A 144179-nucleotide genomic window follows, 5' to 3' on the forward strand; every position below is an offset into this window, starting at 1 on the left:
TAAACTGTCTTTTTGTGGTGTCCTTTATTGTGTTACTGTAATGAAGTGTTGCACTAATACTTTACACATTGCTTCTTAAATTGAGCCTGACTGCTCTGTGCCAAACTATCAGAGGGTGAGCACAGGTCAATATAGGTTATGTATCCGACTTACCCTGACTAGGATTGTGGTCCCTACCTGGACCGGGTGCATACCTCTGGTAACTAGAGACCCCATTTCTAATAATCCTTAATTTGTTTGAGACTCAACAGCATATCCCTATTTGCTCCTAATCTGTTTATTAAATGTAATAAGGTAAACAAGTGTTATTCCATGGAATTGATATCCCTACAGTAGTGAACAATGACTTAAGAATATGTAAAACGTAAACCTACATATCCTACACTTTAAATGTAACGCATTCTGCCATATGAGTATTTAGGGATTACTTTAGAGTAACCTATATGTATTAAAAAGGAAGGTTTAGGCCTGGCAATAGGTTTATTTTGCCAGGTCGAAATGGCAGTTGAAAACTGCACTACAGGCTGCAGAGGCAAGCCTGACACATATTTTAAAAGGCTACTTTAGTAGGAGTTACAATGAATGCTTCAGGCTTCTAGTAGCATTTAAATTACAGGCCCTGGGTACATGCACTACGAACAGCTAAGGACTTACAATTAAATTAAATGTGCCAATTTGGTGTAAGCCAGTTTTACCATGTGTTAGGGAGAGAGCACAAACAGTTTAGCACTAGTTAGCAGTGGTAAATAACAAAGTCCTCAATCCAGCAAAAAATTAATTCCACAAACAGAAAATGTGAAGGCAAAAGGTTTGGGAGAATTCCACACCAAGGATTCCAGGTTTAACACCACCATGGAGGGTGTTCCTGTAGGGTAGCTTGCTTGTGACAAGGGGTGTGCATGCCACATTGTCTGGTGCTGATTAGGAGGTATTTGAAAATGTCCTCTCTATCTTCAGAGTATAGAAGTATGAGGCGGTGACAGCGTTAACTCGGCCAGTAACGTCTAGCGTACAGATAACACAACCAAGATTCTTGGCATGGATAGTGGAGGTGGATGTTGGGCTAATCTGACCAAAAAATGGAGTCCCACTTAGACGTGCTCTTCCTGAAGATCACAATTTCAGTCTTGTCGGTGATCAGCTATAGATATCTGGTCTGAGCTGAGTCCAGTGGGCAATTTCAGTCATGAAGGCATTGAACTTGATATGGGTACAGATTGTCTTGTCTATGAGGGAAAAAATGAGTTGTGTGTTGTCTCAGGAGAGGACATTGATGTTGTGAGAATGGGAGATGCTAGGTATAGGTATAATGAATTCTTTGAAGAGGGTCAGGTTCAGGGAAGGCCCTTGAGAAATTCCACATATGAGTTCATGGGAGTCTGATGTCTTCAGTGCCAGTCTGACTGATTGGGTCCTTCCAGTCAGGAAGGAGCAGATCCATTGGAGTGTGTGTCCATTGATTCTGATGTCATGTGGGGATTAGATGGGGTGGGAGACCATGTCAAAAACTGCAGAGAGGTCCAAGAGGGCTGTCTTGTCTCCTCTGTCCAGAGTCATACAGATCTTGTTTGTGGTGGTGAAGTGGGATGTTTTCATGCTTTGGCTGGGTATTAAACTAAATTGAGTGGTGCTGAGAACATGGTAGTCATTGAGGTATTTAGTGAATTGGCTGTTGATAATTTTCTCAAGGATTTTAGCTAGGAATGGTAGAGGGAAAATTATTCTACAGTTGGTGAGTGCTGAAGGGTCTGTCAGGGGTTTCTTTACCAAATCGTAGGACAGTTGCATGTTTTCAGGTATCTGGGAAGGTCACAGAAGAGGTAGAGGGGTTCATAATGAATGTAAGCATGGCACTTATCGGTTGCATTCATCTGGAGTGAGAGTGGTGGGGCCAGGGGCCCGATAGGGCCTCTGAGTGGATGAACTTTATAGTGGTAGCAGTTTCTTCTGGAGTGATGATGGGCGATGCGGTTAACATTGGTTTTTTGGATCAGATGAAGAGGTGTTTGATGAGATCTGTCAGATTTGGTTGCAGGCTGAAGTTACTGTAAATGGCAGTGATGTTGTTGCTGAAGAATTGAGAGGGATTGTTGTCGATGTCCAGTGAGGGAGATTATCAATTTGAAAGCTGTACTGGTGAGGTGAGATCCTTCATAATGGTGAAGATTTCTTTGTTTCTGTGTTGCTGGCATTGATGCTGTACACCAAAGTTGTGCATTTTCTGGTCTGGATCATTTGATGCTAGCGTCTCAGGGCGGAATTTTCAGGCCGGATTTGAACTTGCTTATTTCTGCATTATTATAGCACATTCTCCATTTGCGGTACAGTAGCCTTCAGTGGCATTTTATCAGTCTGAGTTCCTCCATCTACCTACTGGCCTGGGGTTCTAAGGCTTGTTGTACTGCTGTGTTTCAGGTGAGTCAGAGAGTTAGCACAGGTGTTGATCTAATTGTCATTTTTTATGGTTTTGGGGAGCCAGTTGCTGGGAGTTGAGAATGGTGTTCCAGTCCTTATCAGTAGTGCTGTTCTAGTTTTGGCAGGCAGGGACTGGTCTGGTAGTGGTGGGTGTGTATTGGAGTGTGAATGCGATGCTGAAATTGACAGGTTTGTGGTATGTCCAGTAGACAAGTGCAGGTTTGTGAACTTGAATGTTGTTGAATGGGATAAAAATGGGTCCATGAGGTGTTTGGTGATGTGGGTTGGTTCCTGTACTTTTTGCGTGATGTCCCGGCTTACAAGGTCTTTAGTGTGGTCTTTCAAGTGGAAGTTCAAGTTTCTGAGTAAGATGCATTTTCTAGTGTCAAGGGTGAGTGGTGCGATGAAGTCCACAATGGTGTTTGTGAAGTTGGTACGTGGTTGCAGTGGTCTATAACTGAGAGTGCCACTTAGGCTAAAGTTGGCTGTCACTTGGAGCTTCAATAATGTGTTCCATGTTGAGGATGATGTGTCCGTGAAAGTCATACAGCTGATGGTGTTTTTGTGGAATAAGGCAATTTTCACCTCTGGGATTATGAAGTCTGTCTTGCCTGGTGATATTGTTGCCCAGGTGGATGGCTGTGGTGATGGCTGTGGTGTCAAGAGGGGGTAGAGCAAGACCTCCATGAGGCAAAGTGGGTCAGGGATTTTTCATGCAGCAGGTCCCATATCTCTGTAACTCATTTGGTGAGTGAGCGTGTGTTCTGGAGAATGCTTGCAAGTGTGGAATGTTGAGTAGGTGGTTTCAGGAGAATGCACGTGTGAGACTGTGGGAGTTTGGATGCTCTTGGTGCTTGGTGGTGGAGAATGCTCACTTAGCTTGTGTGTTGCAACAAGACTGCAGCATGGGGAGAGGCAGCTAGAGATCATAGTGGGGTAGCAGGAGGAGGAGGGAGGACCCTTGTTCCTGTGCTGGGCATGGTCCAAGTGCAACTGCCATTAAGTAGGTTCTGGAAGGGGGCAGGAGTGAAATAATTTCTGTGCAGATGGATGATAGCAAATCCAGTGATGTCACTTTCTGTGCAAATGAATGACGACAAATGTAGTGATGTCATTCCTGAGTAAATGGATGATGGAAATCATTTGTCAGAGTTTACACTTTGAATTATTTTGGGGTAAGGAGAGCCTGTTCATTAAGGATCTCCACATGACTTTATTGTATCAATCTATAACATAGTTTATCTCAGGCATTGTGGTGTGCTTATAAATGGGAAGAGATCCTTGTTTCAGTGAGGTCAAGTTGATTTTTCTGTTATGAATGCAAACAATTTTTCAGCGCATAAGACTTTATTGTACGAACAAGGCAGGGCTGGCAGTACCTGGCATTGGTTGTTTCCTTGGGAGGCTGGAGGGGTGGGCAGGCTGAATTTGTTTCTGGGGGCCAGTTTTGTAGCTATGCACTGGTTTTAAAATCTTCTATATCCTACAGTTTTCAGGCAGCAATAAAAGTGCCAAGATAACTCTGCTGATTGATGTGCCTGCTGCAGAGAGATCTTTGTCCAGTGGCAGTTTTGACTCATATAAGTGCAGAGGGTTAATATGCCTGCTGCAAGGAACCTGTAAAATGCAGATCACAGAACCATATTTTATGTGCATATCTCAGTGGGATACTGCTTTTATCACACAGCTCCTTTTGTTACTGCTTAGTTCATCAATTGTAATCGCAATTTACCACAGTGAGCTATGAACTGCCATCAAAGAGCTGCACGCAAAAGAAAGTTATGTTTTTTTTCTCAGTCTTTGATTATCCTAATTTTGTTAAAACTGGTTTGTTTGGGTAAAAATAAATCTTTACTAAAGTCTACTCTAACCACTTTATTACATTCTGAATCCTCGGTTTATGCTTCCCCAGACCAAGCACTTTTAAAAGAAGTCTACCAGTATGGATGACCTGAATCCTACACCTTGTGGTCCCATTTTTCAACATCTTCTATACACTGATTCACACACGTATGATTCATTGTCTCTGTATGTGTGTGTGTGATGTAAAGTGGTTCCAATACTCTACACTGGTAAGAGAGGTGCTATAAAACAAATGAAATACATGTGAGAGAGGGGCTATGGAAAGATAAGAGGCACAGTTAGAGGGTAAGAGAATCACTTAGGAACCCCAATAAATATTGCTGTATCCTTTTGCACAGTACGTTTATCATTTACTATGCTTTGAAAACTAATACAATTGAATATATAATGTAAAATGTGTTCTAAATGCACCGTCTTTGCCTTTTTTCCAAAATATTCTTGGGGGGAGAACTCCCCAAGCCCTACTGTAGTGGTCAAGATCACTCATTATGCATCCTATGGGGGATGGTCTGACAAAATTTACTGAGCTGCTTTGGGTTGCCAGTCCGGCTCTGTGTACGAGATGTTGTAAAGTGAAAATGGCACGTTTCCTGTCGGCGAAGTTTACTTAGATCCAAAGAGACCGAGGAGTAGAAATGTTTTAATTATTAAGGTTTCTACATTTCATTAAGTATCTTTGAATAATAGCAGCCATTCCTTATTTTACTCTCTCTACAGAGGTGTTTGATTGAGTGTTCAGAGACAACCAGAACACCTAAAATAAGCTGACAGGAGGTAGCAAGTGAGCTTGATGAGGAATACATGTCATTAAAGCTCCACGTTCCAAGTTCTTGATCTGGGTCATGTCTGCAATTTTGAGAGATTCTTTGTTCAGTAGTCATAGGGTTCAGAAAGAGTAAAAATAGGGATGGGGCTTCTATTACTTAAATATAATCAATGTAATGTAGAAACCTGAACATTTAAAACAAACTATGCCTCATTCACAGTGTATTTGCCTCACAACACAGTGTCTCTACCTCACCTTGATAGAATTACACCATCAGAGGGCAATAAACAGGTCCTGCTGTAAAAAAACAGAGGGCCTCATTCTGAGGCTGGCGGGCGGCGGTAGCCGCCCGCCTGGCGGGGACCGCCATATGGCCGCTCCGCGGTCGAAAGACCGCGGAGGCCATTCTGGCTTTCCCGCTGGGCTAGCGGGCGACCGCCAGAAGGCCGCCCGCCAGCCCAGCGGGAAACCCCCTTCCCACGAGGAAGCCGGCTCCGAATGGAGCCGGCAGAGTGGGAAGGTGCGACGGGTGCAGTTGCACCCGTCGCGAATTTCAGTGTCTGCTAAGCAGACACTGAAATTCTTTGTGGGGCCCTCTCACGGGGGCCCCTGCAGTGCCCATGCCATTGGCATGGGCACTGCAGGGGCCCCCAGGGGCCCCACGACACCCCATACCGCCATCCTGTTCCTGGCGGGCGAACCGCCAGGAACAGGATGGCGGTATGGGGTGTCAGAATCCCCATGGCGGCGCAGCAAGCTGCGCCACCATGGAGGATTCTGCAGGGCAGCGGAAAACCGGCGGGAGACCGCCGGTTTTCCCTTTCTGACCGCGTCAGAATGCCCTTGAGAGCACCGCCAGCCTGTTGGCGGTGCTCTCGTGGTCGTTGGCCCTGGCGGTCAATGACCGCCAGGGTCAGAATGACCCCCAGAGTGTTTGCTGTGACATAGCAAACAGCTATGCCCCAGGGGTGGGCACCCTGAGACATAGCAGGAGCCTGTCCTGGGGGGATAGCGGTCTCCAGGGCCATCAGTGGTTCCTCAAGGGGGGGCCGTGTGATCCCCCTCCAATATAGGCATAGCCCTGGGGAGGTGGTGGTCCCCAGGGCTAATGAAGGTCTTAAACGAACCACCTTTACATTATTTAGTATGTGCCTCTGGAAAGTGGTGATCCCCAGGGCTGCAGGGGGACATTGGGACTCCCCCACATATTTGCCCCAGGGGTGGTGGTCCCTGGGGCGCAGGGAGGCCACCCAGCCCCCTGCTAATATTTTTATTATTCGCCCCAGGGAGGAGGTGGTTCCTGGGTCTGTGAAGGGGCCAGGAGGACCCTCCTATTAAAAATAATGCCCCGGGAACTTGGCCCATCTGGGGTGGGGGCCTATTTAAAAACAAGCTTTGGAGCCTGAGCTTGTTTTTTGTTTTTTACATTTTTACTGCAGATTCATAACCCTGTCTTGAATTCACTGTAAAAAAACGTAAATGCTAATTGTGCCCAGGGAAGTCCCTTTGGAGCTAGAGCACCAGAGCTAAGAGGTCAGGGTGTCTATGCTCTGACACCTTTCATATTTTGTATTCTTTTTGTCTGGGACTCAGCTTCAGCTGAGTCCCAAGATAGCTGCCAACACTTCCTTGTTGAAGTGTTGGCAGCCAATCAGATCTCAACATGAGATCAGGAGGGGTCATGAATCCTTTGCATCCATAGATATACAAATTTGTATTTTCTCAAATTTCCCAAAAACTACTAAACAGATTTACACCAAATAACAAAAGGGGCTCTTTCTGGACCAAGAGCTACCTTTCTGCCAAATTTGGTGTAATTCCGTCCAGTGGTTTTTGCGCTATCGCTGCTCAATGTTTCTTATGGAATTAACATTGAAAACGCTCAAAATTTCACACACCCCCTTTATCTCGGCCCCCGCTTGATGAATCATCCCAAAACCTTCCAGACAACAGTTCACATGTCTGTTGAATCTTTGGGGAAAATGTAGTAAAGATGCATCAAGCGGCCCTGAATATATAGGCAAGCAAAAAGCAGCTTTTTCTTCAGAAACGTAGTCCTAACTATAAATATATATATAGTGGCGACTGGTAACATATATATATACCTATATTTATATATATATATATATATATATATATATATATATATATATATATATATATATATATATATATAGACACATACATATATATATAGAGAGAGAGGTTTATATTTATATATTTATCAACACATTTCTTCCACGTTTACGAAGAAAGACAGCACTCCACGGACACAGCAAGTTAGTTATTTTAATCGCCAACAGGGACGCGTTTCGGCGTTACCGCCTTCTTCAACCTGTCGATCGCCATATTGGCTCAGTTTAAATACTTTCATGTTGTTGTTTGTAACCAACCATCGTACGTGTTGCACAAACCTTATCACACAATTAATTTTTCAAAAAATAAATACATGAAAACTCAATTTTAAACAATATTAGCTATTAACATATTACACCTTACATAATAAATGTACAAACTGATGTTTTGACCAAATGTGCCATGTTTTAGAAAATCTTATTGCTGATTGCAAAATCGCTGTTAAATACATTGAGATGGATTTCATATACAATTTTGAATATATGTTTTTGATGTTAAACGTTTGTGAATATTTGATACTGAAGAAGAAATATACAGACCTAAATTCAACATATGTATCCTTATTCAATATCATTCACTTAAGTATGATAGCCTTACGTGTCAATGTAGGTGAATGTACATCTCCTCGCTACTGTTTAACCCTTTTGGTTCTTTGGTGTCGAATGTTAATATGTATTTGGATTCTAATTTTCTCAACTTCTTTTCTCTGTCACCTCCTCGAATATCTTTCTTGATACCATCTATGACACTGTATGAGATGTCCTCTATTTTACCTCCATGTCTATCATGTATGTGTCTAGCTACTGGGTAAGAATCATCTTTGTTCAAAATTGCCCTCAGATGCTGCAGAATCCTTCTATGTACTTGTAATTTTGTGCTGCCCACATATATTTTGGGACAGCTACACTTCAAAATGTAAACTACAAAATCACTTTTGCAGTTGTATCTGCCTTTAATACGATGAACTATCTTCTCATCTATTTCAACGAATTTTATGTTTTCACCATTTCTACAAGCTTTGCATTTGGAACATCTATAGAAGCCATCTTGTGCTTGAATCCAATTCTTTTTAGACTTGTCCTGTCTTACGTCACTCTTTACTAGGATATCCTTCATCGAAGTTCCTTTCCTGTACGTGATTAAAGGTTTAATAGGTATTTGCTCCCCTATTACTGGATCACTTCTCAATATATGCCAGTGTCTCTTCAACAATTTTCTTACATCATAATGTGCAGTATTATAAGTTGTTACGAACGCCGAGTTCGAGTGTTTGTTTATTTATATATTTATATATACATTTCTACACAGATACATACATGAAAATGTATTTTTAATGTTTATACAATTGTATATGTACATATATATTTTATTCATATATGTAAATATATATTACATTATTATATATATATATATATATATATATATATAATATATATATATATATAGATATCATCCTAAACCCAAAAAATCTCTTCCCACGCAAAAAATCCCACTCTAAACTTTAAAACCCCCTTTTCCATCCAAAACCCATACCCACCCTTAATCGTAAACAAAACTTACCACCCAAAAACCCATACCCACACTATAATAAAAAAAAAAACCTTACCATCCAAAAACCTATAACCACCCTAGACCCTAAAAAGCACCTACCAGCCAAAAATCCATACCCACCCTAAATCCAAAAAACTCCTTTCCACCCAAAAACCCATACCCACCCTAAGACCTAAGGAACCCCTTACCACATACAAAACCCATATCCACCATAAAGCCTAAAAACTCCGTACCACCCAAAAACTCATACCCACACTAAACTCTAAAAAAATACTTACCAACTAAAAAACTGTACCTATCCTTAACCCTAAAAAGACACTTACTACCCAAAAACCCATACGCATCCTAAATCCTAAAAAAACACTTCCCACCCAAAAACCCATACCCATCCAAATACCTAAAATTACCCATACCATCCAAAAACCCATGCCCACTCTGAAACCAAAGAAATCAATTTGCACCCAAAATCCCATACCCACTCTAAACCATAAAATTAACCTTACCATGCTAAGTTAATTATTTATTTATATATATATATATATATATATATATATATATATATATATATATATATATATATACATATATACTTAATACTTACCTGTAAACCTTTTACAACAAATATACCTTTACCATCCATTCCTTTACAACAAAATTTGTTGTAACGGCATGCTTGGTAAAGGCATATTCGTTGTAAAGACATGCGTGCTAAAGAAATGTTTCGTAAAGACGCATGCAAGGTTAAGCCTGCGCGGTAAAGTCATGCAGGGTTTAGCCTTCATTGTAAAGGCTTTTTCCCCACTAAACATGTTGTAGGAGAGATATTTTGTTTTGGAAAATTCAGCTAAAGCTTCCCTTTGTAACCTTTCGCCTTGAGGTTGGCAAAACTGTGACTCTTTTAAATGTTGAGTTTGTTAAGAAAAGATACTCCAATATATCATTTGAAAGTAGGTCCAACATAATACAAACAAAAAGTAACAGATCATTTTATCACTTTTCAGCTGTACAGTTTTCATGAATCTAAGACCTACTTTTTTCAGTTTCTCTGAGTATTTCACAAATTTTTTAAAACATTGCAGTAATCTGATTTGGTCCTGAGCATGTATTTTGGCACATGTTAATAGTACTGTTTTCTGTGTGAGAAATCATTGTAGTGCTTCTCATGCACAGATCTGCAGGAAAGGAGAAACAACTGGTTTTTTGTTGTGATTTATATTTCTGGAAAAATTACATTTCTTTGCCTGCAATCACACTGGCTGTAGGACGGAGGAGGGGGAGAGGTCAAGAGAGGAGAAATTCTGAAGAACAAGAAGATGCTGAAGAAGAAGATAGGGATGTTTTTGAAATGGAAGACTCAAAATCTCCACTAGAGTTGAATAAATGCAATAGAAGGAGCAGTAGGTTCAGTACCATCACAATGCTTACAAAACTACCTAACACAGAAAGATTACAACAAAAGGAAGACAGTGAGGCAGCAAGTTTTTTCCTCTGAATTACAAGATACTATCCCTGCTGCAGAAAAACTACCAGAATATATTTGGTAGGAAGAAGAGAAAGCCATTGACCCCTGCTTCAAAACACTAGGAATGTGCTATGGGGTATGTGATAAGTTAATCTGAATCACACCCTTCTACATCAAAACAAATAAAACAAATATTTGTTATTCTTTTGTATACCTAGTTTATTTTTCCATTTAAAAATGTTTTTTTTCAAGAGTTATTGAGACTCATCTGGTAATTGTTTTGATTTGTCCCCCCACCACGAAATAAAGTGCACAAAGATTAGAAACTTTCAAAACACAAAAACAGTTTTTCTCAGTGCCCATTTTAACAGTTTAAAGAAACAAATAAATGAAATTTGGTTTGTATGTAATTGCATGTCTCATCTATGTATGCGTCTGTGGATATCTAAGTGCTATGTGTCTGCCTTAATAAACATGTTCCTTCATGAGAGAATGTTTTATAGTGTTATAGTCTGATAGAGATGAGTGAAGTGAACATTAAAGTCACACTTTAGTGCTACGAGCCTCACCTGAAAGTCATGCTTAATAGTAGAGAGAATCACTGTAATGGCTAGTAAAGCCTTGTGGGCCTAATTTGCTAATACTTTCTGTTGGTGCTAGGGTAAAACCAAGTAGCACAGAATGGCAGCTCGGATTTACATTCCAAGGCAAAAGATGTTTCATGTGGGAAAGGTGGCACTTTCTCAGTAAAACATCTACCCGGCACCCATTCGCATCAAGTAGATGTTTCTGGAGACAGTGTTTTATAAACTAAAGTTGGAAGCTGGCATGAATAATGCATAATGTGTTGAGTTTTTTCTGGAAGAGATGCAAGGCACATGTGTTAAAGTGCAAAGCATGTATGTAATGCCTGACCCTTGTAGAGTTGTCCCTACAAATAATTTTTATTAGAAGGGTATACTAACAGTACAGATCCTATGCTGGACATCACACATTTATTTAACATACTGCCAGACTGTCTGCGGCAAAAAGCAGAATGTTCAGGCATAACAGTAGAGGTAGGGCATTCTTGGTTCAAAATGGCTCTGTCTTGTTTTCCCCAAGAGGTAAAGCTGTGAAATCGAAAATAATGAACTTGCAATAGACTGTGAATCTGTCTCTGCTTTGTCAATTTGTTTTGCAGGTTATTTAATGAAAAACGGTAAAGCATTCAGACTGGGGTATTGATATACGTTGGGGTGTTGGTTGACATGGGCATGGGCCCTGGTCAAGCAGCAACCAGAATCCCAGTCAGGGTAAGACACAAGCAAATCCCAAATTAACCTGTAGCTTGGCACAGAGCAGTCAGGCTTAACTTAGAGGTAATGTGTAAAGTATATGTGCAACACTTCAAACAGTAAAATAGTGAAAACCCCACACAAAAATAATCTCACACCAGAATAGAAAAATAGAGACTAATTTAACAAATACAACAAGACCAAAATGAGAAAAATCCAATCAGTAGAACAAGACATATTTCATGGTAAATAGCACCAAAAGGCTTAAAGCACCAACTGTGGATATCTGGTTGAGCCGATCAACACAAGGTCACAAGTTCAGGCTGACCGTGATGGAGCGCGGGACGGCTGCAGGAACCAAGTTAGGTCTGGTGAACAGAGTACCTTCAATCCTGGTTTAGGGAGCGTTGAAGATGCGCCATGCAGCTGAAGTGATGCGTCAGTTCCGAGATGCAGCAAGGCTGATTTGTGAGGTCCTGTTCAATTGACACCAAGGATCTTGTTGATGGGGCTTACAATGTGATGTCCGGCATCGGGGACGTGGCACACATTCAGGGTGATGTGTTGACTATGAAGACATAGCAGCATAACCCCACTTCCAAGGGTCCGGGATCAGGGTGGCACCACTTGGAAGGGTAAACTCATAGATGGCAGAGTCCAGGAGCAAGGTAGTTGGAAGCCTGTTATGCTGCTGATGCTTCAGATCAGAAGGCCACCCAACTAGCCCTTGGAGTAACTCTGGGTTCTGAGTTCAAGTGACGCAGGTTGAGTTCTTCTCACCAAGTCATGAGGTCAGCAGGTCAGCACAGCAGAGCATCATTTCCTTCAGAGCAGAGTGGCAGTCCTTCTAGCAGCACAGCAGTCCTTCCTCCTGGCAGAGTATCCACAGGTCCAAAAGTATACTGAAGTGGTGGCGTCTGAGGTTCTTGTTTTATATACAGCTGTGTCTTTGAAGAGGGGAGAAGCTTCTAGAGGCATGTCTTTGAGGTTCACATGTCCCGTCTGTTATCCTATGGGTGAAATAGGTATTGCATTAGTAAAAAACGAATTTACGAGTACCTCACTACTAGGACATGTAAAACTTAAAAGTGCATGTCCAACATTTTAAATACACTGAGCCCTGCCCTTATTGCTATCCAGGGACTAACTTAGGGGTGACAAATGTATTAAAAAGTAATATTTGTGCCTCACAAAAGACCTATATTTCCAGGTCAACAAGGCGGTTAAAACTACACATGCAGGCTTTGCAATGGCAGGCCTAAGATATGTTTAAAGGGCTACTTAAGTGGATGGCATGATCAGTGCTTCAGGCCCACTGGTAGCATTTGAGGCCAGATGTATCATGGTATGGCCTTGCAAATCGCAAATAGTGATTTTTAAGAAATCGCTATTTCCGAGTCGCAATAGGCCATGTATCACTATTGCGAATCGGAATTTGCGATTTCTTAAAAATCACTATTTGTGGTTTGCGAGGCCCAAATACCGAATCGCAATTTGCGAGAACGCAAATTGCGATTCGGTAATTGAAAATCGCAAATTGCGAGAACGCACACCTGGAGGTGCCTGATGACATCACAAGCAGGAAGTGAGTCATCCCAGGCAGTTTGCAGGTGCCACACCCAAACTAGCACTCAGAGAGAGTCAGCCCAGCCACAGAGAGCAACTCTGTGAAGAAGGCAGCACCGCAGAACCACCATGGACACCTCTGCACAGGGAAAGGAGAAGGGAGAAAGGAAGCGTAAACTAAAGTTTAGTGAGCAAGAGCTGGAGGTGCTCACAGAGGAGGTGGTCAGGAGCCATGACCGCTTGTTCGGCAAAAGCTCACTCCAGGTGCCTGAGAGTCAAAAGCGCAGACTCTGGGCAGATATCCAGACCAAAATCTGCACTGTTGGAGTAGCGCAGCGCTCTGTGGAGGAAATAAAGAATAGGTGGTACGACCTGCGGTCCTGTGCCAAGGAGAGGGTGGCAAGACGACTGCAGGAGGCCAGGAGCACAGGAGGCAGCCCACCCACAGATACACCCTCCACCCCGATGGAAGACCTAGTGGAGTCCAGACCCCTCCCAGAAGCAGTCAGTGGGGTCACTGGCATCGATATACCCGGCACACCAAGTACCAGTAAAGGTAAGTGCAATATTGAAATGTAACCCCATATGTGTATGCACAAAAGCCCCTTAGGAATAAGCAAGTAGGGCAAAGCAGTGTGAGAAGTAGTCCATTCCACATCTTAGAAGCAGCACAACAATGTCTTATGGGAGTGGTAGTCCACAACTGAGAGCTGAAAGTAGCACATAGAATGTAATAGGCAGAGCAACACACAGAAGACCACAACACCCACAACATTGTGATGAGAAGTAACTGTACATTTATTAACACTGTGTGACCTTTATTGATACATACATAATTGACATGCTGCATATTGTTGTTGCAGGTGGCCCAGGTCCAGCAGCTACAGCATGTGCCGTTGCACGGGAAACAGACACCCAACCTGCTTCTGACTCTAATACCAGCGAGTCACAGAATATAGCGCCCATCCGACGCAGGGCTAAGGCAGTACCACTATCAGAACTGAGCAGGACTCTGATGAGCAGTAGGATGACTCACACACACCTTCCCCAAGTGGCAGATGCACTGGTATGCAGGAGCCCCGTCCACAGCGTAGCACAACACCACGCAGGATGCCTACGTATGCAGACGCTAAGGCTTTTGAAGCAGGTGAGGGACCATCAGTGTTCGGTGGCTTGAAATCGGCTACGTTAAAGCAGCAGCGCCTGCAAAACAAAAAAATCTCTGCGTTACAAAGGCAGATGCAGGTACACAATACAAACATGGGGGGGCTGCATCGCCAGCTGGAGTGTCTCAATGCGAACATCAATCAGCTGCATGAGGGACGATCCAAGCATCGGAGAATACGAGGGAGCTGACTAGTGCAGTTAGGGAACTGTGTCATGAGCTGCGTCATGACAGAGTTAGCCACCGCAGGCAGGAGAGACGTTTCATGGGTATGTTTGGCGGTTTTGGTCGCTCTGTCAATAGGCTGGCAAATTCAACAGCCTCATATCGCGGTGTGCTGTGGCCGCACAGGTGGAGACAGCGCACAGCAGTAGGGATGTGGCACAAGGACTTGTGCAGATCACGAATGTGATAGACAATATGATGGGTAACCGGTCAGCCACACCAAGTGAACTGGGACTGGGGGACACTGTGGAGAAGTGTGGCACAATGGTTAGAGCGGCAGACCCAGAAGCAGAAATCTGGCTCAAGACCAGGGTTCAAGTCCCGCTTCGGCAGGTCTTGGGCTCAATTCCCTTGGACCAGATAATTCTCACCTCGGTGCCTAATCTAATTAATGGGTGCAACTCTGGGCAATAGCTTGCTTAATCTCCACAACGGCCCCAACAGCGCTTGGATGCCTGGCTTCACCCTGGGGGTGCCCAGGAGTGGACACCTCACTGTGAAAAGCCAGGAGGGGTTCCATAGCAGGTATGAGTACAGCGCCTTGAGACCCTAACGGGTGAGTAGTGCGCTATACAAGTGCAAAGTTTACGGTTTACACTGAGGACACATTGAGCCTCAGCAGCTTAGCTGTGCCCACAACTGATGCTAGACGTTGCAGTGCCAGGCACAGCACTGTCACTGAGGCAGAAAATAGAGGTGCCAGTGAGGCAACTGCGCACTTGCGTGGCCGGAGGAAATTAGTGTATTGGCCACAGGGGACTGTAAATGTTTGTGCCATAAGGAAACTGTGAAGGAATAGTGAATATCTGTTAACTGCTTTTGTTTATTGTTTCAATTACTTATTGTTGCTACTAGGGGAACTGATATTACCTGACATTAAGGTAATACATTTACCTACTACAAGTACAATTGTCAGTAGATTTGTGTTGTTCATACTTACATCTGAAATGGTTGTGCGTGATGTCAGCACGCCTTTGCCTGCCCTCTGCTGCACTGGTCCTGTCTGCTGGCTGTAGGGGTAGTATGGGATCATCATCTTCATCAGATTAAGAATCACATATTTCCACAGGTATGCCTCTGGTGGTAGCTATATTGTGCAAGATTGCACAAGTAGCCACTATTCTACATGTTGTCTCTGGGCTGTACTGTAGTGCCCCTCCACTTTTGTGGAAGCACCGGAAGCGACTCTTCAGCAGCCCAAAGGTGCGCTCCACCACATTGCGGGTTGCCCTGTGTGCTGCATTGTATCTCCGTTCAGCAGGTGTTGTGGGATTTAGATAGGGCATCATCATGTAGGTGCACACTGCGTAGGCACTGTCTCCTGGAAGGACAGAGGGTATAATGAGTAACTGAGCCATCTGACATCAGCACACCATCAATGCACCAGTGTACAGAGGGACAATACCTAGTAGATATCCTTCACCAAACTCCCCAGCTAGCAGTCTTGTGTGAATCCCACTGTGGCGAAAGATGTATGAATCATTTGTGCTCCCTGGGTACCTGGCCATGAGATCAGTTATGATATAGGAGGCATTGCATATCACCTGTATATTCACGGAATGTTGGGATTTACGGTTGTGGTACACATACTCTGTGGCTGATGGTGGACAGATTGCTACATGTGGCCCATCTATGGCACCTAGGACATGGGGGAACTGCCCTAACTGGCAGAAATCTATTTTTGTCTGCTGTATTTCCTGTGGGGTGTGGGAGAATCAGATGTACTGGTGTATTCTGCTCAACATGACGTTGATAAATGCATTGAAAAATCTAGAGAGGGTACTCTGTGAGACTACTCCAGCTGCTGCTATGACCCCTTGATAGCTCCCGAGGCAAGGAGGTGGAGGGAGCATAATACCTGCACATGGGTGGCGATGCTATGAGTCCTATGTGTTGTGCACTGCAATATGGGTTGTAGCTCAGCTATCAGGTCAAGTATCATGGCTGAGCGCAACCTGTTCTTCTCAAATATTTCCTCCTCAGTCTGGTGAATAAGGGTAATGTGCACTCTGAAAATGCGCTCCTGTCTCCTCCTCCCTCTCCTCAAACCTGCCAAGATCCTCATTCTCCTCGCCATGACGTAGAGTTCAGCCATTGTGGAAAAGAGTCTGAGGCATTCTGGGCCTCTTTATATAGATTGCACCTGGTTACCACCTGGTTTCACTTAGTGGTATTTTGCATGTGCAAAATGCCATTCTGCGAAAAATCGCAATTTGCGATTTATTGGTGCATCGAATTGCAACTTGGTTTTGCGAGTCGCATTTTGCGTCTCGCAATCTCCTACTTGAAATACTGAATCGCTAATTGCGATTCGATATTTCATGTCTCAAATTGCGAGACGCAAAATGCGACTCGCAAAACCAAGTCGTAACGCAAAAAAACACAATTTTTGCGATTTCGTGTTTTTGGTCTGTGAATGACTTTCATGCATTGCAGACCACGTTTTTGCATTCCCAAATTGCCAAATTTTGCGATTTGCACTGTTTGCGAATGCAAAAACGTTTGATACATCTGGCCCTTAATTTACAGGCCATGGGCACATGTAGTGCACTTTACTACAGACGTATAAGTACCTTAAATATGCCAATTGGGTATAGGCCAATGTTACCATGTTTGAGCAGAGAGCACACACACTTTAGCTCTGGCTAGCAGTGGTAAAGTGCACAGAGTCATAATGCCAACAAAAAAAAATGTCAGCAAAAAGAGGAGATCTACAGGTACAACATTAAGGGAAAATCATGCACAGAATTCCAGGTCAAACAGGTACCACTGCTACAAATTGTTAGTGCTCTTCTCATGCTAACTTTGCAGAATTGTGGCTGGATTTACAGGATAACGTAAGTATGTGCTTTACATTGACAGTCTGTGTCATGATTGCCCTGCTGTAGAACACTAGCCTGACCACCGAACTTCTAAAGGACTCCAAAGTTAAACTGGCAATTCTTTTTGCTGCCTAAATGGAAGGACTGATGTATCTCAATATCTCTGTCAGTGTCTTGCATTGGAGCATAGGAGACTAAGGCCCTTGTTCTAAACTTGTATAATTGTGTTATGGACAGCCAGAATCCTAGCTCATTGGATACCCCCACAACAAAAACCAGCAATTGTGACTTTTTGACACAGAATGGGCAACAACTGCACTGGTGCTGATATATTTAGGCCTTTTCCATGTTGGTGCCCCCAATTCCAGGCAGAAAACCACAGACACTTTCTTCCTGCTCTGAGGAGGCTAAAAGTATATTTACACATCCCCATATAACATCCCACCCACAACTCTCACCTGAGGCCACGCTTAAGGTTTCCAAGATGCCACGCTTAAGGTTGTCAAGATGTGCATCCTAAGGCTAATGGTGCATAATGGTCCTGCCAGTGGCCTGTGCATTTGCAACATTTAACAGACTATAGTGTCTGTGAGCTTAACATTATTGAGGTCAGAGTTTATGGACCCAATAATCATAATTCCACTGACAGTAAGAACCGTTGGTGATTACATTCCAAGTAGTTTAATGCTCCAAGTCAAATTCCACCCACTCATAATGAGGGCCTTTGAGAGGAAAAATGTTAAATAGACCACAAATAAAAACAGAAATCTAACTGGAATTCAACATGTTTATTTTTTGGTGAGGGAATACTATTTCTTGCTATGGAAGTATGTTTCTACATACAAAAAGTTGCCAAATGAACATTTAAAACTTGGGAGCTGCTTGTGAAAGCTTTAGCTCATTTAAGGAATGTGTTTTGGTGCCATTTGCTTCTACAGCACAGAGATCTTTCTTACGCAAGTAAGAATCTGGTAGTATTACTGTTAAATAGTCCTCCAACATATCTGGAGTGTGAGATACTTCTCCTCATGGAAAGTCCTTGCGAGCTACTATCAAACAATAAAATAATGTTCATTACACTAATTAGCACCATAAGCAAGATTATCAGTAGGAACTACCCAGGCATTTTAAGCAAGGTTGCCAGCAGAAATGCCAGGAAAAAGCATATCCATATTAAATGCCTCCTCCTCACTAATGAAGTAACTGCCAAAGCATCTTGTGTCCTCCACGAAGGACATAACCACAGCAATATGTTTCATCAACTCAGCTTGAATTATCATTCAACTATCAACTTTGTATATGATTTGGAATTTCAGCCTTTAGACCCTACCAGCATATCAGTTTCTGGAAATAGGCATATTTTTCTGTCAAATACCACTTTCCATTTTAGGCAAATAAACTCTATTTTCCAGAATGAAAACTTTTTGGGGAAAAAACATAATTTCTGCTGCCAAAAATCAGTTTTTATTTTTAGGAAATACACAGTGCTCAACCATCAGCTTGTAATTTTCATTGGGTACCCCCATGTGCAAATGCCTCATTTGGACAGATTCTGCTTCAAATGTGCAGTAATTACAATCATAGACCATAGATGCTCAGAATAACAGCAAGGATGTCTGTAATATGCCAATAATGGTCACCATTATAATGGGGCAATCACTGTGACAAGGCTGGGTACCCTAATGCTCAGGATGCCCATCATATACGAGCATTGGTCATTATTATGTGAGGGATAGCCACCATTATGTTGGGAATAGCTAAAAGTAGGCAAAGCTAGGTTTGTGCTATAGAAATACCATAAGCATACATACATCTATACATATATACATACATACATACATACATACATACATACATACATACATACATACATAAATACATACAGCCATGCTCCCAACATCAGTGATGGTTTCCAGTATACTACTAGACCAAGAATGCCAAAATTATGTCATTGTTATGCTATTGTCACTATGTCATGAATGCATACAATTGTGCGCAAGATTGTGATTGAGGATAGCAGATACTTTTCATGGCCCGTGACACCAGACACAGCTTCTCGGGAGCAGCACTGGTTTTAGGGTGGGATACAATGTCTAACACACACAAACGCACAGATACATGTGTAAATGTGCACACCTACATTCACACACATAGACAAATGCACGTCCCTTCATTGTCTCAGCTCTGGATCCATACCCTACCCTCCTCGGTTCTTTGGCTAATCATGACTGCTACTAACACATTTTCACCCTAGCTCCTACAGTCTCACACTTCGGTGGATCAGCACTGTTTACTGCTGACATACCCCTTTCAAGGCCTATTGTTCACACACATGGTATGACTGAAAGAGTAGGATCTATGTTGGATCTATCAGCCTTAGGGTGTCTTCCCCCCAACGTTTTACCTTCCTCCTCCATTTTTCTGGCCTCGTTTTTGCTGGTATTAGGACTCTTCACACTTTACCACTTCTAACCACTGCTTGATTGGGTGTTTCCTCTAAACATGGTAATACTGGCTTGTCCCTAATTGGCATATTTAATTTACTCATAATTCCCCCAGTAAAGTTATACTACCTGTGTGCGGGCCTGTATATGAAATGCTGTTAGTGGGTCTGCAGAAGACAGCAACTTAAGAAGCCCTTTAACCATGTCTCAGGCCTGCCGTTGCAGAGCCTCTGTACAGTTTTAAAGTGCCCTTTCCACCTGACAAAATAAACCTTTTGACAGGCCCAAGTCTTCCTTTTTAGTCCATATAAATTACCCCAAGAGAAGACCCTGGGCAGCCCAGAGGGCAGGATACAATGTATTTAAAAGATAGGACATGTAGTATATTGTGACATTTTCTTACAAAATGCAACCTTGTATTTTGAAGCATTTGTCAATCACATCGGATTAACAATTTAGTTAATTTTGTGCTGCTTAGTCAATACAAATATTATGATTTAAATGTTGGTTATTGAGTGTTTATATGCAATTGATTTCACAAGATTGAAGAGATGTTGAGAATCCTGTTCCAATATTCTTTATTCCTGATTGAAGGAAGCTGGATGTCTTTATAGTGCACTAATTTGAAGTACACTGTGTAGAGAGTCTAGTGGATCTCCAAAGTTCTACAGAGGCAGAAATAGATAGGTCTAGTGCCCTTTTCGTGGTAGTGTGGGTGATCATCTAGGCTTGCGAAGATGTTGTGTTAATCATCTGTTGTACTCACAGAGGTAATAAACGGGACACACACTTAAATAATAAATCAGAGACTAATTTAGAAAAATAGCAGCTGTTTTTTTATATGCCTTGAACCCAAGAACTTTGTTATAAATTAAGCAGTTTTTCAATTAAAAATACTTTGCTGGTTCAAAAATGGACACAGTGCAATTGTCAGAGTCTTCAATGTTAGCCTGTTGAAGGAAAACAAGAATGCATTTTCTCAGGTAAGTACACAACTTACAACACCAGTCTTCAGGGTTTTAGGCTAGCACCAGGCAAGTTTCAGGTTCATACCAAGTGTGTACCCACAGAAACACGGGGTGGCTGGGTGCCAAGGTCGAAGTCGGAGTTGGTGTCCGATGTTAATCAATGGAGATGGGGTGGCGGGATTTAAGATGGGCTGTTCCAAGGTAAGTAAGGACGTTGTCGTAGGTTGGTCTCTGGGGGTTGAGGAAAGCACCAGGGTGGGCGCAGGACAGCACCAAACTTACATCCTCAGCAGCACAGGGGTGGCCTGGTGCAGTGTGCTAACACAGCACCGGGCCCCCAATGCTATCTAATGGAGACTGGGGGTATCCGCTGTGGTGCTGCTTACAGGTGAGTAGAGCAGAGTCAGGGATCAATCTCCCCAGGTTGAAGCAAGGACCAGGGGGGCCACAAGGTAGCAGCAAACTTACACCCTCAGCACCATAGGGGCAGCCGGGTACAGTGTGTCAACACAGCATTGTGCTCCCAATATTAGTCAATGCAGGAGATCACTTTCAGAAACAGGCTGCAGGCTCTGGCCAGGGGGCCGGAAGAGGTCAACTCACAGCTGCCCAGGTAAGTTAAAATGCCAGAGGTCATAGGGACACCAATGGTCTAGCTCCATAAGGCCCAGGGGCTCCGGTGCAGGGGTGTCTTTTGGTGTCGGAAACAGCTTACCAGGCAGGTTGCGAGCAGAAAGAGCCCTCAGATTTAGGCTGCAGGCATTGCTGTAGAGACCAGCAGGGGTCATCCCACAAAGGAATCTGAGTCAGAAGCACTGGGGAACCTACACTGGACTGGTCGGCCACTTACACTCGAGCCGTGGCGTCGGGTGCAGTGGTGGATCCAGGCGGCGGTTTCACAGTTCCTGGGGCAGACATCTTTCTTCTTTCAAGATGTTTCCTTTGGACAGGTCTGCTGCTCACTGAAGTTCCTGTTCTTTATTGAAGGCAAGCAGTCCTACTAAAGCTTTGGAGGTCACTGGGCTGCAGGACAGCCATCTTCTGGGAGCAGGTTTCTTTGAAGGCTGCAGTCAGGCCGGTAGTGCTGGGGCGAAGTCAGTTTGTGTCTTCAGTCTCCTCTGTTGGATGACTTCTGTTTTGTCCAGCTCTTCTTAGGTCAACAGGAATTTGATTCTAGAGTTCAGCAGAGCCACCTAAATACTGTATTTAGGGGTGTTACAGGGAGAGCTAGGTGGGAGCCAATGGGTTACTCACCTTTAGGGTGACCACACCCTTCCTATGACCACTTCCTCTGGGAAGTGGCATAGCCCTAACCCTATTGGCCTAATTCCTTCCATGCAGGATGGAGAAATTTAAGTTGTGGTGTCCAGCTTGTCCTCCCTACAGGTGGGACTGGCATGAAGTGGGAACTCCTCCTAAGTTACTACATTTTCCTGCCAGTCCTACTACCAAAAGTGGGGTCAGGAACTGGGAGTCAGCCCCTTCCACCATTTAGAGAGGCCCAGGTCCCTCTTCAAAGGTGGTAAGGTCTTTGAAGCTCCCCGCCCTGGAATGGCCATCCTGCCTAGGAGAGCAGGGCATGCCTCTGCCTAGAGCAGGTCTTTGTTCTGAGCCCTCAAGAGCATTGGCTCTCACTTCAGGGGGCCAGAACTCTGTCTAGAGTGTTTGCACTGGTTCTGACCAGTCAGTGCCCACTCTAGGAGTTGGTAGGTTTCAATGGGGCACCTGTAAGGTGCCCTCTGAGTGCATGTATTAGTAAATCCATCACTGGATTCAATGAGGGTTTATTAATATGAGATATTTGATACCAAACATCCCTATTGTCAGTGAAGCCATTATATAACCGGGGAACTCATAATGACCAGTGTCCAGCACATGTACTTAAAACGGCTGCACTGTTCACTTACTATGTCTGAGAATTGACAAAACATAGCAGAGACATATCTGCTCAAGCAGGTATGCCCTCACATGCAATATAATGCACCCTGCCTCTAGGGCTGGAAAGCCTGCCAGAGAGGTGTCTTACATATATTGCATGCAGTGTGCAGGGGACAGGGCACGCGGGCTGTGTGTCATGTTGTGTTTTCATTTTAGGTCTGCACCAAGACACTCAGCCTCTGACGGCAGCACTGTTTGCACTTAGGTGAGAGGGTCCCTGAGGGTAGCAAAATCTGTACTGCAGCCCTCAGAGCATTTCCTTTAGTACCCATGCCCTTGGTACCAGGAGTACCATTTACTCTGGACTTACAGTGACAAACAAAGGTTTGCCAATTTGGGAAAATGACTGTGCAGTTTTAGGGAAAGAGATCTGGCACTGGGGACCTATTTAGAAGAGACCCAGTGCACCTTAAGACAACATTGCAGGAAAGGAGGGAAAAAGTGAAGGGGTGACCATGTTAAAAGAAGTACTTTTCTACACTGATGTTCACAGTTTTCTATACCAATGCAGAAGATACATTATTTTGACACATTGTGTTAGTCTTTGTAAAGAAATGTCTCTTTAAGTGTTCAAGTATGTGCTCAAATATAATTTTTCACATTTTATAAACATGTTTCATATATAGAAAAGTAATGTTCAGATTAAATCATGATTACGTAAAATGGACAATAAAATGGAAATAGCAAATGTCTTTGGATTTTTCTTAATCTTTATGTCAGAAGCATTCATTTTGATTATTCAATTTGAAGGTTACATGAAACATTAGTAATATTTTTATGGATCATAAGAGAACAATAAATTGAAGCAAAGTTTTAGTTTCTCTATAACAAAAACTATATACATTAATTAATACAGTGTTGGAGGATACTATTGAGCATATAATGGTCATTGAAAGTGATCTTCTGAAATTAGAAATTGGAATTGGTCTTGATGGCATACTAGAATGTACAGGATCTTTAAGAAGTAATATAACCCAAAGCTATTACGGCATTCCTGAAACTGAGTACTGATTGTTCTATAGCATATGGGAAGAAATAAGAAAACAAACCTTGTTATGTTTAAGCAGAGGTAGTACATGAATAGGAGTGGGCGGAAGTCACAAAATTGGACTCTGAGGAATTCCACATAGTTACAAAAACAACTCCACGAGATTCTAAGGAGTTCCGCCAACAGGCGGAAATAGGCATGTTGCACTACTCGAGCTGTGATTTAGCGATGGGAGTGTGTTTGACAGTGAAAAATCAGCACAAACTGCACCACATGGCACATACTCAAGTTCATTTTGTTGTTGATTGAGTCAATTTTCTACTTCAGCAGCAGCCTTCGGACAGCGAATGGGTGAGAACGCCTGTGACTGTCTGCATTGGAAAAATCGCCCTGATACCCTCCTAGAAACCGAAAATAGTGCTAGGGGATGCTAAATATAACTTGTGCTGCCAACCTACTGTTTTGGTGCGTGCACAAGAAGAAATTCTGCAACACAGTGATTCGCAGAATTTGACTGGAACTTGATTTTACAAGTGTAACATGGAGTCACCAAAATTCGGCCTATTCTGATGACAGAACAGTTTATTTTACCCATTCCCTATATATCACATGGCATTAACACTAAAAAAGTATACTTAACTTCAGTGCATTTCAGAATTTTTCATTGTTGAAAAAACTTTATAGTTATTTTCAAATTAGTTGGTCCAAAAAGGGAGTAATACTAAGACACACTTGGAATATTGCAACAGAAGGTGTGTATCAGCTGTTTTAACTCTGAGCCACTCCATTGTCTTCAATGGAGTGCTCAACATTTCAGTGTTGTAATTATAGTTCATTGTGAGTGAGTTAGTATGTAATTTAGGGTTAACATACATTTCTTCACTCATTCTCTATTTCTTTTCCTTTTTTGGTTGTAAGACAGTGCCTTTCAATCACACTCACTTAATAAATGGTAATTTACTGCACTGTTCATGTTATCATTCACACTGGGGAAACCACATGGGAAAAAAGCAAATTAGTTTGGTAATGTAAGCATTCTATGTAAACTATGTAGAGAAGACCTTGTCCCTTCTAACAGAATAGAAATTTCAATTAGAAACCTATATCAGTTGGTAAACTCTGTGGATATATTCAGTGTGTCATGGTATTTTATTTGTAGCTTTATTCCTAACTACAAGAAATCACTATGAAGTCTATAATTCAGATTTTAGAAATATCTGAACCAATGTTTCAGTGTAAGGCGTATGTAATTACATCCATCCAAGCCCAAATTATTTTTCAGTGTGCAGTGACCAGATAATATTGTTTCTCATTCATTAAAGATTATAATGTCTGCAGTGACATATGTCTTTCTCCCCGCCCACGGAGACCTGAACACATTTGAAATGTGTAAATTCTGAATTGCTTTTTATGTAATCTGGTCCACATCTCTGCAGCATCACAATTTTGAAATACCTTAATGAAAAATATATCTGTTCTACAGTTTAAGAATGCATTGTTCAGTGCAACTTTTGCTGTTAACATTTTAAATGAAACAGATTTGCAATCTGATATGTTCAGTTGTTCAGAAGCAATCACTGTACTGGAAGAGTAATCACATTTTGCATATTCATATTCCAGATGTGTTAGAAATGGGCCTCTGGTATGCAGTCAGTTTGCACTCTAGTCATGGCAATGGAGATACACACTCAAGATAACTCCTGCTCACCCCCTCGGTAACTTGGTGTAAGCAGTCAGGCTTATTTCAGAGGCACTGTGAAAAGTATTTGTACCAACACACATACAGTAATAGAGTGAAAACAATACAAAATGGACGCCACACTAGTTTAGAAAAATAGGCAATATTTATCTAAATCAAACAAGACTAAAACAACAAAAATCCAACATACACAAGTTAGGATATGAAGTTGCAAAAGAATTAGAGTCTTACTGCATAGAAAACAATGGAAACGTTGTTGCTACACAGAGTACCTGGTTTGCGTCAAAAATAAAGCCACACGGGTGAGCGTGCGTCGGAAAAGTCAATGATGCCTTGATTCCTTGCTCGTAAGTGAGGCAGTGCGTCATTTCTTCTCTGGTCGGGTAGGCGATGGGTTGTTTTTCTCTATCGCAAGGGAGCAATGTGCCGATTTCCAGACAGGGCATCTCAGATCTGCGCAGGTTCATGATGACTTTGACGTCTAGCAATGATGTGTGTGAAATTCGGTTGCACAGTGTTGGAAAACTGCACTATGTGGGGTTTGCGTCATTATCAGCAGCCGCAAGTGAGTGTTGCGGGCAGCCGCAAGTGAGTGTTGCGGGTGTTTCTCCAGCTTCGATGCATTGATCTCTGTAAAAGTACAGATAAAGGGACTCACAGCCCTCATACCAACCATAAGAAAGAAAAAGACACAATAGGAAACCATGAAAGGGACCATATCCTTATTAGTAGAGCTGCTATATATTGATTCAGTATCCGCAATTGCAGGCACAGAACCATGAAAGGCAGCTGAGATCCATAACCATCTATCTAGAATACATCACAATAACTGTTCCGTCAGGATAGTCTATCTACGAAGTTGCTAGTATCTGCCATTCCACCTAATGATTCAGACCCTTTTTCACTGTATCTGCAAGCCAAATCCATTGGTTCTCTTTAATGGTTAACAGGCGGTCCACCTTTGCACGTCTTTTCGAGGGTTTTATAACATCAAGCACAAACCAGTGCATATCGTTGGGGGCATGTTTCATAAAATTATAATGTTCAACCATAGGAGCATTCACAACATTACACAGTATTCGTGATTGATGTTGAATAATCCGTTTTATGACCTCCTGAGTTGTTTTACCAATGTAAAACAAAGAACATGGGCATTGAATACAGTAAGTAACATTTTTAGAGCCACAATTAGAAAAATATTTCAGCTGCCATGTTCTCTCATCTAGACAACGTGTGTTTACAATTTTAGTGGAAGCACATGCACTGCAATCCCCACATAGGAAATGTCCATCCCTTGGTGTTAGCCCCCAATTGTTACTCAGTGTGCATGGTCCTGGTTCAATGTAGGCTCTCACTAGACTGTCTCCCAAGTTTGTACCCCTTTTAAAGGCAAATAATGGGTTCTCAAGTGGAATATCAGGAGAGGCTAGTAAGTGGCAATTTTTTAAAATAATCTTTCTAATTCCATTTGACTCAGAACCAAAAGTTGTAACACAAGTCATATGAGAGTGGACAGCTTTCTCTTTGACCTAGAGTAAGGCTTGTCGATCGTAATACCAGGCACATTTCGGGGATCTTTTAACCAGTCTGAAAAGATAGACTCTTTTGATCAATTTGGAAATTAGAGTCTTGGCTTCCAAAAAATAGTCATCTTTCTTGGTGCAACTACGTTTAATCCTTAAGAATTGTCCAAACAGTAAATTGTCCCTTAAATTCCTAAGATGATGGCTATTATATCTCAGAAGAGTATTTCTGGCAGTGGGTTTAGTATATAGGCCTACATACAGCTCACCCTCATCAATTAAAATGTTTAATTAAAAAAAAATAATGGAATGGGTATCATATTCCAGGGAAGATTTTCAGTTGGTATTTTGATTATTAATCCATTTGTGAAACTGTAGTGAGTCACTTATTGGACCATGCCAAATAAAGAAGAAGTCATCTATATACCGGAGCCATTTTGTGATGTATCTCCCATAGATTTGCAATATCAGGAGCAAAAATATCTCCCATCACTACTCCCTTTATTTGTGCAAAGAACTCATCATTGAATAGGAAGTAATTGTGTTCCAATGCAATCTGAGCACAACTTGTGATAAAATCAGTAGGGACCCTATGAGGTCTTGATGTAGAGTCAAGAATGGTGGTAATTACCTCAAGTGCCTCACCTTGTGGAATATTGGTGTACAAGTTTTCTATATACATAGTAATCAAGATGTCAACCTCAGGATTAAAAGAAGCCCCTTCTATTTGAGTGATCACAGACAGACTATCTGTTGTGTATGACTTGGTTAGGGGTACAAGCGGTTTGATGAAAAAATCAACATATTCTGCAAGTGGTTGGAAAACAGATTGGCAGCCAGCCACAATAGGTCTTCCTGGTGGTTTCTTTGTATCTTTGTGGATTTTGGGTAAAACATAAAAGGCTGGAAAGACAAAATCATCCTTATTAAGGTAGTCATTTTCCATTTTACTTAACCACCCACCATGCAGACCCTTATTGGTCACTTCACGAATTTCACTTCTGATGGATGGTGTAGGGTCTTTCTTTCATTTGCTGTAAATGTGAAGGATTAAGTAGTTGTCTTAAAACTTGCTGTTCTTAATCTCTTCTATCTTGAATACTGATGCTTCCTCCTTTATCCGCAGGTTTGATAACTAGATTTTTATTTCTGGCTAGGGAGGATAAAGCTTCATTTTGAGCTCTAGTAAAGTTGGACTTCACATATTTATGTTCCTTGAATACTCTCTCTACCTCAAACAGAACAGAATTCTCAAACTTTATCTAATATAATATGTCCTTCTGTAATACTGCCTTATTTGACATTGTCTTCAGTCTACAATTCTTCACTCTTCCCACAGTCATAACCCTTTTGCTTCACTAACCTAGAAACACAATCTGCTGTCAAGTGAATTGATAATTCTGCAATGCTGCAATCCATTTGTCCATACTGGAGAACGCGGAAAGAAGATCCTTTTAGATGAAGATCTTCTGTGAGGTGTGTGGTCTGAATAAATATCAAACAATATTCCACAAAAAAGAGGAACTTTCAGATGACCTGAAAATTAGAAACATTTTCTTTTTTCAATGGTAAGCAGTTATACTCTGCCACGCTCAATGCCTTTGAAGCAACACATATGATAACTTCCATCTCATCATACACTTGCTTCAATACAGCCTCAAGACCTTTCTCAGTAGCAACTCTGATCAAATGGCAAGGCATTCCAGGTATAATACTCTGTGGATTGTGACCACATGCAAGTCATCTTTAATGTCTTAAAATGTCTGCTGGTATTCTTCAGTCCATCCAACGTTGACACCCTCGCTTAGCAAAATACAAATGTCACAGGTGTGCTAGCAAATTCTGACACAAATGTTGGATTAAAACTCCACCATTTCCAGAATGTCTGAACTTCCTCTTTTTTCACAGGATTAATCAAATATGAGAATGATCTTAACCATTTTATCTTTAGAACAGCTTCACTCAGCTGATATCACACCATTATGGTTTAATTTTGAACCCAAAACATGCACTGCTTATCTTTCCCTGTAAGCTCAGTCAGTTTGAAGAGTTCAAGTACCTTCTTGCTCTGCCAGTATGTTCCTCTAAGCTGTTTACATAGACCAAAATGACATCTTGAAAACACATTAACAGGATGTTTCCCTCACAAGATAGTCATTAATCATTGAAATACCAATGCTCTTGAGCATAAACCAAATGGCATTCAGTTGAACAGATGTGATAAATTAAGGCAAATTTCATGATTTATCACTCAACTTGACCTTATGGTAAGCTGAACTGATTCCCAAAGAAGTAAAGAACTTGTTTAGTTCATTTCAAATGTAAGATTATTTAGACAACAGTCAGGCAAAAATATGTAATGCACAGTTCTATCCATCAAAATGTAAAACTGACTTACTTGTATAAGCTAATTCCTTTTTAAAAAATCCATATTTTTACTGCCTTTAAAATCTTCCCAGTGCAGATCAGATGTTAAAAAATACAAATCAAAAATTGTTTCTAGGCTGGCATAGGAGATAAAATACCATATTTAATTATTAAAAATTATTTTCTTATATGCCATAATAAAAGAAATCAACAGAGCATGAGAAGTGGAACATTTCCCTCCTTAACCACAGCAACAATCCCTATTATTTCCTTGTATGAACCTTATTGCCTCTAAGCACTTGTAAAGGGGATTAGGACTGCCCCTGTATTTACAAAATAACTTGCCTCAAGTCAAGGTACAGTAGATAGGAGATGGGAGGGAAAAGCAGTTCCTTTATTCGAAGAAGCTCTTGATGACTTTGCTGATTTAATCATGGATAGATAATTCAAATCATCTTTGTTGATTTGAAATTAACCAAAGAGAGTAATTCAAATTTTAAAGGAGAATCACAATCAAATATTTTAAGAAGTGACTGCATACAGTAATCATTTCCTTTTATATGTCCTGGACCTAGTCTAACTCACTATTTTAAATTCCCTTTATGTAAAGAATGGTTATTTTGGGTTTGCTGAGGCTAACAATAGATGACATGTATTGTTAAGATATCTGTATGTTCATTCCATTGGAGTTAATCCTGAAAACCCATGCCAAACTAATTATAGGAAGACACTTTGCCCACTCTTGCACGATCAATATGCCATGTGAAAGACCTAATTTCACACACAAATATCAGGGTTTCTGCTTTCTCCATCTTTGTTGTCAACTTATTAAGTTCAGAATAGTAATGAAAAACTGTTCATTTTCTCTGCACCCAATTTATGTGAAATCCTTCATGATCAGGTCTTCTGCAAAGACAAGGAACGTGAGCCCATCTTTGGGGAGTAACAAGCCATTTTTAAAAATGTTGAAGATATATCCGCTAAAAATGAATACATAGACTGGGGGCCAGAGTGAAATCTTGTCTTAAATCATTCTTAATTGGAATGTTCTTTGACAAACTACCTTCTAAGTCTATGTGCGCCCTCGCCCAATTGCCCTTGTAAAGTTCTCTCATGATGGAAAAGAAGCTCTGAGGAAAATGTGTTCTTCTTAATTGATACCACAATAGCTCTCAGTTAACATAATCAAATGTGGCCCAGTAGTTGACCTGACAGCAAAATAAGTTATGCCTCACCTCATTCCACTTCTGGGCTGTAAACTAAATGCCAAAACCGTAATATTTGGTGGAATGACCTTCCTTAAAACCACCTTGCTCCACAGGCATTACTTGTGTCCCTATCCAATCCTTCAAGGCTAAGAGTAAAACATTAGCATTCATGTTACCACCCATCTCTATCAAGCTTATTAGCCTATAGTTTTTGGTGTTATCTTTTTTGTGAACTTTTTCAATGACCGCCCCCTTCCAGCTTCCTGGGGACTGACCATTAGATATTTTCCATTAAAATATTTTGTTGATCCAACAGCTCTGGACACATTAAAGGTAGAAATAATTTTCTTTATAGCAGTAACGGAGAATAAAGGCAGAATTTCTTCATCACAAACATATTTTTCAGGGAGGACTATATAGACCCATTACCATATTCTTCAAACATTTTAACTAAGCTTCCCCCAATACCATGCACATCACTGAGGCAGATTTTCCCCACATACCTTATTGGATTAAGTTACAAAATGTGTTTATATCCTTGGTTGAGATAGCTGGCAACACAGCATCTAAATATGTATTTTAATATATTATTTTTTACCATTTATCAAAACCTTCTAGTGCAACCTCAATACTCTATTGCCCACTTTAATTTGCATATTGTTTGTCAACTTTATTATTTTAACTTTCTTAATTACATTTTTAAGCCTAACAATGTGTGCTTCTTAATCTAACATTGGCTACGTAACCATATTTTCTCTATTTTACTTTTAAACAATTAGCCATTTCCTTCATTAGCATGAAATATCATCAAATAGTACCAATATCTCCTACATTAGATTATTGATCCCCATATTATCTTGGTAGTGCAGGAGTAATTTTAATTGATTCTCATGTATATGAGTTTGTAAGTCACAAGGGAAAATCCATATTCAGGGGTATTCTCTTGTCCCCTACTATTGACTTGTTCCAATGTAGAATGGCTCTTAATGGCCAGTTGTCACTGGCTTATGACTGGACAACTTGGAAATCAGTAATCAGCTCAAAATCAACAACAAGCTTGTATAGATATGTAATCTAGTGGGCATCTCTGATTACTATTACAGAATGTTGAGCTGCCTGAGTATCAGAACTAAAGCGACTATTTAACCAAGCCACACCTCATGAGGGCAAAGAGTTTACATATTCCAAACTAATTATGAAATGACACAATCCAGAACTACAGTTGTGCATGGATGTTATAAGTGGAAAGTTAATCATGTTGATTTTGATTGTCTCTCCATAAACTGGGATTAAAGTAGCCCTGGAAAACTGCTGAATAAGTCTAGCAAATCATCAACAAAGTTCTCCTGATGTTGCTTATTATAGACATTGACAGGTTTACATATGCATTTATCTCTGGAAAGACATCATTAATGGGTGAATTTGCATAGAATTAAATACGCAATCACATTTGGTGATAACCTGACTTTTATTACTTGCAATCTTTGATGACGCTGGGCTTAACAAACTTCTTGATGATCAGCCTCTACTGTTAGATATAATATACTTTTGCATTTGAACAAAGTCTTCAGTCTTTGAAATGTCTTCACACTGCAATGTCTCTTGGAAAGGAATGATATCATTCTGACAAACCAATAGTTCAAACTTTTTCTAGATTTTGGAAACTCTAGTACACATCTCTTCATAGAGCTTGCATGGTTATGTTAAAATAGATTAGATTCTGATATCTCAAATTCCATCTCTTGATCCATAAATATTTTAACTCCTTGTGACAAAGGTTCTAGATCACAAGTCAAAATGAATTCCTTTACCAAGTTATAATGCAGCAGATGTTTGTGACTGCCTTCCCATGTTTGTTCCTGGTAAACCTAACATGCTTTAAACCCTTTCAGGAAATTGCTTAAAGGGAATGGCAGTCACATATTGTCTGCACTAGATGGGAGTGTCTTAATGGTCCTAATTTCTTTCTTTTTGCCGTATCTAACTAGATCTGCATATAAGCACAGCTTATTTTTTCTCAATTTATTCAGCAAATTAGGTTGATCAGAGTTTGTTATTTCCCTCTTTTTTTCAGCAAATTGGGTTGATTAGAGTTTCTTGTCTGATTACTGCATTTGATTTTACTCTTGTTCAAGTATTGTCTGCAAGGTAACTGAATCTCCATCTCTATTCTTCAAAAGGCCATTCTCTCTGACAGGATTCCGAACTGAGCAGAGTCAGTTGTGGTCTTCTGAAGTTTGCTACTATATGTACAGGATTTGTTAATTGTCTCCTATTTTGGTAAATTCTTACTTTTAAGGTCTTCCTGAGTGGCCTCACAGTTGGAGGTGCTCATTCTCTTTTGAAGGGAGAAAAACTACTTTCTAACTTCCTACTTACTCCTATATCGGGGACACTACCTTTCTTACTTTGTAAACCTTTTTGGTTCCTATAATTTCCAATTTTTATTTGTCAACCAAGATCTATTAGATATTAGGAAATAGTGTCTAGTTTCTAAAAAAACACAGTTACCTCATCTTTGAATTAGCATAGATCTACGGGAAATGAAAACTGATGAATCTTGGGATGTTTCTGCAAAAATATTTTAGGAATCATTCTCCATTGTGCGTGAAAAGTGTAACTCTACAAGTCTTACTAAAAACGGCATACCTGAGATTATTTGTTGCCACGCTAAGTCTAAGATGTTTAAGTATCCTGAATGGAACTTCATTGTGTCATTATTCAATACTAATCCTTTAAAGATCCAATGCAGGGGTCTCTGCATTAAAAGCAGTACATCCAACATATATAATAGCAGAGAAGCTGATGTGTCTAAGTAGGATAAGGCAGACAAATTCCCTTTCATTTAATTGCCCAAACCAACTATCTTACAATCCCTCTGCCGATAACCAAGTTAGATTTTCAAATTCTGTTGATTGACTATTCATTCCAGTGTCCAGCCACAGTGATTAGAGACTTTCCAGCTCTATTCCCTGAGGTCAGTTCAGGAGATGAAGGCAGGCAAGGCTCTAACAACCCTAAGACCAAGCCTTGTGATAGCTGGGAAAGGCCCATCATATTGATGAATTCCAATGTAATTTACCTCACATTCTGGTTGAAGTCTCAGATAAAGAATGCAATTCTTCCTTTCAATTGGATGTGAAATGCTTTCCCACAAACTTCTTAACAGATGCCACTAACATTGACTGACAAAGTTATGTATACAGATTTTAATTGCTCTGCAGCATTTCCTGTTAATGAGCCCTTATTAGTTTACTTTGCTGCTCCCTTATTATTTCTGCATCTGAAGGAGTTCTCCTTTATCCAACCAAAGAGATCAATTTTAGTTTAGCATTCATACCAAAACTCCTGGTAGGTCTCCTTTTTAAGGATGATATTTTTTAAAGACAGAAATCACTACTCAGATTGCTTGCCTTTAACAAAACTGGGGTACTAAAATTCACTAAAGAAGAGAAAACACAGCGACCCCGGCAAAATATTTAAAATCATTCAACTCACCACACACCAGAGGATTAGTTAACAATTCTTACCACTACACACACCCTTGATGGAGTCTGATAAATATTTAACAAAGAGATACTTCTAGAACACTCCCTTATTTAACTCTCTTCGTTCCACATAGAGACTAATTTCTAAACTGGCCTTACACCCTGAAACACCAGGTGCCCACTACTCAATGGCCTCAACACACAAACTATCCAATTCGGTCTTGACTGAATTCTTAACACTAAAAGGAATACCCTTCAACTTACATGCATCAGGTAAGGCCCCATCCTCAAGCTTCATAAAATAGACATAGGGCATACGTATAATGCCCTCACGCCACCTTGCGGCACATTAACGTTATTATTTTTTACATTAATGTGGCCCAAGGAGGCCAAAATCCCCACACCGTATTTACAGAGCAGCGCAATGCGCCAGGCATAATGTATTTAAAGGGGGCGTTCCCACGTTAGGGCAGCCGGAAAAATTGCGCAAGGAAATCTATGAGATTCCCTTGTGCCATTTTTTAACGGCACTTTTAACTCCTGCTTAAGAGCAGGTGTTAAAAGGGGGCTTCCATTCTTTAGAATGGCCCCCTATGTTCTATGCAGGAGTATTGCCAATATTTTGCTGCTGCTCCTGCAGAGGACATTAATAGCATCATGAGAAATTACACTATTGCCCCCTACCCCGCACCATAGTGCACGGCGCACACATGGTGGCAGTAGGGGGGCACTAAGCAGCGCAGGGAAAGTGGCACTGCACTCGATGCAGCGCCACTTTCCATAAATATGCCCCATAGTTTTAAGGGACATCTCTGATAGATTTTAATGTGGCACGCTTAACACGGTAACTATATTAACTTTATTGTCAAAATGTTTCCTACCCTTTCTTTGTAACTAACACTAGGCTTAGTAAAATCCTCCAGGTAAAACATTTTTTTTACCTTTAACTGTAGGTGGATCAAAATAGGAGCCCCCCCCACACCAATTAGGAACTAGCTTTGGACCTGTGGATTTGAAATGGATGATGTGAGGAAAAGTTCTGATATTCAGTCAGACCTCAGGTTGTCCATAAATCATGAAACACTTTTTCCCCATTCATTTTTCCATAGGGATTTTGAACAACAATAGCTCTGAAACTACTAGATGGAATTACACCAAATTTGGCAGGAAGGCAGGTCCTGGTCGGAAGAAAATCCTTGTTTGTTTTGGTATAAATCCATTCAGTAGTTTTTGGGCAGCCGAGACCCCAAACAAAATGTGAAAGAAAAGTAACTGAGCCATGGTACAGTTACCCTGACTCCTTAGTTATGGTGGTGGGGTCCCAGAGGGACCCCCTCAGGGTTAAAAAGTATTTTTTTAAACTTTTGCCTGGAGTTGTGGTGAATCCATGGATACTACGAGAATAAATAAATAAATGAAGTATTGGCTTTTGCGCAATTTGTTTTTTAAGCACCCAGGTGCGCCAAGTCCCTGGGGCATTCACCATGGGGAACCAACACGTCTCTGGTGCAAATCTCTAATTATTTTTGGGGGAGATGCAAGCCCCCCCACTCTATGGGGACCACCACCTTCCCGGGACAATATTAATTATCTGTGTGGGGTGGAGGTTCATCGGGCTCTCCCACAGCCCTGGGGACCGCCACCTCCCCAGGGCTTTCCTAATATTAAGTGCAGGGGGCTGCCTGAATGCCTCGCTGCCCTGGGGACCAGCACCTCCACAGGGCCCAGGAATCTATAAAACAAATAGGGGTGGTGCCCATCCCCTACAGCCCCGGGGACCGCCACCTCTGCAGGGTTTTGCTAATATAAATTGCGGGGGGCCACCAAAGCCCACCGCTGCCCCAGAGACCACCACCTCCCCGGGGCAAAGAGTTAAAAAACATAAAGTTGGTCTGTTTCGGACTCTCTTTAGCCCTGGGGACCACCACCACCCCAGGGTAATAAATGTAGGAGGGTGGCGCTTAGCTCCCCTCAAGGAGCTACTGATGGCCCTGGGGGCCGCCACCACTCAGAGCTGGCTCCTGCTATGTCCCAGGGGGGCCCAACCCCAAGACATAGTTGTTTGCTGTGGCTTGGCTGCAGCTTTGAAGCTGCAGCCAAGCCACAGCAAACACTTTGGTTTCTGACAGCGGGACCTGTCAAACAGGTCCCAATGTAAAAAAGCGGACCTTTCATCTCTGTTCCCTGCATGCAGGAATGTGTGCAGGGACAGAAATGAAAGGTTTGCTTCAGTAAGCAAGGAGCTGCTTTTAAAACTTCTCCTTGCTTGCTGAAGCAATGGCTTCCCCCACCGTGCCAGATAGCCCGTAATGGGCATGTTTTAAAAAAATGGAGGTGCCCCCGTGGTTCCAGGTAGCCAATACAGGTCTAAAAAAAAGTTAAAAGAAACTATAAGATTGGCTCAGTGTGAATGTCACAGACCTTCACACTGAGCATTGAGGGTTTGAGTCCATTCTGACACGTTTCCCTCTTTTTTTTTTAAGTACAAATGTTTTAGCGTCACATGAAAGGTGATTTTACTTGTTTTTAAATGACAAGTGCATTTTTATTTTCAAACTATACAGACATATCTCATTCTCATTATATCATACATCAAAGCTTAAAAACTCTCTATCCTTCTCCCTCTCACTCTTTCTCCGTCTTCCTCTAGCTTTCAATATTTTCTCCCATTCATAGAATTACACAAACCCTCACAAACCCATTCAGACACTCACGTACCCACTCATAGACCCACTCAGACTGTCACACACCCACTCACAGACCCACTGAAACTCTCATGCACCCACTCACAGACCAGCATACACATTGATGCACCACCTAAAACACTGATGTAAACACTCTCACCCCTATACAGACAATCTGGCAGCCACTCTCACCCCCAGATACACCCTCTCACACCCAGAAATGCTGTTGTCAACTACTGCCATGAACGGACAAAGGGCTGTGCACAGCATGGGATGGGGTGGTTAGAGGGGGTTGGCCACAGGGTCTGGCTACAGGTCAGGTTTTGTAGGCAACCTCCGCTGCATATGGGTGCCGGCAGCACACGGTAGGATGTTCATAGGGGGTTGGCCGTAAGGGTGTGTGCGGCGGTGGTTAGATTAAGGTATAGTAATTAAAATTACTACATGTTAAAAAAACATAGAAATTCACTGCAAAAAACAAAGGTTACAGGGACATTATGGTAATGAAATAGAATTAAAAAAAATATCAAATTCACTTATAAACCGAAGGTTACAAAGATGTTATAGTTAGGCTCACATTTTAAACGTGTGAAACCATCAAAATACAACAGTTATAGTTAGAGTTATCTCAAGTAACTATAACTCATGTCCTAAGGTAACTAGAACTCGCTCCCTCGCCATGCATTGCTAATGACCCCACAAATTACGGCATTCATGACATCTTTCATAAAATAATACAGTAATATTTTTGACAAAAACAATTGTGTATGGTGAGGGGCGCCATGTTAGGACTCAGCTTCAGCCAAATCCCACAAAAAAATTTTTTTTTAAAAAGGGTCCAGGGTAGACTCTCCCTGACCCCTTAGCTCTGGTGCTGGGTTCCCAGAGGGACCCCTCCAGAGCAAAAAAGCATCTTGGAAAAGTTTTTGCTGCGATTCACCATGGATCCGACAGAATATATTTTTTTTTTAATTAGGGGCAAGCTACGGCCCTTCATCAAGTGCGGGGGCTGCTGCCCGCCCCGCATCCCTGGAGACCACCACCTCCTGGGCATTGATGTCATTGTGTGTGGGGGGCCAGGTGACTTTCCCACAGCCCAGGGGATGTGGTGTTCTTGATATGTTTAGAATGTGAGCATAACTATAAGGTCCCTGTAGCCTGTGGTTTTTTAAGCAAATGTCTATGTTTTTCCAATTCTATTTCCTAACTATAATGGACCTGTAATCTTTGATTTTTTGAAGTGAATATATATATATATTGATATATGATGGCATCACCTTCAAAGTACCATCCAAAAGCCTGATGCAGTGGATTTGAATGAACAAATTAACCCTTTTGGAGTGGATATAGCTGGCAAAAAACCTAGGTAATATTTTCACCGGTCTTTCCACCTGGGAATAAAACTGATCTCTTACATTTCATGTGGCCATCATACAGGACCTGTATAAAGTACAGAAAAGAAGATTCAAAGAGCAGCATTTTCTGTCCTGCAACGAGATGAAACCAATGAAATTAAGCTTGCTAACAAGGGAGGGAACATCATCATTCAAAATAAAAGTAATTTATATTAAGGAAACAAATCACCAGCTTGGAGACAGAAAATGTTACACAAAACTAAGGGCCAGATGTATCAAAGGTTTTTACCCATTCTGTGTCTATGGGAAAAAGTGTTCGTACATATCGCCCTAAATGACAACCCTACATCACAGCTTCAAAAGGAGTTACAGGAGAAGCTCAATGGATGGAAAAGAATCTGACTGATTCAGATGAACTTAAATATTTGACAGTAAACAATCCAATAATCCTAACACTATATTTTCTACCCAAACCTCACAAAAATAAAAATAAATACTTGGGCAAACCTATCCTCTCTGCAAAGGAATCACTTCTGGAACCCATTTGAAAGTATATGGATTTTCTTTCTAGTTCCATTTGTCAAAGACCTGAGTTTGTATCGGAAAGACAAAGGCGACCTTTTACAGCATCTACAAGAAACACCTTGGCAATCAACCTACAACTCATTACAATGGCTATAATATAACTTTATACGAGAATAGAGAATGGCATGGGAATAAAGACAAGTGAATTTTTTCTGAGAATGAGGAACATACATTTTCACAATCACAATATAATGCTTCTGGAAATGATCAAATGATCAAACAGTGACTAACAAATAACATCTTTCTGTTCAACACAGAAGTATACAGGCAAACAAGGTGGACCGCAATGGGATTTTTCTTTTCGACCTGCTATGCAAACTTACCTATGGACTGGTGGGAGCAGAACATTGCATGGACATCAGGAAACAATAAATTTGTAAACAAAATTGTCATGTGGCTATGCTTCAAAGATGATCTATTTCTGTTCTGGGATGGAAGCACAGAGGAATTTGAAGAGTACTTCAAAATACTGAATAACAACACAGCATATCTCAACTTTACCTATGAGATAAGTGTATCAAGAGCTGTCTTCCTAGATACAGAAATTTTTATTGATGACATGATCCAAACCACAGTCATAAAAGCAATCCTACACGTGGAGGGTTTCCACCAACACAGCTTAAAATGGAGCGCCCCGTACAGGGTATTCCTGAGTGTTAAAATAAATTGTTCTCAGGAGAGGGAGCTGGAGAAATTCATTCTTGAAACTAAATGATGTTTTCAAACAAGGAAGTACCCACAACGAGTCATCAAGACAGCCCTTGAAAAAGTCCAAAAATGAGCAGGCAACAAACTTGAAAGGTAAAGACAAAATACAAGAAACAAGCAAAAAAAGACTTTCAACCATGTTCTTTGCCGAGTCAAATGATTTATGACAAGTCTTAAGGATACATTGGGGATTGCTGAAATTAGATCCTATGCTCTCAGACATCACTGGGGAGCACCCAAAGATTACCTTTCGGAGGCAAGGAACTTGAAAGACTAACTTGTATGCAGTTGTTTTAAATCAACTAAGACAAAGTGCGTGGCATGTCCAGGTTTCTGAAAATGTAAGCAAGGCAAGGCATACAAAATTGCTATCCACATGCAAGAGTTCATCATGGTAAACAAACAAAAGTGGAAGATCAAATAAAGAATCACATGCAAGAGCAAATATGTTATTTACATATTTGAGTATCCTTGCGGATTAAGGTATATCGGAAGCACCATATTTGAACTAAAAAAAACAAAGCCTGGAACATGTGAGAGCCATGACCAATAAGTACAGAAGCAAGGCAGTGGCTAAACAGATGGAAAAGCATCATGGCATTGACTGATCTCAATTGAGGGTCTATGTCATTGACCAAGTGGTAAAATCCGAAAGTGGTGGGGACAGAGAGCACATCTTAAGTGAGAGAGAGAGTCAAAATATATTATGTTGTTGCACAACCGAACCCCAAAGGGGCTAAACCAAGATGGGGAACTGCATGTCCATTTAAAGAATTACTAATTGCAACAATCAGAGTAGACTGGAATAGAATGGAGGAAAAAATCCACCAGAAGATTGTACCAGAAAGAAATGAAGCAAATATGCAGAATTAGAAAGTTCAAGAAAAACAGAAATCATGCCAGCAGTTATTCAGACTGTATGGAATACAGTCTTGAGACGAGTGCCACAGCCCAATAAAGAGTGATAAGAGACCTGACAGATATATCTCAAACCTGAACAAAATTGTCTTAGTAAAAGTACATTGAGCAGAAGAAGGGAAATATCAGGAGGGCAATTATAATCTGCCTAAAGAGAGAGCAGAAGTAGGGCACTGTACTACTACTTGAGGTACCTCTAACTACACTGTCTAACAATCAAACATTGGTGTTTACTAAAACAGTAAAAAAACTTTAATGAGATTCTGGTAATGAACTGGAGAATTATGGGCGCCACAACCAACAGGATGAAGAAATTGGCATGGCACTCAATAAAAGTTATGGATAAACGTTTAGTCATACAATGATATGATGACCACAGTGAGAATAACAAAAGGTGCAAGTTCTGATAATCCTTCGCAGGAACACAAATAGAGAGTGGCTAAAATCACAATGGGAGTACAGTGTAAATAAATTTATACCACCTGGTGCAATGACGTCACAACAAAACCATAGCAAGGAAACACAGCGTCAGGATCGAAGCTATGTCTTACCTAAAGACATATGCCCTGCATTTCATTGAAGTGGAATGACAATGAAAAACACTGAAAAGTCAGTGCCTTGGAAAGACTACATGCACCATAATACAAAGCGAGTGTGCATCGCATTAATGCATGATCAGAATATCTTCAGAACAATTAATCCTCCAAAACAAGAAACCATTTGAGCATTCAAAATGTGAAGCCAACTTGGAATTAACTGATGACCATCAGCCTAGTGAATAATAAAGTTATAACAAACAGAGACATGTAAATGACACACACATGGTGGAAAATATATGAATATCATTGGACAATTCTGATTCAGTTTGGCATCCCACGCTATTTTATTCACACAGCCACTCTGCGCTTTATTTAATTTTAATTAAGAAGAATTGGTTTGATTATACTTTTGTTTATTTAGTGTTCACTTAGCACCAATGAGCACAAAAGTCAAATGAGCTGCAGTCCCCAGAAACAGGAAGTAATAAAAAAATGCAAAATGGTTATTCTAATCATAGCAGTGTATGAGATATCCCGTGTGCAAGGTACATTGGGACGGAAATGCATTGGACATTTTTCTTCATGACACTCTACTATAAGGAAATAAAAAGGAATCTTCTACTACTGATGTGTGAGTGTGACTTAGTTGACAACAGTAAGAAGTCTACAGGATAACAGCAGTGTTGTCCAGACACATGAGTTGCCACACCATCACAAATAAAGTGCACTATAGAGTCTGACACCGGACCGTCTTCTATAAATGTAAAGATAGATAGATAGATAGATAGATAGATAGATAGATAGATAGATAGATAGATAGATAGATAGATGTATAGACATAATATAATATATAAATACCTGTAGTAGTTCCATTCTCATCATAGTAATAGTCTTTCATACATTCACCACTTCATTATTATGATAATGGGCATGCCTCTGATCTCTGGACCCTTACTCCCCCTCCATTAACGGATTGCATCTGTATTTTAAATACAAGGACATGCACTCTCCAGATCAATTAGAGGGTCCATCCTCCAAAATGAAAAGGTCGTGCTAGGTGCATTGGAAGTTCCAGCTTCAAAGCTATTTCAGTCTCCCAAAGTTAAGTACACACGCTAGAGATTGGTATTTCCCCAACGTCCCAATTTCATACAATGTTAATACCAACATTGGGTTCCACCGCTTCCTTCATATATTCAAAAGTGGTCTCCATGCGGCACACTCTGACTGCTGGAGCAATTAGGGGTAAAAGACCACACAACTGCTCAAATCTTGAACACAAACGGAGACAACCCTGCGTAGATGGGAAGTTTCGGGGTGATCCGTCAAGTGGGGGCTGAGAAAAAGGGGGGTCAAAAAACATGCGTTTCCCACTATAAATCCCATAGGGATTTTAGACATGACTAGAGCCCAACCCAGTGGACAGAATTAGCCATATTTAGCAGAAAGGCAGCTCTTGGTCCAAGAAAGACTGTGTTTTGCTATTTGGTGTAAATCCATTACTTTTTGATATAATAACAGAAAACAAATATAGATATCTAGAGGTGCAAATCATAACAAACTCGGGCAGGGAAATGTAAAGTTCTGATTGGCTGACAACACTTGTATAAGGAAGTGTTGGCAGCCATCCTGGCACTCTCCTTCAGTCGAGGCCCACCAAAAAGGATTAAGAAAAAGAAAAGGTGCAGGGTAGGGTCACCCTTAGCTCTGGTGCTGGGGTCCCAGAAAGAATCCCAGGGCAAAAAAGGATTTTTTTTTTTTTACAATTTTGCTGTAAATTTTCAGTGGAACTGTGAAACCGCTGCAAAAACCTTTTGTGGGCCTTTGCACTTGTTTTTGAAAAGCCCCCGGTTGGGCCAGGCAATAGGGACATTTTGAAATAAAGTCGGGGACCCATGAGGCCCCACTCCTAGGGCAGTTTGATGCCCCAGGAACCACCATCTGCCAGGGCTTATCTATAATGAATGCTGGAGGCTACATGGCCCCCGCAGCCCAGGAAACAGCCACTTCCCTGCGACTTTGATGAAATATAAGGCAGGAGGCCGCGTGGCTCTCCCACAGCCCTGGGGACTGCTACCTCCTTTGGGCTGTTATTAAATATACTGTGGGGGCCACGTGCCCCCCACAGCCCAGATGAATTCTACCTCCCCTGGGTTAATAACAAATTAAATGAAGGGGGCTGCCTGGCTTCCCAGCAGCCCTGGGGACCACCATCTCTTTAGGACTAATAACAAATACAATGCAGAGGCTGCTTGGCCCCCACTGCAGTCCCGGGGCTGCTACCTCTCCAGGGATAATAACAAATACAATGGGGGACTGTATGCCCCCCTCCCCAGCCCCGGGGACCACCACCTCCTTGGGGCCTTAAAGAAATTCAATGAAGGGGGGTTGTGTGTGCCCCATGTAGATCCACGGACTACCAACTCCCCAGGGCTAAGTACAGATTAAATATGGGTGAGCGTCTGGCCACCTTGCAGCCACGGGAACCACCACCTCCCCATGGCTAATTGAATAACTGGAAGGGGCCACGTGCCCCCCCCTTGATGAGCCATAGATGGCTCTGGGGACCGCCACCCCCCCAGGTCCGGCTCATGCTATCTCCCAGGGTGCCACCCCCAGAACATAGCTGTTTGTTCTGACATGGCGGAAGCTTTTACAGCTCCGACCAAGACAGAGCAAACACTTCACTCTCCCCAAGTGAGAGCTGTCAAACAGTTCTCACTTGCAGAAAGTGAAGTTTTCACTTGTTTCCCTGCATGCAAATATGCATGCAGGGAAACAGATGAAAACATTGCTCCTGCAAGCAGGGAGCTGCTTTGAAAGCAGCTTCCTGCTTGCAGGAGCAATATCAGCTCCCGCAGGATGTGAGGAGCAGGTTAGGACCACTGGGGCATTTAGGCTCCCCCCACGGTCCTGTCACTCTTTCTCTCTCTTATATCCCATAAAGGGCTGGAAGAGAGAGATCATTATTGCAGTGGTCTCTCCATAAAATGACTTTAACAAGTCAGACTAGCAAGATGTTTGATAAAAATGCTATCATTGTTTGGAAGCAGAGCATAACAGAGTAACGTCTGGCCTAACGGTTACAGTCTTGTGCTGTCAATCAGTAGGCTGAAGGTTCACATCCTAGTATTGCTTGGCAGTGTGTCTGTTTATTTTCTAGTGTTTTCAAAGTTAAACATTCCTAGTGATGTAACATTAAATTCTTTTTACCCCTCTAAATGTGTAGGTTGAATGTCATCACTAAGTTTGGACACTGCACAGTAAGGTGTCACCTATGGCCTAGTGGTTAAGATCTCAGACCGGTTAAGGGTTCTAGTTTAGGTCAATCTGTGGTCGTTTTTCACTTTAGTTTCTTTTCACCTATAAATATTTAAGTTGCATACCGAAAGGTGATCTCATACATTTTTAATTGACAAAAGCATTTTTCTTTTCAATATGTCCTGGAATATCTCATTGTAAGCAAATCATTCATCAAAGCCTAAATCTCTCTCTCTCTTTCTCTCTCTCTCTCTCTTTCTCTCTCTCTCTCTCTCTCTCTCTCTCTTTCTCTCTCTTAGGGTTGGGTGGTTAGGAGGGATAGGCTGCAGGCCAGGCCCTGCGGCCAAGCACCGCCGTGCATGACCAAAGGTCATGTGCAACGGTGGTTGGATTAATGTACAGTAATGAAAATTACTTTACGTTAAATTGATAGAAATTCACTGAAAAAAAAACAAAGGTTACAGGGACATTATAGTTAGGAAATAGAATTAAAAGAATCATAGAATATCACTTAAAGAACGAAGTCCCAGATTTAAGAGTGCCTAGCACCTCCTTTTGCCACAGTAGCAGGTGTCAGGGGTAGGATCACTATTATGAAGAGTGCCACTAACTAGGTTTGTTGGTGAGGGGTCTTTTACAAAAGCTAAAAATTTTGTTGTAAGTAAGACCTTAGGAGATTTAAGAAAATCTAGCTCCTTTTTTAGTTTTATTAACATCAGGGAAGTATTGAGTATATTCAGTGAAATAAACAAAGATGAAAGCATAGTTATAGCTCGGAAAATGTATTTTCTTTACAAGCCAAGTTTAAGCTACACCAACTTTAAAAATTCCAAAGTTATAGTTATAACTTACATTTACAATTTACATGCTGAAGTATGCAAGGGAATAAACAGTGCATGGAAAAGGCAAGAGTTATAGTTAATTTAATGTAGCGAGTTAGGTGACAAGACTGTATTTTATAATATACCTAATAACTTTGGAATTGTGAAAGTTTGTGTAGTTTAAACTTAGTTTGTATTGGGAATGAAGGTTTCCTCACTATAACTAAGCTTTAACCATTTTTTTAATTGAATTTCAATGTTTTTTCAATTTTAATTAAAATGTGTTTCAAATCCTAGAGTCCAGTGTAACAAATAGAAAGTTGTTATGGGGAGTGTCATTCAGTACATTGAAGGAGAGTGTTGTGAAGACTATTATCATAGACAGGAGTATTGTAGACTCGAATTGAGTGGAGTAGAGCAGTGTAGTTATGTATCGTACAGTGTAGTAAAATGTTATATTGTATAGTGCCATGGTAGCTCATATAATGGAGTCAAATACTGTAGATTCAAGCAGTGTGTTGTACAGTGGAATGGCATGGCAAATGGTGAGGTATGGTGTCACAGCCAGTCATAGAGTGGAGAAGAGTGCTTTAGAGTGGAGTAGGGTGGAGTTCAGTGCATTAGAGAAGAGAATCATCAAGTGGAGTGTTGTAGAGTACAGTGGAAAAGAGCGTTTGTTAGACTTTTCATCCTTGCCGTAGTCTCCCCTAACTTTTTGCCTCTGTTTCCCAGGTTGTTGATGTGTGCTGGACTCTGTTCTTGCTGTTCTTTTTGTTACTCTGGGCAATTTATCAGTGCTAAAGTGCAAATGCTCCTATATAAAATGTGTATGTAATTGGCTTTCCATGATTTGCATATTTGATTTACTGGTAAGTCCCTAGTACAGTGCACTAGAGGTGCCCAGGGCTTGTAAATCAAATGCTACAAGTGGGCTTGCAGCACTGATTTTGCCACCCACATTAGTTGCTCTATAAACATGGCTCAGACCTGCCACTGCAGTGTCTGTGTGTGCAGTTTTAACTGCCAATTCGACTTGGCAAGTGTACCCACTTGCCAGGCCTAAACCTTCCCTTTTCTTACATGTAAGGCACCCCTAAAGTAGGCCCTAGGTAGCCCCATGGGCAGGGTGCAGTGTATGTTTAAGGTAGGACATATACTAATGTGTTTTATATATCCTGACAGTGAAATACTGCCAAATTCGTTTTTCACTGTTGCAAGGCCTAAGTCTCTCATAGGTTAACATGGGGCTACCTTTAAAAGTGATTAAAGTTTTGATTCCCTTTGGTTGCAGATAGACATCTGGAGTTTGGGGTCTCAGAGCTCACAAAATTTAAAAATACAGTTTTAGGATTGTGTGTTTGAAAATGCCACTTTTAGAAAGTGGGCATTTTCTTGCTTAAACCATTCTGTGACTGTGCCTGTTTGTGGATTCCCTGTCTAGGTCAGTTTGACAGTTGGGCTGTTTGCACCTCTCTCTATACAGTAACACAAAGGGAGCTGGGGTGTAGCCTGCACATCCTGATGAGCCTTCTGTGCTAGGAGGGAGTGGAGGAGTGGTTACTTACACCTGAAAGGGCTGGGCCTGCCCCCACACAATTCAGTCTCCAACTCCCTGGTGTGTGTCTGGGGCCTGGCCTGGGCAAGGCAGGATTTCACAAAAAAGAGGGACGTTCCTTTGAAGTAAGCCTACTTCAAGGCCAAAATGGGTATAAGAAGGGCACCCAAAACCACAGACTTAAGATCACTTCTGGACATCAAGATGAACCTCTGCCTGGAGAAGAGATGAAGAGCTGAGGAGAAGTGCTGCCCTGCCTGAGACTGTGCTTTGTGGAGCTATCCTGCAGTTGCTGCTTCTACCTGTGCAAGAAGACAAAGACTGGACTTTGTGTGCCTTCCTGCTTGTGAAGAAAACTTCAAGGGCTTATCCTGAGCTTGCCTCCTGTTGTTGAAGTCTCAGGGACATCAAAGACTTCTCCTGCCAGCACCTGGACTCTCTGCTGAGACTGCTGCGCTGCCAAGCGGTGCCCTATCCAGTTCCTGGGGCCTTGGAATGTGAAGCTGGCAGACCAAGACTGAAAATCCACGCACAGACCGCCATGCGAGGAAAACTTCATCACACCTTCTGAGACACGGCTGAAGAACAACACCCTACTGGCTTTGTGGCAAAAATCAACGCTCCACCCTGCATTGCAGCTGAAAAATCTATGCACAGAGCTGGAAGAATGACATGCAGCACCCGCTGACAGAGGCTGTTAATGACGCAACCCACATTGCGTGGTTTTGCTGATACCGTGCCGCAGGATTTTCGATGCAAACCTTACTGAGCGCGGGAAAACAACGCAAGGCCTGCCCGGACCCCAGTGTTACCCGGATCGACCCATCGCTCCCCTGTGGGGAGGGAAAACGATGCACGCCGGCCCGACGGGAGAAGGAGAAACGATGCACGGTCTTGCTTCTGGGTGAGGAATCGACGCACTGCTTACCTTTTTCGACACACACTCGCCAGTGCGTGTTATTTTGACGCTACCCAGGTACTTTTCAATGCTAACAGTGTTTTACCTGTTTTCTCAAGGATTTAAGACTATTTTTGCTTTTTAATTAACAACTTGACTTGCGTATGTTGGATTTTTGTCATTTTGGTCTTGTTTTGTTTAGATAAATATTTTCTATTTTTCTAAACTTGTGTTGTGTCATTTTGTAGTCATTAAGTTACTGTGTGTTTTAGTATACTTTACACCTAGCACTCTGAAGTTAAGCCTTCCTGCTTGTGCCAAGCTACCAAGGGGGGGAGTGGGGATTAGCTGAGGGTGATTCTCCTTTACCCTGACTAGAGTGAGGGTCCTTGCTTCAACAGGGGGTAAGCTGACTGCCAACCAAAGACCTCCTTTCTAACAGTGTTATTTTGTGGAGTGCCATGTCATATAGTGGAGTGAAGTATTGTGGAGAGAAGTTGAGTGGTGTGTATTTCAGTGTCACAAAGTGTAGTGCAATGACATAGAGTGGACAGGCACAGAAAAGAGTAGAGAGTCATTGAGTGCATTAGGTGTAGTACAGTCTTGTAAAGTGGAGTTGCATTCAGTGGAGTAGAGTGGAGTGTGTGGAGTAGAGTATAGTATAATGGTGAAAAGTGGGATAACGTGTTGTAGAGTGAAGTATAGTGGAGCATACTGGAACGGGGAAGAGTAGAAGGGTGTCAAGTGTCATAGAGTGAAGTGGCATTTCATTAACTGCAGTGGCATGGAGTGTAGTGGAGTGGAGTGGCATAGCATACAGTCCACTAAAGTGTTTTAAACTGGAGTACTGTTGTACAGTATAGTGTAGATGGGTGCCATACAGTATTGGAAAGGGGTGTAGACTACAGTAGATTTAGATTTAAGTGGCATACAGTTTAGTTGATATTCGTAGAGTGGAATGTTGTACAGTACAGCACAGTGTTATAGAGTGTGGCATAATGGATTGGCATTCAGTGTGTTAGAATACAATGGCACTGAGTGGAGTAAAGTGCAGTGACATACAGTGGAGCAGTGGAGTAGAGTATTGTACTGTGTCAGAGTAGAATAGAGTAAAGTGGGGTGCAGTGGCATGCAAAAGGTTTTGTACAGAGTTGCATACTGGACTAGAGTAAAATAGAGAAGACTGGAGTGGAGTGTTATACAGTGCCAAATAGTATAGTATAGTCTTGTACAGTGGACTGAAGGGGTATAGACAGGAGTAAAGTATGGGAGAGTGGCATACAGTGTAGTAGAATGTTGTAGAGAGGAGCACAGTAGTGTGTGAAACAGTGGAGGTGTGTAGAGTTGAGTGTTGTTCAGTAGCGTAGAGTGAGATAGAGTCTCGTACGGCAGAGTAGAGTTGACTGGAGGGGTGTACTGTAGTCTGGAATAAAGTACAATAGAGTGTATTGCTATATCATACAGTAGAGTGGCATGGAGTGGAGTGTACTGGTGTCACTTAGGTAGTAAACTGTTACCAATCAGACTGGGGTCTCGTAGAGTAGAATGTAGTGCTGTATAGTGGAATAGAGAGTTGTAAGTTGGAGTGTATGGGCATTGAGCGGCACATAGAGTTGGTCAGTAGAGTGTATGGGGATAGAGTGGAGTAAAATGTCGTAGAGCGGCATTAAGTGTGGTAGACTCATAGAATGTAGTTATATTTCAGGTGGAGGAGTTTGGCATGCAATGGAGTAGCGTAGATTAGAGTGTCATACACTGTAGTAGCATAGAGTGGATTACTGTAAATTGGAGTAGCATACAGTGGAATACCCTACAGTGAGCGTAGAAGAATGGAGTGACATAGTGTGGAATAGCATAGAGTGGAGTGCTGCACAGTGGGGTGATTTAGAGTGGAATAGGGTGCAGTAGATTAGCATACAGTTGGGTGGCATACATTGAAGTGGCATAGCACAGATTAGAGGAAACTTTTATCAATTAGAGTGGCGTCTCATAGAGTAGAGTGGAGTGCTGTGTCATTAATTGTTGGAAACTGTTGTAGAGTGGGTTAGAGTGTTGTACAATAGAGTGTACTGGCATATAGTTTAGTGCAAATTTGGACAGTGAAGTGTATGGGGATAGAGTGGAGTAGAGTATAGTAGAGTGGCATAGAGTGCAGTAGAGTTCTGTAAAGAGGAGTTATGTAGAATGGAGAAGGTCACAATGCATTGGCACAGAGTGGTTTAGCATACAGTGGAGTGGCATAAAGTGGAATAGCATAGAGAGGAGCAGCGTAGACTGGAGTGGCATCCAGTGGAGTGACATTGAGTATAATAGAATATAGTGTAGTAGCGTACAGTGGAGTGGCATAAAGTGGAACAGCATATAATACAATAGCATACAGTGAAGTGGCATACATTTAAGTGGTTTAGACTGGAGTGGTGCATTATGGGGTGGGATAGATTGTAATAGCATGTAGTGGAGTGGCATACAGTGGAATGGGGTAGAGTGGAATACATACAGTAGAGGGGCGAAGATGGAGTTAAATACAGTTTAACAGCATGGCATGGAGTGGCATACAGTGGAACAGCATAGAGTGGAGTACAATGATGTAGAGTAGAGTAAAATAGCATAGAGGAGGATAGCATAGAGTAGATTATCATAGAGTGGAGTGGCGTACAGTGGTGCCATGTAGACTGGAGTAGTGTGCAGTGGGGTGGGGTGAAGTAGCATACAGTGGAGTGGGTTAGAGTGGAATGTTGTTCAATGGACTAGCGTGGAATGGAGTGGTGTGAAGTGGAGTGGCATAGATTGGAATGTTGTATAGTGGGGCAGCGTACAGTGCAGTGCCATAACATGGCATACAGTGAAGTGGTGTAGACTGGAGTGAAGTACACTTGGATGGAGTAGAGTATGGGGTAGCGTACAGTGGAATGGCGTTCGAGGTAATACCCTGGAATGGAGTAGAGTAGAGGCAAGTGGCATACACTGGAGTAAAGTAGAGTGGAGTAGCTACAGTAGAGTGGCATACTGTGGAATAGCATAGATTAGAGTTCCATACAGTGTAATACCACAGAGTGGAGTTATGTACACTGTAATAGTGTAGAGTAAAGTGGCAAAGAGTGCAGTGTTGAACAGTAGAATGGCATGGAGTGTAATAGTGTATAGTGGAGTAGTGTGCAGTGGAGTAACATATAATGGGGTTGTGTAGACTGGAGTGGTGTACAGTGGCATGGGGTAGACTGTAATAGTATACAGGAAAGTGGTGTGGGGTCCAAACAAATAGCGTAGAATGAAGTGGGGCAGAGTGGACTGACATATACTAGAGTGGCATAAAGTGTAGTAGTGTACAGTGAAATGTAGTACAGAGAAGTGGCATATAGTGGAATAGAGTAGAGTGGTGTACAGTAGAATGGCAGAGAGTGGAATAGCGTATAGTAGTGCAGCATCCAGCACAATTGCATACAGTGTCATTTTGTACAGTGTAATAGCATATAGGGGACTGGCTTGGAATGGAGTCTTATAATGTGGAGATGCATAGAGGGGTGTGACATACAGATGTGTGTGAAATGTAGCAGCAATGTAGATTATGGTGAGCAGAGTCATGCAAAAGAATGAATTGCACTGTTTTGGATTTCTCCAAGTTTACCAATTAATGAAGGGTCACGCAAGGTGGCCTTGCGTTTCTTTGTAAACCTGACTTAAGTATTGCATTTCCCATGCGTCATTATGAGTGACACAAGAGTACCCCAATCCAATGATACAGCTAGGCTTCAGTTATATTTCGGGTCATGGTATGCCATAATAACTTTGCAGTATACTGTGGCACATAGGAAAGACAAGCTAGTATATAATTGGATAACAGCTGTTTTTTTAGAATAAAACAGCAGCCATATTGTCTTTACTAGACTTAGGCTGTGTTCAGTGTTAGGACCATAGTTATAGGTAAGCAGTAGGTCCCTAACTATTCCCACTTTATTGAAGTGATAAGTATGGTATTTTTTTAACTTTGTTTTATATAAGTTCATAGCCATGTACTGCAATATTTTTAAAAAATGTAGCGAAATTCCGCAAAAGTACAGCGGTGACTTGGGCCCTCATTATGACATTGGCTGTAAAACCCATCTACCGCCATGCTGACTGCTGCCAGCATACCGCCGCCGCCGTGGATATCCGTTCACCATACTATGACACACACACACCAGTCCGTCACTATTCAGCCACAGACACAATTCCACCACACCAAAAGTCAGTGATAAACTGGCGGTATCCAAACCCACACCGTTACACCAACAGAACAACGCCCATCACATCATGACCCACAAATCATCACAGCAGACATTCAACAGCGGTAAACCATTGGCGGTACATACTGCCACACTCAAAATACACACACACATCCAAAACAACACTACATTGGCTAACTTAAATAACACACACCTGACACCCAGACACACACAACACCCACACCATTATAAAACACACACACACATTACCCACATCCCTTTACGACTACAAATAATTGCCAAGAGAGAGAGACAGCAACAGCACACACACAACCAGAGACACACACCACCTACATCTCAACACCACCCTGGCACCCCACATCACACACCCCCACATATCACCCTACACACACTCACCTACACAACTCACACAACACCCATGGCACCACAAAGACACCCCAGATTCTCAGAGGAGGATTTAAGGGTCATGGTGGAGGAAATCATCTTTGTAGGGCCACAGCTATTTGGAGCACAGGTGCAGCAGACATCCATTGCTAGGAAGATGGAGCTATGGCAGAGGATCATGGACAGGGTTAACGCCGTGGGACAGCACTCAATAACAAGGGACGACATCAGGAAGAGGTGGAATGACCTATGGAGGAAGGTGCATTTCATTGCAGCAAGACATCAACTCGCTACACAGAGGACTAGCAGTGGACCCCACCTCCTTCCCCACAACTAAGAACATGGGAGATGCAAGTCTTGGCAATCATGAATCCTGAGGTCCTGGCCGGAATAGCAGGAGTACTGGACTCTGGTAAGTGAACTCTATACTACTACTACCCCCTGCCTACAGGCCAACACATACCTCCACCCTCACCCTCACTCCCATCACTCTGCCACTTCCCACACACCCCACCATCACATCTCACTAATCCAAATGCCAAGCCCTGCATGCCATACCAATGCATGGACACCACTCACAGACCTGCATGGACACCTATCACTGAAGCATGCACACAAGAAAGAAATATTCATCCCACCAAACACCAACGTACACAAGTGAAAGATGCCAGGGCAAATACAACCAAAGAGTGCAACCCATTGATGCACAATATGTCACACACAGAAACAATAATACTGTATTTACATCCCCACAGGTACCCCAGCCAATGTCAGCAGCGAAGAGGTGCCAGCACTTTAAAGTCCCTTAAATAAAAAGGCCCACATTGATGACAGCAACTCTGGTCGCCTGGATGACCAACCTGGCCCATCAGGGACCTCTGGACAGGCGGTTACCCAGGCACAGTCACAAACCACCACCGAGCCTCCCCCATCTGGAAACACCACCACATCACCCACCCAGCGTACCCATACCTCTGTCCCCAGGACTCGCCAATCAGCAGTGTGTTCACCACTACAGGGACCCCAAAGCACACCTCATACCCAAGACAATCAGGGACCTGGGGTCAGTGGCAGTGGGCACATGGTTCAGGGGACAGAGGCACAGGACAACAGAGAACCTGGGAGGACTGCTGTGTGCCAGGTAGAGGACAGGCCCAGGGAACCCACTCTCCAGGAGGCATTCTCCGAGATCCTGGCAGCATACCAACATTCCCAGGATATGCTGGGTCAGATCCTGGACAACGTGCAGGAGAACAGGCGGCTGCAGAAGGGCTAATACCAGGGGATCGGGGAGGACTTGCAGGCCATCAACACCACCCTGGTCTCCATAGCAGAGATGCTGGCAGACATGGCCAATATTATGAGGGAGGCAGTCTCACAACAGCGGCCCCCTGCCACTAGCCAGACATCTGAACTTCCTTCTACCTCTGCTTCCACTAGTGGACAGGAGGCCCCACCACAGGACCAACAGGCCACCAACACCCCTCCCCCTGCAGAAGGTGAACCACCCCGCAAACATTCCCTGTGATCCAGGCAGAAGCCAGAGACTATTGCCAAGACCCCCGCCAGGAAATGAGATTCTCCTGATTGTCATCCTTGTATCCCACTCTGTCACCCTGTCCACATTGAACTGCCATTGCTCCCCTTCCTATTTCCCCATGGACAATGCACATGTGCACCAAATATACTGGAATGATACCTTGGACTTTCCTCCATCATCACCCCATCCCAATGCAGTTGCCCCTCTTCTTCTTAGCACTTCAATAAACACCTTTTGAAAAACTACAAGTATGAAGTATGTCAAACTTATTTAAGTATGTATTCGTTTAACCAGGTTCAAACATTGCAATTCAACTGTACAGTAAGGTTCACATAGGAAAGACCTGTAGTTGGCTGCAGTGATCACACCAGGAGCGATAGTGGGGCACCAACATCTGCAAAATGAGTTGCTAAAGGGTACAGTGAGTGGACATAGAAGTGGGAAATAACAACATGCCAGTGCCAAAGATAGTTAAAAAAATGACCATGAAATGTGAAGTTCCACTGTCTTACCTGTGTGTCATTGGAAGTATTGTTGAATCACTGCAGTTCTGTTGTCCTCATCCTCATCCTCACTGTCCACAGGGTCCACTGCTGCCACACTGCCATCTCCAACCTCCTCCTCCTGCAGAAAAGGCACATGGCGTCTCAAGGCAAGGTTGTACAACATGCAGCATGCCACGATTATCTGGCAGACCTTCTTGGGTGAGTAGCACAGGGATCCCCCAGTTAGATGGAGGCACCTGATCCTGGCCTTCAGGGGCCAAAGGTCCGTTCAATAATCCTTATTGTTTGCCCATGTGCCTCATTGTAATGTTCCTCTGCCCTTTTCCTAGGATTCCTCAAAGGGGTCAGTAGCCATGATAGTTTTGGGTAACCAGAGTCACCTGCAAATATCAAGGGTCAACATTTAGGTACACACTATCCTATATGTCCCACACCATACACATACACCAACATAGACTTGGTAGGAATCAGGGCTCACCTAATAGCCATACCCGGTGCCTATGTAGTCGGGTCATCACATTTGGGATTCTGCTATTCCTCAGGGTAAAGGCATCATGCACCAACCCAGGATACTTAGCATTAACATGGGAGATGTACTGGTCCGTCAAGCACACCATCTGGACATTAATGGAGTGAAAACTCTTACGATTTCTGAACACCTGTTCATTTTGCTCGGGGGGGGGGAAGCTGTGACATTTCTGCTGCCAAGCCCACTGTCACTTGGAAAGAACCAGTTGGCAAGAAATACATATATACATATATATATATATATACACACATACATATATGTTTAAATATATATGCAATATATGCATATATATATATATATATATATATATATATATATATGAATATATATATATATATATATGTATATATATATATATATATATATATATATATATATATATATATATATATATATATATATATACACAAAAGTGTGGGGTCTCAAAACTTTGATCTTCCATGCTAATTCCCATGGAATCATGGAATACTGAAAAAAGTCAATATAGTAAAATAGCTGAACATAAATACACCCAATTCGGCAAGACATATAACCTCACTCAGAAAGTGTGCTGTTTGTGATTTGGTGTAAATCTCCTCAGCTATATTTTTGCAATTGTGGTTATGAAGCTGCTTGAGGTGGTCACGAAGAGGTTAAACAATAAGTATATCTTGATGGTTGGTCCAACAGGAGTCCTGTGGTCCCAACAATTTAATAAATATGAACCTCTAATTGGGAGGTTTTTCTCCTATCAGCCCCTTTGGTACCACAGGACTGAACCCATGGTAGAGAGCAATCCAATTGGTTTGCCACCAATTGTGTAAAAAGTTACAGCGGCCATTACAGGTCTCGATATTGCTGCTTGTTTTTTTCTAAAAATAGTGTGTACCTTGTTTCCCAGACACTTGCTAGAGGGACCAAGAGGGAATCCCCAGGGACCAAAATTATTTTTGTTTGAGGAAACAGTATTGTTGTGCTCCCACAGGACACAGCATGCCCTTCTGTGAGGTGCTAAGGTACTGTGCAACCTTCACATGGCAAATCTTTCACACTGCTGCAGTACCATGGAGGTGAAGCTTCATGGCGAGTCCTGCAGAAGAACCGATGTACTGATTTTTTTTAATCAAAATTATAATAATGTGGGCTGGGTGTCCATGGGAGGATTGGGTGACTGTGGCGGCTTAGGTGCTGGGCCTGCCTGGGGTCCAAGTCTCATGACCAACTCCAAGGCCATGCATAGCAGGAGTTGGCAGCACATGTGTGATTGGGTAAGGCGCTGCACCCAACTACCTGATGTGTACGATCACAGCCCATGCATGGGGGGGAGGGTATCAGTCACCTGTATCATGGTTAGGTATAGTTTATGACCTCCAGCCAGTCCCTACAGGGAACATCCCACTGTTCATGGCCAAGGGATGTGCTTAGTGGGGGGTGTTGTCTGTCCTTGGGGGATTGACAGCAGGGCTTGGCCGAAGGCCAGGACCAGTGGCCAACCCCTACTACATATGGCATTTAAGACTGGCCACCCTAGGGGCTGGGTGCAGGGCCTGGCTTGAAACAAGGCCCTGTTGACAACCCCCTGCCACATACTACCAAAAGCTATAGACACTGGGGGAGTGTGCTACATATTATTGAAAACAAAATACACAAAACTTCACTGTAAAGGTGAAGATATAGTTGGGTATGGTAATCATTTCTTACTTTGCATAAAAAAACCTTAAAACTTCACTGAAAAAAAACTACTTTTGACATAACTTTATAGTTAGCTGTCAGTTAAAGCATACAGTTTACAATGAACAAATCCACAGACATTTGACAATTATGGTTATCTCAAGTAACTATGACTTGTGCACTAACTATTACTCACACCAGAGAGTGTGGCCACCAAGACGGCGACCGGTCCCACTAAACGAGTGCGCCCAGCCCCGGCTGCAGCATCCTGCAGAATTCTGCCACCCCAAAGCCCCACAGACCCGGTGGACCCCACAACAGGGACTGGGGGCTGGGGTAAGGCCGGGGGAAGAGGTGCGGATACTGGGAGCCGAGCCACGATGTTGAGGGGGAGACAGGCTCCTGACCTCAAAATGTCCACCACAGAAAACAGTGTGTGATTGGCCAGCGCCACCTGAGAAGGAATGCCCGAGACCCCAACGGTGGGGGTGGATACCTGGGCCCACCTCTGACCCAGTGGGGTCTGGAATCAGGCAGATCAGAGCTGCAGAGGCTGCACGGCTCTTCTCCCCCCGACACTGAGCTCGCTGGTCGCCCCGTCCAGGTGTGGACGGTCCCATGGGGTGACTCAGCTAGAAGCAGAGTAGCTGCGTGATAGGAGCCCAGAGGGATGAGGTGGAGGGGCAGAGGTGCAGACGATAGATTCCCATGAGCATCTGGGGGTGTCTGGATCAGCGCCTGGCCTACGAAGGGCGCGGCGTGCCTGGACAGTGATTCAGGCTGCGCTGATTGGAGGGATCCTGAGGCTGGGCTGCTGAGAGGTACAGAGGGAGACCAGGGCACAGCTGGAGCAACATCATTGGGCCGCCCTTAACTGGTTGCCAAGGCAAGGAAGGACGATGTGGGGTGTGGCGACATGATAGGAGAAGGGCGGTCACAACAAGAGCAGAACCTGGTGGCCGGCTGTTGCCTGTCCTTCTCCCCCCCCCCTTTTTTTGGGACATTGCCCCACTGGCTGACCGACGCATAAGCTGCCTAGCGGAAGTGCATAGCACACTAGGGGGCAGTTTGATGGTGGACCGTCAATATAGACTGTGTTCATAGTGCTCGCACTGACACAAGACTTGTGGGTATGTGAAAAAGCACTGTACGCAGGTGAAGCGCACTTATTGCCCGCTACCTGCAACCCTGTCACCGGATAACTGGAGGGCTCTTCAGTGGCCAGCATAGTGAGCCTTGCGCAGCTTGTTTGAGGACAGAACAGCCAGAGGTGCGTAGCAGACTAGGATGGACCAATTCACTGCCCAGAGCGTGGGAGGAGGGTCGCAGAGAGGGGCTAGCAGACCCACAGGGGAGGTACATGAACTCTCCGTGGCCCAAATCCTGACAGTCATTGACGCATCAGGGCAGGCAGTAGAGGTGCAGATCATTGCCATGGCAGTGGATGTTAACTTCCTGAGAGCAGATCTGAGGGTAGTGGCGGAGAGAACGGTGGCCAGTGAACAACAGGTGAACGGCATACAGACCAACATAGATGCCCTGAAGGCCACTGTGGCCATCCTTTAGGCTAAAATGTGCAAGTTGGAGGTGAGAGAGGAGGATGTAGAGGGGCAGTCATGGCAGTGCAACCGATGAGTCATGGGATTCCCGGAGGGGACAGCTCCAGAAACCTTCTTGGAGGATTGGATAAGAGGACAAGGCCCACTGCTCCCCTGTCAACTGTATTTGTGGTCAACACGGCGTATAGGGCCCTTCCCCCTGCCATCATCCAGTGCCGCCCAGGAGGATTATTGCCGAGATCCTTAGTTACAGAGACCAAGACTTTATACTGCAGGAAGTATATCAGCACGGAGACCCCTCTTATGAGGTTCACGCTGTATGCTTTATCCCTGACTTCGCGAAAGCTGTCCAGCGGCAAGGCAATCATATGGCAGAATTAAACAAAAGTTAAAAGAAATGGGGTACGTGTTCAAGCTATTATACCTTGCCAAATTGAAAGTCCTACATGGAGGTCGCTCGCACTTTTTCCAAACACCAGAAGCAGTATGGGACTGGCTGAAACTCAAAGGGGGCGAGTGACCCCCAGAGACCCCCCATGGAAGGGAGGATGGGGATCCGCTGAGGAAAAGCAGAAGGCAACATCGTGCCAGACAGGACAACAAGGTGATAGTGTGCCCAGATGGTACCTTAAGTCAGGAGCAACAGAGACAAGAGTGAGATGAGGCCAGGATGCTGGTGGAATCCGTCACCTCTGCAGCATCTTCACGCACTGGGTCACTATGGTGAGAGGAGGGCCCAACTCAAAACTTGGACACTGTCAACACTTGATGGGGGATGCAGCAACTGCACGGCACAGTAGAAGTGGGGGCACACTTCGAGAGCACCTGACCGACAGACGAAGAGTGAACAATGGTTTAAAGTTGAAATAGGAGGCACTGCCCCCGCACTCTGATGCTCACTCCCCTAAGACAAACTACTGCGGCCCCAGTCTATTGTTTGAGACTGGGGAATCTCTACCCCCTCCTACCCCCATCCTCCACCTCCTTCTTCCCTCTCTTTGCCCCCTTGCCTATGCTTCGAACAGTGGGGCTTCGGGTCAGCAACAATGAACGGGGATACAGCACTAAAGGAAGGCCAACTCCCCCTACCTTTGTTACGACTACCCCTCTTTTCTACCGCTTACTTGCCTCTAGTCTTCTGTGAGACTTCCACCTTTTACTTCCTCTACAATCTCTACTATATTGTTATAGTTTCGACAATTGGGAACAGTGGGTGTGCGAACTAGATGGCTGTGAGGAGGTACTGGAGAGCTGCTTGCCCGCCAACCTGCGACATCTTGGGTTGCCCTTTACTGAAGGGTGGGGGTAATTAGCACACTGCCTCCCACTTCTGGGTAACACCTGGAGGGGATAGCAGAAATCACACGCAGTTTGAGCATACACTAGTTGTTCAGAGGTGTTTACCCAGGGAGGGATGCAGGAGTTTGGGTGGTGTTATCTGTTGTTTTCAGAGTTATGCTTTACAAAATCGATGGGCTGCGTGCATTGTAATGGCAGAGCACGGAGAGAGGGCTATACTACTATGGGTGCGTCTGGCCAGTGGGCGGGGGCTGGGAGCCCTGGGTGGGGTGGGTTGCAGGGGGTGCTGTTGCAGACCAGAATAGGCTAAGATGGGTGATCCAGTCCGATTTATCACATGGAACATGAGGAGGCTGAACTCCTTGGTAAAATGCTATAGAATACACATACCTCTGTCGAATCGAAGAACACATGGCTCTCCTGCAGGAGACACACTTGATGGATGTTGAAGCACAAAAAGTACAAAAAAAAGTAGAGGGGACAGCTCAATTCATCCACTTATTTGTCCTATGCTAGGGGGGTATCGATATGGGTTACCCCCAGAGTACCACTCCAGCTAAGCGGGCAAATTGCAGACTTGGCTGGCCATTATGTACTCCTAGTCTTGATGGGAGTGAACTCTGTATCCTAAATGTATATGCCCACAACTCTGACGACAATTAGTTCTTTAAGAAGTTGGAGCAAAAATGATTGCTGCATGTCGGGATGCTCATCATTTGGGCTGGGGACTTTAACTGCGTCCTAGACTGTAAACTAGATGGATGCCCACTGAAACTGGGAACAAAGCCCTGCATGACTGCTAGGCTCTGGGAGATCATGACTAGACTGCAACTTGTTAATGTATGGAGGGAGCTGCACCCCACGTCCAAAACTTAGTCATGCCCCAGACACCCACCCATGGGGAATACAGCAGGTTGGGTCGCTTTTCATTAGCAAATGATGGCACTTTAGATGTCCAACGGGCAGCCTATCAGGTCAGATTCCTGTTGGATCATGCCCCTCTGGTGTTGGAGTGTGAGACGCACACCCCTAGCCCTGTGATCCCCCTGTGGCACCTGCAACCTGAGATGCTTGGGGACCCTGAGTATAGGGAAGATATACAGACAGCATGAAATGGATATATCAGGGATAATTGGAACATGGCCCAGAAGGGCAGAGCAGAATGGGAGGCTCTAAAGGTCGTCATATGAGGCGAAAGCCTTGGTAAATCCTATGGTATTAGAAAGAAATTTGAGCGAGAGTTCACACAGCAGGAGGGTATCCTGACTATGCTCCAAAGCCGAGAAGGCGACAGCAATGCGGATGAAGTAGGCCGTCAGGCAGTGCGTAGGCGGATAGGGGCCATTTGGATCAGGTTGGACAACTCTGTACACATGGACTTTAGACAGTGGCTACACCAAGAGGGAGACTGCTCAGGACACATGCTGGCTTGGCTGCTCAAGCACGAGAGACCCCGCTAATAATCCTGTTGCCTCGTGGGCCAACCGGGGAAATGCTATTAGGACAAATGTGGGTCAACTCACGTCTGCAAGACCACCTGAAGGGTGTGTACCAGCTCGGCGAGTGCCTGGAAGTTAATGGAGGCGCAGGCGGAGAAGCTTGAAGGAGACGTAAAGTTAGAAGAGCTGCACGAGGCCCCAGGGGCTATGCCCTATGGAAAATCACTGGGTCCAGATGGCCTTCCTGCTGAGTTTTATTGTGCATACTCTTCATCTGTCCTCCTTGGCCTGCTGGAGATGTTCTGCGAGGCTCATAGGGAAGGTGCGTTGACAACACATGTGAGGGAAGCCTTGATAGTCATGATACCGAAGTCAAGGAAGGACCTGGCTGAACCCAGCTCTATCATCCGCTCTCCATGCTCAACATAGATGTAAAATTACTTGCAATAGTACTGGCAACACAATTAAGTCGTGTTGTTACACATCTGGTACATGAAGACCAGTGAGGATTTATGCCTGGAAGAGGAACTCAGATTAATTTGCGAAGGCTGTCTCATATGATGCATGAAACCCGGGACTCTGCAATGTGTGCTGCACTGGTTGCCTTGGAGATAGAAAAGGCATTTGACACCCTGTCATAGGATTATTTATGGGAGGTGCTGTGTCAGATGGGGATTGGACTGAGCTTTCTGTCATGGGTGCACTTGCAGTACATGGCACCGAGGATGAGGGTACGCACCGGGGCGATAGTGTCTGACCCCTTTAGTATTGAATGTGGTTACCCGCTGTCACCACTCTTATTCGCACTTGAGATGGGGCTGCTGACAGTGCGGCTCAGTGCAGGACTTCAGGAGTGGGGCATAAGAGTAGGGACCAGAACACATATTGTATCACTGTATGCAGATGATGTCCTGGTGTCTGTCACTGACCCAGGGCAGTTGGTCCCACTCCTCTTGCGTATTATGGATGATTTTGGGGAGATCTCTGGCCTCCGTTTCAATTGACAGAAGACAGTAGTGTACCCCATGGCATCTCTGGCTACTCTTTCAATGCCAGAACTCCTGCATGTGGGCCTGGCATGGGAGAATGAGGCATTTCAGTATTTGGGTATACGCATGACCCACTCTCCTCAACTGTAATATGAACTAAATATAGGTAGAGTGATGGATGGACTTCGGGCCTCTGTCTAATTTTGGACCACGCTCCTGCTATTAGTCATGGGGAGGGTCACACTTAGTAAAATGGTCTTGCTCCCACGCTGCCTGTACGTCATGCAGAACTCATTCTGCAAGCTGCCAATGGCACTATTTCACCAGCTGGATAAGCTGCTGCTGACCCTTATCTGGGCGGGTAAGAGATGCAGAGTCCACTTTGAGGTCCTGAAGTTGGATCTGGTAGACTGTGGCCTGGGGCTGCCAGATCTTCATCTATATTACATGGCAGGCTTGCTACAGTACGCGGCAATGTGGTGTGCTTATGCCCCCAACTGGGAGAAGGCTGGGCACACATATCTCAGGTCCTAAACATGCTCATGTGTGGCACTAGGCTCCCGGAGGCCACTCCCTTTGTGATATCGCAGGTGGCACAAGTATGGGTGCGGGCGGTTACTCAGGTACTGCGGAGGGCACCCTACACAAGCTTGCTCCCAGTCTGGTGGCTGCGCCCCTTTACACGCAACGCGGACACTCTGGAATTCTCGAGATGGCAAGCAGGTGGGTCTAATAGCGCAGGAGATCTATATCAGAATGGCTCATTTGTAACCTTAGAGGAGTCCGAGAACCTATTTGGGACTGGCCAATGACAAGTCCTGCATTATGCCAAAATATCACAAACAGCTCTAGAGATTTGGGTCTCCTTCCCGTAGGGGCCTGCTGAATCCCATCTTGTGACGGAGCTGTTAGACCCAGACACCAACTGAGATCTCTTTTCCCAAATATATGCGGCCCTTAAAAAAGACAGACAGATAGATGTAAACTCAGTGCGAGCAATGTGGCATGCTGACCTGGAAATGCGGCTTGCAGATGGGGAATGGAATAGGGCCCGTACGCTGGTGCAGGAAGGGTCCAGCAATGCCAGCTTTAAACTGATGCAATTTTACTATTTGCTCGGAGCTTACCTGATGCTGCAGCACCTTCATAGAATATTCCCAACACAATTTGATGCTTGTGTGCGCTGAAGTACATCTCCAGCCACTTTCGGGCACGTCACATGGATGTATAGCTCCTACAACCCTTTTGGTTTAAGACAGTGTGAATGCTTAAAACAGTGACAGCAGTGAAAATGGAGTTAACAATGCGACACTGCTTACAGGGATTACTGCTCACCCCCAAAAATGGTCACAAAATGGCATACAGATTTGCACAGTTTGGGCTAGTACTGCCAACAGGTGCATTGCCATCCAGTGGGCTAACCCGAACTCCCCGACAAGTGATGAGTGGCTCACTGATCTTCTTGAATGGGCGACTGCTGAGGGATATTGGCTTCACAAGGTCCGTGTGGATGAGCACGCAGAGTGAGATTTGGAGTCCTGGAGTGGTTTGATTGAGCAACTGCACAGGGGGAGTGGGGGGAGAAAGGGATTTCTCGGCTGACGAGTGCCCATCTGTGAACGATGAGAGTGATTATTCCCCTAGGAGAAACCGCCCATGTACCTGCTAAGACTGTCAATGCTTATGGACTCAGTGACCGCCTCAATGGGATCCTAAAACGCTTGCGGAGGCGCAAGCTGGTGGACCACGTAACGAGAGGCGGGACATGGCTGTCCTGACGCTTCCCCCTCCTCTTTCAGCCCTCTCCCCTCACCTGCCTCAGTTGATACGCCTATTTGCTCCCCCCCACCCCCTCCCTCTACCCCCCTCCCTCTCCCCAGCCCCACACGTCTTGCTGTCTAGGCCACCAGTGTCTTCTATTAGTTCTCTCTTCCTGACTGGATTATGTAATCATGCATCTCTGAACTACCATCTAGTTGTTACTGTTCAATGTATCATACAACGTGGTTTATATTGTTATGCTAAACAATGTGAATAAACAAATTTGGGGGAAAAACTATCTCACACCCTCATCATGCACTGCTAGTTATCTCACAAATAACATAACTTTTGACATATTTGATGACATCATTGATAACATCACTGTAATATCTGAAATGACATCATTGATAACAACACTGTGCTTGGCCAGGGTGCGTGAGTCATTGTTACTTTAGGAGAGGTGATAGATATACTGTAACAATATCTGCACTGAAAGGCTGGCGTTTTTGTTACCTGGTGCTGAGGTGCCAATGTTGATATTTACAGTATTTCAGTGTGCACCGCAAAGTTCAAAATAATATCTATTAGGACTATATAAAAAACAATAAAAATGAGGTGCAACATCAGTCACGGCTTGCGGGGATTCCTGGGGTGGGGTGACACATGGGGTGGGGGTAATGGGGAGTATGGGGGGGGATGGGGTCACATATTAATTAAAAATAAAATAACATTTTTAAAAAAGTTACCTTGCCTCCCGCTCTGCTCCTCGCTCCTCTGAAGGGTGCAGACACAGGCCCCCAGCCTGCCCTGCGGCCAATCCTGACGCTGCTCAAAGCAGCGTCAGGGTTGGCTGGGAGCACCCAACTTTGGAGCCTGTGCAGGCTACCTCCAGCCCAGCAACATCGAGACAGCCTACTGCACATGAATGTTTGGCTGGCAGGAGACGGCCGGCCAAACATACATGCGCAGTGAGGGGAGTGCACAGTGCTAACTCTAAAGGCTGTCTTCCACTGTTCATTAGCTGCACGTCAATAACTCCCTGGTACCACACGTCCTGCTCATCAGAGGGTGAGACTTAAAGGGCAGAGAATCCCATTGAAGGACTATCTGTTGACTGGAAGCAGCAGTGAGTGACAGTGGGAACATTCCTCGCTATCACGCAAAGGACCTGTCCACCCACCCCCCTTCTGTGAAAGTCTTTGCAAGTTTTACACTTCGTTAAACACGCAAGGAGTTTAAAGCAAAATTATGCAAGTTGAAAAGAACCAGACTACGCAACTTTGTACAACACTACTCACAGCACCTAAAAAGAACTGTTGTGTTTCACCAGAAAAACACATCATATTTCATAGTATAGTTTTTGTAACTGCAGTAGACGCCCTGCTTACCTTCGACCCTTCAGAAATCTCACAAAGATGGTAAAAAATGTTTCTTGTTGCTAAATAATAAACTAAAGAAATCTAAAATGTGCACATTGGTAAAACGGGTATCCACTGAAGGGCAAGTTTAAGGCTCTTGGAGTCAACAACAATAAATAACTTTATTTCAGCTGAAAGCCATAAAATTATCCAATAAATAACAGACAGTACCATACAATAAGATTATAGATAGTAAAAAAAAAAAAAAAAATCCACAAGGACGTTAAAAAAGAGAAACAAATAGTTATGCTGAAATAAAATTTGAAAACTCATTAGTTAAAACAATACTGAACAACTATGTTGTTTTATAGACCTGGAAGCCTGCCATGAAATAGTCTATTTCTTCCTACAATAGATTGTGCAAAAAAATGAGCTGTTGATACACATAGGTGGTCATTCCAACCCTGGCGGTCCATGACCGCCGGGTTGGAGGACCGCGGGAGCACCGCCGACAGGCCGGCGGTGCTCCAATGGGCATTCCGACCGCGGCGGTAAAGCCGCGGTCGGACCGGCAACACTGGCGGGCTCCCGCCAGTGTACCGCCGCCCATTGGAATCCTCCAAGGCGGCGCAGCTAGCTGCGCCGCCGAGGGGATTCCGACCCCCCCTACCGCCATCCAGTTCCCGGCGGTTCTCCCGCCGGGAACCGGATGGCAGTAGGGGGGGTCGCGGGGCCCCTGGGGGCCCCTAAATGTATTTCACTGTCTGCTGCGCAGACAGTGAAATACGCGACGGGTGCAACTGCACCCGTCGCACAGCTTCCACTCCGCCGGCTCGATTCCGAGCCGGCTTCATCGTGGAAGCCTCTTTCCCGCTGGGCTGGCGGGCGGCCTGAAGGCGGCCGCCCGCCAGCCCAGCGGGAAAGTCAGAATTACCGCCGCGGTCTTTCGACCGCGGAACGGTAACCTGACGGCGGGACTTTGGCGGGCGGCCTCCGCCGCCCGCCAAGGTCCGAATGAGGGCCATAGTTATAGCAACAATGCAAAACTAAAGCTAAATTTCCTTACCAACCAAGCCTTTGTAGTTTCATGCCCATGATAGTCAACTGCGGCCTAGGGTAATTATAGCTAGTCCAATCGGTCAGCGGTGTGTTCTCTAATTCTTATAGCCCAAACATTTTGTAGGTACTTAGCAACGGCAAAGACCACCTTGTCTCTTGTGTCACTAGTAAGAATTCGCAAGGATATATTATATCTCCTTAAACCCATTGATCTACATAAGGGGATTATCCATTTCTTCCTGGGCACCAAATATCTAGGACAAAAAAACATAAAATGGGCCAGTGTCTCAGATTGCTCAGGACAGAAGTGGCAGAATATTGATTTTTGAACTTCTGTGCACCATCTTACAGTAAATGTGTTAAGAGGCAATACCCCTAATCTGAATTTAATAAATAACGATTTGGCATAGGGGGGATTAATATTGTCTATAAAAGCCTCGAACTTTGGACTGCACTTGTGGTCCAAAAACTGCGCCGTCCTACTACCATGGTCCTTTTTGGACCAAAGTTGTGTCAGAATGAACTCCCAGTAACACCGATTTATCCGTGTCTTTGCTTCCTTCGTCAAACTGTGGGGGTCTTTCCACACCTCATCCATTTTAATAAGTAGACATGTATCTCTGATGTATTTAAACCAAGGAATTTTTACCACACCGTGGTCCGCTAAGAGTTCAGCAACTGCTGTTTGATAGGGGGACAAGTATTTGGATGTCCAAAGGCAGACCCAATACATGAGGGGTCTTAAGGCAGCCTCATTATGGATCTCGTTTAGGGCTAGGTCCAGTCTTAGGGGTATAAGTGGGGTACTTGTCAGTAAGTGCAGAAAATTACGCATAAAGCGATTTTCCACCTTCGTCAAGCAACTGGAATTGCAGTGCCCCCATAATTCAGCGCCATAGATTGAAGCAGTCATGGCCGCTGCCTTGTATACTGTGATAGCAGGTGAGATTTCTCCTTAAGTGGTGTTGGCAATTTTCCTAGCTATCACAGTCGACCTTTGTCGTAGAATGGACACACTCTTCTCAATTTGTGCCGACCACTGTTGGTCATCAGATATCCTAATCCCCAAATAATCGAATTGCTTAGCTCACTCTATCAGTTGGCCTGCTAGAGTCATTTTCCCCCTAAAAGACTTATGAGGATTAAAAGCCATAAATTTAGTCTTAGAAAAATTTATCTCTAGGCCCTTCTTTACACAAAATTTAAAAAAGGCGTCAAGTTCGTTCTGGAGGCCCATTGGGGTTCGTGAAATCAGTAAGGTATTGTCTGCGAACATTAAAATAGGGACAAAAGTTCCTGCTAACTTTGGGACGTCATGATTGCAGTACATCAGTTGGTCAACCACATCATTGATATAGAGATTGAACAGCGTGGGGGCCAGAACGTACCCCTGTCTGACCCCCCTGTCAATTGGTATAGTTTCTGTCAAATCTCCACCTTGGGACCAGCGTACCTGGGCATAAGTGCCCTCATGAAGATACCTAAACAATTTCAACATCTCGCTGTCTAACTTATAGGACTCAAGGGCATTCCACAGTAAATCCCTTGGGACCATATCAAACGCAGCTTTTAGGTCAATGAAGGCCACGTACAGGGGGCCCTTGTTTAATGTCAAGTGATTCCAACAAAGATGGTTGAACCTAAATGCCTGGTCGATAGTACTCACGCCCTTCCTAAAACCTACCTGGAGGCCAGAGAGGATATATGAGTCCTCAATCCACACCTGCAGTCTAGCCAAAATTTACTTGCAAAAAACTTTGTGGCTGATATCAATTAAACTTATTGGCCTATAGTTGGAAGGAAGTTCCCTTGCGCCCTTTTTAAAAACGGGAACTATAATAGCTCCTTGCCATGTGGAAGGAAGCCCAGCGCCTCTCAGAATCTCATTACTAAGTGTGTTTGAATATAGGGACCAGGTTCTAGGTCGGATCAGATACAAATCACCTGGGATACCATCTAATCCTGGGACCTTCCCTTTGCGTAGCGTTTGGAGTGCCAAAGTTGTTTCTTTTAAGGAAAATGGAGCCAGATCAAATTTAGGTACAATAGCTGGCCCAAAAAAAGGTGGATGGAAGGACCCCTGGAGGGGTGACAGGACAGTAAGACTACTACTTTGAGCCACACTATATACAGCTCCAAAATATGATACCCAAAGTGCTGGTTGAATTACAGGGTATGTCTCCCTATTATCAGAGTGACCTTTGTCTGCCACCAACTTCCAGAAAGATTTTGAGTCTTTTGTTTGTAAAGCATCTACCAGAACCTTCCAGTGATTGGATTCCCACTCTTTTTTTGCGTGTTTCAGTTCCGCTTTATATGCAGACCTGGAGGCCCTTATCGCACCAGAAATCCCTGCCTTCAGTGCTTCCAAAAGCCATGATTTAGCCAATCGATAAGAGCTTGTATACCACTTCAGAGGTCCGGCCCTAGTTTCTACCCGCCTCCTGGTTACCAGAAAGAGGGGCCTTAGCTGGTTGACCAAAATGTTATGTAAATTGATTAAGTCAACCAGTACCAAGTCGATATGCTTCATAGGGGAAAGCGTTGTTTTCACCACTTTATATATTGAGGCCTGAAAGTGCACATCATCGGCCACCATTTCCCACCTTACATGTTTATAATTATTTGTTGCAACTAGTGCGCTACCCTTTACCCACTTGGAAAGTGTAGGAGGCTGGACTGGCTTGTAGTGAGTACCAAGGGGTACTTGCACCTTGCACCAGGCCCAGTTATCCCTTATTAGTGTATAGGGTGTCTAGCAGCTTAGGCTGATAGATAATGGTAGCTTAGCAGAGCAGGTTAGGCTGAACTAGGAGACGTGTGAAGCTACTACAGTACCACTTAGTGTCATATGCACAATATCATAAGAAAACACAATACACAGTTATACTAAAAATAAAGGTACTTTATTTTTATGACAATATGCCAAAGTATCTTAGAGTGTACCCTCAGTGAGAGGATAGGAAATATACACAAGATATATATACACAATAGCAAAAATATGCAGTATAGTCTTAGAAAACAGTGCAAACAATGTATAGTTACAATAGGATGCAATGGGGAAACATAGGGATAGGGGCAACACAAACAATATACTCCAAAAGTGGAATGCGAACCACGAATGGACCCCAAACCTATGTGACCTTGTAGAGGGTCGCTGGGACTATTAGAAAATAGTGAGAGTTAGAAAAATAACCCTCCCCAAGACCCTGAAAAGTGAGTGCAAAGTGCACTAAAGTTCCCCTAAGGACAAAGAAGTCGTGTTAGAGGAATAATGCAGGAAAGACACAAACCAACAATGCAACAACGCTGGATTTCCAATCTGGGGTACCTGTGGAACAAGGGGACCAAGTCCAAAAGTCACAAGCAAGTCGGAGATGGGCAGATGCCCAGGAAATGCCAGCTGCGGGTGCAAAGAAGCTTCTACTGGACAGAAGAAGCTGCAGTTTCTGCAGGAACAAAAAGGGCTAGAGACTTCCCCTTTGGAGGACTGATCCCTTTTGCCTTATAGAGTCGTGCAGAAGTGTTTTCCTACCAAAAGAATGCCAACAAGCCTTGCTAGCTGCAAATCGTGCAGTTAGCGTTTTTGGATACTGCTGTGGCCCAGGAGGGACCAGGAGGTCGCAAATTGGACCAGGAGGTAGAGGGGACGTCGAGCAAGACAAGGAGCTCTCTTAGCAGCAGGTAGCACCCGGAGAAGTGCCAGAAACAGGCACTACGAGGATGCGTGAAATGGTGCTCACCCGAAGTTACACAAAGGAGTCCCACGTCGCCGGAGACCAACTTAGAAAGTCGTGCAATGCAGGTTAGAGTGCCGTGGACCCAGGCTTGGCTGTGCACAAAGGATTTCCGCCGGAAGTGCACAGGGGCCGGAGTAGCTGCAAAAGTCGCGGTTCCCAGCAATGCAGTCTAGCGAGGTGAGGCAAGGACTTACCTCCACCAAACTTGGACTGAAGAGTCACTGGACTGTGGGAGTCACTTGGACAGAGTTGCTGGATTCGAGGGACCTCGCTCGTCGTGCTGAGAGGAGACCCAAGGGACCAGTAATGCAGCTTTTTGGTGCCTGCGGTTGCAGGGGGAAGCTTCCGTCGACCCACGGGAGATTTCTTCGGAGCTTCTAGTGCAGAGAGGAGGCAGACTACCCCCACAGCATGCACCACCAGGAAAACAGTCGAGAAGGCGGCAGGATCAGCGTTACAGAGTTGCAGTAGTCATCTTTGCTACTATGTTGCAGTTTTGCAGGCTTCCAGCGCGGTCAGCAGTCGATTCCTTGGCAGAAGGTGAAGAGAGAGATGCAGAGGAACTCGGCTGAGCTCTTGCATTCGTTATCTAAAGTTTCCCCAGAGACAGAGACCCTAAATAGCCAGAAAAGAGGGTTTGGCTACTTAGGAGAGAGGATAGGCTACTAACACCTGAAGGAGCCTATCAGAAGGAGTCTCTGACATCACCTGGTGGCACTGGCCACTCAGAGCAGTCCAGTGTGCCAGCAGCACCTCTGTTTCCAAGATGGCAGAGGTCTGGAGCACACTGGAGGATCTCTGGACACCTCCCAGGGGAGGTTCAGGTCAGGGGAGTGGTCACTCCCCTTTCCTTTGTCCAGTTTCGCGCCAGAGCAGGGCTAAGGGGTCCCCTGAACCGGTGTAGACTGGCTTATGCAGAATTGGGCACATCTGTGCCCAAGAAAGCATTTCCAGAGGCTGGGGGAGGCTACTCCTCCCCTGCCTTCACACCATTTTCCAAAGGGGGAGGGTGTAACACCCTCTCTCAGAGGAAGTCCTTTGTTCTGCCATCCTGGGCCAGGCCTGGCTGGACCCCAGGAGGGCAGATGCCTGTCTGAGGGGTTGGCAGCAGCAGCAGCTGCAGTGAAACCCCAGGAAGGGCAGTTTGGCAGTACCAGGGTCTGTGCTACAGACCACTGGGATCATGGGATTGTGCCAACTATGCCAGGATGACATAGAGGGGGCAATTCCATGATCATAGACATGTTACATGGCCATATTCGGAGTTACCATTGTGAAGCTACATATAGGTAGTGACCTATATGTAGTGCACGCGTGTAATGGTGTCCCCGCACTCACAAAGTCCGGGGAATTGGCCCTGAACAATGTGGGGGCACCTTGGCTAGTGCCAGGGTGCCCTCACACTAAGTAAATTTGCACCTAACCTTTACCAGGTAAAGGTTAGACATATAGGTGACTTATAAGTTACTTAAGTGCAGTGTAAAATGGCTGTGAAATAACGTGGACGTTATTTCACTCAGGCTGCAGTGGCAGGCCTGTGTAAGAATTGTCAGAGCTCCCTATGGGTGGCAAAAGAAATGCTGCAGCCCATAGGGATCTCCTGGAACCCCAATACCATGGGTACCTCAGTACCATATACTAGGGAATTATAAGGGTGTTCCAGTAAGCCAATGTAAATTGGTAAAATTGGTCACTAGCCTGTCAGTGACAATTTGAAAGAAATGAGAGAGCATAACCACTGAGGTTCTGATTAGCAGAGCCTCAGTGAGACAGTTAGGCACCACACAGGGAACACATACATATAGGCCACAAACTTATGAGCACTGGGGTCCTGACTAGCAGGGTCCCAGTGACACATAACAAACATACTGAAAACATAGGGTTTTCACTATGAGCACTGGGCCCTGGCTAGCAGGATCCCAGTGAGACAGTGAAAACATCCTGACATACACTCACAAACAGGCCAAAAGTGGGAGTAACAAGGCTAGAAAGAGGCTACTTTCTCACACAACCCCCCCCCCCCAAACGAAGGACAATAAGGCTAACCTTGGCCAGTTGAGACTTTATTGTCTAAGTGGTGATAAGTAGAGAGTAGCTCTGCAATAGACTGGTTACTCCCTTTATCATCCACTATATAGTTACTTCCCTGTGGGGATGTAAACCACCCTGTTTGAAGTTTTTTAGCTAAGCAACAATGTGAAGATGTATTTTCAGAGTTTCTATCAGTAAGTTTTAGTTTAGAGCAGTGGGAATTGTCCACTGAACCTATTTGTAGTGATGGAAATGCCAGACAGGGATGCTGTCTCAGAAAAGCCATAGCTGGGCAAAAACTTTGTCCATATGGCTGGAAGAGAGAACAGGGATGCTGTTTCTCTTGAGTTGGAGCAGGGCAGGGATGCTGTCCTATGAGCTCCACACTAGGGCAGGGATGCTGTCCTAACTGTTGTGAGGCAGTGCAGGGTTTCTGCACTAAAGTTTCTCTGGGAGGGTTGGAGGGATGCTCCATGTTAACTAAAATGGTGCTCTTTTTGTCACCAATGTTAGTTATCCCACAGAGAGGTACTTCTACCTCAGGGAGTACAGCTTTGCCAGCTGATGATTCCATTGGAACAGGTCCCACCCCAGGAGAGGTTTCTCCCACCACAGGAATGGTATCCTGAATGGTAGGGTGGTTAGGGGATACTGTGATACCCTTTTTACCTGTTGATGGAGAGGGATCCTGAGTTTTCAGGCCTTCTCTCCTTTGCTTTTTCATTTCAGTAGAAATGAGAGGGAACAATTCCTCAGGGATGCCCAGTATGGCTGCATGGGCATAAAACTCTACATCAGCCCAACCTGAGGCCTCTAGGTCATTACCTAAGAGACAGTCTACAGGTAAGCTAGGTGATACCACCACCTGCTTAGGGCCAGTAACTCCACCCCAACTAAACTGAATTATAGCTAAGGGAAGAAACTTAGTGGAGTTATGGACATCAATAATCTTATACTGTTGTCCAATGATGTGTTGATCAGGGTGCACTAGGTTTTCAGTCACCAAAGTGATACTGGCACCTGTGTCCCTGTAGGCCAAGGCCTCAACACCATTTATTGAAACTGTCTGCCTGTACTTATCCATTGTAAGGGGACAAGCAGCCAGTGTGGCAAGGTCAATGCCACTAGGTGTGACAGAAACTGTCTTGGGAGTGACTACCCCAGTTTCTACTATGGACCCATAAGTGAACCCAACTACACCCTTAACTTGACTGTTGCCAGCAGTCCCACCACTAGTACCACTACTGCTAGGGGCACTAGAGCTTGATGTATTAGTGGTGGTAGGCTCAGGGGGTTTACCTGGACAGGACTTATCCCCTGGCCTATGGCCTCTATTTTTACACACAAAGCACCAAGGCTTTTTAAATTGTGTAGGTTGAGAAGAAGAGGAAGAATTTGCTTTATCCCCACCCCCTGAAGAGTGTTTAAGATTTGAAGTGGGATCTTTGGTTTTACCCTTATCCCCATGCTTATCTTGAGATTTTTCACCATCTTTCTTCTTAGTGTTCTCTTTGTCACCCCCTGTATGAACTTTTCTGTTCACCCTTGTTCTGACCCATTTGTCTGCCTTCTTTCCCAATTCTTGGGGAGAGGTCAGATCAGAGTCCACCAAGTACTGGTGCAACAAATCAGACACACAATTATTAAGAATATGCTCTCTCAGGATCAAGTTATACAGGCTGTCATAATCAGTAACTTTACTGCCATGTAACCACCCCTCCAAGGCCTTCACTGAATGGTCAATGAAATCAACCTAGTCTTGTGAAGACTCCTTTTTGGTCTCTCTGAACTTTATCCTGTACTGTTCAGTGGTTAAGCCATAACCATCCAGGAGTGCATTCTTAAGAACTGTAAAATTATTGGTATCACTTTCTTTCACAGTAAGGAGCCTATCCCTACCTTTTCCACTAAATGATAGCCATAGGATAGCAGCCCACTGCCATTGAGGGACATCCTGTACAACACAGGCCCTCTCAAGTGCAGCAAACCACTTGTTAATGTCATCCCCCTCCTTATAAGGGGGAACTATCTTGTGCAGATTCCTGGAATCATGCTCTTTTGCAGGATGACTATGGGGAATACTGCTGCTGCCACCATGGGTATCTAAACCCAACTTCTGTCTTTCCTTCTCTAGTTCAAAAGACTGTCTATCCAAATCCAGCTGTTGCTTTTTAAGCTTCAGTCTGGTTTGTTCCACCCTCAACTTATTGAGTTCCCTCTCTAACATTCTGTCATCAGGGTTGGTGGGAGGGACATTCCTAGATACAGAGGTATGATGGGAATGAACAGAAGGAGACTTGTCCCTTACAGAAGCCACCCTAACAGCTTGGCTAACAGAAACATCACTACCAGTATGGTGAGAATAAATGCTTTTGCTTTGATGTGAGACAACACTATTTGTATGGTGTGGCTCATCATCATTACCAACTATGCTAGACTGTCTAGTAATGGGCAGGCTAGGAAGTTTCTTTCCTGAATCTTTTCCTGGGGGAGTCCCTGAATCAGATTGGGAACTATTAGGTACTTTTTCAACAGATGGGGCACTTATAGCCTTATCTTGTTCTGTAAGCATGTTAATTAACAATTCCAAGGAAGGATTCTTCCCTACACTCAAACCTCTCTCTATGCAGAGACTCCTTGCTCCTTTCCAGCTAAGGTGATCATATACAAGTTTGGACAGATCAACATTTTGGCCTGTGCCAGACATTTTTAGAGAGAGTTAAAGTGATAGAAAAAGAGAAAAATTTTGTCAGAGCTTTTAGAAAGACAGAGAATTTTTTAAAAAAACTTTTTAGAACTTTTTAGAAAGTTTAGAAGTACTTTTCAGCACTTAGAAAAGAGTGAAAAGAGGAAATGCAAAACTTTTTGGCTATGTGTATATACACTGAACTTGTTTTGTATATTGTTCTCTTATGAAAAGTACAATGACAAGAGTGGTAAGTAGTCTCAAAGCACTTATCCCACCACTGCACAACCAATGTAGGAGGCTGGACTGGCTTGTAGTGAGTACCAAGGGGTACTTGCACCTTGCACCAGGCCCAGTTCTTCCTTATTAGTGTATAGGGTGTCTAGCAGCTTAGGCTGATAGATAATGGTAGCTTAGCAGAGCAGCTTAGGCTGAACTAGGAGACGTGTGAAGCTACTACAGTACCACTTAGTGTCATATGCACAATATCATAAGAAAACACAATACACAGTTATACTAAAAATAAAGGTACTTTATTTTTATGACAATATGCCAAAGTATCTTAGAGTGAACCCTCAGTGAGAGGATAGGAAATATACACAAGATATATATACACAATAGCAAAAATATGCAGTATAGTCTTAGAAAACAGTGCAAACAATGTATAGTTACAATAGGATGCAATGGGGAAACATAGGGATAGGGGCAACACAAACCATATACTCCAAAAGTGGAATGCGAACCACGAATGGACCCCAAACCTATGTGACCTTGTAGAGGGTCGCTGGGACTATTAGAAAATAATGAGAGTTAGAAAAATAACCCTCCCCAAGACCCTGAAAAGTGAGTGCAAAGTGCACTAAAGTTCCCCTAAGGACAAAGAAGTCGTGTTAGAGGAATAATGCAGGAAAGACACAAACCAACAATGCAACAACGCTGGATTTCCAATCTGGGGTACCTGTGGAACAAGGGGACCAAGTCCAAAAGTCACAAGCAAGTCGGAGATGGGCACATGCCCAGGAAATGCCAGCTGCTGGTGCAAAGAAGCTTCTACTGGACAGAAGAAGCTGCGGTTTCTGCAGGAACGCAAAGGGCTAGAGACTTCCCCTTTGCAGGACGGATCCCTTTTGCCTTGTAGAGTCGTGCAAAAGTGTTTTCCCGCCAAAAGAACACCAACAAGCCTTGCTAGCTGCAAATCGTGCAGTTAGCGTTTTTGGATGCTGCTGTGGCCCAGGAGGGACCAGGAGGTCGCAAATTGGACCAGGAGGTAGAGGGGACGTCGAGCAAGACAAGGAGCCCTCTTAGCAGCAGGTAGCACCCAAAGAAGTGCCAGAAACAGGCACTACAAGGATGCGTGAAACAGTGCTCACCCGAAGTTACACAAAGGAGTCCCACGTCGCCGGAGACCAACTTAGAAAGTCGTGCAATGCAGGTTAGAGTGCCGTGGACCCAGGCTTGGCTGTGCACAAAGGATTTCCGCCGGAAGTGCACAGGGGCCGGAGTAGCTGCAAAAGTCGCGGTTCCCAGCAATGCAGTCTAGCGAGGTGAGGCAAGGACTTACCTCCACCAAACTTGGACTGAAGAGTCACTGGACTGTGGGAGTCACTTGGACAGAGTTGCTGGATTCGAGGGACCTTGCTCGTCGTGCTGAGAGGAGACCCAAGGGACCGGTAATGCAGCTTTTTGGTGCCTGCGGTTGCAGGGGGAAGATTCCGTCGACCCACAGGAGATTTCTTCGGAGCTTCTAGTGGAGAGAGGAGGCAGACTACCCCCACAGCATGCACCACCAGGAAAACAGTCGAGAAGGCGGCAGGATCAGCGTTACAGAGTTGCAGTAGTCGTCTTTGCTACTATGATGCAGTTTTGCAGGCTTCCAGCGCGGTCAGCAGTCGATTCCTTGGCAGAAGGTGAAGAGAGAGATGCAGAGGAACTCGGCTGAGCTCTTGCATTCGTTATCTAAAGTTTCCCCAGAGACAGAGACCCTAAATAGCCAGAAAAGAGGGTTTGGCTACTTAGGAGAGAGGATAGGCTACTAACACCTGAAGGAGCCTATCAGAAGGAGTCTCTGACGTCACCTGGTGGCACTGGCCACTCAGAGCAGTCCAATGTGCCAGCAGCACCTCTGTTTCCAAGATTTCAGAGGTCTGGAGCACACTGGAGGATCTCTGGACACCTCCCAGGGGAGGTGCAGGTCAGGGGAGTGGTCACTCCCCTTTCCTTTGTCCAGTTTCGCGCCAGAGCAGGGCTAAGGGGTCCCCTGAACCGGTGTAGACTGGCTTATGCAGAATTGGGCACATCTGTGCCCAAGAAAGCACTTCCAGAGGCTGGGGGAGGCTACTCCTCCCCTGCCTTCACACCATTTTCCAAAGGGAGAGGGTGTAACACCCTCTCTCAGAGGAAGTCCTTTGTTCTGCCATCCTGGGCCAGGCCTGGCTGGACCCCAGGAGGGCAGATGCCTGCCTGAGGGGTTGGCAGCAGCAGCAGCTGCAGTGAAACCCCAGGAAGGGCAGTTTGGCAGTACCAGGGTCTGTGCTACAGACCACTGGGATCATGGGATTGTGCCAACTATGCCAGGATGACATAGAGGGGGCAATTCCATGATCATAGACATGTTACATGGCCATATTCGGAGTTACCATTGTGAAGTTACATATAGGTAGTGACCTATATGTAGTGCACGCGTGTAATGGTGTCCCCGCACTCACAAAGTCCGGGGAATTGGCCCTGAACAATGTGGGGGCACCTTGGCTAGTGCCAGGGTGCCCTCACACTAAGTAACTTTGCACCTAACCTTTACCAGGTAAAGGTTAGACATATAGGTGACTTATAAGTTACTTAAGTGCAGTGTAAAATGGCTGTGAAATAACGTGGACGTTATTTCACTCAGGCTGCAGTGGCAGGCCTGTGTAAGAATTGTCAGAGCTCCCTATGGGTGGCAAAAGAAATGCTGCAGCCCATAGGGATCTCCTGGAACCCCAATACCCTGGGTACCTCAGTACCATATACTAGGGAATTATAAGGGTGTTCCAGTAAGCCAATGTAAATTGGCAAAATTGGTCACTAGCCTGTCAGTGACAATTTGAAAGAAATGAGAGAGCATAACCACTGAGGTTCTGATTAGCAGAGCCTCAGTGAGACAGTTAGGCACCACACAGGGAACACATACATATAGGCCACAAACTTATGAGCACTGGGGTCCTGACTAGCAGGGTCCCAGTGACACATAACAAACATACTGAAAACATAGGGTTTTCACTATGAGCACTGGGCCCTGGCTAGCAGGATCCCAGTGAGACAGTGAAAACATCCTGACATACACTCACAAACAGGCCAAAAGTGGGGGTACAAGGCTAGAAAGAGGCTACTTTCTCACAGAAAGTAAACTACATTTAAATGGGGAAATTGAAAAAGAAGTACAGAGAGCTAAATAATCACTATCATCCCGTGGAAGAACTGCCATGTCAGTGAGAGAATTCCAAAGGAAATCGTCAACTAAAACATAGTCTAGGCGGCTCTTGTATGAGCCTATCCTATACGTAAACAACACAGGGGTATCTGATTTTGTGTTCCCATTGACTATTATAAGTCTCATTGCTTTTGTCAAGTCCTCCACTAGATCTATTGCTCCCCCTGATGGTTCTATTACCACTTAAACCGGAGCTGATCTGTCCCATGGGTGGGTAAACTGAATTATTTTTTGCTGAAAGTCAACCTCACAGTTCAACTGCATATTAAAATCTCCTGCAACAACTAAGCCCTGCCCCCCAGATGAGTAGTTCAAAAAGCCTATTAGCATTTTTACCTGAATGGTCTGAGACTTTTGTGGGCCAGGCCTAATATATGTGTTTATGAGAACTATACGAACTGGCCCCCTTGGCCTGCTGAACACGACCTCCACTGCTAATATATCCCTCGAGGGGAGGGCAACTCCTTTACCTTGGTGAACGGATCATGTTTAAGCCAAATGAATAAGCCCCCCGATGCTCTGCCAGATGGAGATGGAAGTGCAGCCTTCTGGAAGGACCAGTATCCTGTTCGGTGAATTAAGGAGGGGGCCCCCATGTCTCCTGTAAAAAAATAATGTGTTGTTGATCCATAAAACTACGCTACTCTGGGTTAGTTGTCTTAGATGATACACCCGCCACGTTCCATGATAAAAGATTAATTGAAGATTCATTGCTGACTCCAGTATTGGACAAACTCACTATTTGCTTTTTGGGGGGAGTAGTTCCGTTATACCTCCCTTCTGCATGGATGCTATAACGTGGTCCTGACTCTAGTCCCACAGTGCCCAGCGGTAGGGTATCTGGATCGCATAGTTCTAAGGGCTTTGTAGCAAAAGTGTTGTCCTTCCCTGCCTCTACTGATGGGACTTTACGCCAATCTAAGGTTGAAGTTGGACTACTCGTAAGTCCCCGTCTTGTGATACATGATTTGGGAGCAGATCTTAAATTAGGTCTATCACTGAAGAACTGGTTAGCCATTGGAAAGGGGATCGACTGGACAAGAGATACTTGAGAAAAAGTGTCAGGTTTTAATCTTAGTTCAAGAGCTAAAAGGCCCTTTACTAAACTCTGGCTGCTCTGTTGTAACCCTATGAGGTCAGTTTCTGAGGTATCACTTGTGAATCTCTGGGCAGTTATTAAATCATCCCGTATAACGGACCTACATTTTTTCACACCCAGTGAATTACTTTATTCTTCAGTGAAGCCTCTAGTTCCCTTGAACCATGTCTCAACTTAGGTATGTTCGTCATATAGATGTCACACTGACCGTGCGGCAACTTGCTAGGCAGGGAACTTGGCTGGATGGCTTTATTGGCATTGGCTAAGGACTTAACACTGTGCTTCTCTTGGTTAATCCCTCTAGGCAATATAATATCGTGGTTATGTGAATTAGCCATTACAGGAGCTATACCCACTTCCCGTAGACAGGGTAGTGAGGTCTCTCCTGCATCCTTTCCCCTATGCGTTCCCTTCGTAGATATGTCAATTTGTTGTGCTTGTGTGAGGGAAGAGTTAAATTTGCAGTTGAGCGAAGATTTCCTAATATCCCTGATCGCAGCTGTTAAGCCATCAATCTTTATGTGGACCATGTGACTAAAGGAAATGAGGTACTCTTTTAAGCTCGTTATTTCGGGTCTTATTATACTAACTGTGCCTCTATAGGCTGATCCATCTGGGTAGCTAGATGTATTATTGACTCCTCGGCATTCCTTGAAACATCTTTTCAGGGCTTGGGGTTGCCAGTGAAACCAAGGGTAAAAAACTATTAGAACAGCTTGTATAAGAAGGTACACTGTCCTGCTGGTTAGCCACATTCAGATTCGAGATCTCTATGTAATTAGTCAAAGTGGCTGGGATGATGTAATCTGGTTGGGATCCCCGGGAAGGTACAAACAAAGGCTTATTGTTCACAGGAGTCACAGGAGTAAAGAAGGATTTTATATCTTTAGTCGCACCATCAGGCCTTCCTTTGGGGTGTTTAGACGGTTTAGTCACAAGCATACTCTCAACTTCTTCAATTAAGTCGTCAGTTTGGGATAGAGTACAATTTTCAGCAGCGTGGCAAGGTACTTTCTTCGCACCCCCCGCCCTGCAAGGTTGCTGCTAGCTTTCCTTTTCCCCATCCTGACTGAAATGGAGAGAGGGCAAAGTCAACACTTTTCAATGAGAAAGCAAAATGTCTAATTTATAGGGGCTTGGGCCACCCCCAACTACCACAGTAAAAGTCCCACGCTTTACTTGCGTGACCAGAGCGCAGAACCAGGTTTTGGGGGGCTTATACCTGTACCCAACTGCCCCAGACGAGAAACCGATTTCCACGGACCTTTGTCAACCAAAATTGATCATAAAGTAACTATAAAAATGGAGCGCACTTAGAGAGTTAAATTATTAAAAAGGGTACCTTCTATTGACAGATAGATTAATTTCGCAACAGCACAATCGTGGAGTAAATGTTAAGGGGGTGGCCCAGCCCAGCCTCTTCCTGGCGATGACGGGCGCAGGACGGGCCCGCCCTTAGCAAATTCAAATTTAAAGGGGCCTTTGGGTCCTGCCCCTCTGCAGCAGGTCTCTGTTGCCGCGTCCCGTGGAAGGGTGTGAGCGTTTCAAATTTAAAGGGGTCTTTGGGTCCCGCCCCTCTGCAGCAGGTCTCTGTTGGCACGTCCCGCGTAAGCGGGCGCGCGTTTCAAATTTAAAGTGGCCTTTGGGTCCCGCCCCTCTGCAGCAGGACTCTGTTGGCTCTTGGGAGTCATTTTTGACGCAGAGGTGACACTGAACGAACAGGTGAATGATGTGATGGCGACGTCTAAATAGTACTTACAACTATTAAAAGATGGTGTGTGTTTTTTTGACACAGTCCCAACGAACCACCACAAGTCATCAGGGTCAAAGAGACCTAGAGGGCAATCTGTCAGTACCCTAAAAGCTGGTCTGCATGGTCAGTGCATGGAATATTTTATGATGTTTGTAGGCCTGTTTTATGGTCATGTGGGCTGGTTTTTATTACCGTTAATGTCCCTGACAATTCCACAAACATTCATTGCAGCAAGCACAGACATATGTAGTTCACCATACCTTGCAAGGCATCGTGTCTTTTCAAGTTAAAAATGGTCCCGATATACAAGTGTGCCACGTTTTTAGATATCTGATTTGTTAATGAAGGGGGGGCTCTTATTTTGGTGTCCGGTCTATTTTCTGCTCCAGCCCATCCTTGTAGTCAGATCCGAAACTGATGATCTCAATTCTTCCTAGGCACGAACCTCTAGAAAGACGATTGATAAAGCACAAGTACTACCAATATCTGCAGCATGAGGGGAGAAAGATGCCCACTGGAATGTTTGTGTTAAGAAGACTTTATTTGCTTCTTTGTCATGACATGGCATTCAGAGTACTGAACATAGCACACGAATCGGCATCTGATTATCTGAAAAATAGAGTTAGTGGTAAACTACTTTTGGAAATTATCAGAGCAAAATCGACCCATGCGATGGCTGGATACCTTTATTGCAAGCCTGCACAATCAGAAGTGTTGGACCTGGCCCTTTTACAGGGTCATTACCCAGACTTTTTTTTTTGCCTCCTTATTTTTCTGACCCATGTTAGCTGACGTTTTGACTCTGAGCACTTTTTCACTGCTAACCAGTGCTAAAGTGCATGTGCTCTCCCTTACAAAATTGTTATGATTGGATTATACCCATTTGGCATATTTAATTTACCTATAAGTCCCTTGTAAAGTGGTATCCCTATACCCAGGGCCTGTAAATTAAATGCTACTAGTGGGCCTGCAGCGCTGCTTGCGCCACCACTGAAGTAGCCCGTTAAACCTATCTAAGGCCTACTAGCGCAGTTTCCTGCCACAAGGACCTGGCATCTAAATTTACTTGCCAGGCCCAGAACTCCCCTTTTACTACATGTAAGTCACCCCTATGGTACACCCAAGCTAGCCCTTTGGGCAGGGTGCCATGTATGTAGAAGGAAGGACCTGTGCCATGTTGCGTGGCCTGACCTGGTAGTGACAAATAGCCTAACTTGGTGTCTTACTGCTGTGAGTGCTGCCTCCTCATAGGGTTGCATTGGAAATGCCCTGCCTTATGTGTAAGAGGTATTGTCTGATTTATGAGGGGTATCGTAGGCATGTTTGGTATGGTTGTGATAGTGGTGAGAAATGCTGCATGCTGGTGTAGGTGTATTTTTTATTACTATCACAGAAATGCCACTTCTAGAAAGTGTGCATTTATCTGTGCTTATGACTTTGGTGTTTTGAAGCTTGCCTCCAATCCATGACTGACAGTTGGGGCTTTGTGCATACTTCTCAGACAGCCTGAACACAGGGAGGGTGAGGTGTCACAGAGGTGCATCTACAGATTGTAAAGCCTTCCTGAGCTGAGAGAAGGGAAAGGTGGGGCACACCTGCATTTGTAAAGACTGTGCCCTGGCCTCACACAATAGGGTCGTTTACCCCCCACTGATGTTTGGAGCCTGTGCTTGAGGAGAGAAAGGGCACTCCCAGAACCAGTTGTAACTGGTTGGAACCCCCTCTCCTGACCATTGTAAAACACACTGTAAACCTAGTATAAGTACAGGGGAATTTTCCCCACAATTTAGACATCATTTTGGACATTCTGGGAACTCCGAGAACCTTACCTGGAGCTGGACAGGATGCTGTAAAGGCCACGCCAGGACCACCTTGGACTGCTGCTGCTGTGCTGACTCGTGACCTGCCTAGGTCACCAGGAGGAACTACCACTGCTTGCACCCCCTTGTTGTGCTGACCTGCTGCTGGGTTCTCCAGCCCTGCGCCCCCCTTCTTCAACTGTTGTCTCCAGAGGCAGCGGCTGTGGCCCCTGACCTCTAAAAACACCCTTCAGCACGAGGAGTGCTGCCTCGGCAGTGTAGCGCCCTGGGAGTGCTCTCGGATGCCCGTAAATGTGCTTTTCTAAAAGCGCTTTTGCAGACTGAAGAAAATCACCACCGCATCCCGGGCAGTTGACTGGGGCCCTAGCGCTGTGAAAAGCGCTCACTTAATTGCCCCAAATCACAGCCACGACCCGGGCGTCGTATTTGCATCCAGTGCGAGGATTGCGCTGTTTACAGTGCTCCCGGGGCACAATAAGAAGTCAAGCGGTGCAAGCATGCTCCTGTGGGCGCCCCCGGGGCACGGTCTGCTCTCGGGAGCGCCCCCCGGGGCACCAGCTGCCTCCGACTCTTCAGGAATCACCGCACGGCCCGGGAATAGCTTAAAATACTTGTGCACCACATCGGGTACGGGCGAGTGTCTTCTCGGGCCCCAGGATCGGTTCGAGCTTCAAAAACAGGCCAGCATGACGCGGGAGAAGGCACGGGGAGCACCCCCTTCCCCCGGTCTCTACCCTAGGAGCAGGACGCTCCTCTCTGTTGTGAATTCGGGCATTTTTCATACCAGGAAGGGAGACCTCGACGGAGGCCCCCTTCCTCTCGCCCCTACTTGTCTGTTGGGCTGTGACTGGCCCCCACCCCAAGGGCAGAGTGTGAGGACGCCAAGGCAGGCCCCTACCACGATCGCGAGCCCCCAGAGGGGCCCGCTTATCAAGAGGAGAGGGTGCCGTCCGCCCCACTCCCTCAGGAGCACGGCGTGGCCCTCTTTGTGTGCGCAGGAGCGCCGGGGACCCCCTCATGCTCTTCCAGGCACTGGGAGTGCCTCTACTGCAGAGACCAGGTACTTTTTAGGGAATATGGGCTCCAGGAGCCTAGCATAGACCTTGTGGTGTTTATAGATTTCGTACCTGCTTTCTGTCACTACATATGTGGGCTGATGTTCCTTTTATGGGCATGACTAGCTGATATGTATTTTTATGACTTGTGATATGTTCTCTAATGTTCCATTTATGGGTATTCATGACAAGTACATAGAATTCTTACTGTAATTCCTGACTACTACTTATGTTGCAGAATCCTGAGTACTTACGTGTTCTAGTGTGACAACTGCATATTCTTGCAGAGTATTAGTAACTTGTGTAACATTCTGACAACTGCTAAGGTAGCAGGGTATTACTTACGTGTGATGTTGCTCTAATTATGTTTTGTGCAAATCAGATTACTTTTACATAGCTCAGTGTTGTGTTTACTTTGTGGTGTACATTTTCCGTCACGTGTCACATTGCCTCTGGGATAGGCCTGACTGCTCGTGCCAAGCTACCAAGGGGGTGAACAGGGGTTATCTTAGGCGTGTAACTCCCTTGCCCTGACTAGAGTGGGTATGTTCTGCCTGGCTGAGATGCATACCCTAGCCAACCAGAAACCCCATTTCTATCAAGAAGGGAAAAGCGCCCTCCAAGATGGGAAGGCGCGGCCCGTTAGCAATCGAGGCCGCCGAAGCCATGAGCCTCTACGCACTGGTTGTGCATTGGTCTGGCCTTTTGACTTCCACCCCTGTGCCTCGCTAGGGGCGGAGGTGGAAGTCCGAGGGGTTTGGTACGTTGTGGCTGCGTTGTGCCGCCAGCCAGTTCTAGCCGCCGCGTACTGGTTGGGGGCTACTTAAGCGCCCCCCTAGGAAGGCTCAGCCTTCTCTTTCTTGGTGCACGGCGGCTGGGCTGGTGGACGGCATGCAGTTGTCGTTTGGAGTTCCTGGGAGCCCCTTTTCCTCAGTCGGAGGATCCAGTGTGGGCAGCGTCGTGTTCTGGAACAGAGGAGACGGTGGCAGGTTTACCAGCAGCCGTGCGTAAGTATAGTTAAGGGGTTTTGGGACTTTTGTGTAGATACTGAGGGTTAGCGTCTTTAAAAATTGTTTGCCACACGTAAGAGTAGAGCGTGGATCTTTGGTTCTGCTTTTTAAGAAGCTGTGCTATATGCCGATACCAAGTTGGTTACACCTTGTGTAAAAGTGTTTCGCCACGCGTAATATTAGAACTGGTACCTGTGGTTCTGCTTTTTAAAAGCTGTGCTATATGCTGATACCAAGTTGGTTACGCCTTGTTTAAAAATGTTTTGCCACGCGTAAGTGGAGAGAGTTGAGGCTTGGCGTGGTTACCAATTTTGTTCTGCTGTGTGAAAGTGTTAGGATACATCTGTCGAAGGCTTGTATGTCATTCTCAAGCTGCTTCGCTGAGGCTGACACGTGCCTGTTTGCTCCGCCAAGTTGATTTGTGACGATATCAGTTGTGTTACGCTTCAGCAGATTTAAGCTCGTCAGAAGCTCTCCGTTCGTTCGTTTTGCACCGCCTTCATTTATTGCCCACGCTTGTTAACTAGCCTCCTTTAATTATCGCTGAAGCAGTTCAGCGATCGTAATATTGCAGTGCGTGATCATTAATCAGCAGCTGCTTGGTATATGTTCAGGTAATTGTGTGCGTTTTCTTTAAACACGGCATCGCGCCCGAAAGCTGTTAAAAGGAACATCGTTTTCTTTTCAATTTAATGCTACCAAAAAGTACCCACAATCATTTTAGCCTGGTTTCTTGCTTGGTAAATGCAAGTGGGTCATGGTGATTTCGGATGAATAACTATCTTAAATGTTGTCATTTTAATTACAGGTACATTACTTACGCCTTTCTCTACATTGCTGTTAGTATAGTATTGTATCTTCAGCACCTCCGCTAACTATTTGGGTTAAGGAAGAAACACAATTTTGGTAGGGTTTTTTTTTTTTAAGATGTTTTATCAAATCTGCGAGGCAGTATAGGTGTTGTTCAGTTCTTTAGCCATGCCGTCTAACAAGGCTATTGCGGGGAAAAGAAAGGGGAAGGACCCGGAGTTATCACAACTTTTGAAGCTGGTTCTCGCAAAATTGGGTAATGACAATTCAGATAGTAACAATGCAGTATCTGATAATGAGGTTAATGGGGCGAGTTGTAGTCCTAAGAGGTCTCATGTAGCTCCTCGCGCTGCATGTGCACCGGTAAGGCGTAGGACTAAAGGGAAGAGGCGGGTCGCACACCCCCCATAGTCGTTCTTACCCCGGAACAGTCTCTTATGCCCGAGTCTTTGGTTCCCTCTACGAGTGTGGTGCCTGTTCAGTGCATAGGGGGTCAAATTGCGATCTCAACAACAGGGCTGGGGGTGGCTGATGTGTTAGCTGATATACGCAAATTCCTGGCCTCTCTGTCTGCATCTTCAACGGTGCCAGCAGTCTCACCATCACCCTTGCCAGTGATTTCAACATCAGCAGAAATACCCTTGGTTTCCATTATACCTCAAGTAACCGTGCAAGACTCGCAGGCGCAGAACCCAACCACGCAAGCCTTAGGGGAAATCTCTAGGTTGCTAGCAACTATTAATGTCCCAGTTAGTAGCCCCAGCCCGCCTACAACTCCCTGGAATGTGAATGATTCTTTACAGAATTCAGTAGCAGAGCTGAAGCAACAGGTAGATGTATTAGGAGCGGCGCTTAATGTTGCGACAGTGCAGGCGGTGACCGGCTGCTTGAGTGTCTCCCCGGCACCAGGTGCGGTGACCCCGGCTGCCCCTTTGGAAAAGGATAGGTTGAATGAGACTAACACTGCTTCAGCAAATGTTAATGCATCTACAGAGGGATCAGGCATCGACGCGCTGCTGTCAAAACCAGGTAAGATGGCGGCACATGTTAGCGCTGAGGTGAAAGCAAAAATATGGAAAGGGGAATTTGTCTACATTTTTTCTCTGATTAGGGCAAAAAGGAGGGAAGTAGAGAGTAAAGACAAAGAAGCCAAAGCATCTTCATCTGTGGACAAAAAACCCAGGGTGGAAGAGAACATTACTCATTGGTTGTTCGGTTTTAACGTATTCATGTCAGTGATGCTGGAAAAGAAACCTGATTTGGGTATTGCCAAGATTTTTTACTCAAACAAAATATTGAAAGCACACCACGTGTATGGAGGTGCCACTTGGCTTGAATGCGACAGGGATTTCCGTTGGGCAAAAATAGAGGATCCTTCTATTGGGTGGGACCAAACAGAGGTAAACGTCTGGTTAGAATGCGTGAACAAAAAATTACCTGGGAGGCATCCCTTTTGGGCACAGTACTCTACTGAGAGGAAAGGGTCTTGCTGGGCATTCCATAGGAAGACATGTTGGCGCCCAGCGGGGTCCTGCAAATTCAGGCATAACTGTTCCTTTTGTGGGCACCCTTCTCACCCAGAGTCTAAATGCATCAAAAAAGCAAAAGAGAAAGGCAGAGAGGGGAGTAAGACCAGTAGTTAAGTCACCTTTGCCTTCTCCCATTAAGATTGACGCTCTGCTCCCATGGGTACAAGCTTATCCTTAGAAAGGGTCTTCCGAATTACTAGCACACGGGTTCTCCTTTGGTTTTAGAATTCCTGCCACCAGTGTACCTCCAGTTGACCATTACAAGAATTTAGTATCTGCATTAAGGAACACGGGTGTGGTGGCAAGTAAGTTATCAAAAGAACGTACCTTGGGTAGATTGGCAGGCCCTTTCCCTTACCCGCCTTTAGACGGTTTTGTGTGTTCTCCTTTGGGGGTTGTTCCTAAGAAGGACAGTTCAGGTTAATTCATAATCTGCCTGCTCCTAGCGGAGCATCAGTGAAGGAGGCTATCGATCCCCAGCTTTGCACAGTTTGCTATGCGACTGTCGACCAGGCCTTAGTAAAGTTGTGGGCCTTGGGCATAGGTGCCCTGTTAGCAAAAACTGACATAGAATCAGCCTTCAGACTTCTTCCTGTGCATCCTGATGATTCCCATCTACTGGGTTTCCAATTCCAAGGAAACTACTTCTATAAGTGTATGCCCATGGGTTGTAGTGTGTCGTGCAGCTACTTTGAACAGTTTAGCACCTTCTTGCAGTGGCTTTTCTCAAACCTTACCGGTCACTTGGATGTGATACATTATTTAGACGATTTCTTGGTATTGGGCCCTCCAGGTTCAGGTAAATGCGGATGAGCCCTTCAGGCCTTGACCGCAATGTTTAAGGACTTTGGGTTCCATTGGCGCCTGAAAAAACAGAGGAGCCCTCCAATTGCATTACTCTCCTAGGAATTGAGATTGATTCAGGGGCCGGGGAGTGTCTCCTGCCTAGGGATAAGCTACAGGCCTTCAAGGACTCCATTAAACTGATGTTATCTCAGAAAAAAGTCACCCTGCATCAGTTGCAGATTCTAGTGGGACAGCTGAATTTCGCTCTAAGAATCATTTCCATGACTCGCCCTTTCTCAAGGTCCATCGGTGGGTCAATGGCTGGTCTGTCCGAGAAGCACCATCACACCCGGTTGTCCACTGAAGTTAGGAGTGACTTAAAATTGTGGGAGGTTTTTCTGCAGGATTTTAACGGGGCAGTAATTTGGCCTCATCCGGCGGTCTCAAGCCCCACTTTGGGATTATATATGTACTCAGGGAGCAGCATGGGTTTCGGTGCGATTTTGGGACCTTCACGGTGCAGGGCGGACTGGCCAGCTGACTGAGTTAACATGGGCATCACAAGGAACATAGCCTTTTTGGAACTATTCCCTATTATTGTCGCTGTCACCATTTGGGTTGAGAAATTTAAGGACAGGTCGGTAATCTTCTGGTCCGACAACATGGCTGTGGTGGAGGCAATCAATAGACAACGGGCCACATGCCGGTTGGTGCTCCGCCTCCTCAAACACCTAATTTTAACATGCTTAGGGTACAACATTACATTTCAAGCTAAACATGTGCCCGGGATATATAACAATGCCGCTGATGCCCCATCTCATTCATTGATGCAGGACTTCCTGCGGTATCACCCTCAGGTGGCGGAGAAGATGTCGGAGTTCCCAGCATCTCTGTGGAGGATTGGTGTCCCTCCCTCCCAGGCTTAGTAGCAATATCTCTGGCAGCGCGTACTAAAGGGGCATATGAGAAAGCTTTTCACCAGTACAGGCTGTTCTTAGGAACACAAAAATATTCAGACTTGTTTTCAGAAACAGCTATATGCACCTTTTTGCAGCATTTGAGGGACTGAGGTAGACCGGTCTCTTGTGCGAAAGCTTACCTGGCCGCAATCCGTTTTTTCGCTAGACTCAGAAACTTGGAGTATCAGCTGAACTCCTTTATCATTAAGCGGGCTATAGCCGGTTGGGCAAGGGGGGACCATACTAAGGCAGACGGGAAGCGCCCGATAACAGCAGTATTATTAGAGAATATTTTAGACAGCCTTCCTTTGGTGTGTTCCTCTCATTTTGAGTCAGCTTTGTTTGCAGCAGCATTTGGGGTGGCTTTTTATGGTGCTTTCCGCATCGGGGAACTAGTGGGCTCTTCCAAGAGCGATCACGCTGGGGGACTCCAACCGGGGGACGTGCTGGTCAGTACAGAATTTTTGTCAATAGTGCTGCGTAAATCTAAAACAAACCAGCTTTAAAAAGGGGCATGCATCACACTCAACTGAGCTAGTGGGTCCCCCTTTGCCTGGTGAAATTAGTAGGAACCTACCTGTCTGTCTGGCCGCCTGCAGAGTCTACCGCTTTGTTTATTCACGCTAACGGGGAATGCATGTCTCGCTACCAGTTCTCTGAGGTTCTCAAGGTATCGCTGAGGGTGGACCCACTGGGATACTCACCCCATCCCTTTCGGATTGGGGCAGCTACATTAGCAGCCAGTGCAGGGTTGCCAGTGTCCAAGGTGAAGCGCATTGGTCGCTGGTCATCTAATTGTTAAAAACGGTACATCAGGCCTGAATTGGTATAGCAGTACTCCGTCTTGGAGCCGGTTATTAAAGTATGGTTTTCTCATGCAATCTTCTTTCATTTCAGTTCAATGGCACCACATGTGGTATGGGTCTTGGGGCATTCGTTCGTTCAGCAGGCAGCTTACAGGGTGCAACATCTCTGTATGCTGAATCCGGTGGACCAGAGCGTGGCTTTCAAATGGTGTGGGGTTGATAGAATGGGAATCGCACAACTTCAACAGCTCGTCACATTGGCCAGAGGATCCGAGTGACTTCAGTTCCCGGAGCTCATCATTATTCACCTTGGAGGCAATGATTTGGTGTGCATGGGCAGTAAGGCACTGAGAGAAGCGATATTTATGGAAATCACAAAGTTGGCAAAACAATACCCGAACATGGCCATTGCATGGTCTCATATGGTGCCTCGCTGCAATTGGGGCCCAGGAATTAAGGCAAGAACAATTAATGTTTCAGTACGATGACTCAATGTGGGAAAGGCAAAACTTTGCCCAGGCCCGGGGTGCTTATGGAACATTCCACACAGACTTTTGAAGGACCCCAACATGTTTCACAAGGATATGGTGCACTTGTCCGACACCGTTACTGACCAGTTCATTTCTGACATGCGTTTCTTCGCTCGCAGCCTCTTTGCGGGTGGGGAGGGCAAAGGGCCTTTGGGACCCTGGTCGCCCTCGTGGTGGGAAGTGAGATATTAAAGTAACCTGAAGCAACAGAGGGGTCCCCAAGGCTGGGGCCCCAAGAGAACACCAGGGATGGGATCCTGAAGTCCTGAGGCAACCTGCGGATGTACACACCAGATTAAGGGGGAAGGGAGCCCAGATCACTGGGGGGGGTCAATGGGGCTCCCGCCCCTGGTCACCCCGTTACACCCCTTGGCAGCTTGGTGTTTGGAGGGGGGCGGAACCCTGAGCGGGTGGTCAAGGAACGGTGTCGTCAGGACAACCGCCCCTCCTAGGGATACAGGTGATATATGGTTCACTTGTGTGGTTTAATGGTGGTTCAGGACAGGAAGGGATCCTGTCATAAGAATGATTTATGGTTACTGAAGTATATCTCAAGGATGTGATTTATGTTTTTTTGTAAATATGACTGTCTTTTTGATTGAAGTGATTTATGGTATACATATGTGTGAAAAATATCATAAAAATTGAGAATAAAAACTTCTTCCAACAAGAAAATTTTGTCGGTCAGCGTGTAGCTGGTGTTGGGGTGAGGTCTTGCTGGCGGTCTCCGGATCCTAGGGAAAAGCGCCCTCTAAGATGGGAGGGCGCGGCCCGTCAGGAAACGGGCCCACCGAAGCCACGAGACTCTACGCACTGGTTGTGCGTTGGTCTGGCCTTTTGACTTCCACCCTCACGCCTCGCGAGGGGCGGAGGCGGAATTTGAGGGGTTTGGGACGTTGTGGCTGCATTGTGTCGCCAGCCCGTTCCAGCCGCCGCGTACTGGTGGAGGGCTACTTAAGCGCCCCCCCAGGTAGGCTCGGCCTTCTCTTTCTTGGTGCGCGGCGGCTGGGATGGCGGACGGCGTGCAGTTGTCCCACCTACCCTCCGCCCTTATGTGCATTGTCCTAAGTTTTGTTTCTCACAGTAAAGGGCAGGTGAAGTTGGACAGGCATAGTTGGCAAAGTTCAATTTTCACAGAGATGGAGGAGTTTTCCCAACATGGTCCTACACCTTTTGAGTAGATGTTTAGGCTGTCCTACACCTTAAAGGTAAAAACTTCCTTTAGTCTGATGTTCTGCAAAGTAATGGGAGAATTCTTGTAGTTGCACGCCGAGGGCACAACTTAAGCGCCTTAGCAGGGACCGTTTACCTCCTAACTCTAAAGGCTGTCTTCCACTGTTCATTAGCTGCACGTCAATAACTCCCTGGTACCACACGTCCTGCTCATCAAAGGGTGAGACTTAAAGGGCAGAGAATCCCATTGAAGGACTATCTGTTGACTGGGAGCAGCAGTGAGTGACAGTGGGAATATTCCTCGCTAACACGCAAAGGACCTGCCCACCCGCCCCCCTTCTGTGAAAGTCTTTGCAAGCTTTACACTTCGCTAAACATACATGGAGTTTAAAGCAAAATTATGCAAGTTGAGAAGAACCAGACTACGCAACTTTGTACAACACTACTCACAACACCTAAAAAGAACTGTTGTGTTTCACCAGAAAAACACATCATATTTCATAGTATAGTTTTTGTAACTGCAGTAGACGCCCTGCTTGCCTTCGACCTTTTCAGAAATCTCACAGAGGGTAAAAAATGTATTTCTTGTTGCTAAATAATAAAATAAAGAAATCCAAAATGTGCCCATTGGTAAAACGGGTATCCACTGAGGGGCACCTGTAAGGATCTTGGAGTCACTTTGGACACAGAGATGACACTGAACGAACAGGTGAGTGATGTGATGGCGACGTCTAAATAGTACCCGCAACTATTAAAAGATGGGGTGTGTTTTTCTGGCACAGTCCCAACGAACCACCACAACGTCATCAGGGTCGAAGAGACCTAGAGGGCAATCTGTCAGTTCCCTAAGGACTGGTCTGCATGGTCGGTGCATGGAATTGATATTTTATGATGTTTGTAGACTTGTTTTATTGTCATGTGGGCTGGTTTTATTACCGTTGATGTCTCTGACAATACCGCAAACATTCATTGCAGCAAGCACGGATATATGCAGTTCACCATACCTTGCAAAGCATCGTGTCTTTTCAAGTTAAAAATGGTCCCGATTTACAAGTGCGCCACGTTTTTAGATATCTGATTTGTTAATGAAGGGGCGGCTCTTATTTTGGTGTCCGGTCTATTTTCTGCTCCAGCCCGACCTTGTAGTCAGTTCCGAAACTGATGATCTCAATTCTTCCTAGGCACGAACCTCTAGAAAGACGACTGATAAAGCACAAGTGCTACCAATATCTTTAGCACGAGGGGAGAAAGATGCCCACTGGAATGTCTGCGTTAAGAAGACTTAATTTGCTTCATTGTCACGACAAGGCATTCAGAGTACTGAAGATAGCACACGAATCGGCATCTGATTATCTGAAAAACAGAGTTAGTGGTAAACTACTTATGGAAATTATCAGAGCAAAATCGACCCATGCCATGGCTGGATACCTTTATTGCAAGCCTGCACAATCAGAAATGTAATGCCCAACTTCTTGCGAGAAAAATGTCTCTTCTCTTCTCTAGAAACTCTTTGACAACCTTTTTTTTTTAGCTTAGTGTCGGTCATCTTTGTGCGTTGCTGAGCGCCGCAATGCATGCATGGGTGTCAATGCACCGAAATGCCAGTGGTAGCGGAAGTGACATCACACTCCACTCAATTTTACCTTTACTTTGGTTCACATACACATGCTTACACATAGACAAACATTCACACACTCTCTCTCACACACATAGTTTCACCTGCAAGCATGTATACATCATACATTTAAAAGCATTTTTACTTACCTTAGCTGCCAGATAGGGTCATAGTCCAGCGAGTTGCGCTCCATTTTTCATTACACACATAGAGACGAACATTATTCACTGTTCGGGTAATAAAAAAAATTGACAGAAATCCAGGAAAGTGGAGCCCACGCCAAAGTCAATTAGAACGAGCTTCCTCTGTGTTCCAGGTACTCATTTGGTCACACCTGACGCCAGGGGTCGCAAAGGGAGTCCCAGGGATCGCAAGGGGAAGCTAGGTGTCGAAGCTGCGACCTCTGGCGCCCCCCAATTGACGTCAATTGTGTATAACACGTGGGGTTGCTATGCTCTATAGATAGAAAACCCTGAGGCGGTATGTGTTGCGCACTGCGTTCTGCAGCAGTGTTGCTGGTTTGATTACAGCAGTCACAAAGTTATTAAACCCAGAACGAAGAAATGGTCAGTCTATGGTGCCACGGTTTTCCCAGGATGACATAATTTGGTTAGGTGGGGGGTCTGCGAATTGAACCATAGTCGTTTCATTCCAGAGTCTCCAACTTAAACAACAGGCTCCGTATGAAAAAACCTAACAGTTTAATTTGAATGTATTTAAAGTCTTCAATTTACAAATTAGGGTGACTCTGGTTAAGCTTCTTATAAATAAATAAATAAATAAATGCATACACATGCTTTCCAAAGTTCAGAGAACAGAGCTTTATAACCTTTGTTGCCGTATAGGTGTACTGTATTTGTATACCTATACGTGTAGTGTGTCAGGTGCCCTCAAGCACTGCGGACCATAAATGCGTCACAGAGAACCAGTAAAGATTCGGCACAGCTTTCGTACCGTACGACTGTGTCTTCAACGTTACACATTCAGCACAAAACGAACGTAGGAAATGCGCCTGGCGGCTTCCACAGTGTCCCCCCACGGCGGAATAACATACCGACATGCTACTTGAGACCGACCGCAGTTACTACTCGAGCCCATCGACAAGCTCTCTGAAGCGGCGACGTGGTTAATCAATAAGACGCGTTGTTGATGATGTAAAGTAATGTCACAGCAACAAGCCGCCTAAAAACAAGCCAAATGATCACACGAACCACTGTGGGACTTTGGCTGCTCCGAACACAAGACTTAAGTGTGGTTATGGATCTGTAAACAGATGTGCCCCAAACCCCGGTTTGTTTACATATTATTGAGCCAATCTGGTAAAAAAAAAAAAGTATTATGTCAGCTATAATATAGAGAGAAAATGGGTAACGGGGCCAGGTTGGTGACCATTGACAAGAGTTGTTTTCCCGAAATAATAGTGTTCCTAGTAACCTACAAGGGCCTGGCCCAAACCCCACGTATATAGAAATGCAGCCACAGATTTCACTTTCAGTGTCACAGATCTTTATCCCGTCCAATCTACTGAAGGAGAATTTCTCTTAGTATAGCTCTATCCATCCTGCAACCAGCCTCACTCACAAGCGACAACTAAAGAGCATAACACAAACCACCACACACACACCTATTTGTCACCGCAGATATTTGCACGACAGATCAGCTGACGTCCTCAGATTGTTCGAGACTCTGTAGGGTTTTCTTCTACAACTTGCTTTATTTTTTAGCATTCCTGTTTTCTTTATTATTTTCATCAGTCTAGCGAGTACACATGTAAAAGAACAAAAAAATAAACAAACATTGAAGTAGAACCAGGAGGCGATAGAAGAGAAGCAACGAGATATCCATACTTCTATTACATTAATTCGTACTGACTATCATGCTGCGTGTAGCACTCAGTTCATCACAGCATGTAACAACACTGGTAAATGTGTTCTTTAGTTTTGTATTTGTACGCCAGAGACATGCCCAAGGGAATGATTCGGAGAGCATTGCGAGTAAAGTAAATAAATAGAAGGGGAGCCACTGCAGACACATATTACATATAACTTTCACAATATCCATTCAGCTTATCCAAAACAATCCACCACCCACATAGCTGTTTTAAGTTTTGTGTGTACGGCACTCACGTTACTTTAAAACAAAATATAAACCCGAGATTAGCATGTTTTTTGTAGGTGTGAGGGGGATGCGGAAGGGGATAAAGGGGTCAACTGTACACACAAAGAACAGCAAAAGGGATCTTTTGCGTGTGTCTGTGTGTGTGGCACCTGCACAGAATGGTACATGTTCTTGGATTGTGTGTGTGTGCACGCGCTTATAGCCATACAAAAGTGTACTCTATATGATTAGCTAGAGTACGGTTACGTTAAAGGACATTGATTGTGTGGCACTCAAAAGTACAGTATCATGAGATATAAAGGCACAACGCGTTTCACCAAGGCACGTAGAACATCTTAACTGGAGGAGCTTTGCGGAGGGCGCCAGTGCGCACGCAGAAGAGGCAGAAGAGAGAACCCTATGTGTTTTGAACGTGGAGCATAGCCAAATACAATGGCATTGGGTCTGTGTGTTTCATCCGTGCATATTGGGTAAAGTAACACATAGGGGCGGGCATCCCTGTTTGTGGATCCAGCGCTCAGACGGCACATTGAGAACCAAAGGCACCATTCGCGGGTGTGGTGTCACCAGTGCATCTAGGCCATGAAAATGAAAGGGCCCTGGGGATATGGGTGTGTGGAGACGCGCGTACATACAATAATTTGAAATAAACGGACACTGGGTTTGTTTCACCCGTGCCCACACATTAAAAGAGAGCTGTGCGTGTGAGAGAGGGGGCTGGTGTGTGGGGTAGGGGCGTGCCTGCGGTTTTCTGTGACGCGGCGCACATGCACCGAGATGCCTACAGAGGTCAGGTCACGAGGGGCCCATTGCTGTTACCTGTGTCTGGAAGTTTTCTTTTCCCACCTTGACGTAAGATGATGTGTCAGGGACCGTCTGGTACATCCTCTCTTGTACGACACGTCCCTAAATGGAACTGAGATGGAGAAGGTGTGGTTTAATGCCGAGAGTAGCCCCGCAAAGTATCAGGTAAGCTTCGAGAGGGATGAAACCATCGACACACCTTTCAATATGCGGCTATTGCGTTTTGCCTTATTTACGTATCACCACTATGAAATGCTCGAAGAATGACAGAAGGTGCCTCTGCAAAGTATTGCTTCAGACTACGTCAACATCGGTGGGAAGGAGGTCAAGCTAATACTGAAGGGTGAGGCGGAAGCGGAAGTAGAATTTCATAAAAATAATCATTCTTTTATATAATTGAACGGACATGACAAACATCGTAGTGGCACATTGTGCGCTTTTATTGCAAACTTGGTTTTAATATAGGAGTGTTTATGACAAATTACACTGAGTAAATATCACGAACGTGCAAATCTTTCTAAATATGAAACACCACACCCAAACGCTTCTTACCTTTTATCCAGTGCTTTCATCGTGCCCAAAAGTGACATTGATGTGCAGCAGCATTGTGACCCACACAAAAAAGGAGCACACTGCCTCACACTCCAGCATAAAATAGCCCCAATGCATCATGGTAAATGCAGTCATTTTATTTAAAGATAGAGACATTTTTCTAAAAGTCTTTCACCTCAAGTAAGTGCAGTAAGTGACGTGTTTCTGGCTTTCTGCCGTCATCCCACATTCGCTTTAAAAAAAAAAAAAAATGGCATTACCACCCACCACCCTGCTCTGCCCCCATCGCCTATATCTTGCTGTTGTATCATGATTTGTGCTTATTATGCCCGTGCCCAACGGTGTGGTCACATGCTGAGGAATAACGTCTCACCTACTCGGTGTATCAAAAAGAAAATACTCTGCCTTTTCTGCTTAGAACAATCTAGTTTCTATTGCCTTTGTTCCTCCCAGTGTTTCACACTAATCGTTGCAAACGTATTTCATTAGCATCTATTTTCGTAACATTTACTGTATATCGGATCAACTCAGCAAGTAATTTCATTGCACATCCACGAACCACAAAAACTATTTTTAAGCAAAAATTATTTGTGAATTATAAATAAAGTAACTGGTACACTTAACGTGTAATTTTGTGCATTAAAATATTCAATGACTTGTTAATGCGATTTAATTATTCTGTTTGGATTTTTTAAAGAAAATAAATCTGTTGGTTAACAGAGGTCATAAATGTAAACTCGCCCTGACGTTGCCTGTACCTTAAACGAAAGCACATTTCTGTCCTCGTGTTTTATTAGATATTGAGATTCATGGGCCCGCCCCCACCCCACTAGCCTGCCTGGGCTTGAGGGGTGGGGGAGGGGAGTTCCACGATCCCCATCCTACAAATGTCGTACACGGCTGGCACATTAAATCCTAAAACGGCACAAAGTAAAGATGTGCTGTCAAATCATTTTATTACGTGGCAGCTGGTCCGAGGGAACGACCGAGCGCCTTCCCAAAAACTCCAATGTGTTTCTGATAAGCCCTCTCTGTCTTTCTCCTTAACAGATTCCAGCTTTTAAAGCTTCTGAACTGGCAGTGTAAGTAAAAAAAAAAATCTCAGTGAGCAGGACGTGATCACCTAAATACAGCAAGGTAACAGTTTCTAAAAATTCGCTGATCCCGAAATATACCCTGACTTCCGATTTTATTTAAACTACTCCAGACGAAATTTAAATGCACAGATGTTTCCATTTTTTTCTTTAGTTCTCTACTCAGAAACTATAGATAGTTGACTTCCAAACCACCGATTCCCTGCAGTAAATGGCATGAACTTTTTCAGTAAAACCATTTACAAAGTGTTGCTTTTTTGCTGGAAGCGCTCCACCTTAGTGCATTGTTTAATTTTCAATATTTGAATTTTGCAGCTGATGTAAAATTTACAGCAGCGCTAGAATCATTAATCTGTATTCTCAATTGTTTAAGAATACTTCTAAATCGGACGCAAAATAAAGTTTGAACTCCCTTTACATTTTTTAAATTGACCAGCAAGCGTCTTCCTCTCTCAAGTTTCTCGAACTCGCAGCACTTCCATCACTCTGCGAAGCCTATGCCAGATTTTCTCCGAGCACCGGTGCTTTTTTTTCCTGAAAGACAGACCTGTACTTACCTTCTCCCAGTCCTTTCTATATAGTTCACTAGCGGCCCGGGCGGTCACAGATGGCGGTGCAAGCCGACACTTCCAGTCGGACTACGGAAAGGGGTTCTAACGCTACCCTTGTTTATTTGCACAGGGCATTCTAGTTCTGCCGCATCCGAGAAGAGGTTTCGGAGAAGAAGTTCGCTTTTCCCTGCATCCCATCCAGACAGACTGCAAGAGCCCTCCTGCTCTGGGGAGCTGCGCGCAATGTCTTCGCACGTGCGCCTATGTTTTCCTCTTTCTTTTATAATTCTCACGGTTCTTTTCTGAAATGTGCCCCTGGAATCAATTTCCTGTCGTCTGACCAGCATCCTAACTGCTATTGATTGATTGTCTGAGGGGTCACTATTGCCACTTTCAAAATGTGCACTGAAGGGAAAAACACTGAAAAAAAATGTACATATGTAGAGTTTGCTTCTTATAAACTCCATACAGACACTCAGCAAACTCAAGCACATGAAGCAGGAATCCTATTTTAAAAATGACTGAAGTGTCTTATATAATTGCTGACACACACACACATATTATGACGTAACACAAGCCACTAAAATACATCTTCAAACAATCCCCTTTTCTGTGTTGTGTGCCTTTAATATGCATTTCTGACTTCTGTTTACGACCATGCATATATGGTAAAATTGCCTTTCTTTGCTCATTGGAACATCGACTCATGCCGAGGCTCGTGGTGTGCTATATCTTTTACCACATAACACACTCCGAGGTGTCCACCAGATAAAAAAGAGTACCAGTGGGAACTGTGTTGAGCTTTAAGCGTTCACAAAACAACATTATCGTCACGTCCTGGCAAGTCATCACCCCACCTGGGGGGCTGTTTCGGCAGTGTTTGTAATATAGACCAGCGCTAGGAAGCCCCTATGTTGGGGCGGCTATGCGCTCTATAAATCTTTTAAGGTAACATAACATAACCTCCAGTCAGGTGCAGGAAACATGCTGCAATTATCAGACCATCGTGACAAACCATCCACAAATGAGCCTCGTCTCCTGCCACCTGCCCACGGGCACTTGACTACTCTGACCAGCAGATAACATATTGTGTACCACCCATATATCGCCGTGTGCAATCTGCCCGACCTGCTGGTATGTAATCACCTGCTTGCACCTCTTTCTGCCAAACCACATCTTGTGCCAATGTAGAAACAGTGACGGGGGGGACAAAGAGCACCCCATTTTATCTGATACCGAAACTGCAATGTAATCGTAGGGACTAGGTAGGACTCCTGCAATTACCTTGTGGACAAACATTTTGCTAACCTAAAGGATTCATTGGTTGTGATGATCATCTGTTGCCTATCTAACCTTACAGCTTTCCCAGAGAAGCGCCATGATTTGGCTCAGCACCAGCAATACATATTCAATTCTGGCATTCACAAAATGCACCAGGGAGAATTAATTGCTTTGCTTTAACACATATTATACAGGAGCCTAGTCACAACGCAAGCCACACACGCATCTTGTTTTCACAGCACAGTAGTATACATATATTTACGTTTAAGATAGACTTAAGCATGTGGAAAGTCTGTGCACGAATGTGTACTGGATACAAGTGGTTGATTCCCTTTTACATTTCTATTGCTGCCCATCATTCTGTATTCTTTTGCATGGGACAGTAAAATAGCACCAGTGCACCTAAATACCAGTACCTGCTAATTCAAATATGCTGGTGTTTTTCCAGATATTTAAAAAATCGCAAAGTCAAGTGTCAACTGCACCTAGAAAGCACAGCACGCCGTGTGCTCAATGAAAAAGAATGGCAGAAGGCCCTGGAACACCCCAAGAAGATCTGGGGTGACGCACAGTTTAAGTACATACAGTTCTGTATATACCATAGAGCTTGCTTCGCCCCTACCGAACTGAATCAGATATTGCTCTCAGCTCAAGCTCGGCGCCCTAGCTGCGGGAGAGACAAGGCCGACATCCACCACATGACATTGTATTCCCCTTGATTCAAAGGGCAGTTCCAATCGATGGTGAATACACAGTGGGCAGAACTAGCTTGGGTATCACTGAGATTGTAATCAGGGACATGCACAGGCAGACATTGAACACAAAAGTGGTCACACAATTCATGAACTTAGCGCTACTCCTAGGAAAAGAACCATTACAAACGCTAAAGGTTGCAAGCCTCTCTATTAGTGCATGCTTGGAGCAAGGGTGTCCCACATTGGGCCGAAATGCAAACAAGAGCACTACTTGGAGAGGAATGCCAAGGCCTGTGAGAAATCTCAATCTCTGTCAACTGGGAAGCAATGGTCCGCCAATTCCAAACATCTCCGAACGATGACCGCAGGCCCATATGAATACCCTATTTAATGGCCCTAATGTAAGGTTGCAAGATTGTTTCTACATGCTTAGTCTCAGAATCCACACCACTCTATACACACTTGAACATTAGGAGGGTAATCTACATGATGTTGAGGATGGGGGTTTTTGTACTGTGAATCTCAAAAGACATAATGCAGTGAGGAACGAAACTTGAGGGACCCCCTGCACAGTACATCATGCGGACTCATGCAGGAGCTCCAAGGCCAGAGTACTGTGCTGAGGGGCCCCTGGAGCACGGGGCGTCCCTACAGCGCAGGGGGCTGCAGGGGCCTTTTTTACGCCACTGACAATGTTTCATATGTTGATGTATATCATAGATGCGTACTGAGCATCCCTAAGCGGGCCAACAATGGATATTGTTATGCAGGAAGAAAAAAATAAAATTGTGTTTTAAAAAAAGGGTCAGCAGCAAGTGAACCTGAGCCTGTGAAACAACTTCCCTACATTAATATAAATCAGTAAATCAGACAAGAAAACAGTTCGCCTGAGGCACTCTTCCTTGTCGGGCACAGACAAGAGAGAGGGCAAATATGGACTACTAAATACTGGAGGACAAAACTGCAGATTTAAGCAATCTCCTAATATGCTTCGGAGTTTTGCCTCCACGTAGTCCAAGAATAGCAAGGGGCCTATTAAGGAGAAACCATGAGCAGAATGGAGGGAGTAAGAGTTAGTGGGTTGGCCTTTACGAGAATATAAAAGCTGGTGCTTGTGCACAGTAGGGGAATGATTTTACACTCACCTCTTGGAAAGTTATGCTCCCATAAAAGCTGATCGGTACAATTTGAATCTCTGACAGTGTTTGTAGTTATTTGGAAACCGGTTTTGATCTGCTGCACGGAGTCATGATGCCCTAGTGAAGACATACAGGAAGAGGTCTGGAGCAGGCGTTCTTACCCTTCATGTGCCTACTGGATTCAGTGGGTTACCACAAAGGTGCTGAGTCAATCCAGTTCATGATTCAAGGCGAACTCTTACAGGAGAACAGGATGGGTACACGGTGGCAGCGGTGTCTAACTGTGCCACCTGTGAGCACCCTCTGTGCAGAAAGCTTGCAAAGTAAAAGCTTCAGGTGAGAAGGTGGGGTGCGGTACCCTCCAAAATGGCTGAATACTGAAACAGCTCCCACCACCACACCACAGCTGTGGGCTCCTGTGTCCCCAGTGAAAGGTCCAAAGTGGCCTGCGTGAAAGTTCTGAATGGGCTGTCGCAAGAGCACAGAGGATGTAGATATCCCCAGTGGAGCGGCATAGATTGAAAGAGGTCCAGACTAAAGGTGCAGAGCAGATTGTCCTACAAGCCCTAACAAGAGGTTTGTGTGCACTGGACCAAGAGAGTGCTGCAGCAACAGTGACGGTCTCTGAGGAAGTTCAGGGGTCAGGCGACCCTGGATCCAGCCTCTCGTCCCTTGCAAACCTCTGTGGACCCTTCTGCGATTGAGTGTAGAACCTAGCACCATTCTTTTAGGAACCCAGTATGCTGCCAGGCTTAGTGGGTGAGGCCTGAAAGGTCTGGTACTGAGGCTATGGTTCGGGATCCCTCACTTATCAACACTCAGATTGTTTCATATGTTGATGTATGACATAGTTTTGCACTGAGCATCCTCACCCTAAGTGGGCCAATGGAGGTTATTGTTATACGCGAAGAAAACATGTTCTGTTGCTGCTGCCCCAATACGCATGGGCATAGAGAAAAGAAATACAATAACAAAGGCGCCCTTAACTGTACAAGCAAAAGAATGGGGGAACTGCAAACACAAGACCACAATAATGGAAAGGCCCGAGACTATATAGTCTACACCAGCAGGAAGAACATCCGGTGCTGCGAGGTTAAAGGCATGTCTGCATCCAGTTTGAAGTATATGACACACATAACTGATATTGGATACATTGATGATAGCACTTGAGAATATAGAAAAAGTGATAAATATAATGATGTGCCCCTAGCTTGTGAGAAGCATGTCTTAACAATCTGTGAAGTGAAACAAATAGATGAAAAGTAGAGACATCCTCACTTGTTCTCGGCATCAAATAAATGTGGATGATCCTGCTCTACCATCACTGACTACAAAAATGTGGTCACATTGAAGATATCTTGGAGCCTGCTACTCTCGTTTATGCTAATCCGAATGAGACCTTGTGACCCCCGGTATCATACAGTGCTTGAAATGGAAAAATAGATGTGCAGATATCCTACGAGAGTACCTGCTTGTTTCTGAGAAGTGCTGGTACTCTCCAATTCAAAGTATTCCGTTTTTCGTGAGAAGTGCAGGTACTCAGTACTGGACAGTACCGGCCCATTTAAAGCACTGGACTACGGTCAAGCCCCAGATCAGGCAATCTGTGAATGAAAATAACACAGGCACAAGCCTTGCTCTGAGACCACATAATGAGATTCAAGCTATCACATGTCCAAGAGAACACATTCAAGTCAATTACCATTTTCCTAGGCTATGGCTGCGAAATAGTACTCCGTGCAGCCAACCTTGGACGTGACCACTCTAGATATATTAAGGAGAGAACTCACCGTCAGAACAACAATAGATTTCATGAGCAATGACACCCTGGTGACAGTAAATGACATTATGTGGCCAGGTCTAGGCTACTTCCATTCACGGATGGACATGGCAGAAAATTGAATGAAAGAACTGGAAGAACGTCATGAACACATTGAGAAAAAGCCTGACTTAGGGAGTGAAATGTGACACCTGAAGCAGAAATTGACAGAATGGAAAGACCTAAGTTGCTGGAACATTGGGGCATATTTAAGTGCAGCGGCACTTTTCCTGCACCCCTTAGCTCCCCCTTAATGCCACAATGTGTATCGTATTTAAAATACGGCGCACCATGGTGCTAAATAGGGTACTAGCATCAGAATTTTTGGCACTAGTCCGGCGCTTTGCAGGATTAGCGTGAAATATTCTGACTCTAACCCTGTAAAGCACCCAGAGTCCCATTATAACCAATGAAAGTCCCCTTTTAATGCCTGCTTTGAACAGGCATTAAAAGTCACTTATTTCATTTCCTTGCATCATTTTTTTTGCTCCACTAATGGGGAACACCCCCTTTGCATACTTAGCGTAGGCATAATGTAGCACAAAGGGTTACAAAGTGGCACACTGCATGCATTGCACCACTTTGTAAATATGGCATGGCGTTTTTGACCTTGTAACGCTACAGTAGCAAAAAAAATGATGCTAGGGGCTCTTAAATATGCTCCATTGTTCTTTTCGTGGTTGTTCTGGAGGGTCAAGAATTGGGTGACCTGATGATTTTAATTGCAACAGTCCCGCTGGAACTAATGGCCAACATTTCAATCCACCCTTGGAATTTCAAATAGTGCACAGGATACACTCAATGAATAAAGGAACGCAAAATACACTAAGGTATGTGTATACCATACTTTCTAAGCTTTCAACAAGCACCTTTGGAGTTCACCACGTTCAGGAAACAAATGAACCCTTTCAACTACGGAGGTCACAAGATCAGTGGCAGCAGATTTCTCTGACAATAGCGTGATAAAACACAGGATGTTCATGGTACTGTGTTCCTGTCTCCACAAGTGGAACGTACACTATGGACTCCTGGAAACAGCCATAATGGTTTTAGTAACTGATGGCTGCAGTAGGGAATTTTGTGAACCAGGTGATGTGGAGCAATTTTTGGATGAAGTGTATTTATATGGAATGGACATGGTGAGGAAATGCTTTAAAGGACAACTAATCAATGATCAATAAGGAACTTCCTGATGGAAGTGCGTCCAAGACCCCAAATGTTGCATTATAACTGTTGGAGCAGGAAATACTTGAAACGGTTACTCAGCAAAGGCTGAACAAAGAAAAGCACTGTGATGTACAATTCACTCAAGAACAAAGCAAGTGCAGGTCACAACTGAAACCGTAAAATATACTTATATTAGTGCATGTGTATGACCACACAAGGCCTGTAGCAATCTGAAAAGACTTTCCCTGAAGACCGTGGCCCGTATTTACACACAGCCTGTGCTGCCGGTGCATCACTTTTTATGACATATCTATGTCACAGGCTGCACACCTATATCTACAAGACCACGCAAAGCAACTTTGTGTGGCTTTACATGGCCTTGTAGATATGGAGTAAGGCAATGCAGCGCAAGTCTCTCTGTTGCCTTACTTTGCATCGGGGAGCGTTTCCATTGGTGATGCGTGGGTGTTCCCACGCAACATCCATGGATTTTGACACATTCCCAGACTTTAAAGGTTTCGTAAACCCGGGAATGTGTCAGAAGCCTACGCCTCCCAGGGATGGCATAAGAGTGATGCAATGGGGAGAGTTATCTTTATTTCTCCCCTTTGTTTCTCTTTCTATGTGTGCTGCATTCGGTCTCCATTGCTTGTTTTTGTGCAGGAAGGTGTACCTTCCTGCACAAAAATAATTATCCATACAATGTAGACACCCTTGCACCAGGGTGCATGGGCGCCTGTGTTGGTGCATGGCAGCAATTTGTGTGCCAGCACAGGGGGGGAAGGACATAAATGTGCCATATCAAGGACACACACTCATTGGAACAAACTGGGTTACTAGTTCCAAAGGATGTGAGTCCTTCTCAACTGCCTCTTTACTCGTAACCAAGTACCTCATTGTGGCACTTGACTCTCTCAGGAGAGCGAAGCAGAGCAGTTCAAGGCCAACTCAGTGGAGGAGCTGTGGGCTAACAATCTTAATTTGCTGGCATGCAACAACATCACTCCTTAAATTATTGTCCAGTCAGTGTTTTTTCTAGTAAAAAGGAAAAATACATTTATAAACCACACCCTTCTAAATACTGTGCATTACATTCCAAATATTACGTCATGTAGATGGGAATATCTTTAGTGACACCCTCATAATACAGCTCGAGTAGGTCCTGCACCACAAAATCATAATACCCCCCCTACCTTTACCAGGTGCAACATCATACTATAAGGGGTGGTTGCTTTAAAGAAGGCAGGCCCACTGGCTTTGTAAGGGTATCACCACAGTAATAAAATAAGTTACATATCATGTTTCAACCTTATAACACCATTAAAATAAGTACCCACAATTAGAATCATCAATAGCATTCCTTATAACAATAAACATTCATTGTTTAATATCATTGTTGTCAATAAAACATAAATTTAAATTAACGTGTATGACAGGAGTCTTTCTTTACCATGCACAAGTCACAAAATGCAGCCATAGAAGCAATCTGAAGTGGTTGTTGCACATCAGAGCCCAAAAGCAAAACCTACACTTCTGGCAGTGCTTAAAACTTAAGTAAACCTCTGCTGGGGTCATGTGGCCAATGCCCCAGGAGATTTGGGGATGATTTTCATAAAATGCTTATAGGGGCTGCTGTACCTCCTGCAGCCCCCAAAATATTCTGACAGTGGTGGTTTTGCCCCTTCACATTTTGGAACCATCACAAGCAAAGAGAAAGTATGGAAATTAGTCATCACTGGGAATTATGTGGCTCTCCAGGACAGAGTTCATTAACCCCTTCTGTGCCGCAGACGTAGTGGTTACGTCCTGCGGCACAGTGCTGCTGTGCCGAGGACGTAACCACTACGTCCTCGGCACACAGCCCAGAGGGAGCGCTCTCGCTCCCTCTGTGTGCTTCCCCCCACCCCCCCAAAGTCAGGGATGGAAGGGGAAGCCCTTCCCCTTCCACCCCGACCCCCCCACCCCCCCATAATGACGTCAGCGTGCGATCGCGCGCTGACTTCATTATGGGGATTTCGCCGCACAGGAAGCCATTTGCTTCCTGTGCGGCGAACGGAGAAGAGGTAAGAATCTCTTCCCGGTGGGTGGGGGGTTTGGGCTAAAGAGGCACCGGGGGAAAGGAAAGGCTTTTCCTTTCCCCCGGTGTCTCTTTGAGCATTCCTGCTGCCCGATCGCATTGCGATCGGGCAGCAGGAATGCCCACTAGACACCAGGGATTTTTTTTTTTTTTGTTCTTTACTGTTTCTTGTTTGCGGGGAGCGGCCCCTTGGGCAAGGGTCGCTCCCCTTGTGGGGGCAATTTGTTACGGCCATTTCTGCCCCCCTTGGGGGCAGATTGGCCTACTTTTTAGGCGGATCTGCCCCCAAGGGTGGCAGAAACCACTGGATCACCAGGGATTTTTATTTTCTGTGCATTTATGTTGGGGGGGGGGTGCCCCCTTGGGCAAGGGGCGCCCCCCCCAAGGGGGCAGAGAACTGTTGGCCTTTTCTGCCCCCCTTGGGGGCAGATCGGCCTATTTTTTTTAGGTCCATCTGCCCCCAAGGGGGGCAGAAGCCACTTAGGCACCAGGGATTGTGTGTGTAGTGAATGGGGGGGCGCCCCCTTGGGCAAGGGTCGCTCCCCTGTGGGGGGCATGTCCTTTAGGGCCATTTCTGCCCCCCTTGAGGGCAGATTGGCTACTTTTTAGCCAGATCTGCCCCCAAGGGGGGCAGAAAACACTAGATCACCAGGGTTTTTTATTTTTATGTGTATTTATGTGGGGGGGGGTGCCCCCTTGGGCAAGGGGCGCCCCCCCCAAGGGGGCAGAGAACTGTTGGCCTTTTCTGCCCCCCTTGGGGGCAGATCGGCCTATTTTTTTTAGGTCCAGGGCAGAAGCCACTTAGGCACCAGGGATTGTGTGTGTAGTGGATGGGGGGGCGCCCCCTTGGGCAAGGGTCGCTCCCCTTTGGGGGGCATGTCTTTTAGGGCCATTTCTGCCCCCCTTGAGGGCAGATCAGCCTATTATTTTTAGGCTGATCTGCCCCCAAGGGGGGCAGAAACCACTAGAACGCCAGGGATGTTTTTTTATGTGTTTATTTTTGTGGGGGGGCGTCCCCTTGGGCACGGGGCGCCCCCCCAAGGGGGGCATTGACCTGTTGGCCATTTCTGCCCCCCCTGGGGGCAGATGGGCCTATTTTTCTAGACCCACCTGCCCCCAAGGGGGGCAGAAGCCACGTAGACACCAGGGATAGTGTGTGTGTGTGTGTGTGTTAGTGGATGGGGGGGGGCTTGGGCAAGGGTCGCCCCCCACTTTGGGGGCACATGTACCCAGGCCATTTCTGCACCCCTTGGAGACAGATCAGCCTATTATTTTTAGGCTGATCTGCCCCCAAGGGGGGCAGAAACCACTAGAACGCCAGGGATTTTTTTTTATGTGTTTATTTTTGTGTGGGGGCGTCCCCTTGTGCACGGGCGCCCCCCCAAGGGGGGCATTGACCTGTTGGCCATTTCTGCCCCCCCTGGGGGCAGATGGGCCTATTTTTCTAGACCCACCTGCCCCCAAGGGGGGCAGAAGCCACGTAGACACCAGGGATAGTGTGTGTGTGTGTTAGTGGATGGGGGGGGGCTTGGGCAAGGGTCGCCCCCCACTTTGGGGGCACATGTACCCAGGCCATTTCTGCACCCTTGGAGACAGATCAGCCTATTATTTTTAGGCTGATCTGCCCCCAAGGGGGGCAGAAACCACTAGAACGCCAGGGATTTTTTTTTATGTGTTTATTTTTGTGTGGGGGCGTCCCCTTGGGCACGGGCGCCCCCCCAAGGGGGGCATTGACCTGTTGGCCATTTCTGCCCCCCCTGGGGGCAGATGGGCCTATTTTTCTAGAACCACCTGCCCCCAAGGGGGGCAGAAGCCACGTAGACACCAGGGATAGTGTGTGTGTGTGTGTGTGTTAGTGGATGGGGGGGGGCTTGGGCAAGGGTCGCCCCCCACTTTGGGGGCACATGTACCCAGGCCATTTCTGCACCCCTTGGAGACAGATCAGCCTATTATTTTTAGGCTGATCTGCCCCCAAGGGGGGCAGAAACCACTAGAACGCCAGGGAATTTTTTTAATGTGTTTATTTTTGTGGGGGGGCGTCCCCTTGGGCACGGGGCGCCCTCCCAAGGGGGGCATTGACCTGTTGGCCATTTCTGCCCCCCCTGGGGGCAGATGGGCCTATTTTTTTAGACCCACCTGCCCCCAAGGGGGGCAGAAGCCACGTAGACACCAGGGATAGTGTGTGTGTGTGTGTGTGTGTTAGTGGATGGGGGGGGGGGCTTGGGCAAGGGTCGCCCCCCACTTTGGGGGCACATGTACCCAGGCCATTTCTGCACCCCTTGGAGACAGATCAGCCTATTATTTTTAGGCTGATCTGCCCCCAAGGGGGGCAGAAACCACTAGAACGCCAGGGATTTTTTTTTATTTGTTTATTTTTGTGGGGGGGCGTCCCCTTGGTCACGGGGCGCCCCCCCAAGGGGGGAATTGACCTGTTGGCCATTTCTACACCCCCTGGGGGCAGATGGGCCTATTTTCTTAGGCCCACCTGCCCCCAAGGGGGCAGAAGCCACTTAGGCACCAGGGATAGTGTTGTGTGTGTTTTTTTTGTTTGAGGGCTGTCCCCTTTGGCAAGGGTCGCTCTCCATGGGGACACAGTACTAAAGGTATTTTTTGGCTTCCTTGGGGCAGACAGGCCTACTTTTTTAGTAGGCCCATCTGCCCCTATGGCAGAATCCACTTAGGCACCAATTTCTAAAATGTTTGATGGTGGGGTGTTTGTCAACTGAAGAAGTCTTTGCATTTGTGATAAAAAATGTTTTCCTCCTTTTTGTTCTAGTTCAAAGCTTTTGCTTTATTTGCTGTGGCTCCTTGCGGTTTTGGCGGTGGTTGACCTGCAGTTTGCACAGTTGCATGTTTTAGGTAAGTAAAAACAATTTACTCCAAAGGAGTATTGTTGCCATGCATGAATGACATGTTTGTAGGGGGTGTACTAAATGCAGGATTGTGTGTGAAATTGTCCTTAGGTTTGTGCACAATGATATTTGTTTTGTCTTATTTCTAATTTGCCTTTCTTTCTTTCTTTTTAGTGGGATATCATTGGTGATTGCTGTGTAGTTGCTGGTGAATCAAGCTTTTTCAGGCAAGTGAGCGGTATAGTTTTTGAGTTTGTAACTCTTACTAACAAAGCTACACTTTGTTACTTGTCTTACACAGTGCTGGTTGTTGGTGGTGAATTTGTCCAGTTAATTTTAGCAGGAGAGATCATGGCTAGCCGCAGGATGACCGCTCAGCAGGTGGTTGGTATGCTTTTTGAGTCACAGTCTGATCATGACTATGAGACGGACTCTGCATCTGAGGCAGAGGAGGAAGTCAGAGATTCTGGCAGTGATGTTTCTGTTGGAGGGGAATCTTCTGATGATGAAGCCACACTCAGTGCAGATGAAGGTTCTGTTTTAGAGGAGGACATTGATGTGCCAATAGTGCAGCAACCTGGGGCTGAAAGGTTTCCCGTTAGAAGACCTGATGTCTGGGTTGCCCCAAACATGGAGCAGCCAGAGTTGCCTGCCTTTACTGGTCTCCCGGGGTGTAACGCCAATACAGAGAACTTTATGCCTATCAATTTCTTTGAGTTATTCATGGATGATGTGTTTTTGGAAGAGATTGTTGAGCAGACTAATTTGTATGCGGAGCAGTATTTGAGGGACAACGCTGCTAGACTTAGGCCACACTCTAGAGCTGCCCAGTGGATTCCCACAAATTTGGAGGAGCTAAAAAAGTTTTTGGGTTTGACTTTTTTGATGGGGTTGATAAGGAAGCCGTCACTGGCTTCTTATTGGTCTACTAGTCCCTTGATGGCAACAGCTATATTTCCAGCTACCATGAGTCGTAATCGGTATTTGCTTCTTCTTAGGATGCTGCATTTTGTTGACAATGCATTAGCCTTGCCACGAGATCACCCAGATTCTGACCGTCTTTTTAAGATTAGGCCTGTCCTTGATCATTTTGTAGATCGGTTTTCGGAGGTCTATGTTCCAGGCAAAGAGATAAGTGTGGACGAGTCTTTGGTCCTCTTCAAGGGTCGTTTGGTTTTTAGGCAGTACATTCCTAGCAAAAGGGCACGATATGGAATTAAATTGTATATGCTGTCTGAAAGTAGGACAGGATATGTGTATAGTTTCCGTGTGTACACTGGTAGGGATTCCAATATTGACCCCCCTGGTTGTCCTCCCACTTTTGGAGTTACTGAGAAAATAGTGTGGGATCTTGGTAGACGACTGTTCAACAAAGGTCACCATTTGTATGTAGATAACTTCTACACTGGTGTGCAGTTGTTCAAGGAATTGTTTAGAGTGGACACAGTTGCTTGTGGCACAATCCGTTCTAACCGGAAAGGCTATCCAAGGGAGCTTGTCTGTAAAAAACTTGAGAGGGGACAGTGCTGTGCCTTGCGGAACGAGGAGCTGCTAGCTTTGAAATTTTCAGACAAGAGGGATGTCTACATGCTAAGTACCATCCATGATGAGAGTACTTCCCCTGTGACTGTTTGGGGCCAGGTTGCTGAAGTGCGCAAACCTGTGTGCATTTTAGATTATAATAAGCACATGGGAGGTGTAGATAGAGTTGACCAGAGGTTGGAACCTTATACTGCTATTCGTAAGTCTTATGTTTGGTATAAGAAGTTAGCACTTCACCTCTTCCACTTAGCAACCTTCAATGCTTTTATTATGTTTAGGGATAGGTCTCCAGACTCAAAGATGACATTTGTGAAATTTCAGGAGTCAGTGATAGAGAGCCTTATTGTGGTGGAACAGGCCAGAGTTCCTAGAGAAGCAGTGGTGGAGGATGTGGCTAGATTGAAAGATCGCCACTTTGCTGAGCACATTCCTCCCACACCCAAAAAAGACTTTCCAGCTAAGAAATGTAGAGTGTGTTTTCGAAGAGGTATCCGGAGGGAGTCTCGAATGTACTGCCCAGATTGTCCTTTAAAGCCTGGGCTGTGTGTCGGTGCTTGTTTTAAGAATTACCACACCCAGAAGAATTTCTGGGAACAACCATGAGTGTAAACTCATGTCTGTTTTGTATTTTCATGTGTTTAGTTTCATGGTTAGCATTTCTGTCATGTTGTTAGTTAGAGCTTTTGTGTTTGTTGTTTTGTAATTCTTTCTACTTAGTTAGGGGTTCCTCTGTTTAAAAAAAAAAAAATAATATGATGCCATTGTGTGTGGAGTGGGGCTTGGCTGAGACTGTACATATTGACTTGATGTTGGCTACTGCAACACACTGCCAGCCAAACACCAGTCCACACACTCCCATCAGCTGGTGTGATTGTTGTATCAGGCATGTGGGCGTATGTAAGTGATGGGCCCTTGAGTGGCGCTGTCTGTCGATGTGAGTGTTGTAATGTGCTGGGCCCGTGGCTGGCGGTGTGAATGGCCTTGTGTGTGTCATGTATGAAAGTTGTGTGAATGGACTGTAAAGCGGTTGGTGCCTTGTCGCGGCTTTACAGCTCACGAGCTGTGAGTCATTGGTTCAGTTTTTTGCCTTTCAGTTACTAACAGTGCTTTTCATTTTTGTGAAAGCTCTTGTTAGTAAAATTTGATCCACTGAACCATCACTCACCCTCGTGCCAAATCCAACCAGTATGTGTGGTAAAAATGACCAAACCTGCTCCGCTGTAATCAGGCGTCGCAGCACACCTATGACACGCTAGGTGCCTCAGGTGGGACCCCGATGATGAAGCATGCCACCAACTTGGTTGGTGGGTGAGGGGTCTTTTTCACATAACCTAAGTGTGTTTCTTTTCAAGATTTTAGTGTTTGGCACATCACGGACGTATGTGGGCACATCAAAACGATATATTACAAAACTACCTGTGTTTGGGGGGGAGAGGGCACCTATGTTTTTGGTCCTGTGTGCGGCCTTCATCTAGGGAAACCTACCAAACCCAGACATTTTTTAAAACTAGACACCCCAAGGAGTCTAGGGAGGAGTGGCTTGCGTGGATCCCCCAACATTTTCTTACCCAGACTCCTCTGTAAACCTCAAAATGTGCTTAAAAAAAGCATATTTTCCTGACTTTTCTTCGTACGATCACCACTCCAGCACAAAATTCCTACTCCCCAGTGTTCCCCTCAGTCTCCCAAATAAAATGACACCTCACGTATGTGGGTCCCAAAAGCAGAGTCAGTCTAAAGATGTATAAAAGAATATGTCCTTATAAACTCGCAGTACTATCCCCTGTATCTCTACAAGTTTTGGGCCTTATTCTGTTGGAGGCACCTGGCCCACCCACACAACTGAGGTATCATTTTTATCGGGAGACTTGGGGGAACGCTGGGTGGAAGGAAATTTGTGGCTCCACTCAGATTCCAGAACTTTCTGTCACCGAAATGTGTGAAAAATGCGTTTTTTTAGCCAAAATTTGAGGTTTGGAAAGGATTCTGGGTAACAGAACCTGGTCAGAGCCCCTCAAGTCACCCCATCTTGGATTCCCCTAGGTCTCTAGTTTTCAGAAATGCACAGGTTTGGTAGGTTTCCCTAGGTGCTGGCTGAGCTACAGGCCAAAAACTACAGGTAGGCACTGTTTTCAATGAAAAAATGTGATGTGTCCATGCTGCGCTTTGGGGCGTTTCCTGTCGCGGGCGCTAGGCCTACCCACACAAGTGAGGTATCATTTTTATCGGGAGACGTGGGGGAACGCTGGGTGGAAGGAAATTTGTGGCCCCTCTCAGATTCCAGAACTTTCTGCCACAGAAATGTGAGGGACATGTGTTTTTTTAGCCAAATTTTGAGGTTTGCAAAGGATTCTGGGTAACAGAACCTGGTCCGAGCCACACAAATCACCCCATCTTGGATTCCCCTATGTCTCTAGTTTTCAGAAATGCACAGGTTTGGTAGGTTTCCCTAGGTGGCGGCTGAGCTACAGGCCAAAATCTATAGGTAGGCACTTTGCTAAAAACAGGTCTGTTTTCTGTGATGTGTCCACGTTGCGCTTTGGGGCGTTTCCTGTCGCGGGCGCTAGGCCTACCCACACAAGTGAGGTATCATTTTTATCGGGAGACGTGGGGGAACGCTGGGTAGAAGGAAATTTGTGGCTCCTCTCGGATTCCAAAACTTTCTGCCACAGAAATGTGAGGAACATGTGTTTTTTTAGCCAATTTTTGAGCTTTGCAAAGGATTCTGGGTAACAGAACCTGGTCCGAGCCCCGCAAGTCACCCCTCCTTGGATTCCCCTAGGTCTCTAGTTTTCAGAAATGCACAGGTTTGGTAGGTTTCCCTAGGTGGCGGCTGAGCTAGAGGCCAAAATCTACAGGTAGGCACTTTGCTAAAAACAGGTCTGTTTTCTGTGATGTGTCCACGTTGCGCTTTGGGGCGTTTCCTGTCGCGGGCGCTAGGCCTACCCACACAAGTGAGGTATCATTTTTATCGGGAGACGTGGGGGAACGCTGGGTGGAAGGACATTTGTGGCTCCTCTCAGATTCCAGCACTTTCTGCCACAGAAATGTGAGGAACATGTGTTTTTTTAGCCAATTTTTGAGCTTTGCAAAGGATTCTGGGTAACAGAACCTGGTCCGAGCCCCGTCAGTCACCCCTCCTTCGATTCCCCTAGGTCTCTAGTTTTCAGAAATGTACAGGTTTGGTAGGTTTCCCTAGGTGCCGGCTGAGCTAGAGGCCAAAATCTACAGGTAGTCACTTTGCTAAAAACAGGTCTGTTTTCTGTGATGTGTCCACGTTGCGCTTTGGGGCGTTTCCTGTCGCGGGCGCTAGGCCTACCCACGCAAGTGAGGTATCATTTTTATCGGGAGACTTGGGGGAACGCTGGGTGGAAGGAAATTTGTGGCTCCTCCCAGATTCCAGAACTTTCTGCCACAGAAATGTGAGGAACATGTGTTTTTTTAGCCAATTTTTGAGCTTTGCAAAGGATTCTGGGTAACAGAACCTGGTCCGAGCCCCGCCAGTCACCCCTCCTTGGATTCCCCTAGGTCTCTAGTTTTCAGAAATGCACAGGTTTGGTAGGTTTCCCTAGGTGGCGGCTGAGCTAGAGGCCAATATCTACAGGTAGGCACTTTGCTAAAAACAGGTCTGTTTTCTGTGATGTGTCCACGTTGCGCTTTGGGGCGTTTCCTGTCGCGGGCGCTAGGCCTACCCACACAAGTGAGGTATCATTTTTATCGGGAGACGTGGGGGAACGCTGGGTGGAAGGACATTTGTGGCTCCTCTCAGATTCCAGCACTTTCTGCCACAGAAATGTGAGGAACATGTGTTTTTTTAGCCAATTTTTGAGCTTTGCAAAGGATTCTGGGTAACAGAACCTGGTCCGAGCCCCGCCAGTCACCCCTCCTTGGATTCCCCTAGGTCTCTAGTTTTCAGAAATGTACAGGTTTGGTAGGTTTCCCTAGGTGCCGGCTGAGCTAGAGGCCAAAATCTACAGGTAGTCACTTCGCAAAAAACACCTCTGTTTTCTTCCAAAATTTTGGTGGTGTCCACGTTGCGCTTTGGGGCGTTTCCTGTCGCGGGCGCTAGGCCTACCCACGCAAGTGAGGTATCATTTTTATCGGGAGACATGGGGGAACGCTGGGTGGAAGGAAATTTGTGGCTCCTCCCAGATTCCAGCACTTTCTGCCACAGAAATGTGAGGAACATGTGTTTTTTTAGCCAATTTTTGAGCTTTGCAAAGGATTCTGGGTAACAGAACCTGGTCCGAGCCCCGCCAGTCACCCCTCCTTGGATTCCCCTAGGTCTCTAGTTTTCAGAAATGTACAGGTTTGGTAGGTTTCCCTAGGTGCCGGCTGAGCTAGAGGCCAAAATCTACAGGTAGTCACTTTGCTAAAAACAGGTCTGTTTTCTGTGATGTGTCCACGTTGCGCTTTGGGGCGTTTCCTGTCGCGGGCGCTAGACCTACCCACACAAGTCAGGTATCATTTTTATCAGGAGACGTGGGGGAACGCTGGGTGGAAGGACATTTGTGGCTCCTCTCAGATTCCAGCACTTTCTGCCACAGAAATGTGAGGAACATGTGTTTTTTTAGCCAATTTTTGAGCTTTGCAAAGGATTCTGGGTAACAGAACCTGGTCCGAGCCCCGCCAGTCACCCCTCCTTGGATTCCCCTAGGTCTCTAGTTTTCAGAAATGTACAGGTTTGGTAGGTTTCCCTAGGTGCCGGCTGAGCTAGAGGCCAAAATCTACAGGTAGTCACTTAGCAAAAAACACCTCTGTTTTCTTCCAAAATTTTGGTGGTGTCCACGTTGCGCTTTGGGGCGTTTCCTGTCGCGGGCGCTAGGCCTACCCACGCAAGTGAGGTATCATTTTTATCGGGAGACTTGGGGGAACGCTGGGTGGAAGGAAATTTGTGGCTCCTCCCAGATTCCAGAACTTTCTGCCACAGAAATGTGAGGAACATGTGTTTTTTTAGCCAATTTTTGAGCTTTGCAAAGGATTCTGGGTAACAGAACCTGGTCCGAGCCCCGCCAGTCACCCCTCCTTGGATTCCCCTAGGTCTCTAGTTTTCAGAAATGCACAGGTTTGGTAGGTTTCCCTAGGTGGCGGCTGAGCTAGAGGCCAAAATCTACAGGTAGGCACTTTGCTAAAAACAGGTCTGTTTTCTGTGATGTGTCCACGTTGCGCTTTGGGGCGTTTCCTGTCGCGGGCGCTAGGCCTACCCACACAAGTGAGGTATCATTTTTATCGGGAGACGTGGGGGAACGCTGGGTGGAAGGACATTTGTGGCTCCTCTCAGATTCCAGCACTTTCTGCCACAGAAATGTGAGGAACATGTGTTTTTTTAGCCAATTTTTGAGCTTTGCAAAGGATTCTGGGTAACAGAACCTAGTCCGAGCCCCACCAGTCACCCCTCCTTGGATTCCCCTAGGTCTCTAGTTTTCAGAAATGCACAGGTTTGGTAGGTTTCCCTAGGTGCCGGCTGAGCTAGAGGCCAAAATCTACAGGTAGGCACTTTGCTAAAAACAGGTCTGTTTTCTGTGATGTGTCCACGTTGCGCTTTGGGGCGTTTCCTGTCGCGGGCGCTAGGCCTACCCACGCAAGTGAGGTATCATTTTTATCGGGAGACTTGGGGGAACGCTGGGTGGAAGGAAATTTGTGGCTCCTCCCAGATTCCAGAACTTTCTGCCACAGAAATGTGAGGAACATGTGTTTTTTTTAGCCAATTTTTGAGCTTTGCAAAGGATTCTGGGTAACAGAACCTGGTCCGAGCCACACAAATCACCCCATCTTGGATTCCCCTAGGTCTCTAGTTTTCAGAAATGCACAGGTTTGGTAGGTTTCCCTAGGTGGCGGCTGAGCTAGAGGCCAAAATCTACAGGTAGGCACTTTGCTAAAAACAGGTCTGTTTTCTGTGATGTGTCCACATTGTGCTTTGGGGTGTTTCCTGTCGCGGGCGCTAGGCCTACCCACACAAGTGAGGTATCCTTTTTATCGGGAGACGTGGGGGAACGCTGGGTGGAAGGAAATTTGTGGCTCCTCTCAGATTCCAGAACTTTCTGCCACAGAAATGAGAGGAACATGTGTTTTTTTAGCCAAATTTTGAGGTTTGCAAAGGATTCTGGGTAACAGAACCTAGTCCGAGCCACACAAATCACCCCATCTTGGATTCCCCTAGGTCTCTAGTTTTCAGAAATGCACAGGTTTGGTAGGTTTCCCTAGGTGGCGGCTGAGCTAGAGGCCAAAATCTACAGGTAGGCACTTTGCTAAAAACAGGTCTGTTTTCTGTGATGTGTCCACGTTGCGCTTTGGGGCGTTTCCTGTCGCGGGCGCTAGGCCTACCCACACAAGTGAGGTATCATTTTTATCGGGAGACTTGGGGGAAAAATAGAATAGCAAAACAAGTGTTATTGCCCCTTGTCTTTCTCTACATTTTTCCCTTCCAAATGTAAGACAGTGTGTAAAAAAGACGTCTATTTGAGAAATGCCATGTAATTCACATGCTAGTATGGGCACCCCGGAATTCAGAGATGTGCAAATAACCACTGCTTCTCAACACCTTATCTTGTGCCCATTTTGGAAATACAAAGGTTTTCTTGATAGCTATTTTTTACTCTTTATATTTCAGCAAATGAATTGCTGTATACCCGGCATAGAATGAAAACCCACTGCAGGGTGCAGGTCATTTATTGGCTCTGGGTACCTAGAGTTCTTGATGAACCTACAAGCCCTATATATCCCCGCAACCAGAAGAGTCCAGCAGACGTAACGGTATATTGCTTTCGAAAATCTGACATTGCAGGAAAAAGTTACAGAGTAAAACTTAGAGAAAAATTGATGTTTTTTTCACCTCAATTTCAATATTTTTCTTTTTCAGTTGTTATTTTCTGTAGGAAACCCTTGTAGGATCTACACAAATTACCCCTTGCTGAATTCAGAATTTTGTCTACTTTTCAGAAATGTTGCGGTTTATGGGATCCAGCGTTGGTTTCATGCCCATTTCTGTCACTGACTGGAAGGAGGCTGAAAGCACAAAAAATCGTAAAAATGGGGTATGTCCCAGTAAAATGCCAAAATTGGGTTGAAAAATTGGGTTTTCTGATTCAAGTCTGCCTGTTCCTGAAAGCTGGGAAGCTGGTGATTTTATCACCGCAAACCCTTTGTTGATGCCCTTTTCAGGGAAAAAACCACAAGCCTTCTTCTGCAGCCCATTTTTCCAAATTTTTTTAAAAAAATGAAATTTTCACTGTTTTTTGGCTAATTTCTTGGCCTCCTTCTGGGGAACCCACAAAGTCTGGGTACCTCTAGAATCCCTAGGATGTTGGAAAAAAAGGACGCAAATTTGGCATGGGTAGCTTATGTGAACAAAAAGTTATGAGGGCCTAAGCGCGAACTGCTCCAAATAGCCAAAAAAAGGCTCGGCACAGGGGGGGGAAAAGGCCTGGCAGCGAAGGGGTTAATATTTCATTAGCAGGTCAGGCAGTGAGTAAAGCGGCCTTTGCTGCACTCTTTTCCTTCATTTCTGTTTTGCTATTGTGGTTTGTTTCTCAAGCCTTTTGTGCCCATACTCACCTGGTACCCAGGGACTGCAGGACATCAGGGACATCAGTGCAGGGAGCCCACCCCCACCTCACCCACACTACTGGTTGCCAGTGTGGGAGCTGCTACCCTGATTCTCCCCACCTGATCCCTGCCACCATGCCCTGCTCCACTCAAATATGGAAGGGTGAGGGTAGCACACTGCAATTGGCGTGAGGGCACAGTGGTGCCCTCTCTTGCTTTCTCACATCTGGGTCCCAACAATGGGGTCTTAAGGCCCAGTAAATATTGTGTAAGCTCCTAGGGAAATGGGGGACTGAGTTAGGGGTGGAAATCATATCAGTGTCCCTCCCTAAAGAGGGATAATTCCAAAATATATCCTAGGTTGTGCCAGCACCAGGGAATTGGCCTAGCCTGGGGTTATTCTCAAAACTAAAGCAGAGTACTATGCATCTGTTTTCTTTACATAAATGGGATGCCTTAGAAAATGCATATCTCTGGCTCGAAGATTTTCTTAATTTTGGCTTGTTTTGCTCCAGGTGGCCAGGCCTAGGCACCAGGAGAAGTTTGTCAGGCTTCCTGGCCTCTAAAATGGTGCACCTTGCAGGGAGATGGATTTTCCAGCCCCCTATGCCAGACTTGTCTCCTGGTGGACTTCTATAGCTGGTAGGAGTTTCTTGCGCAGCCTCTCTGCCCCTAGTCATTAGAAAAGCCTCTCACACTCCGCAGGCCCCTGAGTCTGCAGGCTTACTGAAGGGCACCCAGGTGGCAGCAGAGTCCAGGTCATTTGCCCCAACTGGTCCTCGGGCATACAGGGACCAGTGACACTGACAACAGAGAGACCCATCCTAGCCTTGTGGGTCAGTTGGTGTCAAAACCCTTAGTCCATCCTTGCAGGCCATCAGGTGATTTCTCTTTCCAGTTGGGCACCCTTTCACTGTTGTCACTCCCAGATATAGGGGTTTCTCAGCTGTCTCCATATGGTGTTGGGTTTTTTAAGTGAGAGTGAAAAAGATTCAGTGGCCAAGGATTGCTGGTTAATTCTAGAATGCCACATAATTCCCCAACTCCTGCCAAAACCTCCTGCATAGCATTCTGGCCTAATCCACAATTGTGAGTTCCAGTTTTCTATAGTAAGAGATACTCTGGGGGCATCACTTCTGTCCCTAGATGACACCACTGCCTGATCCATTTCCACCAAAACTTCAGAGGCCAACATCTCCTGTGTTAGCTCCAGTGGTCTGGGCTCCTCGTTTGTTCCAGTGGGCCTGGGATGTCCCAGCCCAGATGCTGAGCAGCAAGCTAATTATCAGATGGAGAATCCCTGAACATTCTTATCCTTTTTCAGGAACCCAGCCAAACACAGTTGATTACCAATTTCTGTGGAAAGGCCTTTGATTCCCCTTTTGGGGAGCAGAGTAACTAACTCTGGACAAATCCCTGAAATATGATTATAAGCTGAGACATATGAGAAATCTTAAAGTCCCATAAGATGTGGATATGAGTTATTGGGGACAAATACAAACCTGGTGTGCATGTTTTACAAAGTTTGTGGCCTAAATGAAGCAAAACTATACTTTAGGGCAGATTTTGCCCATATGATTAATGCTTTGAAAACACCACAGATTTTCCAATAAACGGTACAGACATATATAACGAATATCTACGTATATTATAAGGATTAGCTTAGTTTATCATCAACCCTTGCAGAGTCTTTTCCGAGACAGGCTACCTGTACTCAGACATTGGGCTGCGCATGACAGTAGTCTTTTATGCAAAGCCTACACACATGTGTGCTCACATATTCACATATTACCAGCCCAGTGCCCCTTACCTTAACTGTGCAGTAGTGGCCTTCTCTTAATAGGCACACACTGGTCTAGTCTGATTACAGTGAACATACCATGAGTGACACTCAGGTAGTGAGACACGCTGTGAGTAAAAGTGAAAAAAATGGGTAGTTAAAAGCAAAAAATCCTTGTGGACTAAACGGATAGAACCCATTTGCTGTACTAGTCCCGCAACATAATTTCCCATAACATAAATGACATGGAACAATACATCAAATACAAGAAAGTCCTGTCGTACTGAGCTTCAAAATCTTCTAACATCATGCTTTTGCAGGAAATACAGCTTTCAACACCTGAATCAGAAAAACTGAAAAGAGACTTGGTCAGGAGGAAGATTACTAGAAGCAGAACAATAGCACTATGCAGACCAGACACAGGATACACCCGTGTTTGTCTCTTCAAAACATTCACAATACTCATAAGTAAAACCTCACAACACACAGTAAAGTGGATACATCTATCGTGCAGATACATCTTTGCCAAAATTAGTACCTTGGGCTCACTAATTACCATTGCTTTAATCTATGCCCCAAAAAGAGCACTGATCCAATTTCTTTTCAACCTTATCTTATCTCTACAAAGTTTGAATCAGTGAGAATGGTGGTGAGAGGTGTACGGAACCTGTCATTAGATCAGAAAACAGAAAAAGCCCCATCAGGAAGTGCAATGGGAGGGATAGAAAACTACTCCATGACATCGTGGAAAGCCATGGATTGATAGGTTTGTGGTGCTTACTGCCTCCCTCTCACAAGTAATTCACTTCTTATTCTGTGTTCATGGCACATTTGTGATTCAACTATTTCCTAATCTCCCACCTGTACCAACATCCAGGCAGGTGATTTTAGATAACTCACAGGGGCTCATGAAAGTACATATGGGTCATGTAGAGCCAGAATTCAAGTGATAGCTTATGAATATAACCAGGCACAAGACCTAGACAAAGGAAGTTGCATTGATAGATAAGTTAAGGCACCACTGATAAGAAATCAGGGGCTCAGTCCCTTCAATACAAACACTATGGGATGCTGGGAAGGCTACAAAAAGAGGAGACATGATGCAGGATTCAGCTGCACATAACTGCAAATTGAAAGATCAGGCCACATTGGAACTGAACATTTAGGCCATTTGTGCATCCTACACCACAACCCCTAAACAAGCACCAACGAGAGACCTAGAAAGGTAGAAGTTTGACTGTAATTCCCTCTTCATGTCCAAAAAAAGAATATACTTTAGCATGCTAAAATGTCAGCATTATGAACAGGGCAAGGGGGCAGGTAGACTGCTGGCAGCCCAGCAACATCAGGGAGAATCAAAGTCCTCTATACCTTCAATAGGGGATGACGCAAACATGTTTCATCAACATTACAGTCATGTTTGAGAAGCACCTCATATGACTATATCACTTGAATGGCCTCAAGACTTCACAGGCCAAAGAGGAATTCCTTAATGGGGAATGTCTCCCTATCCCTTTAGCAGTGGGCAGTGCACTGCTGGATGACAACATCACAATAGAGGACCTTGAGGAGGTAAGCTCAGGACTCCCCTACAATAAGGCTGCAGGACAGGACGGTCTACCCAATAGATTGTCTATAACAAGGTAGAGTCTACTGGGGGCTGCATAAGGAGTTCAACCCAGCCATCATCGGTCTCCTCAGAAAATAGACAGAAACCTACTGCATTTGTCTTACTATAGACCTATTTTACTCACCAATTCTAGTCTTAACATCTTAGCCAAGGTCTTGTCAAACTTTCTCTGAAATGTTAACTTGAGTTTGATCTATGATACACAGGTACGAATTGTAGCCTGGGAAACCTTCAGATACTCTCTAAAGTTCTCATCTTACTTTTTAGGGGACGACTGGGATAATCAGTAGATTGACATAGCAGTTTTCTTATTGGCCGTAAAGGCATCAAATTGAATGGAATGGAGGTTCCTCTTTTGAACCATGGAAAAAGCTGGGGTACGTTTAAATTTCTTAACAAAGGAGAAGTGGCTGTATGATGACCTGACAGCTGTGCTAAAGTGTGATGGATTTAAGTCGGAAGCTTCCCAATATGTCAGGGTACATGGGAATACTCCCCACACTCCCCATTTCTATTTCTAATTGCACTAGTACGTCTAGCGACAGCAACCAGTCAATAAGACGTGGTCAAAAGTATAGATTCAACTGTAGGCCAGTCCAAAGTACTGCTTTATGTAGATGATATCTGGCTAATCCTCAGAGTTAGAGATAGTGCCCACCAATGTGAAACATCATATAAGCTCCTTTTCTAGTTACAGGATCAACTGAGATAAACGTGAAAAGCTGTGCTGGCCTAAGAAGCAGAAGAAGATCTGAGATTTAAAGAGCCACCCACACATTTGACTGTACTTATTAACAGGAACTACAAAACATGTTACTGACAATGTCAACCCCATGAATGACATGACCAAAAATGACTTCATATGAAAGACATTGTTACAAGTTTTTTTATGGAGGGTTCAGGTGAAAAAGATGACAGTAGCCCTATGATATTATAATCTACTATCAGTTCCATCGGACGTGCTAAGAACAGTGGTAAAGGGATACAAATTTCATGTGGGCATGGGTAAAATTGAGTGTTCACCCAGCGAACACATCGGGTGGCGTGAGGCTTCCAAATATGATGTTGTACCCCCTGGCACATCAATCAAATACAATACCTGACACGTAATTACAAGGCCCCACCAATGTAGCTTGTCACAGAACAAAAGATGCCTGGACAGTCTTCCTAATTATATTTGCCCATAACATAAGGGTAAAGAATCAGACCGCTGACGACCTAAACTGTGCTAACCTCATTGGGCACAGCACATAAATGACTTAAAGTACATATTCATAGCCCCTATGTGGAATAACACAGGGTGATGATAGGAGGTTCAGAATTTATGTGGCAGACATAGAAATCACAGGGTGTGTTTACCATAGACGACCTATTAGAGGGAGATTTGCTCAAATCACTTGAGAACTTAAGTCAAGAATTTCACCTTACTCAAGTAAATACTAACAACCTGTGCTTTGTATAAAAGTTTATATGGAAGTTGATGGATCATTCTTCAGAAATCCCCAATCTTTTCCTATGTCATGAAATGGGATACATCGAAAACAGTAATCTCTGGTATCTATATTGTGCTAAATATTCACTTTAATTTCTAGTCAGTTGAACCTGAGACTGGAATTAGATGGCAGACCGAATTACACCTAAATTACACACCCAAAGACTGGGCTTCCTTGCTGGGCATACAGGATAGGCATCTAAGAAATGTGTGCTACAAATACACATACCTCAAAGTGCTACATGGCGTGTACTGGTCACAAACAAAACTCCACAGAGAGGAGCTAGCCCCAAATGACCTCTGCTAGAGCTGTAAACCAGGAGATTGAGACTTACAACATTTGCTCTGGTACTATCTGAAGCTGCTGTATTGCCAGGGCGTTTACCAATTTTAGAGGACCACGGGTGACTGCCACTTTCAACCACTGCCCCATGATATTTCTGATAAGACAACCACATATTGCATTAGTAGTTGGTAACATCTCTGCTGGTTATTGAGATGATCAGTAGCCCCAGACACCGGAGAACTGATGTATCACCACAGATGTAATGGATAGCTAAAACTGTAGCTAACAAAGTGCTTTTATATACAGTCTAAAAGACCAAAGGGAACTGTGTGACCATATCTGGGCCCCTGTATAAAGTCCAACGATACGCACAATGCTTAGAACCAAACACAAGGCCCCAAATCAGTTTTCATTTAGTGAACACCCTGCTCGACATCCCGACCTTAAAGCAAAGACACAACACAGCCATTACAAAGAAACAAGATAAAAACTGTAAGGAACAATTCCTTATGACTTACTAGCGTCACCACTGTTTGCTATCTCCAGCTCTGTGATAGACATATATACTTCTCATTACCACCTTCTTTTTCTTCCATTTACCTCCTCTGTCACCTGGAGCCATACACAAATACACCAAGTAGATCTACTGACCTATTTCCATCTGTCAGTCTAGCAATGTGTTGAGCTTGGCATCAAAGAAAAATAGGAGTTCAGTGCGAAAAACCCTTCACACCACCGTTCCCTATCCTTCCCATGATGTATGACCCGACCCTCTTATCCTTGCATTACAGGAAAGAGCAACACTTAAGGAAACATAAATGCATGGCACTAGTGCAGTTGCCAAATCTCAGACTTAGATGTCTGATTGGTACATTGGCACTAAAATATCCTGTATTTTCATTATCAAGAGTTTAGAGTCATGACAGTTGTTTAATTACAAATGGGGAGTTTTCAACTTAAACAGGCAGGAGACCTGGCATCTGGGCTGCTGTACTGCCTGATGTTCATGTGAAGGTTTTCAACTAGACGCGATCAGGGTGACTCACGCCTTAGCTATTGTGCAAGTCAATCTTCTCATGCTCCCTAGGCCGTTGGAAGATGCCATTCACTCTGGACTTGGCATACTTTGTGTTTGAGGCACATACACTATTTATGGTGCTTGTTGTGGGTTGGAGGTTGAGAGATTTGGGTTTCTTATTACCAGTTAAAAACTAGTAGTGGGTTGGGTATTCTTTTATTGGGAATTATCCAGTCATAGATGACGAATTCATTTCCTGGTCATCAGCTACTTCGTGTTAGAAACTAGGTTTCTGGTTGGCAGAGGTATGCACCTTGTCCAAGCAGGAACCGTAATCCCAGTGAGGGTAAGTCAAATACACACCATAAATTAACCTGTGCTCACCCTCTGGTAGCTTGGCACAGAGCAGGGAGGCTTCATGTAAGAAGCAATGTGTAAATTAAAAGAGTGAAAACACTGCATAAAAATATACCACACCTGGTTAGAAAAATAGAGCTCAGTTTAATGAATGAAACAGGACCAAAACAACATAAATCCAATAAATAGAAGCCAAGATAATATTTAAGAAAAAATAAACTGAATTGTAGTGCTTAAAAGCATAAAGCACCTACCGGGGTTATCTGGTCACGCTAGACCAGATGAAATACAAACGTTCAGGCTGACCCCAATGCAGTCAAGTCCCACTGAAGTTTGACCTTCACAAGGATTGAGCCAAGCGTCCCATTCGCGAGGAAGGGGTTCGCCGGGAGCAGTGAGAGTACCGCTGGTGGTAGTCCGCAGGCTCGAAGAGTCATCTGGGCATTGTGAATGGGCAGCATTGTGAATGGGCAGATTAGAGCCTCGCAGTTGTGAGCGGTGATGCTTGCGGTGACTCACGCTGATTCCATGTGGTGCAGTTCCGATGCAAGCAGACCCATTCACAATTGCAAAGAGGTCAAAAGCTTGATTTCAGGAGCCAAAAACCACCTACAAGAGGCCCAGGACTGGAGAGATACTTCTTAGGGAACAGAAGCTGGTTGAAGATGGGTCCATGAGCTGTAGTAGGTGAGCTGGAAGTGTTTTGTGTTCCTGAGACTTGAGAAGAACAGAAGGCAAACCAGCAAGCCCTTGAAGTCACTGTGGTTCTGGGTTGGAGGGATTCAGGTCCAGTCCTTCTATCTACAAGGCAAGGAAGGTAGCAGGCAGCAGGTCAGCACAGCAGAGAAGGAATCCAGCAGAGCGACAGTCCTTTCAGCAGCACAGCAACCCTTCTTCTGCACAGGGTTTGCACAGATCTAGATGTGTACTGAGTTGGTGGGGTCCGAGGTCCAGTTCTATACCCAGTGTTACCTTTGAAGTGGGGGAGATTTCAAAGAGAGGCCTTTGAAGTGCAGTGTCCCTGCCTTTCCTGGCCTGGCTCCAGACTCATTGCAGTGGGTTATGTGTCCCTTTGTGTGGGATCATTGCATAGCCCATTCAGGTGTGACAGCCCCTCCCTCCCATCTTGCCCAGGATGGCCAATCAGGTTGTGGATGGCCCATTAGTCACACCTAAGCTCCCTTTGTGTGTGGCTGTCTGGAGGGAATGCCCAAGAGCCCAGCTGTCAGCCACCCAGACGTGTATTCAGAAACACGCAGAAGGTACCAGATGGTTAAAGTAAGAAAATGACAAACTTTCTAAAAGGGGCATTTTCAGAATAAGAATTTAAAATCTGACTTTACCATTAGTTGTGATTTTAAATTGTGATTCCAGAGACACCAAACTTGGGGGTCCCATCTCTTCCCATTCGTTATTACACATATAAAATGTAATAAGTCAATCCTAATGTTATCCTAAAGGAGAGATAGGGCGTGCAGTAGTGAGAAACTAATTTAAGAGTTTTTCATTACTAGGATATGTAAAACTTAAAAGTGCATGTCCTACTTTTTAAATACACTGCACCCTGCCCTTGGGCTGTCTAGGGCCTACCTTAGGGGTGTCTTACATGTATTAAAAAGGAAGGTTTGGGCCTGGCAAAAAAGTTAACATGCCAGGTCAACATGGCAGTTTAAAACAGCGCACACAGGCTCTGCAATGGAAGCCTGAGTCCTCTTTGAAGGGTTCCTGGAGTAGGTGGCACAATCAGTGCTACAGGCCCACCTGTAATGCCGCGCTCTGACGCGGCATCTCTTTCTGTCCTCGCGGGTGGAACACGCTACCGATATTCGGAGCGCCGTTCTCCGCGTTTTTTGACTATGCTTTCTGGGAAGCATATATTTCGCTCCCGGTCGCGCTACACTTACTTGTAGCCTTTTTTCTTCTTTTATTGTTGGTGGTGGGTTTTTTGTTGGGCCTTTTGCCTCTCTCTATCCATGTTGTGTCCATCTTGTCTTCTTCGTGATTTTGTCCCAGCATGCTCTGTTTTTCTTTTATACTACTTCCTTTTTCCTATACTGGTCTATGGGCTTTTCCCTATCCAAGAAGGTGTTACTTCCCTTTCCTGTGATGTCACTTCCCTTTTCTCAGTATATAAGTCAGTCAGTCTTGTTCCTCCTTGCGTTGCAAACACTTCCTTCTGGTTGTGCTGTTCGCTCCTGTTCTTTGTTCCTGCTTTTTTGCCTTGGGAGATTTTTGCCTGTTCTTTGTTCCTGCTTTTGCCTTGGGAGATTTTTGCCTGTTCTTTGTTCCTGCTTTTGCCTTGGATATTTTTGCCTGTTCCTTTTTTCCTGCCTTGTACCCTGGATATTGCCTATTTTTGTTTCCTGTTGTCAAGTCCTGTTTTTTCTTGTTTTCCTTCAGGAGTTCCTGTTAGAGGTTTTTTCCCCAGTGTTGGGGTTTTTTCCATCTGGGACTCCTTCTGGAGGATACGGTCTGCTTTGGCTTAGCCTGTCAAGCGGCACCGTGGCTACTAGAAGGGGTCGCCCTTATCTGGGAACATCCAGGACCTGTAGAAGACTTGGTGTATTCGCCAATCCGAAATCCAGAGGTGAGAAGTCCAGCACAGTACGTGACACCACCAGTAGCATTTAATTAACTGGCCCTGGGCACAGGTAGTGCACTTTATTAGGGGCTTGTAAGTAAATTAAACGCACCAATTGTGAATAAGCTAAAGTTACAAGGTTTTAAGCAGAAAACACATGCACTTTAGCAGTGGTTAGCAGTGGTAAAGTGCAGAGAGTCCTAAAGCCAGGAAAAATGAGGTCAGCAAAACAGGAGGTCAGAAGGCAAAAATAGTTAGGGGAAACCAAGCCAATGATCTAACACTTCATTTCTTTGCACCCTATAAAAGGTCATTCAGGGTCTGGTTCTTGGATGCATTGCAAAAGCGTCCAGGACATTCCCCCTTTTTTTTAGTAGTTGTTTAACCCTGTATCTTTGCTTCCTTCTATTTTTTGCCAGGAAATTCTTCTTGGAATTTTTTCTCTTTTTAGTTTTGACCCTTATCTGTTGGGTGAGTTTTCTGGCTTTTACCAACTTAGTCCTGCCAGTTTTTCTGGTCCACTTCTTCCAAGAAGAGGAAGCCTCCATTTCCAGTGCCACTTCCTCACGGACTATGGTCCGGTGGTTGAGTTTTCTGGGTTTTAACACCTTATTTCTGACACTTTGTCTGGTCCACCTCTCCCAGGAAGAGGAAGTCTACATTTCCAGTTGCCATTTCCTTATCAGATATTTTTAAATTCCAAGTGCTTTTTGCCACTTTTTTTGTGTCACATTTTGTTATTGTCATTTCAATCAAAATAACATTGAAAATGACCATGTTTGCAGATTAGGATCGCAACATAATCTCGGCGACAAATTTAAAAATAACCCATAAAAGTCTCAGCTATTTTCATTAAGGTTATCACTCCACAGTGTTAAGAATATGAGTGGGTGATAAATTCCGTTCTGCCTGAGGATATAGTGGAATTTTGACCGCTCTGCATTACCCATGGATTTTTTTTTATTAATTCTTTTTTATTTTTTAATATGCAAGTTGAGACAACATTAACCACCGTAATAATCGTGATCACAGAAAAAACACATAATCAATAAATCAATCAAGTAAGAGAGAAAAATGAAGGCCCAATCCTATTGCACAAATCTCCATAAAGTGCTGGTGCAAAGTATAAATAGACCACTTATTGTGTCCTACAAAGGAATATCAGTCAAACTGATTGCACTGCCCATACTCCTTGGGCTATGATAAAATGCTTAATTCATTTTCAGCCCTTAAAGTGCAAAAACAAATATTGCATAAAGTGCCATTATAATGTGCTTAATACTCAAAGTGTTGTCATGTAATTATTCATTCTCCTTGCTTATCTAACCATTTAGCCACTGCAGACCAAATTCTCTCTCCCTTTCGTTGCTTCTAATGCTCCTTGAGACTATAGAGTCCAATCTCCATACCATAGATCACCAATAGCCTTTCTCTCCAGATCTCAAATGAAGGTAAATCTGGTTTCAACCAGTATGAAGCTATACATAATTGAGCAACAGCCATCTCTACAAATATGAGGCATCCCTCTCTCTTTACAGCTTCATTTTCTTCTCCTTCCTCAGCTGTCCCCAGTAACACCATGGAACGAAGTGTGTATGTCCTTCAATAATATTGGTAAGAAACACCTCTATGCCTGAAACAAATGGTACCAACTTAGGACAGGCAAAAACATGTGGATAATCTCAGCCATGTCTGCTTCACAGCGGTTACATTTACCATCTGAACCTCTTCATTTAGAGACTTTAGCTGGTGAATATTATAAATTAAAGGTTATATTAAAGTGCTGACACTTCAAACTAGCTGTCAGGAAAACTGCATCAGCCACCCACAGTTATTATTCCAGCCAGATGCTCTGTCTGCTGATACAAGAGTCCCCATCTTATTCTGGACTGCAAGATCATCTTTCCGAGTGTCAAGCAATAATTCATATAATGCACCTATTCTGGATCTACACCTGACAGCCTCTATTAAAGAAAGTTTCTCCAAAGGAAAAAGTTTGTTCTTTATTTGGTAAAGAAAGTCGCATAGCTGTAGATACTTGAAAAAATATTGCCTGGGGAGATATTGTGCCTGCAAATCTGAGAATGAGCTAAGCTGAGATCCCTCATACAGATCGCTCAACATGGTTATGCCTTTCTGTCTCCAGTCAGAGGCCAAAAGTGGGGAGGCAGACATAGGAGTATAAAAAACAAACCTCCTGAGATGCAACCAATGCCTCACCTGTCCCCATATCTTAAATGCTGCTTTTAAGACCTTGAACCTAGTTTTCTTGTAGTAGCTCAGTTCTAGTATTCTGACTAGACAGCCTTTTACCTCCGAACCCATAGGCATTTCATAAATCGTAGGGGATTCTGCCAGCCCAGGACCCACCTCACTCATGATCAAGATACCCATATGCTGCAAAGGGCATGCCACATAATAAAGAGAAAAGTTGGGCACTGACCACTTGCCCTGCAGCCTCCAGAGTGTCATATACTTCATTGCCCTTGTAATGCCGAGTTCTGAAAAAATGTAGCGAAATACCATGTTTCATCAGATTTTTTCACCTTTAAGTTTGCCCGCCCGTGAAAAAGATGACCCTCGAGTAGAAAATCTACTTGAGTGGCAGCAAAATCAACTCAAGCAGCAGCGCCCTCTGGCACCCAACATGGTGCCATTCACGCTGATTTTTCTCCCGCTGCTAAAACTCAGCATGAGCAGTGAGACATGCCAATTTCCACCTGTTCACAGAACTCTGTGAAAACACACATAATTTTCATTTAACAATATTTTATTTAACTTTTTTTTACTAATCTGACATAAGTCACACTTTTGGAATCTGGCAATGTTAAATAATTTTAAATAAATAAAATGTTCTGATTTTCTTTCTGTAGTTGATGTATATGAGCAATCTTCACATTCAAGGTGCCACGAGTAACTAAGCCCAAATAAGGCATTTACAGGTATCTCTTCTTCTTTGCAAACACCAGATATCACCATTAAAAACTCCTGTGCATTCTTTTGAGTGCTTTTAGCAAACTGTAGAGATCCAGTACATAGATCTACATTGTCTCAAATTACTCATCAAAATGTATTTTCATTCTCCTAGTACTCAGACAGCTCAAAAACTACACAGTGTAGAATATAATGCTTTCTGTTATTTTTCTTAAATTGCATCTTCAACATGAGGTAATGTAAACAAAACATTTACCACTGCATAAGCATAGCAGTTTATATGAGAGCGGTTTGACAATTGTTAACCAACAACATCTCCTTCATTTTCATTTTTTTCTTTCTTAACAACTTCCTTCTTCTCTTTCATTTCCTTCTTTGCAAAACTATCACTCAACTGCTTTGAAACTGTCTACTTAAGACAGATGGAGCATTTCTCATAAACTAAATACTGTCCTAAATGAGATGTAGAAAGATTTCTTAGTCAATTTTATTCTGTAATAGAACTTCAGTCTATATTTACTCTGCTCTCTTCAAATGCAACTAGATACAAACCTGACAATGTCCTAACTAGAGACAGAGTTACATATGACTTACATTCCTTAAACACAATACTACCAATATTAATAAAGGCTGCCTCTAAACTTAAACCTTGTAATTTATGAATAGTAATAGCATATACCAGAGAAACTGGAAACTCTTTCCGTCAAACATATAAATCTTTCATAAGCAAAAAAGTGGGCTATTGAATCTGGTTTACATTGTCAACCTGATCAAATTTAATCACAAGGTATTCCACCTCATTCCTGTTAGGAAAATCAATAAAATCAATAACTTTACCCATAGCACTATTAAACAAATCATCCTCAATATTTTAATTTTGACACAAAATCACTCTTCAGTTTTGACGTTTACATAAACATTTCTTCAATCCTGCAGTTTGGGAAACAGATTTTTTAATGAATCCAGTTTTGCTTGTAACTTTTCATTTAGCAACACAGTCACCATGGTGTACCATTTTATGTATTCGCTTCAGTTGCAAAATTTCTTCTTTCTCCAATTCCAGCAATTCTTTGTTGACATATTGCATTAGACACACAATATGTTTACCTTATTGTATACAACTGAACATTAGTTCTGCTGTCTTCATTGCTGGATACAGTTTTTAAGAAGATGTCTTTCTAGAACACACCTTCCCTCTTTTGAAAGAACACCTACTCTAATCTATTTCAAAACATTTCCATATTCAATGTCCAATGCTTGTCGCATATTTCTAGTTAATTCTTTGTATTCAAAATTTAACCAAATATTCATATTTCTAATGCTTCCCACAGAATTCCTAGTTTCATCATCGACCAGTGTTTTGAAGACAGGCTGACCCTTCACAGGTGTAAGTTGTCATAGAGCTCTAAAAACAATCAAACATCGTCCTCCAAATAGGACATCATAATCCACTATCAGAGCCTCTTGTATTGTCAAATGTACACAAGGAAGCATTACATTTGAGACCATGCTCACCTCATTGATGATTAAAAGTTTAAAAAACTTTTTTAGCACTCTTCAAACTTCATGACAGGCTTTACCAGATAACCTTTGGTATTCTGTTTTGCTGTCATGTACCACTGGCAGTATCAAAAGTTGTTATATAAGGTAATTCCTTTGCTATTTTGTGCAGCTAGCCCAGTAGCTATTGTAACTACACATGATAAATTACAGTCTGTACCATTCTATAGGAAAGCTGTAAGTTCTTGTATTAATAAATGTTTACCAGTGCCAGCTTGACCACTGACGTACAACAGTGTATGCTTAAATGTTGAGCATGCACACATTTTTGTGTCATGAAGCAATCCATAGTTAACTGTGGCTTTCACTTCCAAATATGTTTTAACTTGCTGATCATGTAGTTGTCAACATCAATCTCCCAAACCAATTGTTTCCTGTCTAGCTTGCACCATTGCAGTGTGTACATCATTCATTGCAATAGCAGCTTCATTTTCAATTATTGGCTGTCCATGTGGGTCCTTTCTTTAAGGACCTGAACTTTGGCTGCTTTGCAAACTCTCCAGCTACCACAGCGGCAATTGTATCTTGCTGTTCAATCTTATCATTCAACATTTTCAGGTAGGTTGGGAATACCGAGCACTCAATGCCATCTTTTGCAGCATTGAAAGAGTCTTCATAGCAGTCAAACTCTCCTAGTAATTCTGATCCAGAATGCCAAGTTTCAAATAACTACAAAAGTGTCAAATCAAAAAATACTCTTTTTTTACAGCAGTCTAGCAACTCAGTTTCATATGGCTAATTAGACTGCTTTTGCTATGGCTCACCAAATACCGACTGCAAACAACTACTACAAACTTACCTTCATCCACATTTTCTGTCACATTTTTTCCGTATGTGTAGTATTAAAGTACTTCATAGAGTCAAACATCTTCAAGAAGTCCACTCCTTTTTGGATAGTAAGTGTCCAACATGTCTGTTTTTACAATGGCTGTACTATCTGGCTCACATTCAACAGGATACTGAATTTCTGGAAAAGATTTCAAAACTCTGCTTTGAGTTGATGTTAGGCCTAAATTCACCCAAAAAATTATTCTAACTTGAAATATGAATTAGCTGAACTCAACTGATCACAGCATTTATAGGATCCAGTTTCTCTATGTGAAACGATCTTCAAACTGAAGCTGTACAATTATTTTGTTAGAGACTTTTCAACAGAAATCTCTTCCCACACATCTTTCATCTCTGTGTTCTCAGATTGTGTTATATATGAAGATACATAACGAACAACAGATATGGAGTTGTCTGCCACAAAATCAATTTCCATATTGGCATTCCACATTTTTGAAATGACAGGATTGTAGTCATTAATATATTTCAAAACTTTTGCTCCCCTGAGGTTCTAGAAGTTTTTGATGATTTACGACTAACTGTATGTCTCACTGCAGACTTAAAACTCTTCTCTCTTCCTTTTAAATACCAAGGCCTGGAAATCCAAAACAACATTTTGTATTAATGTTTCCTTTTGCTCTGTATTTCTGCCAACAGTACTTTTGATACCCATGACACTGGAAACCCAGTACTTGCGGCTTTTGGATTTTTTCCTCAGTGTCTTTGTGATACTACATGTAATACACTGTTCTAGGAAAGAAAGTGCATACTCATCTCAGTCTGTTCCAAATGTAGGTGCATCTTTTGCACACAAAAGCATATGAATATGAGGAGCACTTCTTGCTTGGTACTCTTTTCACTAAAAGAAATCAGTACCGTCTCCAAGAAGTGGATTTTATTGTTGCGGATGAAGAAAAACAGAGGTTGGAATCTATGGTTAAAGTACTTACAAACATCTGCAGGATCCTAAGAGAAAAGTTCTCCTGGTGTCTTCAATGTCATGCCTTTAATGTTAGACTTTGCTTCTCTTGATAACTTATATAAACCATCCCATGCATTTTCTGCACAAGTCAATGTTACAAACCAAGTTGGTGCACCTAAATTTCACAACACACACGGAGCTCACCATAACTATACCAGCATTCATTGGTTCCAAGTTGACATGCCAACATATTTATCAAATTGTACTCAAATTCTTCATCTTTTTCATTCATTTTTTTAGACTTTTGCAGACATATTTTGCCTCAAGAGTATGGTTAAAGGTGTATGACAGTCCAAACAAGTCACTTTCTAGTAAGGGATGGAATACATTTGGAATATTTTGTCAAAATCTATGGTCCTCTGAATATAATCTTTATGACCTATATTCAGCTGCAGGCATTTGCACAAGTCAGTCATCATACCATCTGCCTATTCCAATTGCAAATAGTTGAGGATAACATCAACCTTCTCAACTTTTTTCCACACACTCATTGGAACTCCTTTAGCTTGTTTCAGCTGATACAGTTCAATGTCATCCCCCATAACCTCGTTTGAATGCAATGGATGGATAATGTATTGCTTATATATTTCTTCAAATCTACTTCTATCCACTTTCTCAAAATGTCTTCTTGAAAGCAACATTCCTTTTTCCATGCAACTTTCATGTGTGACAACATCTAAATCTTAGTACACAAAAATCGCTTTAAGATACAAAGTAGTTTACTTCACATCTACTAGTTACCTCCAGTTTTTTGTTTTTTTCGTGGGCACACCATTCACTAAAATACCGAGTGGGTAATAGAAGTTTCAATAATAAATTTTAAATTTTAAAGCAAATACACAACTCTACCTTTTAAGCCTTTTGTAAAGCTCAGTGGGTAGCAGTTTCCCAGTCTTTGGTTCCATACGAATTATTGCCTGAAAAGGGAAAAGAAACTGCATGAATATTCCTTCATAAACATTCAAATGACAATGTTACTATGGAATTTCAACCAACTCTTAATTATTTAATATTGCTCTGGCAGGCATTTTATTGTCCTCTAGTTAGTCATAGCAATACTTATATGTAATCTGGCATGCCAACAAGTCAAAATGTTTCTTTACAAATAAATACACTACACATTCTGGCCACTTCTCTCTGTTCAATTTTCAAGGACACATCAACATTTTGAGTTTGGCTTTTGTAGTGAGCGTGCCAACAACAAATACAAACAGTTTGGTTAATCTGTATAAACTACATTAAACTTTGCTATTTCTTGTACAAAGTTCTTACCACTAATATCTATGTTTTATTCCTCTACGTCTGAAAATACTAACACCTCATTCTACCCAGATTCCACTTCAGGACCAAAGTAACACAAATAAATATATTTGCAAAGATTTTCAACCTCTGATACAGTACCATGCTAAAATGATTTGTCCATTTCTCCTAATCACATTGCAGGACATTTTGCAAAGTGAAGTATTCTAACTAACTTTTGCAACTCTGAATGATGAATGGCCAACATTTGAAAAAATGAAAACTACTTGTTTACACTTTCTTGGATAGACACACCAGTGAATGTCCTTGTAAATTAGAATACTTCTTGACTTTGCATTGCAATTTTTTGCTTCTCACTTCTATATGGATATTGACATAGAACATTTCTTTATATATCAATTGATGCCTGACACACAATACAAATACTCCCACAGACCTATTAATACACAGGCGCATGACTACACCTTCTTTGTACCTCTTCAGCTACATCTTCCTTTACATTTCTAGGAACCATCTCTGCTTTTGAGTACCATCTTTTACCACATAGCATTGGCCAGTTGTTTCAACTGCATGCATGGATATGTTATTTGGTATGTAGCTTTCTTCATTAAAAAAGCCTCTGTACTAGATGTATGCTTCCTTTTTTGGCTTCTTTTCTTCAAAGACAACACTGTTTTATCCAGTGTTCCCATTCTATTTAGTTTCAAGATAAATAGTTTGTGTTTCAGGGCAAACAGTTTATCAACCAAACTCTCAATATGTTGTTTTTGCTTCAGTGCTGCCTTTCTCCTTTTATACTGCTTCATGTTTCATTCAAAATTCTGTATTACTCTACTGCTAAACATTCTCATTTGTAGTTTTTTTAAAATGTTTCTGTCTTCTTGTCAAACTAGGTATTTTCTTATACAATTACTCATTTTCAAAGTGACATACTCCTTCTCCTTTGTGAGGTGATTTTAAACCTCAGATTGTATTTATATTTTTTTCCACATTTTGGATTGTTCTACATACTGTTTTAAGAAACTCCTTAGTTCTCTTACCAGCAGTTCCTTTTTTCTGGTACGTTCCCTCCATCATGTCCTGTTTTAATCTCACATTTATGCAGATAGTACTTTTTCGTCTGTTTTTTCTCCTCTCTTCCTTTCTTAGCATTGTAAATTCTCATCTTTCAAGACAAGTAGATATCTGAAAACCAAATACAAAATACATTTAACTTTACATTACATGCAATTAGATTAAATACCATACGCACTTAAGTACCTACATAAGTGGTTATGTCTTTGTGTTACATGCTGTGTAAGTGTCTCATTATGGGTGTATAAATGGGTATATCAGTGCCTGTATTGGTGGATTACTGGGTCTGTAATTGGTGGAGTGCATATCAGTATTCACTTTACTGTCTAGTGTGTGACTGGACGTGTAAGAAGTATTGCGAGTATCTGAGTGGGTGTGTAAGTGAGTGTATCTGTGTGGTAATGGGTATGTAAGTGGATCTATGGATTGATAACAGGCTGTGTTAGAGACTGGGTGTCTAATTGTGTGTGGAACTGTCATTTGTTAGTTGTACATACATAACTGCTGTGTGGTAGTGGGAGTGGATGTGAAATTGCCTCTGTTGCTCTATGACTGGGTGTGTAACTGGCTGCTTGGTTTTGTAAATAGGTATAAGACTGGATATATGTGTGAGTGACTGAGTGTATAACTGGGTGTTTGTGTGTGCAAGCAGGTGTTTACCTAACTGTCTGAGCGCTGCATATTTAATAACTATATAAGTATGTGAGTGGGTGTGACACTGCCTCTATAGATCTTGAATAACTATGTAAGTAGATGTATTGGTGGCTAAGTAGATGTGTGAATGCTTTTATGTGTCTCTAAGTATATTGGTTAATCTTTGGCTATATGAGTACTGGGTACGTAAATGCTTCTGTGGGAGTTTAACTAGGCATGTAAGTGCCTGTCTGACTGTGTGAGTAGGTATAAATTACATACTATTAAATTACATACAGTAGGCAAATACCCACATCTAATTTCAAACGTTTATTCATACTGCCTTGCCAATTCCTCTTTCTCCTTTGCTGGTCACTATGGGACTGATTTAAGAAAAGTGGTGCTGCACCCAGTGGAGTGCCACTTTATTTGCACCCCTTAGTGTCCGCCAACCACCATCATGTGTGCACAGTATTTAAAATATGGCACCCCAATGGGGCAGAGTAGGGGCAGTAGTGTCATTTTTTTACGCTATTGATGTACTCTGCAGGAGTAGCACCAACATTTTGGAGTCCATTGTATTCAATGGCGTTGCCCCCTTTTAACGCCTGCTCTAAGCAGGCATTAAAAGTGCTGAGAAAAATGGCGCAAGGAAATCTCCTAGATTTCATTGCGCTGCAGTTTTTTCACCCCTCCCCCATGGTAAAACGGCCCCTTTGTATACATTATGCCTGGTGCAGCCATAATGTAGCACAAAGGGTTACAAAATGGCGCAATGAATACATTGCGCCACTTTGTAAATATGGCACGGTATTTTTGGCCATCTAACACCACATTAGCATTAACAAATTGACACTATTGTGTTGTTAGGATGGTGCTAGGGGCTCTTAAATCAGCCCCTAGGTTTTTACTTATTGTCCTCATCTAACCTCACTTCTGTTGTGTTCTCCCCAGCTTGAGTATCCTTCTGTGCTAAAATTAAAAACCTTTTTTGTTTTACAAAATAAGTAGACACTACACATATATATGAAGAAATGGGTACAATGATATCTCTTTGATCAACCTTCTTGGCACTTAAATCATTCGAACAGAACTGGTTACTGGAAGCTGTGAGCTTTTTTCGTAAGTTTCAAAGATTGCTAAGGATGGTGAAAAAATAACAGCAGTCACTGAGGTTTCAGAGTTAGTCTTTCTTTCACCATTTTGAATTGAAAACTGGTGAATCATAGGTCTGGAACAAGAAAAGTCTCTGGTTATCCTTCTTCCCAGGGTGCTGAGCAGTCACCATGTGTCCTTTCGTAGACACCACTAGGAATGGTTCAGAATCCCACAGTGTATCAGATTTTCTTTTGCACATCTGTTGGGCGATCACCCAATCACCATTTTTAAATGTGATGTGTTTTTCATGTTGCCTCTTGTCAGTGTAAGCTTCCATTTTTTGCTTGTTAACCAAGCCCCTTGTATGAATAATATTCTCACTGTAGTCTCTTTTAGTGGTTCATTGAGGTAACTTGGTTGTCGTTGCTCTCTCAAACATTTAAGTCACAGGACTTTCACCTGAGGTTGAGTGGGATGTTGAACGGTAAGCTTGTAGAGTAGAATTTAGTACTGTTTTCAAACTGCTCTTCTCCAGAGTTCCACACTGTACTGCTTTCTTTAGCTTATTCATAAAACAATCAACAGGTCCATTGGCCTGTAGCCACAAAGGTGTACTTTTTTTATGCTTTATGTTCAGATGCCCCAGAAATTCTCTGAATTCTTTACTGTTAAAGGGTGGGCCATTATGAGACTTCGTGATTGCTGGAATGCCCCAAACCGCAAAGATGTCATCAAGTTTTTCAATGACTCGTTCATGAGTTGTAGATGAGATATCTTCAACTAAAGGGAACTGTGAGTATTCATCAGCAATCACCATAAGATTATGTCCACTGTCCATTGGGTCGAAGAAATCAATGGCTATTTTTGCACATGCTTGCTTAGGGATTTCTGACATGTTCGGAGTATGTTGAGTAACACTGGCAGAAAGGCAGTTGCATATAAAACAGGTCTTGAGTTCCTTTTCAACTCTTTCATTTAAGTACGGAAACAAAACTCATTCTGGGAGAGCTCTTTTTGTGGCAACAAAACCACTGTGTCCTTCGCAAGCCACTTCAATTACTTTCTGTCACAGACTCTCTGGAATCAGGATTCTCTGCCTTCGTAGTATGAACCCTTATTGAGTTATGAACAATTCATCCTGGACGTTTTTGTATTACTGATATTCACTGTCATGGGTGAGAGGTTGAGTGTGTCAGTTCCACGACTGATTTTTAATTATTTCCTTCAACTTCAGCATTTCACTGTCATGGCTCATGGCAGTGATAATCTGTGCTAACGAAGTGGCAGCTGGTGTGCTTGACTTGACGAAGAAATCAATGTAGGCTTCAGCCATCTTGAGTGGAGTACTGTGATCTTGTTTAAGCACTCTGTAAAAGTACTCAGCAGGATTCTGATCCTTTCCTAGATGATGCACAACTGTATAATTATATTCTTGCGTTTGGAGCGCCCATTGCTCAATGCGTGGGGACATCTTGACTTTTGGATGGTCAAAGATGGTCAGCATAGCTGGATGATCACTTACTATTATGAAAGGCTTCCCGCTCAGGAATACATAGAAATGTTCACAAGCCCATACCAGAGCCAAACTTTCTTTCAGGGGTTGTGAGTAAGCATGTTCTATTTGGGACAAACTTCTACTATCATAGCATTTGGGTGTCCATGATGCTGTGCAAGGATAGCGCCTAACCTGACCAGGCTGGCATCAACAACAGCTTCGGGATGAAGCTTTGGACTAAAGTATGCCATTTTAGTAGCATTTTCAATGGCTTCTTTGATCCCCTTGACACTTTTCTCACATTCTTGTGACCATATTTCTTTGTTAACTCTCACAATGGAACACTAACAGTGGCAAAGTCTTATATGTATCTTAAACAGTAGCTGGCCATGCTAAGAAAGGAGCATACCATTGAAACATCTTGTGAAGGATCAGCATTTGACAGAGCTTGTAATTTTTTGTAAGGCACCCCTAAGGTAGGCTCTAGGTAGCCCCATGGGTAAGGTGCAGTGTTTTTAGAAGGTAGGACATGTACTGGTGTGTTTTGTATGTCCTGACAGTGAAATACTGCCTACTTCAGTTTTCCCTGTTACAAAGCCTATCTCTCGCATAGGTTAACATGGGAGCTGCCTTTAAATAACTTTTAAGTGCAGTTTCCTGTTGAGAGCAGATAGAAAAGGGGAGTTTGGGGTCTCTGAACTCACAATTAAAAAAACATCTTTTAGTGAAGTTGTTTTTAGATTATTAGTTTGAAAATTCCACTTTTAGAAAGCGGGCATTTTCTTACTTAAACCATTCTGTGCCTCTGTCTGCTTGTGTATTTCATGTCTGTGTCAGACTGACAGTTGGACTGTTGTGGATCCCCTCTAGAAAGTGACCCAAAGGGAGCTAAGGTACAGCCTGCATATCGTGATGGGCCATCTGGGCTAGAGTGGAGGGAGCAGTTGTCACTTACACCTGAAAGGTCTGTGCCTGCCCTCACACAATACAGTCTCTGACCCCCTGGTGTGTGTCTGGGGCCAGGCCTGGGAAAGGCAGGATCTTGTTAACAACAGAGACTTTCCTTTGAAGTTGGGCAACTTCAAAGGCAGAACTGGGTATAAGTAGTGGACCCAAAACTCCAGACTTGTAGAAACTTTCTGTATCAAGAGGAACCTCTTCCAAGGAGAAGAGCTGAAGAGCTGGAAGAGTAGTACTGCCCCTTTGCTGTATGTGCTTTGCAGGGTTTGCCTGCAGTTGCTTCTACCTTAAATGAGACTAAAGGGTGATCTTTGTTGTGTATCCTGCTAGAGAAAGTTCTCCAAGGGCTTGGAGTAGAGCTTGCCTCCTGTTGGAAGTCTCAGGGATACCAACGATTTCAGTTTCATCTGCCTTCAGCACTGGGAACTGTGTGTTTTGTGCTGTTCAAGGAGAAAAATCACCACAACTCCACCATTGATGCCGCTGGCCTGCACCGTGACCTGCCAATGCCGCACAGAGACGTACCGCCCTGTTCACACCGCAACCCTGGTCTCACCGACATTGCCATCTGATGATGCCACTGAGCTGCTGCTTGCACCTTAATATGTGGGCCCGCACGCCGTCATCGCCTTGCCTACACTCCAGCCTGGGCATCCTCAATGCCTACGCTCCTGCTGACATCGGTACCGCTGTCTGCACTGTGGCCTGTTGACACCGCTCATGAGGCACACGAAGCGCTGTCCTGCCCTGCACCATAGCGCCGGTCCACCAACGCCAGCACCATCGACTCCATTATCTTCGCCAGGCATCCCTGTCTGCACCACGACCTGTGGACACCGCACACGGAGCCCGTTCCACACCGGACTGCCAACTTGGGCCTACCGACGACAGCGCTTCTGCAATGACGATGACGCTGCCTGTACCGTGACCTAGTGACATCGCACGTTGCACCACCCGCTTTAAACCACAGCCCTGATTTCACTGACGCCACTGGATGCCGTCACCAAGCCTCTGCCTGCACCGTGACCTTTGGGCACCACACATTACATCTTCCTGATTCGCACCACAGCCACAATGCCATTCACGCCACTGCTCCTGACTTCATCAGCCCAGAGTTAGATTTGCAGTGCGTGTGACTTCAAGGGCCCAACGATCCCAGCACCGACCTCCGGAATCGACACGCGGCGCTGCTCTCGGTATCTTATCCCGAGGATCACAACGCCCTGCAATTCCAAAGGTATTGTTTGCGGGTCTTCCTGACACCATAGCTGGCCAGCGATGCCACGGCCGGCATGAACTGTTGGTTTTGTTGATCACAACACCATGATAGCCCCAGGTGGAGGGATCGACTTCAAGGAACTGTCTTTTTAAGATACTTTTGCAGAATTAATATATTTATTACCGTATGTTAGATTTTCATCCTATTTGGTCTTGTTTTATAGAAATAAATATCGCCTATTTTTCTAAAACTGGTGTGGTGTTCTTTTGTAGTGTGTTCACCGTATTACTGTGTGTTATGTGCAAGTGCTTTACACATTGCTTTTGAGATAAGCCTGACTGCTCATGCCAAGCTACCAAGGGGGCGAGCAGGGGTTATGTGAGCGGGTATCTCCCTTATCCTGACTAGAGTGAGGGTCCCTACTTGGAGAGGGTGCACACCGACTGCCAACTAGAGACCCCTTTGCAAACACTAGTTGTCAGTGGTGAGGATAGGACTTGCATTTGCACTTGACCTACGGTGATTAGTGTACATTAGTACCATATTATAGACCACTACGTGCCACATACAGTTCCTATGGTCTATTTTTAGTCTTGAGTTCAAGTGAACTCCAACAACATCATGTCTCAGTCAAGAGCATCATCAGTTGCATACCAGGAATTGTTTTTTGAGGAGGATAGGGACACCGTGAAGGAACTGAAGGCAGTTTGCCAAAAACTCAAAGTCCAAGTCAGATGTCTCACCAAGAAGGAAGAGCTACAAAAGGCGCTGAGGACCTGGATAGCAGCCAGTACTACCAGTGGGCAGTCTGAGGATCCAACTGGGGAGTCCATTGACCCAAATCCTCAGAAGATGTGCTGAGGGTGCAGGAGCTGCTAGAGGGGGAGGTACTGAGGGTCTGACTAGAGAGGAGGTGGAGGACAGGAGAGAAGCCAGGAGGCACCAGATAGAGTTGGAGAGGTTACAAATGGAGGATCAAAAGGAGAAGCAGGCCATGGAGGAAAGGAAGATACTTTTAGACCATGAGCTCAGAATGAAGGAGTTGGTTCAGAGGAGTAGATTCAGAAATTATGGTGGCATCAATAACTCAGTGCAATAAGATAGAATAGTACACATTCCAAAGACTGTAGAGAGGGAGTACAAAAAGGGATTTGATATCCAGAGGTGGTTTCAGGAATATGAGCCATCTATACACATGAATGGGGTCCCTGAGAAGCAATGGGGAGCAGGATTGTGGAACCACTTCACTGAGGAGGAGAGGGACACTTTGCTAGCATTGGAAAAGGGGTACAACCTTACCTATGCTGACATGAAGGAGGCCCTTCTCACCAGGTAAGGTCTCACTCCTGGCAAGTACAGGGATCAGTTTAGAGGGGGTAAGAAAACAGATTCCCAGACCTGGCTGAAATGTGTAGATAATTTTTTCAGAGCACTAGATGGTTAGGTGAAGGGCAGTAATGTGTCAGAAATTCAGGGGCTGTACAACTTAATTGCATGGGAGCACCTGTCTAGTCTGTGTTTTGCAGAGCCGTGCCAGCACTTGAATTATAGTAAGCTGACTGACCCCAGGAGGATTGCTATGGAGGCGGACCGCTGGGTGACCACCAGGGTCCACAAGAAGGTTTATGTGGGAGACTCTGCCAACGGTGGGCAGGGTTCCCAGCAGCAGAGTAGTGGGGGACAAGGGTAAACAAAAGGAGTTTTCCAAAGGGCCCCAATCTAGTAACACTGGTAAGAATTCTCACCCCCAGGACATAAGAAACCATGGGCCTCTTCAAGAAAGCCTGCAGAGGCAGGATCCCATTAGTGCTTTTCTTGTGACCAGGTGCGTCACATGAAGGGGAACCCAAATGTCCCAAGTGGACACAACCACCCACTGGTGGGCAGACCAAGGGGTTGGCCAGTGTAGCACTTGGGGAAGAGTTGGTCCCAGGTGGGTGTGGGGAGCCAACCAAGATGACCCTTGTCTCACTAGGGGACAGTGAGATGGTCCAGCAAAACCTAATGCCTGATAACACTAAGAAATACTGGCAGAGGGTGACCATCAATGTGCAGAAGGTAGAGGCTCTCAGAGATACTGGAGACAGTATGACCACAGTCCAGTGTCACCTGGGGGCCAGATGTACGAAGCAGTTTTCCAGTCACAAACAGCGAATCAGCCTGTTTGCGACTTGAAAAATGCTATTTGGGATGTTCAAAGCCCAAACTGCGATTCGGTAACTTGTTACCGAATCACAGTTTGGGTTTTGTGATTCGGTATTAGGAAGGGGCATGACAAGGGCGTCCCTTCCTAATGCTGAATCCAGATGGTATGTATGATTGTTTTGTGACTGCGAATGCAGTCGCAAAACAATCGCAGTTAACACCAGTTTCAAACTGGTGCTAACCCATTCGCAAACGGGAAGGGGTCCCCATGCAACCCCTTCCCCTTTGTGAATGGTAGTGAAAATATTTTTTCAGAGCAGGCAGTGGTCCAACGGACCACTGTCTGCTCTGAAAAAAATGAAAAGAAAACTTTTCATTTTTGATTTTGAAATGCATCTCGTTTTCCTTTATTAAAAAAACAAACTGCTTCATTTAAAAGCAGTCACAGACATGGTGGTCTGCTGCCTCCAGCAGGCTACCATCCCAGTGAGGGCGACGATTCCCAATAGGGTCGCAAACCCATGAATGTTTATGAGGTAGGTAATTTGCGATCCCATTGGGAATCGCAAACAGTGTCATTGGCACTATTGTACATCAGGTTTTGTGACTCGCAAATTGTGAGTGGCTCGGACTCGCAATTTGTGAGTCGCAAAACCTGATTTTTGTACATGTGGCCAGGGGTGTCTGAAGAGCAAATAGTCCCCGGTGCATTCCACCAAGTAGTTGCAGAGCGCCAGTGTAGGGTGGCGCAGGTTCCCTTTGAGTGGGGGGATCTCAGGTTCAATGAGGGTAGCTGTGAATCCCGCCATGCCTGTTGACGGTCTGTTGGGCAACGACCTGGAGACTTCCGCCTGGAAGGAGGTGGAGCTCAGGTCACACTTGGGGATGTTGGGGTTGCCAGAGAGGACGTGTGTGACCACTCAGTCCATGGCAGCCTGTCAGGGTGATCAGACAGACCTGGAGCCTGAAACAGTGGCCCAGGTGACTGCCAAGAGAAAGGGCAAAGGGCATGGGAAACCTGCTCAGGAAGTTCCAACGGTCCGGGAGGAGGTTGACCTCAAGTGGGATGCCCCGGCACCTACAGGGAACACGTGGCTGAACTTGGAGACCTACCTGAGCTGACCCATTGGCAGCAAGAAGGGCGTCCCACCAGGGAGGAGTTCTGAGCTAAGCAGAAAGTGTACCCTACTCTCATCGGTCTTAGGCAGCTGGCTGAGGACCAGGCAGCTGGCACTGAGCTCAAGGATCACCA

At 44.4% G+C, this 144179-nt stretch overlaps 1 long non-coding RNA gene across 1 annotated transcript; it reads right to left on the minus strand.

Moving 5' to 3' along the window:
- Window positions 1-10394: 10394 nt before the first annotated feature.
- Window positions 10395-97744, minus strand: LOC138283336 (uncharacterized). The gene is made up of 3 exons (XR_011201198.1): window positions 97485-97744; window positions 95297-95393; window positions 10395-12480 (listed from the first exon to the last, which is right to left on the minus strand). It is a non-coding gene; the product is annotated as an uncharacterized lncRNA (long non-coding RNA).
- Window positions 97745-144179: the final 46435 nt, after the last annotated feature.

The sequence above is a fragment of the Pleurodeles waltl genome, chromosome 3_1, assembly GCF_031143425.1.
Source record: "Pleurodeles waltl isolate 20211129_DDA chromosome 3_1, aPleWal1.hap1.20221129, whole genome shotgun sequence".
Classification (NCBI taxonomy): Eukaryota; Metazoa; Chordata; class Amphibia; order Caudata; family Salamandridae; genus Pleurodeles; species Pleurodeles waltl.